This window comes from Talpa europaea, assembly GCF_964194135.1.
Source record: "Talpa europaea genome assembly, chromosome: 11".
Lineage (NCBI taxonomy): Eukaryota > Metazoa > Chordata > Mammalia > Eulipotyphla > Talpidae > Talpa > Talpa europaea.
Window position 1 is genome coordinate 13,877,588 of NC_140078.1, and position 144,179 is coordinate 14,021,766.

Sequence of the window (144,179 nt, forward strand, 5' to 3'; positions counted from 1 at the left end):
TAAATTGGAGATAATAATCCAGCCTGAATTACAGGATCATTGTGAGAGCTTATGAGATAATGTATATCATACATCAATCTCCATATATCAGTAATGCTCATCATGAAATCTGCTTAAAGTCAGGATGGCAGGTATGAGGTTTCAAGTGGATTTGGTTTGCCTGGGATACTAGCTGAACCTGTAGGCTGTCACATATTTAGGAAGGACTAGAAGTCAACTATTGTGGCATGATAGAAAACAAAGGCCCCCTCCCCATTAACAAAAGCTCATCTCATTTCCGTTTTGCTTGAGGTTGACTACTCAAGTGTTTTGTTAATTTGCATAACTTTCATGTTGATATCTGTAGACCTATAGCAGTAGACCCTCTCTCATTAAGAGTTATTCTCCCATCTTCTAATCTGAGGTCATCTAGAAAAACTGGAGAATTTTTTTTTGTGAATAGAAACTGAAAGGTAATAATTCCAGAACAAAGTATCCCTTGGAGTTGGTCATGCGAACTTGCCTCTGTACGCCCTCCTCCAGATCCAACACTCAGCCCTCTTGACACAGCCCAGAGCTAACTAATTAGGTTTGACTTTATTGGCTAATTTCCTCAAGGGAGATTAATATATTATTTATCTCTGACTATTCCTATGTATACAGATGCTGAGATAAAACAGGTGGAGGGCATGTGTATGTGTGCAAACATCATACATGCAGGATTCTGATTTCATTTTGCCAAAGTTATATTCTAAACCCAAAGTCTGATTTTTTCCCTCTTTGGCTTCAACTAAAGCATCCAGTTACTTTCCTTGTGATCCAGCAATCATGTTTCTTGGTGAAAGACAAAAATCAGGTCCAACTAGAGGATGGAAATCATTAGCATGTGTTAAAGTTGGGATGTTTCCATTTCAGCATAACTCACGTCTCTCAGGTGCTAATGCAGACCTTAAATAAGCACTTCACCTTCCCTGCTAGGTCCTATCTCAGGCATTTGTAGAGAGGATTGGACCTTCCAGTCCATATGCTATGGTTTGAAGGATGGTGGTTTTCATGAGAAGAGCTGTAGGCTCAGAGCAAAGAACCCTATACTGAAATTGAGCTATTGGGATGTTCTATATGAGGTTGATAAGCTGGGCCACATTGTCTGTGTCCTTTATATCAAGGGTGACCATAAAATTTATCTTCCAAACAGGGTTACTTTTGAGTAAAACGTGGTTCTATTAATAACTGTGACAGGACAATTCAGCACAAAACCATGACTGTCCCTTCACAGAATGGACAGAATGTATGTTTACCCTATATATAACCTCCCATCACCCCTTCCCATGCCCTGTTCACCCCAAGCATCTGGCTTAAACTGCAAAGTCAGGAAAGCTAATCCTATGTGGATTCAATAAAACTGTCTGAATGCTGGGTGTTCTGGGCAGGGGGAGCAGACCAGTTTTAATGCCAGGACATTTATAGTCCACAATTGCCCATGACCTTTCAAAGCAAAGTTAGGCACCCAGAGTGGTCATATTTCCTCTGAAGCATTTGGAATGTTGGCAGCCAGACCCAGGCGATTTACATGTGCCACTTGGTGGGGAAAGGGGTTAGTATTTGGCAGAGGAATGCAGGAGACCATCAGAAATTCCCAAGTCTTTGCTGAAAACGGAAGGCCCCACTTGGGTTTCTGCAGTTCCAAGCCACATTTTAGGCATGTTGTGCATGGCTGTTCCCCAGGGGCCAGGAGTCTTGTGTTACAGAGTTCAGCAGGCTGGCCAGGAAAATCAATACCCCACTGCTAAAGGTTAAGAGTTTATCCAACTGCAAATTAGAAAAAAAATAAAATAAAATTTTGATTTTTTTTTCTGTGAGTCTCCAAAGTGACAGGGGATAGGCTTCATCCTTTGGATCTCTGCTTTTAGGGTCTTGGCTGTGGGAGCATGCATGAGCTAGAAAAAAGAAAACACCCAAAAGAAAGCCTTCTGAGAGAACCTGAGTCACAGACACGCAGAGGATGGACTTTCACAGCAGTTAATTGAACTCCTTTTATTTACAGACAAGAAAACTGAGGCCCTGGAGTAAGCATGAAGGAGCCCCCAGTCTATTGTCCAATATCAGTCAAGATATCAAGGAATTTTAGATCCCAACAACATTCTCCCATAATGTACTTAACACAACGATACCCCATCCCATCTAACTTCTTCACATCCTTTGTGGAATGGCCACAGAACCCAAAGTTGGCAAATACCTAAGTGCCCATGGACAGATGGGTGGATAAAGAAGATGTGGTATATACCCACAGTGGAATACTATTTAACCATTAAAAAAGAGATGAGCCACTGCCATTTTCACAGTTGGAACTTTAAGGGTGTTATGTTAAATGAAGTCTGTTAGACAGAGAAAGACATATACTGTATGATTTCATAAATATGTGGTAGACAATGAAACAAAACAAAACAAATGAACAAAACAAAAATAAGTTTATATAATTTAAGAACAAAATAATGGTTGCCAGGAGGAAAGGGGGGTAGGAAGATTGGGGAAATTTGGTAGAAGGAATTAATTACATGGTGATAGGTGGAAGCTAGACTCTTGGTGCCAAGCATAATGCATTACATACAGATATACTGTACACCTGAAATGTATTTAAGCTTATAAACCAATGTTACTTCAATAAAAAACAAAATATACTTTGGTAAAATGATAAGGCTCAAATCTATTTTATTGATTCATAGTTATAGTTATCTGTATATTAAAGTTGTTGAAATTTAAATAACAAACAAAAAAGCTTTTTATTAGGTAGGTATTAATAAAACTAATTTCTGCAAGTTCTGGCAGAACTGAATATAAAAGAAAATTTCTTTTTCTTTGTGGTGGTTGAGAGAATAAATTTGAGTTGGGAGATGATGACAATCCTTTTGCCATGGACTTTGTGCCAATAGAGAGGAAAACCGAGACAAAAGGGGAAAAAAAGCACTGAAATTTTGCAATCTTTTCTTGACTTCTTTGGGTACAGCTTTGGGTGATTCACTAATCTTAAAATGTTTGGTTTATATATCCAATATGTTCCCTTTCTGGTTTAAACCATTTTGAGCTGGGTTTTCTGTAACATAACCAAAAGAAGTCTGCTGACATGGATACGTGGTGATTAGCTCAAGATCACATCAAACATACAATTTACAGTACTTAAGAACTTTTGTTCTCAAGTAGAATTCTTTCCCCCATATATTCTTATTTGTCCTCAGCAATGAATATACAATGAACAGCTCCAAGGTCATGGCCTGCACTGATATCTAAGTCAGAGTACAAGCTCGGATAGAAGATTTTTTTCCCCCAAAGTCATATAGTCCTTTCCTTCTTAAACTCAGAATGCCAGAGACCCACATAAGAACAAGGGTAACTTTTTCTCTTCCAAATCCAAACTGGAATATCATGCCCAATTATCTGAGATGCTATTTTCTACAAGGATCTTGGAAAGGAATTTGATCAGCCCAGCTCTAGAGAGAGAAAACCAGGAATCACAGCACAGCCTAAGCATTTCTCGAGCTCTGGAAATGGAAGGAGGCAGAGCCCACAACCTATTTATTTCCAGGGGTAGATTTTAGGCTAAAATGGGGAAATATGAAAAGATGACTTTTGAATTACATTTACAATTACTTATCAACCAGAGTTGTTCAATAGCTCATGAGATAGTGAATAATTCGAGTTTGATTTTGTTGAAGAGGAAATCCTCCATTAAATGGGAATAAGCTGTTAATGATCTTTCAAATCTCTTCCCACTTACTTTGGAATTCTAACTATTAGGTGGCAGAAGTTTCAGGCTGGACAAGTATGTGATTGGAAGGGAGGATGTCACTGCTGGATCAGCTGATTGGGAAATGAAGTAGGTGTCATGGTTACTACCTTCTGCACTGTCTATCAAATTCCCTATTTTCCACGAAGAATCTAGGGTAGATACTTTGCCCCAGAATTCATCTTACACGGTGTTCTTGAGTTGAGTTTACATCACAGAGAAGCAGACAAATATAGAAAGCAAACAAAATGACTGATTGTTGACGGGTATATAACAGAAAATAATATAAATATAAATATAATTTATATATTTATATTTATAAATATAAATTATATTTTATACTGACCAGTGTTTAAACAAATGAGAGTTCAAATCCAGAGTCATGTATAAACTGAAACAAAGCAACCTCCTCAAGGGACATGTATTTTTTTAAGATTTATTTATTCATACAAGAACCAGGGTGCAGACCAGATGTGCGGGAGGGTGAGAGGACTCACCAGAGACAGAGCAGGGAACAGAACAGGCAGACTGGCGAAATACACTGCTGAGGGGAGCAGCGGGCCAGCAGAAGAGGTCTGTCGCGATATGTGGGACCCTCGCCAGCAGCCAGATCGAACCGGTACTGCAGAGGTTGTAAGCAGCTTTGCAGCCCAGCTCTCAACCACTGCACCACCAGGGGAGGCACCAAATTGCTTTTTTAAAGATATTTTTGAAACATTTTTTTCAACCTATACATCATCTAGAGAAATGATGGTCTTCCCCTCTTGGTGGTTCTTAGCTATCAATATGTTCTCTCATTTATCTCAAACTTCTTCAATGTCTTTCTAAAAAGCATTTATAACTCTCTTTAATGAATGTCTTGTATACAACTTTTCATTAGATTTTTTTTCCTAGGCAACCATTTTCAAGGTTGCATTTGGCTTTTTCTATTTCCTCTTTATGGATGGTAGATAGAAATAAAATTCAATATGTATTTGTTACTTATCAAACACATGAGCCTTCCATGTGGGCAGCAGAATCATCTTACCATTATTTTTATTCCTTTGTACTGTTAATATTAACTGGCTAAATACTTAATTTGTTAAAAATTGATTTTTTTATTCTCTATTGGCTATGGATCTATTCAGGCTTCTAAAATATTGAGTTAGCGCCAGTAATTTGAAATTGTAATTAAGTTTTATTTAAATATTGAACATTATTTCTAAATGTCCTAATGCTTTTCCTAAAATTCTCTCATCTTTAACTCTCCCCTGAACTCTATTTTTAGTCTCTTTGCCCAGTATCTTGTCTATTCTATCTCTACTCCCCACTCCAATTGCCCAGGAAATCTTACCCAAGCTTAGTCTAATTTTTGTCTTTCAAGGGACCAATTTTTTACTTTGGTTGATTCTTTTTTTTTTATGTATTTTTTTCATTTTGTTAATTCCTGCACTTATTATTACTCCCTTCCTCCTCTTTTTTTTGGTTATTACTTTGTCGTCTACTTCCTAATGTAATTTCCCTAATGTATTTCTTTAGTATCATCCCCTGTATCTGCACATGCACACACACACACAAATAGCACACACACACCCTCTTAATTTATTTGTATGGGGGCTCACTTATTTTTAAATAATGTATATTTTTAAGGCTAAAGTTTTCCTATTAATTTCACTTCAGCTACATCTCACTAGTTTTGATATGTAATATATATTTTTTTTATTTTTTCGTAGTCAATATTTTCTAAACATTATGACCTCTCACTCAATAGTTATTAAACAGTGTAACATTTGTTTTTCTAACATAGTTGCAAAATGATCAAGTAATAATTTCTATAATATATCTGATGATATCAGCTTTGGAAGCTTCATCAATGACTTAGTCTATAGTCAAATTTTGTAAATATTCAACATATTTCCCATTCCATTCTTTTATAGGTTATACAAGACATGATAACATGCATTTCAACTGTATAGAACTTGAAATTAATAAGAATATTGATCTTTCTCCTAAGCAGAACAGTTGTTAATTTTGAAATTTTATCCCAAACACTCCCTGTGTCTTCCCTTAATTTCGTCAGGTAATAATTTAGTTCTAACTTTACCTTTTGTTTACATTTCATAGGTCATGTTCATGAAGTTATGAAGTTAATGTCTAAATTCATAAAGACATGTAGAAATCAGCTTATAATTGATTCATTATACTTTTTAACTTCATGAATTTAAATATTTTTCTAAGAATTTATATGTTCTTTATAATATTTTCATTAAATTATAAAAGTTCTGTCATATCATGATTCATTAGTTTTGTTTCTTTTTCTAAAGACTTATTTATTTATGCATACAAGAGATGGGGCACAGGCCAGAGGTGTGGGAGTGAGAGGATTCACCAGAGACAGAGTGGGGAGCAGAACAGGCAGACTGACTGAAATACACTGCTGAGGGGAGCAGCGGGCAAGGCAGGAGAGATCTGTAGTACCATGTGGGTTGCTCCCTGGCAAGCCAGGGGATCAAACTCGTGCTGCAGAGGCTGCACGCAGCTTCATAGGTTGCAACTTAAACCCCTGTGCCACCAGAGAGGGCCCTTTGTTTCTCTTCTTAATGACATTACTAGAGCTTCACAAAACAAGATTAAGCAATAGCAATTAAAGCAAGAGTCCTTACGTCATCCCTGACTTTAAGGGAATAATTCTTTTATGTAGGCCATTTATGATGCTGCTGCTTAAAAATTGTAATTTTTTATCAAATTAAATTTAATCTTTGTAGCAGTAGTATTAACTTTCAATTGATTTCTATAAAATAGCATTTCTGGTATCAAATAAATATATTTTATCTTTTAATTTTCTGATATACTATGCTATAGCTATTTGCTTTTTATATTATAACAATTTTGTATTACTGAAATAACATTTACCTGTTTTTTTGCTTTACTTGTTCAGTTTTACTTGATTTATCCCAAATTAATTCCTTAATTAAATTTAAATTTAATGAGATGCATTGTATATTTCATGCAATATAACTACTTCTACATCATAAGAATTTCAGTTTTTTTAAATTTCCAATAACACTGGAATATATAATAATCTCAGGTGAACTTTTAACCCACCCCTCCTACACCAACGCCTGCCATTATTCTCCCAGAATTACTGCTTAGGCTTTACAATAATTTCTTAAGTATATTATTTATAATCTATATTTATGAAAAATTATTTTCTTTGACATTAAAATTTATGTCCAGGCTTTCATGTCTTAAAGTTTACTTAATGTGATATCTGATATTATATACTTCATAAACTTTATTTAAAATATTTGTGCTATTGCTTTCATCTATTCCTCTCTCCCATATATAGATAGAAAATGCTTGGAATATAGACCTTAGAGTCAGTATGTATGTGGTGGGTTTTGAAGTTAAAATGCCCATACATGTATAATCTACTCACACATATATTTGTCTGCTCTATTTTTATTTTAATTCATTAATCTCCACCTTCATAGTTTTCTTCTTATTTTAAGCTTATTTTGCCGCTGTTGTTGCTTGTACTGATTTATTTATTTAAATAATTAGGTAATTTTTTTGTTGTTGTTCAATAAAATCACACATAGATGTGGTTTCCTGGTAGAACAGCTTTGGATAGAGACTGAAACTTTAAATTAGTAGCACCTTTCCTTTCACCATTTTGTGATTTTTGCATTCTCTTTCTTCAAAGAGTTATTTGTAATATTTTGACATCAAATCATTTCAATTCCATTGTCTATTTTTATTTTAGTGTGATCAGAAAATACCTCATGACATTTGGGCAAATTACTTAAAAATGGAGATTGAATTAAAATTTATTAAACATGTAATTTCTGGTACTTTACACGACATTACATTATCTCCAAATAATCTTATTCTAGGGGCGTAGTCTTGCTTTCCAAGTACAAGTCTCTTGTACTTTCTGCTTCTGTGTCTTTGTTTATTCTGCATGAATTTCTCTAAGAGTGCAGTCCCTCCACCTTCCCACTACAATCTACCCATCAGTTTGGGCCAATATAAAATGGAGTTACCCTCCTGATGACTTTTCTCAATATATCCATTCAATAAAATCTGAACAATTTGTTGATTAATTTGCTCATGGTACTTACTTTGTATTATTTTATATTTTTTAACTTGGAGAATTTTAATCTTCTTGGGGCATGATAAAATATCAAGAGTGGGAGGTGTTACATTTTAGATCTTCAGATATTTGTTGAGTTAGATTCAATTGAGTACAGATTCTAAAACAGAAGAATCTTTGTTTCTATGTGGGGAACATTTCCCCCCGTTGTTAGACCTGGGGTATAGACCCCGGATTCAGTGGGTTTTGCAAGTTAAAATGAATTAGTACAAAATTGTTCTCTATACCAGTGAAAACTGTTGCTGTTAATAATGAACAGGACTACCGGGCAAAAAGAAATTGAAGCCACCTGTTCCAAGTTACCCTTTCACCTCCTCCTCTGCCTCTGTCTGTGTCTTGAAAACTCCTCCTGTATCTTTGTTTCCTCTACCAGTAAACCTTCCCCTGGGAGAGCCAATTCTGAAGGCAATTTTCCAAGGCTATTTGCAGAATTGGCTGGGGTTTTAGCTATGACATGAAAGGGCATTTATTCTGGGACCTCAAAATGGAGTTTGGAGGAGATACTGTTGAACTTGTTTCGGAAATAGATCCTCTATGCATTGGTTTTATTGCTTCAGGTATGAATGTTAAATTTAATATATTTAACTAAAGGAATGTGTGTTTATGTGTGTGCATGTTCACATTCTGAGTTGGGTGTTGTTTTCATAAGTTTCCACAGATATTTTGGTATTTTCACATACAAGGTAGGAGCTGAATGTTTTGCCCTGTGTCACACATCTGTGGAAGCAGCTATTTGTGTTCTCACGCTAGATCAGGTGCCAAAATCACAACACCTCACATTCTAGAATTTTGCAGTGCAATAAACATGGAAATGAATATTCTGTAAAAAAAATTTAAAGTATTATTCTGATATGTAAAGACCAAGGTTAACAGCAATCTATCGGATCCCTTGCCAACTTGACAGATTGATCGGAGACAGGAAAATAAGCAGCATGAGTGTAGGTTAGGAAGTGTCTTGCCTAATTTTTTCAGATCTATGATGTAGTAGAGCTAACCTTATAGGGTAGCCATATCATGTGCTGTCCAAATTGGGACACCTTTAAGAGTGAAAAGTTTCCATTACCTGAGGACTACAAGTGTAAAACCATCTGTTTTAAGGAAAAAGTAGCCTATGATCACCTGACATTCTGAGTGATAACGGAAATAAAATTTTCTTTCTGAAATATTTAGGTTCTGGTCACATTTTTATTGCATCCAGGGAGCCTTATCTTCTAGGCATGAAATGGCAAGCATTTGGCATTATGTTAACACTTCCCACTTTTGTGCTCCCAACAGGTCTTTCATGTATCATCTTATTCTTTCACATTCTTTTTTTTTTTTTTTAAGAAAAGACCAGAGACCCAGATTCTACTTTATTTATTTATTTATTTTATTTTTAATAGAGGCATGTTTATTTATTTATTTGTTTGTTTGTCTGCTTCATTTATACAAGCACTGGGTACAGTCAGAAGCGCGGGAGGGTGAGAGAATTCACCAGAGCCAGAGCGGGGAGCAGAGCAGGCAGAAGGACCGAAGGACACTGCTGAGGGGAGCAGCGGGCAGCAGGAGAGGTCTGCGCGCCATGCGGGACCCTCCTCCGGTGGCCGGGGAGCAGCCGGGGATCGAACCGGCGCTGCAGAGGCCGCGGGCAGCTTCGCAACCCAGCGCTCAACCGCTGCGCCACCGGGGAGGCCCTCTTTCACATTCTTTTCACTGGTATGACATCAGACTCCTTCTCAACATAGCTCTCCAGATAGCCAATAACTATTTGGGGGCTTAACTCATAAAACTGAAGTTTCTAGTTCATTCAAATGAATTTGCAATGGCATTAGATGTTAGATGGCTACTTTTTTTTTTTTTTGGTGCAAAGATTGGTACTAACAGAATCTGCTTCTTTCTTAATTCGAGCAGGGGAACTGGGGGTCATGTGAAGTGATTCAATAATCTCGGTCACAGCTCACCATTCTGGGTAGGCAAGGAACCCAGCAGTTGAGTCTATACTCAGACAAGAAGCAAAGGCAAAGTGGGAACCAAATTAGTTTATTTAAAGCTAGGCAAAGACATCTGTACAGACACCTCGCCCAAAGCAGTGATAGTGAAGGCGAAGATCAACAGCTGGGACTACATCAAATTAAAGAGCTTTTGCACAGCAAAAGAGACAATAACAAAAACAAAGAGAAACCCCACCCACTGGGAGAACATTTTTGCACACAACACTAATGATAAAGGACTGATCACAAAAATCTGCAAAGAGCTGATGAGACTCAGCAACAACAAAGAAAATAATCCAGTCAAAAAATGGGCAGAAGAGCTAAAAAGAAACTTCTCTGAAGAGGAAATGCAAATGGCCAACAGGCATATGAAAAAATGTTCAACATCACTTGTCATCAGGGAAATGCAAATCAAAACTACCATGAGATACCATCTTACACCAGTGAGAATGGCACATATTAAAAAAACTAGCAACAACAAATGTTGGCGAGGGTGTGGAGAAAAAGGAACTCTCCTGCACTGTTGGTGGGAGTGCAAACTGGTCCAACCACTCTGGAGAGCTGTGTGGAGATTTCTGGACCTACTAAACATAGAGCTTCCACAGGATCCAGCAATTCCACTCCTAGGTATTTACCCAAAGGACACAGAAACATCAATTCCAAAGAACACCTGCACCCCTATGTTTATAGCAGCACTGTTTACAATAGCTAAGCTTTGGAAACAACCCAAATGCCCAAAAATAGATGACTGGATCAAGAAGATGTGGTACATATATACCATGGAATATTACTCAGCATTCAAAAAAGATAAACACATGCAATTTGCAGCAACATGGATGGCGCTGGAAGGGATCATGCTCAGCGAAATAAGCCAAAAAGAAAAAGAAAAATCCTGGATGGTCTCACTCATAGCAGGAATCTAGAAAACTTAAATAAGGGACCAGGAAAATGAATAACTATAAGAAAGTGAAAATCAAAATCAACAAAAAACTATGAACCAGAGACACTCTATGGGGGGTGGGGGGCGGGGAGGGGAGGGATTGGAGTCAAAATAAGGGGGTTGCAATTGTATGGGGAATATAACAATAAAATTTATAAAAAAAAAAATAAAGCTAGGCAAATACTTGAAACTTCCCTTCTTTTAAGAGGTAGTGCTTTTGAGATGAATTTACAGTTGCCTTTTTTTTTTTTTTAAATCTAGGAGGTGTTCTGATTCCCTCTGCTGAATCCTAAATGGCCTAGCAGCTATGTCAGTGACAATCTTAATCACAGGCAGGGCAGAGAGCTGGGCATGGGAAGGTAGGGTCTCTCAGGTCTGCTTACCAACCAGAAGGCACATAAAATGCCTTCAGATCTTTAAGGCACAATATCACCATCTACTAGAAAAAATGCCCCAGAGACTATCCTGAGTCCAGAACATCCAGGTTTTTTTTTTTTTTTTTTTCCTGTGGGAGTGGAGGGTAGAGCGAGGGGCAGAATCAACGTGAGTTTTACCCAATCCATGAGTTCTGAACATGAGGGGTGCAGTGCAGCTTCTTTCTCCAAGGAAGTCATCGACTTGATTCTAAAGTCAGGCAAGGATGAGGACATGGTTGCTGCTGAGTGCCTCCCCCATCCCCGCCATAGGCATGGGCTCCGGATTTGGACACAAAGAGCCTACTGGTGTTGGAGCACCTTAACCCTAGCTCTAAAGACATGGGCTAATAGAGCAGCAACTTCTGAAATTTGGTGTGTTTCTATGAAAGAAACCATAGGTCTTAATAAGCGCTACTTACCATCATAACCAAGGTTAGTGGGGGGCATGGGGACACACACTGCTGCCATCTGGTTATTTTCCTACTAAGTAGGAGGGGATATTCACATATGGGGCCTGTCTTTGCTCTCCTGAGACTTCCCAGACTTGGATCAATGCATGGAGTTGCTTTCTCTGACCTTGGTAGGCTGAGTCCAGATTGGTGAAGAATTGAATGCAGCTAACACCAAGCATCTGAGTGCCACTGAGCCATCATCTAGTAGAGACTCCCTTCTCAGTGAGTCCTCAACACAGTGCTACTTATTCAAATGGTTATTTAAGACCCCGACATTTTGGAAATGGACTGAAATGGAAACTTTGGACAAATTGCTGACATCTTTATTCTCCAGGTTTTTTTTTTTATTTATTTTCTCTAGAAAAATTAAGGAGCAGGCATTGGAGGGAAACGGCATGAACAATTTTCCTCTGCACACTCTTCCGCTGGCCCAGATGCTCTGGCTTATAGTTTCACCTTGTGCAACGGTCATAAAGTCAAGTATTCCCAAGGCACCCTAAAAAAGATCGTTCTTTTCCTATCAAACCGAGATCCTATTGACACTCAGATCCTCAGCTTCATCCCTGAATTACTAACTTTGAACTGAGGACTTCTTAGACAACCTGGGGGTTGCCTGGGGTTTTTCATCCCTCTTTTGACATCGATTTTGGAATTTTTAACTAGGTTTGTGCCTCTGATCTTTTCTCAGCATCTTTAAAATCCTTTATTTCTCACAAGTTTGACAGAAGCTGACTGTCGGAGATATAAAAGGATCAGGACAGAAGGCCTTAAGAAAAGTTAGCCATAAGTTTAGGTCAGGAGAAGGTTGGGGCAAATATTGAAACATCACAATGCATGGGAACCAGATGGAGTTTGGCTGACAGGGTCCTGTAGCAGCTGCTGAAAGAAGTAACTGCAGCAAGGGCGGCAACCAGGCTCCTTCCTGATGTTATCCTTTGTCTCCATCACTGGCAAGACTGTGGCTCTCAGGAAGTCACACTTAAAAAGTGGCAACAGGTATATGCCACAGTAGCAGCTTGAAGTTATGTTTGTTTTTTTTTTTTAACTTTGAAATATGCTCTTGCATTGATGTCTAAAACAGGAAACTGTTATCCTCACTTTGAACCACCATTCACCTTCTGCTTGTCCTCTAAAGCAAAGTGAACAGTATCAGGTAACCACTTATGCAAAGGATGGATAAGAGGGTCCCTCTTGAAGACATCTTTGCCTCTGGTTCTCTCTGTTGCTCTCTGCAATAGTTATCATTGGTGCTTCACCCATGTCTCCTGGGCATTCATTATTCCTGCCAAAGCCTTCCTCCTGTGAATGTCTGCACCTCCTCAGAGAGCTCATGAGCAGACTCAACTCCCATACAAGCTACTGGTGCTGGTGACCCAACAGCCTTGAGACAGCCCATAGTCAATGAAATGGGAGTTGGTGGGGAAATAGCCCAGCTTGGTAGACCTGCTGGTAGAATTTCTCTCAGAGAGGTTGAACTCTAGTTACTCAAAGTCAAAACCAACTCATTTGTGACCCTGTGTGGTTCTACTTCTCTTCCTCCCCATTGCTCCACTGTGCTTCATGAGCTACTTACAGTCACATCCTTCACTCACTGTCTTTTCTGGGGAACTATTCTGAGACTCTTCCTATCTCCACTGTCATGGGCCTCAAATGGCAGGGCTGTTTTGTTACCTTCCTGAGATCAAAGCAGTATGTGGAGATGGCAGTTCTTGTTCAGGCCAGAAAGAGACACTGAGGTCATATCAGCATCGCATAATATGATTATATGTGCAGAGATGGTTAAAAGTTCTACTTGTTCTACTTAGAAGTATGTTAGGCCACATGCATATTCTGTTTACTTATAATCTTCATTTCTCCTTCGTGAATGTGTGTCAGTTACTTAAAAATCTACAGCAAATGCAACATTAACTAAATCAATGGCAATGAGTGGAAGCTATGGGTTAGGGACTGGAAGGTTAGAGTATGAGTCAACTTAGATTTGTTTATGATAAAGTAACAGCAATGTTGATAGGTGGGCTGTAAATTTGGTTCTAAGCTTCAGCTTCTTAGCTGAAAAGTCTAGAAAATTAAAAGTCTAGAAAATTAATGGCATGATTGCTTATGCTTTTACAATGATATGATTTATATGTATGATTGTATATGATTTATAGTATTTTAGTTACTTAGGCTTCTGGTTCAATTTTCTTCTATTCAAAGTATCTTCTCTGTTTCATTTGTAACTTCCTTCTTTAGTTTGAGTTCCTCATTCCTTCCCCATTGGGGAAACAAAGATTTCCTCAGTTTTAGGAGCAATTTTTTTTATTTGCATAGTTACTGAGGGTGTAACACACACATACACACATACATGCACACAAACTTATGATAATATTGAGATGAGCATCTTGTGTATAGTTTTTCATTGCTACATTAAAGAAAACAAATATTTTTGAAAAAGCATAGTCTCTTTAAAAAAATCAGAACTCCATAAAATTTTTTATTCTATTCTTTAACAATGTCAGATTTGGGCTTAAGGAGTTATGAATAAGGTTGGTTTTAGGGAGACGTACCAATCATCAAAGTTAAGAAATTATAGAGTGGGCCTCCCTGGTAGTGCAGGCGGTTGAGCGCTGCACTATGAAGCTGTCCGTAGCCTCTGCAGTGTGGGTTTGATCCCGCCGGCTGGCAGGCGAGGGTCCCACATGGTGCGGCAGCCCTCTCCTGTCTCGCCCGCTGCTCCCCTCAGTAGTGTATTTCTTCAGTCTGCCTATTTTGTTCCCCACTCTGTCTCTGGTGAATCCTCTCACCCTCCTGTGCATCTAGCCTGAACCCCGGTTCATGTATAAAAATAAATAAATCTTTAAAAAAAAGAAATTATAGAGCGGATCTGTTCTAAAAGCTGATAATTGGCATCCTTTAAATTAATAAATTGGGCCTCCCTGGTGGCGCAGGTGGTTAAGCACAGCACTGTGAAGCTGTCCACAGTCTCTGTAGTACCAGTTGGATCCCCACTGGCCACGGAGCAACCCACATGACATGGCAGACCTCTCCTGTCTTGCCTGCAGCAGTGTATTTTGGTCATTCTGCCTCTTCTGTTCCCCACTCCGTCTCTGGTGAATCCTCTCAACCCCCACACCTCTGGCCTGTACCCCAGTTCTTGTATGCATAAATAAAGAAGTCTTTTAAAAAATTAATAAATTATTCTTAGTTCAAATAACTCTATACCCAAAAGACAAAGCCAATATGAATTTCAATGACTAGTGAAGATAAGGATCATAAATCTTTTGCAATTTCTTCTGGGTATGAGTATTTTTGTCAGAGTTGATATATTTATCACTTGATGGCAAAATCCAAAATTTAAGATGCAAGTTATCAAAATGAACTAGGAGAAGAATTCTCAAACGTGTATTGGGCATACAGATAGTGGTCTCAGCCTATGGATAAGCCCACTTGGATAGTTTTTATGGAAGTCTACCTCACAAGAGGAAGGGTTGATTGGTCTTTAATGCAGGGTGAAATAAACCAGGGATGGTTAATTGAAATTAATTTTTGAACAGGGCTAGAAATCCCTCGCTGGGTATCAATCAAGCTTCTCATTCTAAGAACTAATGTAAGTTCATCAGACTCCATCCTCCTAACCCACCCCCAGTTAACATTACTATCATTCAGTTACAGAAGGTTAAAACTCTAACTTTAAGTCTTTCTCATAAATAAGCCTTGGACAGATGGTAGGTAAAATTAAAACTCTCCAATCTATTAAGTGTGAGAATTCTAGATTATATTCACTCTGGATGTGGAAATGATCCATTTGTGTGCTGATGACATGAATTTTTGGTAGTTTTTGTCTGTAATTATTTCTGACATCTGTCTTGTCTACCCTTGGTAACAAATTCATTGACAGAAGGAAAAAAAAAAACTGTTTATAATTTGGAGGGGGAAAAAAGAAGAAAACTAAAACTCTTGATGTAAAAATAATGCCCACAAATATAGCTAAAATGAGGCCAAATTCATATATACATATATATGTGTGTAGATATATATATACATATTACTCCAAACAGCTTAAACATATGCTACTTGCAAAACAGTCCCTGGGAAATAGGCATGCTTTTTAGAAGAAAAGATGGCTTCTGATAGTAACAGTTAGAGGCTCTTAATCTTCTTTTCAAGTTTGTAATTCTCTGTTCAGGCGATGTGTTTCTTTGGGCAAGTTTGAGGAAGTGGTATGGACTGCAGTTTACTTAACAAATAAATTTCTACAAGAGGGATAATTTGGGGAATCCACTTTCTTAGACTCAACAATGACACAAAATGTGTTTACATTAGCTACATGGGAGAATTTCCTCAAAGTGCTCCATCTGTATAGGAAAATGCTATTTTTTTTTTCTTCTAGAAAAAGTACAGAATGTTCAACTTAAGGTTTTAATAACAACTAGAACAAATGATTTGGATATGAATCTAAGGTTTCTAATTGACCTGACTTGATCCCCAAAAGATATCATTATAAATTTTTCCAAAAAATGATTCAGAGGGGAGACAGGATTTATCATTTGGAAGAAACCAGACACCTTCCAGATGATTCCTTCCAGATGAAGCTCTGCCTTCATTAACACTGACTTGATTCTTCAAAAATGTATTAATTATCCCAGTAAAATGCACCCTGTGTGTGACAGTTAGTTAGGGTTGTGAAAATGCCTATTATCTGAAGAAGCTAAGGTTATTTAAGGACAGAGAAGCTTATTGGAAAGGATGCATGGCAAAAAGTGACTTCATTGTAGGAGACGACCCCAATAGCATGGGCTTGCTGATGGCTCCAGGGCACCTGTCCCTGCAGGGACTTATGAGGGGTCCTGTCTCATGGGCTGTACCAGCAGCCACTTCCATGCTAGTAGGTGATTCTTTTGTGGAACATGGATAATCAGCACTGTATCGCTTTTGATGTTTCAATGGATAAAAGTAGTTATGGTTGACTTAGTATGTCAAGGAGCCTATGGGCCTATGGCATTTTATACCAACATCTGATTTATTAAGGTCTGATGATCAAAAAGCAAAGACAGTGTAGCCCTGCTCTTCCTGGCCATTTGGCCCCATAGTAGGCTACGCATGAATACCCAAGGTGCTAAAGCACTCTCTTCAAGTGCTGAAAACAGCTGAAATATGAAAAAGTATTCTGATGTTGATTCTCAGTGCTTGACCTCAGGACCAGGATTCCAGATGCTTAGGGGAGGCACATGAAGACCAGGTTTCTGAGGTCTCTGGCACTGCCCTAAGCCAACCACCAGAATGATTCACCAGTCCATCTGCAATGGAGGCTTTCAAGTTCCAATGCCCTGATTCTTTGTTCTTGGCTTTGGAGGACAGCCTGAGACAGCCCAGCACTTTCTTTCAGAGATATGTAAAGACAGTTAAGTTACTTGTAACAAGCATGCATAGTTTACAGAAACATGAAAACCTTTCTTCTTTTTCCAGTGGCTACATATTCCATGTACCCAACTTTAAAATTTCACCCCATCTGAATTCCTTAGAAACCACATGCAAAATGATAAACAAAACCAAACATTGAGAGTGTATAAAGAGGAGTGTTTAAGCCACAGCTTAAACAAAATCTATGTTCCCACTATAGAATCAGTTGGGAATCTGTGACAAAATACTGATGCTTAGGTTCATACCTGATTTGTATTTTTTTTTTTAAATCTGGGGTAGTGTCCAGATAGCAGTGTGCAGATAAGAACATTCTAGATCGTTCTTATGGCACAGAGCAAAATGTATACCCACCCCAACTGAATTCAAATAAGTCTATATGTATATCCAAGTAAAGGGAAAGACTAGAAGTATCCATGTTCCTTTTATTTTCAATTCCCCAAAATGATCCTGCATCATTAATTTATGATATTGATGCTGATTCTGCCAACAGGTAGTTACTTACAAAATGAAGGGCTAAGGAAAAGTAATTATAGAAAAAATGTCATCTGCATAATGGCTTATATCTGGACTACCCATTAACCAGATAGGCTCAAGTCCCAGAGACCTAGAGAAAAACAATATTCAGAGTAAACCAATTTAAGTGTCTAAAACATTCCTAATTATTTCCTTAGAAATTCAAGAATTATCTAATAGATGAATGAGGGAATTTATGAATGAATCAATGTATGAATGGGTCTGAGCAACTGGCAACATATTTATTGGTTCCTATGCTGAATACCCAAGTCTATGCTGAGGCCTGAGGCAGGGGATTAAAAGAAGACAATTTCTTCCAATGAGGACCTCACAGGCTAAGTGAATAGACAGGAATCAATTGATGAAGAGCTTTGAAAGAATTGCAAGATTAAAACATCATTAACTTTGCATTTCCTGGTAATCATTACAAATAAAAAGAAAAGGAAGGAAATGCTGTAAGTAGGAAATATTTGAGGATTAATGAAAGTGAAATTATCCACTAAAATTGTGGGATGCAGCTAAACTGACATTTAAAGGGAAATAGAAATCTTTCATAAAATTCTTTTAGAAGAAAACATTTTCAAAAGTAATAAATTGAGAATGCAACTAAAAATACTATAAAATGATCTTAAAGTTTGAAGATGTACATGTATATTAGATATGATCATCAAACCACAGTTTTGTCAAAAAGACAAAGGAAAAAGAAACAAGACATATCAAGAAAAAACAGGAGGAAATCATAAACTAACTATTAAAAGGCAAGGAGAGGAATAAGTGACAATAGTCAGGAGGGGTTAAAAAAATAACAGAACAACATTGTGGCAATAAATAAACTATTGATAGATAAAATTGAAAATGCAAAAAAAAATAAATCTGAAATTCAATGAAGACTATCAAGAACAGCAAAGAAAGATTATGGGAAATAAAAACTTGAAATGTGAGACATACTCAGTTTCAAGAGTTCCAGAAAGACAGTGAAAGAGTGAAGGCCCTGGACTCACCTCCTCTACACAATCACAACTGAATCGTATGTAGAGAAAGTTCCTGGAAGGAGGTTGGGTGGCCATCATTTGTGCAAAGAAACGCAATGCAGCAGAGAGGACGGGACAATGGAAATCCTGTGTTTGGAATGCAGTTAGAGTAGAGCAACCCAAAACGGGGAGGGACAGCTCCGTTGTGGTTGATGGAATGGCTTCTGCCCACATGGGAAACTAGAATCAAGGGGCTGCACTGGAGGGGGGGCGCACACAATCCTTTTGCAAAATGGAGGGACTGACCTCAGGAGAACTATGGGAATCAGGGAGCAATGATCTGTGGTGGAAAACTGAGTGTGCAGATTATCATGGTGATGCTGACACCATATTGGTAGAAACAGCCAGACAACCAGAGCCAGAGGCTGAAGTCCCCATACCCCTGCTGTTAATAGGATGGTCCTATTGACTGTAGGCTGAGGCTTGTTTAAAGTGGTGATTGTTTGCTTGAGCCTCAGACCCCCCGACTTAGGCTTCTGGAGACTGAGTCAGAGAGGAAGGTTAGGTTAGAGGAAATGAGTGGAAGAAGTTCATCTGGACCCACAATAAAGAAGCTCCTCTCTAAAGTTGGCTTCTGTGTTATGCAAAACACCTGCTTCATCCCCACCTGGGGCCAAAACTGAGATAACATCCATACTGTGCAATTTGCCTCTCACCACTGTTTAAAGCACTTACACCCTGGCAGTAAGAGCTAGTGCCTCAGGGCAAGGCTTTGTACTTGAAAGTCATAGGGAATATACCACATTCTTTTGCGGATGGCACATACTAACCTTGAGAAACACGTGCCCTTCTTTTGCCTGTGATCATAATTGAGACAGTAATCTGTACCACAGTTCTCAGATCACCCTGCTCCTGCCTGAATCCCCAGGAAGCTACTAGTAGTAGAAACCATGTAGCAGAGCTGGAGCAGAGCTCTGTGCTAGCCTGAAGCTATTGGAGAAGCTTTAACTGAGGAGGTGACCCAGGGGAGAGTGTTCTTGTTGATCTGCCCTACACAATGGTCATCCACTGCACATTAGGAGGAGGAGGCTTGGGATCTTGGTACTTGCTAGCAGCAACCTCTTGGTACTCACCTGCCTGGGTTCCTACCTCCTACCCCTTGCAGCACTAGAGCTTAAATAATCTAGACAGATAGATAAGTGTCAGTCTACAAAGCAACAGACACCTTAGGATCCCAGATAAACAACATAGGATTATATCCTGAGATCTGTAATCTTAATATAAGGCCGATGTACCAAGACAAGGAAAAAAAAACCAAAAAAACTCCTTATTTCAAAGAACATGTCACAAAAACTAAAAATGAAGAGTCACAGGATTATACCACAGATATAACAGAACCACAAAAACCCAGAAAAATCTAAATCCAGCAAAGTGTGTAATTGAACTGATGGAAAATTTAATGCAACAGTCATAACTAAGAAAAACAGTCAATGAACGAAAGCAGAATTACTAGGATTGAGAACAGACAAGTAGCTTCAAACTTAAATAATGGAATTAAGGAATTCCACCATTGAACTAAAACACACAATAGAGGCACTTAATACTAGACAAGCAGAAGTCACTAGTAGGCTAACCAAGGTTGAATACGCAGTGGTGGGAGACACACAAGCAGACCAGAAAAACAAAAGAAAGTGAAAAACACTGTAAGAGCTTTTTGGGCCAGTACAAAGAGAAACTGTATCTGCATCATGAGGGTCCAAAAAGGAGATGAGAAAGAGAAAGGCATGGAACATTTATTTAAAGAAATAATAGGGGAGAATCTCTCTAACCTGTGAAAAGAAACAGATCTTCTAATCCAAGGCCCAAAGAGTTTCAAACAAAATAAATCCAATTAGACAAACTCAAAGACATATTATAATTAAGCTGTTTTGACAAAAAACTGGTGACAAAGAAAGGACACTAATAGTACCCAGAGAAAAAGTAGTTACATGCAATGGAATAATAAGATTAAACATGATTTCTTGGTGGCACGGTTGCAGGCCAGAGGGAATGGCAGGAAATATTTAAACCCCTCAAAGAAAAGGACTTTGGATTCGGGACCAAAGAAGGGATAAGTATGTTACTGAAAAACAAAAATTTAAAGATTATCATGCCCACTAAAACAACCTGGAACAAAATACCGAAGGAACTATTACAGAACAACAAGACATTTTACTTAGAAGTAACAGACACCAAGATCATTACAACATGGAAGGGGAGGAAGTAAAGATGTAGGCCTTCCTAATGAGTTAGAGGGCAAACTATTCACAGGTTACAAGGGTGGACCATCCATCAGACATGGACCTCAGCATAATCTTGAAACTAAAAGCCACGCAAGAAACTCCTAAGAAGAAATGAAACTCAAAACATAAAGGAAAGTTGTAAAAACATAAATGAAGAGAAGACATGAATAAAAGAACCAAGACTATTCTAAAACACCAAAAAAGCAAATAACAAAAAATGACAATAAGCACATATATTTCAATAATTACCTTAAAGGTAAAAGACTTGAAATTACCAATGAATGGATCATGAAACAAAGTTCTACTCTTTGCTTTTTTCAGGAAACTCATCTTAGCACTAAAGACAGACACCGGCTTAAAATAAAAGGCTGGAACACAATCCCACAAGCAGAGGGTAATCAGATTTAATCAGGTTGTGTAGAAAGGGACCTTTTATATTCTGCTGTATGACTTGGTACAATCATGTAAAAAACAATTTGGCAGTATGTAGGAAACTGAAAATAGATATCCCTTAGAGCCAAGCAGTTTTGCTGCTAAGTATATACCTTAGAAAATTCTGGAACACATGCACAAGCAAATATGTGCAAAGATGACTTTTATTAGAAAAGAATAAAAGTAAAATTCTGTAATTTTAGTATTATAAAGCCAAAGCACAAAATATTAAAAAGCATATACTCTATATTTAAATCTATAGCTACAGTTAGAGTAAGAATTCACTGTAATCGGATCTCAGGAATATGATTTTTAAAAAACAAAAAATAGTTGATAATTTTATCATGTACAATGTTGTTAACATTGATGTGAATAGAAACCATAGAAAACATGATGTGTTATATTTGCAATTGAATATATAAAATGTAATGGTTAAAAATATATATTAAGAAGAAAATGGATCTGATACATGATGCATGTGTGCATGTGTGTGTGTGTGCATGTTTATGGTATTTCATTCATGTAACCACAGAATAAATGTGAGAAACGATTATATTTATCACTTCTAGGTAGTTTTATATTGTTCATTATTGCTCAAGTTTTCTGCATCTTTAAAATCTCTCAAAGACTATAATTAAAGCCAATATTAGTAGGTCCAGAAATCTCCACACAGCTCTCCATAGTGGTTGGACCAGTTTGCATTCCCACCAACAGTGCAGGAGAGTTCCTTTTTCTCCACACCCTCGCCAACATTTGTTGTTGCTAGTTTTTTTAATATGTGCCATTCTCACTGGTGTAAGATGGTATCTCATGGTAGTTTTGATTTGCATTTCCCTGATTACAAGTGATGTTGAACATTTTTTCATATGCCTGTTGGCCATTTGCATTTCCTCTTCAGAGAAGTTTCTTTTTAGCTCTTCTGCCCATTTTTTGACTGGGTTATTTTCTTTGTTGTTGTTGAGTCTCATCAGCTCTTATTTACCCAAAGGACACAGAAACATCAATTCCAAAGAACACCTGCACCCCTATGTTTATAGCAGCACTATTTACAATAGCTAAGCTTTGGAAACAGCCCAAATTTCCAAAAATAGATGACTGGATCAAGAAGATGTGGTACATATATACCATGGAATATTACTCAGCATTCAAAAAAGATAAACACATGCAATTTGCAGCAACATGGACGGCGCTGGAAGGGATCATGCTCAGCGAAATAAGCCGAAAAGAAAAAGAAAAATACCGGATGGTCTCACTCATAGCAGGAATCTAGAAAACTTAAATAAGGGATCAGGAAAATGAATAACTATAAGAAAGTGAAAATCAAAATCAACAAAAAACTATGAACCAGAGACACTTTTAGGGGGGCGGGGGCGGGAGGGGAGGGATTGGGGTCAGAATGGGGCATGTGCAGTTGTATGGGGGAATATAAAAATAAAATTTATTATTTAAAAAAAATAAAGTAGGGCCTCCCCGGTGGCGCAGCGGTTGAGCGCTGGGTTGCAAAGCTGCTCGCGGCCTCTGCGGCGCCGGTTCGATCCCCGGCTGCTCCCCGGCCACCAGAGGAGGGTCCCGCATGGCGCGCAGACCTCTCCTGCCGCCCGCTGCTCCCCTCAGCAGTGTACTTCGGTCCTTCTGCCTGCTCTGCTCCCCGCTCTGGCTCTGGTGAATTCTCTCACCCTCCCGCGCTTCTGACTGTACCCAGTGCATGTATAAACAAAACAAACAAACAAATAAATAAATAAAACATGCCTCTATTAAAAAAAAAAAATAAAGTAGAAATAAAAAAAAAAACCTCAAAAAAACAAAAAATAAAAAATAAAGCCAATATTATAAGAGGATTTGCTTATCTTTAAATAATACTTAGGACATGATTTTTAAAGACTATATAATATTCTATATTATTATTATTAATATATCATAATGGCTTTAGATTCTTTTACTAGTGTACCTTTTAAATTTGTCATGGTTAGACAGACAGTGTTGCTAGACACATACATAAAATTATTTCATTTATTTGATATTTCTGATATTGATATATGTAATGCTGAATTTAAGATTCTTAGAATAAATTCATTTTTCATCATCTTATTTTATTGTTAGAGGTTTTGCTTTATGTAGTTTGATATATTATTTGGCACATAACATTTCATAACTATCATATCATCAGTATGAATTATGTTGTTTTCTAAATATTTTATTTTATATAATTCTTACATCATTTTTCATTTTTATAAAATAGACAACATATTTTCATTTAATGTCTTTATTGCCTCAATTAAATTGTACCTGATTTTAGTATAGGCACTGCTGCTTTTTATTCTTACAGATAACTTTAAGCTTTGAAAGAAACAGATATTTTCTAAATTATATAAGTTATTTCACTCATAAAAACTGGGCTCTTCAATAATTTAATGAAGCTGCCATAATTCTGCCTCAACACTGACAGTAAACAATAACACATGGCTTCTGAAAATGGAAGAAAAATTGATATTACCAACAGTAGTCAAAAGAGATGATGAAAGAGAAAATCCATTACTTAGTAATATTAAAAAATATATACTATTAATAAAATTAGGATCAAAAGACAATCAGCAATCTAAAATAAGGTTTTCCAATGCCAATAGCTAACATCATAAAGTTGAAACACTATAGTTTTTCTATTAAAATAAAGAAAAAGAAAACAATGTCAAGGATTGCAATTATTTTTTAGAATTTTTCTTTTGTTAGAATTCTATTTAGTTTGTGAACAAAAATATATATTTTCATTTAGTTTCATAAACATAATGCGAATATTAAAAGTAGAGATCTAAAACATTACTTTGTGTTCATATCTAACTGAACGACATACTTTCCAAGTGGTTAACCAAAATCTTAAGACATTATCATCGGACTCTAAATGCTCCTTTGCCATACATTAAATTACATATGGCTCACAGTTTCAACTGGAGTTTCATTGCATTGAATTTATATATAATTTTGAAGATAATAGATAGTTTAAATTAGGTCTTCCAATGAAAGATCAATTAAATTTCTATAATACTCAGTTTTTTTCTTTTCTATTCATTTATCAGATATTAAGATCTAATAAATGAAAAACATCAGGAATATTATCATGAACTATGTTCTTTGATGTTTGAGCATTTCATTAATGCTCCTTAATCCTGAGCATTCATGCTTTCTATTATTTTTCAGATATTTTGTGTTTTATTTGCTCTCTGTGTATCATACCTGTGTGTAGTTGGGTCCTTGTAAATAGGATTTTCTTTTCTACTTGAAATCTCTCTGTGGTTAATGATTAGATATCATAAAACAATTGACTTGTTTTAAAATAATATCAAGCGATTTCTGAAACTTTGAGTTTTAAGAACGCTGAGGTTGACAACAACGATGTCTTTGATGTCACCTTGATGTCACCACTTTGGTGGTAGAAAACTATTGTGACAGCACCTGAGGGTAGAAATCCTGTATTATGAAAACTTAATCTATCCTACAATTACACATCAGGGACACAAGATGCTATCTTTCTGCATTGTTATCAGAGTTAGGCTTCCAGTTACCTTGCTGTCCAAAATGGATGCTGTATATTCAGCAATCATGTAAAGACTAAAAGATGGGGTCAGTATATAAGGACACAATGGAACACTTCCAGTGGTGTCAGCTGACTTTCCAGTCTTTTAAGACATTCCATAGAAGGACTCCTGCTTATGTCTCATTGGCCAGAAATTAATCACATGGTTATGCCTGACATTGAAGGATGGGAAACATAGCTGTTTTATTCAAAGTACTCATCTTTCCAGCACAAGATCAGGATTATGTTCACTAATAGCAATGAGAATTGGAATAAGCAACAACAAATCACAAAGTTCATCTTTCACTGTGATGGCAAAGGCCAGAACAATGTGGACTGAGGAGTGGACAGAGGTCACAGAAGTCATAGAACTATGGTTATAGATATATTAGTCATAAAGTTGCCCAGAAAGAGCCCTAGTAAACTCAAGATATACAAGGAATTAGCAGCTGGTAAAATTGCCTTCAAAATGTTTGCTCACTGAATGAATGAGTGTTGGCACAGTTCCCGCGTCTAAGCTAAAATGTCTGTCTAGTAAACTCTGGGAGCAGAGCAGTGCCAAATACCAGTTTCTTTCTTTTCTCACATAATTCAAAGAACATTCACTTCTCAACATATCCACAGCATTGCGGTCTGTGGGATGGTGATTGGTCATTGAGTTTTATTAGGAGGGATTCAATTACAAGACTTTCATGCAGCAAGGTATAAGCACAAGGTTTTAAGAAGTGCTCCCCCTGAGTATTCATGGTGTGGCTTTGTGTGTTGACAGCAGGGAGGACAGAGCCTCTAAACATAGGATCCATTTTTAAGACCAATTTCTTCACCAGGACATAACCCCCAAAGCCCAACTTTAGATAAATGGGTCAACAGGAAAGTTCACTAAACTCTGGACCAATTAATCAATATAATATCAATCTTCTGCAACAGAAATTTGATTTTCTATCAATATATCACTTATCTCTTTGTCAAAGTAGTTTTATCACTGAGAGAACATTATTGGGAATTTTTTCTTCTTCAGTAAAATGAATAACCTATTCCTCATTTTCTTCTCTTATAAAAAACCAATGATATTAGGTCCATGACATGTTGCAATCAGAGAGTTCTAGTTGTTGAGACAAACGTTTCTGAAAAAGAAGAAACTACTAGAACCACTTCCTGTCTTTGGAAAGAAGGGGATTTTCAGATTCTTTGTCTTTTGGATCACATTCCAGTTATCAAAGGTTTAGACCAACTCTTTATGATCAGTTTCACATTTAAATACCCTTAAAAATATATCCAAAAAAAAAAAAAACCCACAACGCTCTCTGTTTCTCTTTGCTACCCTGCTGGTCCACTGCCCCCTCTTATCTGGGTAACTACAGAAGCTTTCTAGCTGACCTATTTCCGAGCTTGCTCCTACTCACCCAAGAGAGCCACAGTGATCCTGATAAAATGTAAGTCACATCTTGTCACTCATTGCTCAAAACCTTTATGGGCCTCCCTGGTGGCGCAGGGGTTAAAGTCTCAATGCTATCAAGCTATTGCTAGCCACTGTGGCATGAGTGGATCCTCGGCCAGGGAGCTGACACACATGGTACAGCAGACCTTTCCTGTCTCGCCCACTGCTCCCCTCAGCAGTGTATTTCAGTAGATCTGCCTGTTCTGCTCCCCATTCTGTCTCAAGATCAAGGAACTAAATTGAAACTATAGACCAAGAAGTTCCTACATTTCTGGAGACCCAAAAGAGACAGGTGGCCCTAGTTCTCTTTCTGTGCTTCACACATGGCCTAGTTATCTTCCATGTTTCAAGTCAGCAATTACTACATTACAGCTAGGTACCTGGCATGTTAGATGCTGGAACACATGCTCAACTCAGAGGGCACTCACAATCTGGTAGAAGAAACTACCGGGGGCAAATGTGGAAAAACTCAACACCATACAAGAAGTAGCATAATGGAGGTGGGTTCTGTTATATCCTAGCACAGGAGACAGAGATTCATCTTGACTTGAGAAGAGGATGCAGGAAGATTGTGGGTGGGGGGGAGTTGGGAAATGCAAGAGTAATATGGAAAATAAGAGTTAGGCAGGCATAGAAAAGTAGGAAGAACATCTGTGGTTGACTGAGTAGCAGAGTTCATGCAGGGTGGTGGAGACAGTGAGAGGAGCTGCAGGAGACAAAGTGGCAGGAGACAAGACAGAAAAGAAAGGCACAGGCCACATCTTGCTTAGAAATTTGGAACTCACTGGATTGACAAGGGAGAACCAGTGAAGAGTCCTAAGCAAGGGAGTTTCTTGGCCACATTCACATGCAGAGAACACATTCAGGTAGGATCATGGGGTGTGACAGAAAGACCAATGTTGCAACAGTGAGGGATGATGAACAGTGAAGTAGTCAGTGAAGTATGACTATGTTTTCTGCCTCAATGACTGGAAAAATTATTCTTTTTTCTCCTTATATTTCAACAATTTGTCAGTTATGACTTCATTTTCATTTGCAAATGCTAATTTTTTTTTAATGCAGTGAAGACTGTCCTTCCCTCTCATCCACCCTCTTTCCTTTCCTTTTTCTCTCACTCATATGTATCTACCTTATAATTCCTGTTCAGTCTTCTATTTTTCATATAGCATTTTATAATTTTTGTTTGCTTATTATTTTATAGTTTTTGTATTTTTAAATTTATTTTTATTTATGTATGCATACAAGAACTGGGATGTAGTCAAGAGGGGTGTGTGTGTGTGGGGGGTGTGTGTGTGTGTGTTAGGGGGTGAGAGGATTCACCAAAGATAGAGTGGGGAGCAGAACAGGTAGATCTAATGAAATATACTGTTGAGGGGAGCAGCCTACAAGACAGGAGAGGTCTGCTGTGCTCCAGGTTAGCTAGCCAGGTTGTGCTGTGCTCCAGCTAGCCAGGTTAGCTGCCTGGCTAGGGGTTGAACTCATGCCACAGTGGCTGGCGATAGCTTGATAGGGACAAGACATTAACCTCGGCGCCACCAGGGACACTCTAGCTTTTGTTTTTTTAAAAAAAATATTTTTCTTTGTGAATGTATTAGTACAAAATGTATTGAGGTGTCTCAGCTAGATGCCTTTCGAATTAGATATATGGGCATAAACATTTAAGAAAGGATGTGGGTTTTAATTTAAGAGAATGAAATATAGTTGGAAATAGTAGGCTTCAAAGGCTTACATGAAGGTTAGTGAAAATGAACTAGGGGGATCAACAATGGTATAGTGCTTACCATAGTCTAGATCCCCCCACTCCCACACAATCACCTTTTACATCAGTGTTTTGGAACATTTTGTTCTTCACAATAGATAATAGCCATAGGATTCCTCAACTTACCCCACTGGGTTAGCCTTGTCTCTCCCACCCCCTCATAGTATGTATGGTACACTGTGTAGCCCATAACATTTACTACCTGAGCTGGAAAAAATGAAATTTTAGCAGCTCAGATCATCAATTCCTTTAAACCTGATTTGCAGTGGTTGCCAATCTTTTATTACTGTAATTGCTGGCTAAATGAACTATAATTGTATTAAGAAGTAACTCTGAAATATGTATGCGCTCTCTGCTAATTCTCAGAATATGCAAGGGAAAGGAATTGATTTGCTGTGCTTGGAAGCACCATTCAGAAATGCTCTCTCTGGGGTCTGTCATTTGGAGGCCTCTTTGCATTCTGGGGAAAGTCAATTCCAAATGCCCAAGAGTTTGAGAGGTAGACATACAAGAATCTTAGGGAGCTCCTCATGGTATCAATGGGAACAACGATTTGCCAGTGCAAAGCAAGTCAAAGATCCAGTAGATCCTCTGTATTGTAGGACAGAAGAAAAAAGATTCAGATGAGAGTTCTTACCCTGGTTCTCTATGCTGTTAAGAACCATGGAGGAGTTTTCAATACTCCTTCACTTTAAATAACCTCTACAGGTGACTAGAAGGGAACTAAGGTTTGGAGATGGAGATGCATGCTTGCTAAAAATCAAAAGAATACTGTCTCAGATCCCAGTCTATCAAGTCCAAGTTCATAGCTACTGGAGAGATAGTTCTGGTATCACAGAAGGTGTTTTTAAAGTAACTTCAGACTTGGTGTAGGTTTTTGTGTGGAGGGGTGTGTAGTGGGAAATGAAAAAGTTTTTTTTTTTTTTAAATGATTGTCTTTATTTATTTATACAAGCACTGGGTACAGTCAGAAGCGTGGGAGGGTGAGAGAATTCACCAGAGCCAGAGCGGGGAACAGAACAGGCAGAAGGACCGAAGTACACTGCTGAGCAGAGCAGCGGGCGGCAGGAGAGGTCTGCGCGCCATGTGGGACCCTCGCCTGGCAGCCGGGGATCGAACTGACGCCGCGGAGGCTTCGGGCAGCTTCGCAACCCAGCGCTCAACCGCTGCGCCACCGGGGAGGCCCCAAAGTTTTATGTTAAAAGAGTTCTGTGCAGTTCATTTGTCTACTATTTTGAAAAATTAAATATGTCAAACAACCCAAAATTTTCATCCCCAGGGTCACCTGCTTCTGTGATGAAGCCCAAGATTGAGGTTAGGGAATTTCTGCTTTTCTTTATGACCAGTTATTGGTCTTCACTCTCCCCTTTAATTGGAGTAATGATGCCTGTTTCCTCACTTGAGAAGCCAATGGGATAAGGTGGACAGGATTATGCTGGAGGAAAAATAAGCCTTGAGGAATCACAGTGAAAAACAGCACCACAAACCTAACCCAGTTCATCTTCAAGACACTAGAAATCTAGTGGGCTGGACACAGAGCAGATAAGATTGACTAAATACACTTTTATATGGATGGCAGTGGTTGTCACACAACATCTAAGCACCCTTCATTCCTTAATAACAAAATCATATTTTTATGTGGAACAAAAAGATGCCTAGCTAAGAAGACACTTCCCCAGCCTCCCTTGTATCACGATTTAGTCCTACGATTAAGAGCTAGAGAACCAGATGCTTTGTGATGCTTCTAAAAGGACTAATTAAAGGACTTTTCTAAATGTGATTCCTTTCTGGGTACTGCCCACCATGCAGATGTGATAGCTGGGTTTGGCAATCATCTTAGACTATGAGGTGACCTTGAAGATGGAAGTCACTTGCAAGCACCTAGCTCTCATATGTACCAAGAGAAATTACTATTTACACTCTACTCCAAATCCCTTTGTTTATTTCTATGTGTGTTTCAGGCTCCAGAGGGCAATTTGAATTCAAATTCTCACATCTCTCTGCTTCTTTACTCAAGAAAGGCCTTTGGAGTTTCTTTACTTAAGAAAGGCTGTATCCAGTCAGGAAAGCTCATAGTAGGGCAACTCTCAACCAATTAGGTACTGAAGTCACTGGGTAAACACCTCAGCTTTACTCCTCCTCCCTGGATTGATTCTAGATATGTTCTACAGGACCCTCCAGAGGATTCCATTTACTCACATTTTTTGAATCCTGTCCTATCCCAGTTTCACTGTCCCCACTCTCTGTTATGTGCTTCCTGGGGTTACTGCCCACCAAAGCACCACTGTTCACACCATGCGTTGAGGTTGGCTTTGGAAGAACTCAAGTCAAGACTCTGTGGAATAAGTGCTGGCTTTAAATGGACCATATGACTTCCTGATTGCCAAATCCAATTACTGTGCTTTGACTTAAGTCAAAGGAAGAGAAAAGTAGCTAATGTTCAAGGTTGACAGCATTGATCTTTTCTGTTTCATTTGACTCTGGTTTTCTTTGACTTCTACGTGTTATTGCCTTCGTCGTTCATTTTAAATCACTGCCTAAAATAAATACTCTGCCTTAAAGGTGTTCCCCATTTATGATCTTTTCATTCTAATCAAATACACACATATCCCAAAATTCTGAAATTCACTGAACCCTAAAATCCATGATAGCTCCATAGCTCCTATATACCTTTGAAGACAATCTCCCCAAACTCTACAGTCTCCTAATGGTCAGACAGATTTTTTTTTTTCTCTCTTCCTTGAACATTAGCTACTTTTTGTTTCCTATGAATATACAAGCCTGCTATTTCTTGTCATTAGCATCTTCCTTTCAGCATCTACTTATACCTATTTAAATCCTGACTATGTCTTCCTCCATGACACCTTCATATTTTCCAATGGAAAGTGATTATGTGTTCCCTGGCATTATGTTTGCAGCTGCTTGTATCTGTTTACTAATTTTTATGTCTTTGGAATGAGCCCATGGCAAATATTTGTTGAAAATGGTTAAAATTACATGTATTTGTAATGGATCTTCTTTTTATTTTGCCAATTTCTAGAGGTGATAGCTTTGCCAATTTCCAGAGAAGATAGTCTTATTATCACACATATTTCAAAATCACTGTGATTTTCAGTGATGAAGATCTGAGACTCATATATTATACTAAATATTACTTTGATAAAATTAATCAATTATCACTATGAAATGAACTCTCCTTAAAGCCCCCTAGATGATGGGATTAGGGGAGCTTCAAAGATGGTGAACACATAAATATGCTGGAGGGCAGGGTATCTGAAGAGAGCATAGAAGCTCTGCAGCTCCCCACCCCTTGCCTTGACCTATGCATCTCTACCATGTGACTGCTCTTGAGTTTATCCTTTATAATGAACAGACGAATGTAAAAAAAAAAAATCACACATAGGCAAATCATATCTCATTATACTAAAATGCAGTTTTGATACATCAGCACATTTAATCCTAGACTCATCTTTGGAGGGTGAAACTTTCGTTTAAACACACATGGCAAATACCTTTCACGAGCCTCTTTCTATTTCAATTTCTGTTTCCACTTAGAAAAAACTGATAATGATCACTCTACCTCATTCATAAAACAAAACATAGAGTGAAGTTGACAGATGATAGGAAACACATTCCATGCCCAAAGAGTAGCAAAATTTTTGATTTAAAAAAGTTGAGTGAAATGTTCCAAATTTTTAGATATCCAAAATGTTTAGAGGCAGAGAGCTTCTAGGTTCATTTTATTTTTTTCTCATGATTTTTATTTTTTTTCCTTATGGAAAATACTGTCTGATTTTATTTTATTTTATTTTATTTATTTTATTTTTATATTCCCCATACAATTACAACCCCCTTATTTTGACCCCAAGCCCTCCTTTCCCCACCCCCACCCCCCATAGTGTCTCTGGTTCATAGTTTTTTTTTGTTGATTTTGATATTTTCTTTCTTATAGTTCTTCTTTTTCCTGGTCCCTTATTTAAGTTTTCTAGATTCCCGCTATGAGTGAGACCATCCGGTATGTTTCTTTTTCTTTCTGGATTATTTTGCTGAGCATGATCCCTAGGTTCATTTTAAAGGAGACCACTTCTGTCACCTCCCTTTGTACCAAGTATCTCTGGATTTTTTTTTAATTATGAGTGTCATGCTCAGGGATATCTGGGAAAATGTTTATCAATCACAGAAATCAATTTTCTTTCAACCTGATCTTCCTTCTCAAATGTAGCAAGCAGCTTCCAATTAAAACCTATTTAATTTCCTTGTTCTGGAGTTGACCCTTGCTGTAAAATATTGCAGATTACTTTCCAATGTATGTTCCTAGTTAAATTAAATGCCATGTCCATTGGTCACTCGTTCTCCAGGGAATAGAGGGCACTTTCTCTTCTGGGTATGAACTTCTGTCCCTTCCCATACTGTAGCAATAGTGATGCTGGCTAGTTATGTTCAATGAAAGGAGTATCCATTGTTTGAAAAGGATGTGTGGGAAAAGAAAACAATAAGGTGTTCAGTCAGGAGGCAGTCAAAGAGCTCTGCCAGTTTGCATGGGCACAAGTGAAACATGAGTTGGGCTGGAACACAGGAGTTAGACAAGAATCCTATGAACTTCTTCACCCTCTTGTCTCTACATATAGTTTTGGAGACATCTGCAAGCGATTTATTGAGGTACCACTTTCAAGAGAAACCTAGACGGAAACAAAGGAAGCAGGACAGAAAAGAAAGAGTTCAGGGCATGTTTCACCTTATTCTAATCCCACAGAGAGTTCTAGGGGATAAAATGCTCTTACTGCTTCTTCCCTATTTCCACTTGCATCTTCACACAAAGGAGGTTAGGCTCTTGTCTCCAGCCTCAGCTATTGTCAATGGGGAACCTCCACGAAGAGGAGCATAACTTCCTGGGCATCTGGACAAGGCAGCCCCCATAGGTTCCAGAAGAGGCTATAAATCTGAGTCATTAGCAGTCAACACCCACAGTCGATATAAGATAAGAGCACCCACTTGGTAAGGGGCAACCAGATAGAGAACCAAGATCATCTGTTAAAATAATGAAGCGCTGAAATAACCCGGACAGAATGAATTCATACATCAGAACATACTGGGTCTGATAGTGAAGTTCATCAGTAGTTAGAGTTATAGGGATCTAAACAGACATCAATAATAACTAAAATAATTGTTTGCCCCTTAAGACAGCATCCTACCATCTGGGGAGTCCATAGGGAGAGCATCTGTACATATTGGGACGGTCTTAGAAAAGCCATTTGTACCACTGCTCTGCCAGCAATGATTTTTCACTTCTCATGTGCAGAGAAGCTGCTAGTCTTCCTAAGGATGACAGCTTGGACCACTGACACTTGGATTTCCCAAGCTAATCAAGGGCCAGGTTCTGGTCAGGTCATGGTCAACATAGTGTCAGGGCATATGACTTTTATTACTGTGCCCTGTGAGAGCAAAGTTGTAATTGACCCTGGAGATGTTTGTCAGCCTATTAAAAAGATGCCCTAAACTTTATCAAGAAATGTATTCTCTGGTGACCAGGAAGAAACCATTTCATTACAGGTCTGTCTTTGGGAAATGATTCTTTTAACTTATTTACCAGCTGCATGGATTACAAACTGAATTTTTAGAAATGGGAAAAATATTCATACCGAAAGGGCTATGAAAACCAGACATACTTTGAAGCAGCATATTACTCATATGATCAACCAAACAATTAATCAGACAATCTTTAATAAAACCAGAAGCTCAAAATTCAAAGTTTATGGAATGCCAGAGGTGACAAAAACCTGGAGACTATCAAATTTGACCTTCCAAGTTTGCAAATGAGGGCACTGACATTGAATGTGTTATGATTTCTGGCAAGATACCTCAACAGTGTGCCTCAGCTTCCTCTTGTGCAAGTGGAGTACTTGGTCTATTGATAGGAAATCTGAATTAAATGTAATACTTCTAGAGTTCTTAGGCAGTGCCTGGCACATAGTTAAGTTCATATATTTTAATTAAATACACATAAATATAAATAAATAACTTGTCCAGGGTCAGTAAGTTAATTGGTTAATGTTATTAACTGTTTATTAAGGGCTTTTATTGAACTAATATAAAGCATGAATACACATCAATATTTTATAATAATTTAAGTATAAATAATTAATAGAAATTTTCCAACATACAAAGATGTCAGGATATTTTTATACTCAGATCCATCAATAACAGCATGAGTTCAGGTCTGGTTTTGGGTTTACACAAGAAAGAATTTTATTTCTCATCCCTGCTCCTCACTATGTGATCTTAGACTAAGGGATTTTATTTATTTATAGAAGACTAGGTTCCCCAAATGTAAAATGTAGATAATAAAAATTATGATAGTTACTGCATAGAGTTGTATGAAAATTAGATATGATTATACACTTAGTATATAGAACATGATCAATAAATGCTAGCTACTGTTACTATTTTCATTATTTATATTATCTTTCAAAGAATTTATGTTGCTTCTCATTGAGTAAGACTGTAAATGTTCAGATGTTTATTGTTTGGGATAGTAAAACAAGAGAAAGATAGTATGCTCAGAAAATTTGATCACATAAAAAACTTCTCTCTTAGCTTATTGTTTCTGAACTCCTGTTCCAAAAGTGAGCCTTAAAGCTCAGAGAGAGGTAGTAGCTGCAGCTATAACCAAGAACAACCAACAAGGACACAGATATGCCTACATTTCCTTGCAGAAGGACAGCATTAGGTTACAAGACTCTAAAGGGCTAACCATTTATAGTTGTATTTATATTCAGTTAAATTTTAATTTACTCCTTCACTATTTATGTCTCCTTTATTTTTTTATTTTTATTTATTTATTTGTGCATAAAAGATCTGGGGTACAGGGTAGAGATATGGGGAGTGAGAGGATTCACCAGAGACAGAGTGGGGAACAGAACAGGTAGATTAACCAAAGTACACTGCTGAGGGGAGCATCAGGCGAGACAGGAGAGGTTTGCTGTGCCATGTCGGTAGCTCACTGGCTGGCCCAGGATCAAACTCATGCTACAGAGTCTGCGGATTGCTTCATAGTGTGGTGCTTAACCCCTTGCACTACCGGGGAGGCCCATTTACGTCTCCTTTAATAACAGAGCATATAAAGGCTATCTACACATTATATTACACATGTTCAGATGGCATGTGCGGCCCTCTCAAACTTAGCTATGGTGGATGGGAGACAGAGAAAAATAAAATTGATCTTGTCTTGAGGAAAAACAACGTACACACTTCACATTCAATTAGCAGAGTGTTGATCAAAGTATGATGCCTATACCAATGACAACAAATGAATTGATGCATATCTCAGTTGGGGTTATACTGGCTTCTAGTAAGAACAAACCTGATTTAAAAATTGCTCAAGTTGGGAGTTCTTTCTTATCCAGTAACCGGAGACCTTACTCTTTCTAAATTTCTGCTTAGCTTCAGTGAGTAAGACTTTCAACCTCATCTTTGTTGCCTCATCGACCAAGGATGGCCGCTTCATCTCTAGTATGTGCCATTTTCAAAGCAGGAAAAAGAGGGCAGGCAAAGGCATCTCTTCCCCCTTTCAAAGACTTTCCCCAGAAATCCCTTTGAGTACCTTTCCCTTTATTTGTTAGCTGGGACCACATTACTCCAAACTAACTTCAAAGGAAGTTGTGACTGCAGCTTTCTGCTTGAGCATATTGTTAAGTTCTGAAAGAATGAAAATAGCATGCTTGTGTTATTATAAGAGAAGGCTAGAAAGCATATTGGGCAAGCAAATAGCAACTAATAGATTAAAAGTTTCATGTTTGTGTTTTTTAGTTTTTTATCTTTAGCTCATGGTAGTCAGATTACATTTCTTTATGGGCAAGTCAAAAAATTAAACTTGAGGGCCTCCCCTGTTGGCGCAGCGGTTGAGCGCAGGGCTGTGAAGCTGCCCGCAGCCTCCGCAGCGCCGGTTCGATCCCCGGCCACCGGCGAGGGTCCCACATGGCACGCAGACCTCTCCTGCTGCACCTGCTGCTCCCCTCAGCGGTGTATTTCATCAGTCTGCCTGTTCTGTTCCCCGCTCTGGCTCTGGTGAATTCTCTCACCCTCCCGCGCTTCTGTCTGTACTCAGTGCTTGTATAAATAAATAAATCTTTAAAAAAAAAAACAAAAACAAAAACAAAAAAACAAACAAACCTGAGTGGATTTCAAAACAAAAAGTAATTTATGAGTACTGATGGTATTATGTAGAATGTATGGAGGTGGGTCTATCTATGTATGGTTGGAGTTGAGTGAGTAGATGCCCATCAGTAAATAATGACTTTGGTGGGATTCTAGGAAATATAAGAACCAAAAAGTCATTCTAATGTGTGCCTGTGTCCTGTTAGTGTCTAAGACAAGTGGCAGGAACCCTGAAAACAATCACTTCTGCACTGGACTGTGGAGAACAGCAAAATGTTTGAGGGCACAGGCTTTTGCAAACAACAGGCTAAAACAAAAACCTCGATCAGCTGGATTTCTGAGTCTATAAATCTGTTTGTGAGTTCATGCATTATGACTGAAGGCCAACATCTGGCTAATGTCAATGCTTGCCCAGTAATTTCCACCTTCATTGGGTAGCTATGGATGCTGCTAAATCTCGATAAGAGGTAATGGAGAGGCTCTCCTCATTAGCTCAGCCTGGAGAGGCTTCATCCAGTCACCTGAAGTGTCAATAAACACTGGCCTTTAATGGTGTTGGCTTAGTGATAACGGTACTGCACATTTCTGTTTGTCATTATGAGATTTAACACTGGCTGATTCCCTCTGGGTAGGGGTTCATTATCTGGTAGGGGAATAGAGCAATTGGTGTCTCTTAGAATAAATCATTGACCTCCTCTGATCTAGCTCTTTAGCCATGAATTTGTAAAAAAGATTCAAAGATTTGTTTCTTTTGTTCACATACATAAACTATAAGACTTTCTATTGGCAGTAGTTTTAAGAAAAACTTAAGGGTTAATAAAATTCAAAGTGGACATGACCAACTAAAAACATGATCTCAAGAAAACAACATTAAAAATAATTAAAAGAGTACAATAAAAATATTAAGTCAGAAGTGTAGGTAGAGGATGTAGAAACAAAGAAAGAAACAAGATGATTCACTCATTACATGTTGAATAGAAATCAAGTATGTATTGCTTAATGGGAATGAATGACATTATTTTGAATTGTTTTCTGCAGGAAAACAACTCCATCTCTGGTTGTTCTAACCAGATCCTTACTAGAATTCTGGATGTCACTTGATCACTGCTTTAAAAATAAAACAAATTCATTGAGGTATAAATCATAAAAATCACCTATTTTAAGTGCACACTTCAATGACTCAATACACTTCTATAGTTGCACAACCATCACCCAATCTAATTTTCAGGACATTTATATCATTCAAAAATACTCACTTCTTGTTGACTTGCTCTCCGTCTTCCTTCTAATCCTCAGCTGCAAGCAACCACTGATCTATTTTCCATACATATATATTTACCTTTTCTGGATTTTTCTTATTTCTGAAATTGTAAATAAGTAACTTTCAGGCCTGGCCTTTTTTAATTTAGCATAATTACTTGAGGTTTATCCATTCTGTAGTGTGTATCAACAGTTCACTGTTTTTTATTGCTAAGTAGTACTCCATTGAATGAATATATCACATTTTGTTTATCTGTTGATGGATATTTTGTATTGGTTTTACTTTATGGCTATAATGAATAATGTTGCTATGAATATTCACTTACAATTCTTTGTGTGAACATATTTTTCTTTTTCTTGGATGTATACCTAAGAGTGGGATGATCAGTCCTTTATCAGTTGTATGGAGTGCAAAAAGTTTCTCCCAATCAGTAGGGTGTCTCTGTGTTTGTGTGGAGGGTCCTCAAACTACTAAAAACAGAGCTACCATATGAACCAGCAATTCCACTCCTAGGAATCTATGCAAAGGGCACAAAAACATTAATTTAAAAGGATGCCTGCACCCCTATGTTTATTGCAGCACTATTTATAACAGGTAAGATATGGAAACAAGCCAAATGCCAAAAAATAGATGACTGGATCAAGAAGATGTGGTACATATACACAATGGAATACTATTCAGTAATCTAAAAAGATAAACTCATGCCATTTGCAGCAACATGGATGGTGACAGAAGGGATTATACTCAGTGAAATAAGTAAGAAGGCAAAATAAAAATATCGAGTTGTTTCACTTATAGGAGGAATACAGGGAAACCGAATAAAGGGTCAGGGAAAAAATAATAACAATAAAAAATTAACAGGCAACTATAAATCACAGGCATTCTGCAGGGGAAGGGGAGAGAGAGGGATCAAAAGAGGGGAGGGAAGTACAGAAAGGACTATGGCAATGATGCACAGGTAAACTGGAGGTAGGAATTCTATGGGGACTACACCTGAGAGGAGAAAGCAAATGTTGTACAAAAATGAACAATGATGTAAAATATATAAATTATATTAAAAATATCATAAGGAAAAGGAGAGTAAATTCTTCTTTGTTCTCATCATGAATTAATTGGTAAGAAATAGGACTCAGCAATTTACAAGCACATCAGAGCAAGTGAACTCTGAGAGTACATCTTGGGTGAGACAACAAACAGGACCAAAACCTGACACTGATTTCAACACCAGTTTGCTGGATGTACCATATACTGGCAACTAGATCATTGATATAGGACTCCTTTAGTAACAGGCCTCTTTTACTAAGAGAGGGTGCGGTAGATTGATTATATCAATTATTCCATGTTCTATGTCTTCGTTTTGCCAGGTGACTTTGTAGTTCTTTTTCCATAAAGAGGCTCTCCTTTTATAGCTCTCTTTATATACTTCTCTTGATTTTTACTTAGATATTTTTCTTCTTCCACACTCTAGTCTATTCTGTATTTCCAAGTCCCTTGCAGGAAACTGAATGCTATCATTGGGACATTATATTTTCTTAGTTTAACATGACCTATCCCTACTTAATGATGATTCTAGATCCTCAGGGAAAGATTCTAATTAATTCTTCCTGTGTCAAGGACCCATCCACGGGCTAGTGAAGTGAACTGTGACCATATTTTCACTAGAAAATGCTCATGTTACCTTCATCAATGGAAGGTTGCTGGTGGGCACAGAAGGGCAAGGAAATAAAGGGCAACCCCCAAAGAAGGACTCAAAGAGTTTTCAGTTATTAAGTAGACATGGAGGAAAGTAGAAATCCATTGGAAATTAGATCTATAGAATAAAAATAACATATCCTGAACATATCTTGAGTTTACTGCCCTGAGGGGTTCAGGATGGGCAACCACAAGGCCATAATAAATGAGAGTGAAGTTAAATAAAATATCAATAGAAGAGGAAGAGGTGCTAAGGGGAGGATAATTATCATAGTATGGAATAAGAGCATGGGTGTGGTCAATGACCATGGGAATGGAGAGGAAGGTAAACTGACCAGAAGCAAGTCCAATAGGCCTTGATGACTAATCACACAGGATGTGATCAAGAGTGAGAATCTAAACTGAGTGATGCACAGGAAGATGATATTTGAAATTAGTAATTACAGGAACTATACAATTAATTGCAAGGATAAAGGCATAGACTTGTGAATGACCCATATTTTTAATACGTGAAAATTCCCAAAATATTCCCCCTTTCAAGCATGAATAATAATTACAACTTCTTTTGATTGGAACTTTGTAGTTGCTTAAAAAGGATTTTACATATATTGTCTCCATTAATACCAACAATGAGGAGAATGAGTCTGAGAAGTGAAGTTCCTGTCCAAATTTAAAAAATCATTAAATGGGAAAAAAAGAAAATTAAGTGAAATAAGCCAGAAAGAGAAAGACAAATACTGGATGGTATCACTGATACGTGGAATATAGAGCAACCAAAAGATGAAGTCAGAGGAAGAGAGATGACATCAAACTGAAAAACTAACCCTTGAACGCTAACCATGGAATGGAGGGATTTAGAGTGGGAGGGAGAAGGCTGAGAACAGATGGGGAGAAAGCACCATGGCCTATGGTGGAGGACTTATGGGTGCCTTGGTGGTGGGTGCTCTGCAGCCTGAAGGGTAATACTTCCAAAATACTAACAACAATGTAAACCAATGGTACATCAATAAAAATTTTCTTTTTTTTTGGGGGGGGGTGCACTCTCTATGGAAAATGATCCAGAGATTCTTTTATTTTTTTCTTTCTCTCTTTTTAATATTTTTTACATTTTTAAAAGTTTTTTACATCATTGTTCTTGTTCATTTTGAAACAATAATTGCTTCCCCCCCCACCCCCTCAGGTGTAGTCCCCATAGTTTCTCTCCCCAATGCACCCGTGCACCATCACCTCAGTCCCCTGGGCTCCTTCCCGCCCCCCCCCCCATCCCTCTCCCTTCTCCACCCCTGCAGGATGTCTCTGATTTATAATTGTCTGTTTTTGCTTTGTTGTGTTTTGTGCTGTTTTTTTTTTTTTTTACACTGATGTCTTATTTGGTTCCCCTCTATTCCTGCGATAAGCAAAACCATCTGATATTTTTCTTTTTCCTTCTGGCTTATTTCACTGAGCATAATTCCTTCTAGTTCCATCCACATTGCTGTGAATGGCATGAGTTTATCTTTTTTGATTTCTGAATAATATTCCATTGTGTATATATGCCACATCTTCTTGATCCAGTCTGTTTTAACAGGCTAATCAGACTTTAAAGCATTACATTCTTCCTTGACAATATAATCATCCATTGAAACCAAACTTGTAGACTTATCAGCATAGTCATCCTAGAAGTAAGTCTCTTGGGCAGGAAATTTAAGAGAAGATGCACTCTGTCAATGCTACCAACTTCAGACAAGGAGGCCTCATGGAGCTTACTGCCCTGAGGAGTTCAGGATGGGCAACCACAAGGCCAAAATAAATGTGCTTATTTTCTTAATTGACAATTTACTCAAAGGCAATGGCCATCTAAGGACATGAGGATCTGGCCAAGGATAGGGTCACATGGAAAAGAAGGGGCAGGAAGATGACCACAAAAATGTCAGCTCTTTTGCCTATGGCTCATAAATTTGCCTGCCTGGTGTCTCTGTTGGCCTGGAGTTCAGAGGTCTCTGGCCCAGGACACTGTCTCCGGGGTCCCATTCAGACATCCCTGAGTTCTTTTTAAAGCCAGCCTGAAGGAGCTAACCACCAGGGCTTGGCGTGATTTCAAGGAATGTCAGGGTACCCGACTGGGGAAGTACAGCACCACCCCGGAGGCCCTTACCCAATGAATGACCAGTGTGTAATAGTAGGTTATGCTGGTCCTTTGGCTTGAGTTGGATGTTCAGTCCTAAAAGTCCTCCAGGACTGAATAAAAAGCAAAGCAGAAGCCAACACTGCAAGGTCAGTGTGACATAGCCTTTTTGTAAGATTAGGAAATTTAGTTTTCATTTGGAGGATTGTGTTCCCCAGCCTGATAACTGTTTTTGTGGCAGGGAAGAACAGGAAGAGCTTTCTCTTTTAAGGAGAGAAATAGAAGGACCAAATAGAAGTGTCTTTCATTTCCTGGTATTAGGGCACCTCTGTGTCAGTGGATACATGTTCACACACATCCCCAAAACCCGTGATAATGGCTTTACAGTCCTACCTATGTTGAAGCCAATGAACAAATGATCATGACTTTTTATCTGTCCACTTATTTTAATAGATGCATAACTCACACAGTAAAGGACACAATCTCAAGTGTGTGTGTGTTTGTGTGTGTTTATTCTAGTAACATAGGTGTAGGGTAAATGATTTTCAGGCTTTTCTGCCCTCCTGCATGAGGATTTCCCTGCCTGATGGGGCACCTGCATTTTGTTACATTGTTGTAAGTTAAATTGTTTACTTCTGTGGGCCATAGCAGTAGTATTGAGATATTTGCCAAGAGAAGTAGGGGCCACAGAAAGAACAGGAGAGAGAAGGGGAGAAAGAAGCCAGAGAACCCCAGAATGAAGACTTGCCGGGCACCCCTGCCTGCCAAATACCTGGCTGCTGCACGACATGTAAAAGCTCAATAAAAGCCTGAGAAAGCCACTGAGGGCTCCAGGACTCTCCTTTACCCATCTGGTCTGCTCGAATCATAGAAAACCTGCTCTGTGGCCCATCCAGCCACTACACTAGGTCAAGATATAGAGCATTTTCATCAACCCCCAGGTTTCCTTATATACTTTTCTAGTCAAGTCCCTCCTACTAGCCAGAGGAGTTAATTGCTATTTTGATTTCTATCATCATAGATAATTTGTTCTTGAACTTCATATAAATAAAAAAGTAGACTATGAAATTTTGTTAACTTGGTTTATTTCTCTCAGCATAATGTTTATGAGATCCATCTGTCATGTACATATCAGTAGTTAGTTCACTCTCACTGCTATATATCAGTCCATTATATAGAGATATTAAAATTTATTTGTCCATTCCACTATTGATGAACATGTGGGTCATTTGCAGATTTTAGCTATTATGATTATGACTACTATGAACATTTTTTTGTACGTATCTTTTGGAAGACACGTACTTGAGAGTTAAATCTGGAATTTTCCGGGTATAAAATAGAAGTAGTTTTAACTTTAATAGATGTTACCATTTTCCAAAATGCTTCAACTAATATATACTCGCATTAGCAACACATGAGAGTTAGAATTGCTTCAAATCCTCACTGATACTCATTACTCTCATTTAATTTTAGCCATTCTACCAGACTTTCTTCAAAGTTAGAGGAGATCCTACACTACCACCCTCTTCCTTCCTTCTTGAAAAATGTACCCTTTTTTACCCACATGGTTTTCTGTTTCTTTCTGGGTGGCAACTAAGTATCCTTATCCCAATATAACTTATCCATCTTTGTAACCACAGTATAACACATAATAGGAAAGGCATTATTTTATTAGTGTGGTGTTTGATCAATGAATTACTAATTGAATGGGTCTTGATTCAGAAAATAAAACAAAACAAACAAAAGAATGCCTGTCAATAAGCTATGGAATTACATCAAGGGATCACCAGCAAGTTCACCTGGGACAAATCCTCATTGTCTGACAAAAATTCTATTATTTCAATCCTTGAAGAGCACAATAATTGTACATTACATCAGAAACATCGGTGAAAATGACAGCTTCACTGCTACTACATGTGCCAGCAACTATGATAAATGCTTTGTGTAAGTTGTATTTAATTCTCTCAATAACACTGTGGAATTACTTTCCTCAACTTACACAAGAGGCTTAAAGAGTTTAAGGAACCTGCTCAGGGTCACCAAGTGCCATGAAATAGAACTGAAATTTGAACATTTGACTAACTGCAAGACAAGCAACTTCAACTTTTTCACAATATAAATGTGATCATTCAATTAATAAAGAAATCAGAATGAAAAAAAAAAAGAACCTTGACTATAACATTGCGTATAGAGATGCCATCAGCATGCATCATGGACATGAGATCAGGCACTGTGGATAACTGTATATTAAATCAGCTTCATGGGACTCTACATCATTTCAGGGCAGTTGTAGCTATTACCATTAAATTGCTTTGCATTGTAAATGGAGGAGTTATCACATCAGTTGAGTTAAAAAGACTATCATAACACTATAGTTTGATTATATGTCATTAAAGTGTTCACAGTTATTTTTGTTGTGTAACAAATTACCACCAAACTTGGTGGCTTAACAACAACCAATTATTTCCTCATGATTCTAGAATCGGAGCTGGGCTCAGCTGGGTGGCTTGTCTGCTTCATGTGGTATTGACTGGACACTCTTGTGTTTGTAGTGTGTTGGAAGTTGTAGCCCTGGATGATCTAAGATAAATTCACTCATAGTCTGGTACCTCAGCTGGAATGGCTGATATGGCAGGGGCTTAGCTATTGGTCTTTCATCCTTCAGAATCTCCCTGCCCACATGACCTATCTCCTCTCTCCTCATGAGGAATTTCAAGACAAAAAGGGCATAAAGTAAAAACCATAAGACTCATTAAGAGACATGTCTGGAACTTGTAAGCATTATTTCTACCACATCCTCAATGTAATGTTCACATTTTTATGTGCAACACACTTAAAATAGTTGTGGGAAACCCTCATTCTTATGTGGGGCAATAAACGCATCATTTGCAACCTAACTGGTAATAGATCTCCTGGCAAAGAAAGAGCCCCATCTTAATCTGCTGTGTGATGCCATGAAAACAGGCTCACGTAGAACATAAGTATTGTTCTACCCCTGTTGTAGTGATCCCATCTCCATATGCACTGTATGCAGTGAGATGATTGCCTCTCTTCCTGCAATGTAATTTTAACAGGTTTATCAGCAATGCAATGCTACCAATTTCCACCTGAAATGCAATTGATATCATCATTATGGGCATTATAATCAGCATATCTCTACCATAAATGTAATTAACACATTGTCTTTTACACACTAAAGATTGCATTTCCCAGAGAAATACAATAAAGGTTCTATCTGTAGTGCAAAGATCCCATCTATTTGTGCAAGTTAATTATCGCTTTTCCACTTGCCAAGCCATAATGATAGGTATTCCTGTAGGGCGGTGATTGCATCTCTGCCCTCAGGGTAATGATCACACATGCAACTAGAGATAACAAAATTGTCTTCAGGGCAATGATCAGATTCCTTTGCACAGGGTAATGATAACATATCCACTTTACCCTAGAGATAACAGGCCCTCTTGTCAATGCTCTTATGCCATCTTCCCCTGCAGTGAGAATGAGTGACAAATATTGATGCCAGGGAGTTTGGATCTACCTGGTGTATAATGGTGGATGTTGCAGGAAGCAGAAATCCTACAGAGGTAGGTAGCAATAAAGAAAGGAGCAATCATGCTAGATACAAGCTTTTGAAATAGATGCTACATCACAAATATTCTTCACAAATATCAATAACCTCAGTCTATTCAGGGGAAAACATCGGACAAAACCAAATTAAGTGACACTCTACAAAACACCAGACAATACTCTTTAAAAGCATCAAAGGCATAAAAAAACAGGAAAGATGGAAACTCTTAGGGATTGGAGATGACCAAGGAGACATGAGGACTAAATGTAACATGGTTTCCCAGCTTGGATCTAGGAAGAAAAAAAGTAAAAGGGGAAATCCAAAAGAAAACTGTTAATAGTATACATGAATGTTAATCTCTTAGTTTTGATAAATGTACCATGATTATGTAAGATGTTATTATAGAGACAGCTAGGTAATGGCTATAAGAATACCCTTGCAATTTTCCGTAAATCTTAAAATGTGCATGTATTATATGTTTGACCCTCCCAGAACCTCTCCTCCAATCACACATACAAAGCCATAGAGAAGGCAGACCTTGGTTAGATAGATTTCTAAGAAACCAAAGCACCCTTCCTGAAGAGTCAAGAAGGGCTAGAAAAAGAGTAAGTTTTTGTCACCTGCTTCTTTATAACTTTTCTCATTTGTTCTTTATTATATGTATGTATATGTATATATTTTCCTGTTCTTTTATTTTATTTAGGCACTTTCTAGAGTTCAACTGTCGCTCAGGGGCATCAAACTAATTTTGTCCTCAGCAATGATTGTAAAGCTGCATGCACAATGAGCCCTGTTATTGCTCTTATTATTAAGCAGGCTCCTGAGGTTGTGGGAAGGAGAAGGGAGGCCACAACCCAAAGGCAAAGGCTCTTCCTAAAGCTGCCTCCCCTCCCTCATTGACTGAAACCATGGCGGAACAAGGGAAAGGGAAAAAGCACTTATAGGAAGAGATGCAAATGATCCTGCTCCCTGATGTGGGGAAATGTCAGAGGTTTGAATTGGCTTTGAGGCAATGACTTTTGCAATTTATTTAATGCAAAATAAAGTCATTCTTTATTGACCACTTGAAAGAACAGCATATATTGAGAACTGACGACATCCAGTACTGTCTTGGGTATTTTATGAATGCTATCTCATTTAATCCCAACAAGTTTATGAAGAGGATGTACTCATTTCTGTTTATAGATAGGAAATTGAAGCTGAGAGCTGCCAAATCACCTGTCTGAAGGTTTCCATGTGGTTTCAGGTGATAGAGCCCAGAGAGAGATGCAGTACAGCCTGTGTGTGGGATCCCATGCAATGAAGGTGACACCACCAAGCTTCCCACCATAGTGCAGGATACACTTATACACCTTCCTAGGCACCCGAAGCAGGAAACTAGTTTCCTACGTGGTCAAAAGCAGCAGACTTCCAAAGTTTTAATGTGCATGTGAATAACTAGGATCTGCTTAAAACGAGGATTCTAATGCAGCAGGTCATCAGTGGGTCCTGAGTTTTCATTTTAACAAGTTATCAGGTGAGGTCAAACTTACAGATCCTTCAATCACACAATGAGTAGCAAGTATGAAGGAAAAAACTGAAATTCCATTATTATGGACACTCCTCTAGGTGTAAAACAGGTATCTAGAAATCTTTTGTACTTGTAACTGCCATTGTCAGATATAAGCATTACAGATACTTCCTCTCAGTCTATATATTTACCTTTATATTGTCCTTTAATGGCACTTTTTGAAAAGAAAAGTTAATTTGGATGAACTCCATCTTATCATCTTTTATGGTTAGTTATATCATTTGCTGTCCAAAAAATTCTTGCTGAATTTGTGTACCTGATGATTTTCTCTCTATTTTCTTCTAGAACATTTGTTGTTTCACATTTTATATACCTCTGCAATCCATTTTGAATGAATTCTGTTGCATACATTAGGTAAGGTTTGACATTATTTTCCATGTGAATTTTATTTCAGCTCTTTTTCTTGAATGACTGTCATTTCCTATTCAATCACCTTGGTATCTTTGTCACAAATCAATTGAACACATATAAGTATATTAGTCTATATAGCTATGCTTGCACCAAGTTCACACCATATTATAACTTTATAGTAAATCTTGAAACCAAGGACTATATAAAGTTGCCTTTAACGTCCCTGTTCTTTGACAAAATTGTTTTGGCATGCTTTGAATTTTCCTATAAAATTTAAATAAACTTGTAAATTTTATTGAAAAAAGAACTTATAGAGATTTTGAGTGGGATTTTACTAAACATATAAAACTTGGGAAAAACTGACCTCTTAAAGGTAACAGCCTTCAAATGCACAGAAACATTTTGTTATAGTTTATTTCCCCATCTATTTAGTAGTTTCCAGTACATGTTTTATTAACCGAATATATTTTATTAATGGCCTTCCTAAAAATTACATTTTATTAAAGTTTTTATGAATAGTATTGTTTTGATTTTAATTTCCATTAGTTCTCAGCTACCATATTCCACAGCCTAGCAGAAGCATTTGCATATAGTCGACTTTTATTAAATATTCTGAAATGGATGAATGGATGGAAGGATAGGTGGATGAATGGATAGAGGCAAATAACATTCTCCATACCCAGTGTCTAGAAAAGTATCTGATATATTATTGCACTCAAACATATATCCTGATTGACTCAGTTGTATTCAGATGAAGGACACAGTGACAGTGCATATTAACAGGACTGAAAATCTTTTGTCTAATCTTGCTACTCTCATCTAGAATGCAGTCCTGTGACTGAATCTCAGCCTCCTTGCCACTCAGTGAGGACCATGCTCAGGTGGTTATCCAGTAAGCTATTATGGAAATAGCAAGAAGTGAACTCAGTTAAACTCACTGAGGCACCTTCAGTTAAAAACTAATTTCCTAGGTATTTTTTTATAATAGCATGCCTATTACTTCTTTCTGCATACATGTAAAAACTAGAAATAATCTAGTTTCTCAGAGTCATAACTTCTTGAAAACTAGCCTGCAAGACAAGACTGTTTCTCTTACTTAGAACCATAGTATTAGTACTTGGACAATAAACACTTGCTAACTAAATTAGCAGATGTGTGAGTGGTGAATAAAGGAGGAAATTAATGGAGTTTTCTGACATTATTAACAGCAAAGAAAATATTATCCAAAATAAGTAATATAACAAAATAAAATATAAGAATAGATCAACCAATATAGACGATCCTATAGACAAAGTAACTAAAAATTAAGACATAAACAAGTATATAAGCTTGCAAAGTAAATATAAGTTACATTATATGTGTGCGCGTGTGTATGACTATGACTCAAGTCATATGGGAACATCAGCTATTTATCATTTAAGATTCTGCATACTTAAAATATAACATACAGAATATAATTATTTTACTTATTGATAATAATCTCTATCAGAAGCTGCCAATGTTGGCAAGAGTTTGCATTTAAAATTATACTTTTCCATAGTAGGTGATCAGTGCATGTATTTTTCTTTCTTCTCTTCCAAATAATCTTGACTTTATTGCTACCAGGATGTACTTATCTATTTTTCTATCATCACCATGAACACAGGCTTTACTAAATCTATATTTGCAACATTCCTGACACACTCTTACCTTCATAGAAACACTGCATGTCTTTCATTTCCCAAGTTTGTGTTCTGTACCCTCTACTCTTTACTTTATTCTCCTAGATGAAAGGACTGTCATTGCCCAGACTTTCTTATATTTCATCAACCATGTTTATCTTCAAATCAGATTAAAGGATGAATAATGTCTAGTAATTACTCAAATGATATAAAAATTATGGACCCCACCCAGGACTACTTTTGTCATCTTCACACATGAAAGAATCAAAGGAACTTCCCTCTTTGGGTTCTGACCTTGAAAACACAACCCACAGTTTTTGTCATCTCCCAAAGACTCTCCTGCTGTGAACAGCCCATCAGAGTCCCCCAGACAGCTGTTAGAGCTCAGAATCAATTTACTTTGGGGTGAGGACTTGAGGGACACAGATGGGTGAATTACAGGTGTTCAGCTTAGTGGCAGAACCTGCTTGGCACAGCTTAATATGGGTTCCAACCTGTTTCAGCTGCAAGATAGCAAAGCTGTCACTCTTTGCCCTGGAGAGGCTGGTGGGTTTTGGCTGGGTGCCATATGCAATCCTAGCTACAAGGTCAATTGCATGTTTTTGGTTTTTGGAAGCTGTTACAATTTGAGCTAATCACTGACTATACCTTTAGTCTGGGTCCGGTTTCTCTCTTTAGATTTTAACCGAGACTATAAAATTACTGTTAGTCCCGTTTAGCCACTCCATGTAAGAACCTACTGCTGTCACTCCTGATCCAGCTTTATGTCACCCACACTTACTTGTCTTGTTGCTTTTTTTATTCTCTACTTATCTACCATCTAGTCTTTACATTGCATAATGTCCAACAATTCCTCCTATTAGTTCTGAATTTCTTTGAGGCATGCCCTTTATCCATACCTATAAATTAATGAACATTCTGAAAATGAGGAACTCAGTATGGAAACTTAAAACAAGAGAAGTTAATCCAGGGAGAGAAGTTGAGATTCCAACGGGTTGAATAGTTTTCCAAATCAAAATCAACAAGGAAGTGGGCATGGTAAAATAAAATGTCCAGCATCTTAGCCATTCTAGACTTTAGTGAATCTTCTTAGCATGTAGAGTCTGGGTTCCAGGCAAAGTATTCTGAAAACCAGAATTGCCTTGAATATGAAGAAAACATTTCTAAGGCAATGAGGACCTTGGCCCTGAAATATAATTCATTAAACTGGATTAGTATGCATTTATGGTTTGAAATCATGCCAGGTGTGCCCTGTCCATACCATTCATAGCATGACCCCTGCAAAATCATATCTATCATTGAAAAGGCCCTGTTTTCCGTAATTCCTTCTAATATGCTGCCAAAAACTTGAACAGCTATTCCGATTACACTTTAATTGGTACTTTATATTCAACGCATAAGAAAACTCACCATAAACAAAAGCTGTTCTTTCCTGAACTCTGTAAGTTAAAGTAGCTGGATAGTGTGTTAACTATATAATATTTATGGAGATGAGCATTTGGAAGAAGTCAGCCAAGGCTCATTTCTTCTCTTTAAGGCCTTTTATACTAAGGAATGTTTTAGGTATGATGATTTTTGAAATAGCTTTAAAATCCCCCACCTCTACAAAATTCTTGTAATGGTGAAGAATAGAAGAATAATAAATAGTCGATGCAGCTAAATTTTTTTTAAAAATTCTTTGAGAAATCAATACTAATGTAGTTGGCATTTATGTAATCAACCTTCTTCCAAGAATTTCAAAACACACATAAACTCTGCTGTTTGGTTACTTAAAAGTAATCACTTTCCCTGAAACCATTAACCAGGTCACATATGGAACTAGTTGTGAGAGTCAAATACTAAGATTTAACATATCTACCAGTGGTTTATGCCAACCCATTACCCATTCCCTTTCACATACACCCATGCACAAAGATGAGGGTCAGTAGAGAGTTGAGGAAGAGGATTCTAAGATGTGTACATTCAATGAACCACATTGCTGAAATCTCCTCTGCATGAGATCCTTTGGCATGCATAACAGATGCTAAATACATGAGCTTGTGCTGTCTAGAAAGTTGAGCCTCTAGTGAATAACAATTACAACAAAAAAATTGAGTTCATAGACAACATACTGTATTCTCTCAGTCCTTTCAATGCATTAACTCACTCAGTCTTTAGTTATTGTATGAAGTAAGGTTTAATATCACATCTAATAGATACTCCCCACCCAGGCATTATAATATTATAATAAAGGCATTAAAATGCTTATATTGGGCATTAGTTGCTCCAAACAAAATGGTTTTAAAAGATGTACATCTTTTTCAGACATCAGGCCCCCACTGCACCCGCCTTTGATATTATTTCCTTCACTCCCTGCCAGAAGGCACTTTCTCTTTTACAGTTGTTGTGTGACTTTCCTATCTATTTTCTCAAAATAAATATGCTGTGTAGATCTATGCATGTATAGAGTGTGTTATAGTTTTGCATGTTTTAGAAATGTGTGCCTGATTTAATTCTCTTGTACTTTGATATTGCATTTTTGAAATCTATGAGTGTTGAGTCTTATAGAAATAGCACACTAACTAGAGTTGCTCTTGAATAATGTAGGGATTAGGGGTGCCCCACAGTTGAATATCCATGTATAACTTTGACTCCTCCAAAACTTAACTATAACCTACTGTTGACTGGAAGTCTTATCAATAACATATAGTTGATTCACACATATTTTATATATATTACATGCTGCATTCTTACAACAAAGTAATCTAGAGAAAATAAAATGTTATTAATAAAATCATAAGAAATTGAAAATGCAGTTACATTTAAGGCACTATATTTATAGATACTGTAAGCTTTCATCTCCATTTAAAAGAAAAACTGTATAAATGAATTTTCACAGTTCAAAGCCATGTTGCTTGAAGGTCAATTATATAAATTTATATAGTATTTTGTTGTGGTAATACATTTCATTTATCAGTCCATTTCCAGCACATTTCAGTATTACTGGGCATTACATCATTTTCAATTATTTTCCACTCCATTAATGCTTCTATAAACTGGGGCCTCCCCTGGTGGCGCAGAGGTTGAGTGCTGGGGTGCGAAGCTGCCCGCAGCCTCTACAGCGCTGGTTCGATCCCCGGCCCCCAGCGAGGGTCCCACATTGCGCGACAGACCTCGCCTGCTGTGCCCACTGCTCCACTCAGCAGTGTATTTCGTCAGTCTGTCTGTTCTGCTCCCTGCTCTGGCTCTGGTGAATTCTCTCACCCTCCCACGCTTCTGACTGTACCCAGTGCTTGTATAAATAAATAAATAAATCTTTAAAAAAATATTAGCAGAGAACTAGAAACTGTAAAAAGTGATAACCACAGATTTGAAGAAAAATGCATTCTAAAATTAAAAAAGAAAAATAACTGAATGGTTAAGTGTAAATGTGGGTTTGGCAGAATGGAATAAAGACTCATTTAGCTAGTAGCTAGGCCAGAAGATTGTAGCAGGAGACATGGAGAAGAAACACAAAGTGGAGCGTAGAGAAGACCAAATGATGGGTACAACAAAGTCCACTAGAAAATTCTGCAGTGATAAAGCTGTTCTAGATCTCGCTGTCCAGTGCAGTGACCGCTAGATACTCATGACTCAAGTAATTGAAATGTTATGTATAATGAGAATGAAGAACAGACTATAAATTTTATTTTTGTTAAGTTCAATATCATATAGCCACTTGTGATAGAAGCTAATGATGTGAGCAGTGCTAAGAGAGGGATACATTTAACAAGCCTAAGACCAGAAGGAAAGGAGAGAGAAAAATGAAGCAGAGGTAATATGTGAATAGATAGTGAATGGTTTGACAGTTTTCAGAACTGATGAAAGCTATTAATCCAAAATTTTAAACAGTTCATAAAATCGCAGGTGGAAATTGACACTTTTTGAAATCATGCATAATAATTCTGAAGAAAACCAAATAGAATGAAAAACATTTTAAGAGGAGACAAAGAAAAAAAGAGAAATTATCTTCAAATAAATAGAATTTGAACTGAGAGTTGACTTCTCAACAGCTGCCATGAAAGTCAGGAAAAAAGTGAAATGATATATTCCATGTGCTGAAATAAAAATAACTCTTATCCTAGAACTCTGTACCCAGAGAAAACATCTTTCAAGAAGGAAGGCAATATAAAGGTATTTCAATATCTAGAATAAAAGACATTTAGCTCTGGCAGATGCTACTAAAGAAAATTATAAAATGATCCTAGATGGAAGGTGAGTAAGACACCAAAAAAAAAAAATAAGAACTAAGTGGGCCTCCCCGGTGGCGCAGCGGTTGAGCGCTGGGTTGCAAAGCTGCTCGCAGCCTCTGCAGTGCCCGTTCAATCCCCAGTTGCACCCCGGCCACCGGAGGAGGGTCCCGCATGGCGCGCAGACCTCTCCTGCCGCCCGCTGCTCCCCTCAGCAGTGTACTTCGGTCCTTCTGCCTGCTCTGCTCCCCGCTCTGGCTCTGGTGAATTCTCTCACCCTCCCGCGCTTCTGACTGTACCCAGTGCTTGTATAAATAAATAAAAAAATAAATCATTAAATATAAAAAAAATAAGAACTAAGAAAATAAATATGTGGGTAAACTATAAAGAAGCACAATGTACAACACAAACAGTAATTGAATATGGATGCTCTATTTCTGTTTCTCTCAACAATTGAACATTTGACCTCACACTTTGTGTGGAAGTGTTCACCAATATCCTTGGGCTTTGCAGTATTTTTTGCCAGAGACCTTTATTCACATGTCCACTAGGCTGCACAATATTAATGCTGTTATAAAGACAAATGGCTGAATAAACGGAACAAAATAAGTAATTTTGTTGTCTCCTGAAAGTGGGGCCACAACACTGAAAGCAATGAGCTTCACAGAGAGCTGGGGGTACTGAGCAGAGTCTCACATTCGTCACTTGTGGCTTGTTAGCATTTCCAGCTATCAGGACAGACTTGTTTCTGGTTTATGATTCGTGAAATAAGTATTTTCTAGAATAAAATCCTGAGAGCCCATTCTAACTTTTGACTTGGACTAAGTTACCTAAATGTTCTAATCTTCATGTACTTTACTTTTGACCCGTTTTGCATGATTAGCTGCATAGAACCACATTTGGATCCCTTTCCTGAACTTCCCTGAAATCAGATGAGCTCCTTGGCAATGCACCCTTAAGATAGCGCCTCTAACTTTTTTTTATTTGTATTGTTATTTCCCTTCCAAGTGTCCGGGTACTTCCTCAGGAACACGTTTAGTCTACATTTTGTATCCCGTTTCTCTCTCTTTGCCTTTAGCCCTCTCCCCCTGCATTCTGAGAGAACTTCTCAGGCTGGTCTTGATGTCTATGTCTTAAGGTCAAGCCATGTAGGTCTGCTCCTCATTATTTCAAATGCAGACTCTGTTGACAAATTCTTTGAAATCTTCGCTCAGTTCATCCTTCTACTTTCCCCCTCATTTTGTGGTTATTTTTCTTTACAGATTATTTTTTCCATGTCTTCTTACATCTAATTAGATACTTTCAAAATACTTTTCAGTTTATTCATCCTTAAATGAGACAAAATTTATCAAGATCTGGTGGTTGTCAACAAGCAGAGTATTTAATCCCCATGTTGAGAAATGTATTTTTGGACAATGTGGTAGATTCACTTTTTGTTCAGGGCCCCACCCTCTTCCACAGGAGGGGCACCCTTCCCTGCCCCAGAAGGAGAGCTAATCACAACAACATCTACACCGATTTCTAGTGTCTACTCAGCATTCATATAAATGAGCGTTGTTGCCCAACTTCTACTGATACTCAAATGAGATAAATGCAGGACAAACTACTATGAACTACTATTTTTTTTTAGCATAAGTGAGCTTTATTTATTTATTTTTTATTTTTTAATTAATATTTTATTTTATATAATCCTTACATCATTTTTCATTTTTGCACAACGTATGCATTTTCATTTTGGTTATATTCCCCATACAATTGCAAACTACTATTCTTAACATGAACTGCCACCCATGAGTTTTGAAGTCTGCAAAATTCCCGCCTACGCAGAGAACTTTGCCATGTATTATTGCACTATGGGCTAAAACCCGTTACCCCAATTCTCTAATAGTTTTCTGGAAGTTGAAGGAAGTCTCCAAAATTTATGAAAAGAAAGTAAAATTAATCTGTTTGCTTCAGAGAGTTAGCCTTCATAGAGAGAAATTCCCCCAATTTTCTCCTTGATTCAGGTTTTTTTCTGGGAAATTTTCTCTGCTTCCAATAGTAAATTAAGGGTTCCCACTGTTGGAGTTTCTCACCCCAGGTCCATTTGTATTATAGGTGTTTGAATTTCTCTTCTATGAACAGGGCTCATGGTGTAGCTTTTGCTGATATTCATTTATCTTTTATGTAATTGATTAGAGAGTTGAGTCAAGAACTTCTCTTGGTCAGATGTCATTTTTAAATTGAAAAAGGTGCCAACATGTCTAACTAGTAAATCATACTGTGTCTTAAAATACTATATTTCAGATTTTTCTCTGGGCAAATCATCCTTTTCCCTTGTTATTATAAATTACTGAAGTCTAACTATAAAAATATGGATTTTTAAAATATGATATTTGGATTAAAGACAGGATTTTGGAAGCTGCAGCACCTGGCATCCCTAAGGATTCAACCCAGGGCCCCAAGGGAGCATTTTTCCCAACATTTTATTTTGAAACATTTGCAACATGCAACAAAGTTGAAAGAATTTCACAGTAAACAGCCTTGGACCTACCACCTATATTCTATCGTTAATATTTGGCTATAATTCCTTTATCTCATATTTCTGCCTCTGTCCATCAATTAATTCATTACAGTTTGGATGTATTTCAAAGTAAATTGTGAACACTAACACATTACTCCTAAATACTTCTGCATGCATATTAGTAGGAAGAGTTCATGATTTCTTTGCATTTTTTCTTTTTTACGTAAAATTTATATGTATTGAAAGACAGAAATCTTAAATACACATTTTCTGAGCTTTGCTAATGCATACAAAAGACGCCCCTTCTTTCTTAATAAAGGAGCATTTTTAGAATATAATAATCAGATCAAAGTAAACTTGGAGGGAGGGGCAATTTTCATCAGCGAGATCCCAGAGCTAACTCAGTTTCCCCATTACCTCTGTGTGCTGACAGAAAGGGAAATCTTTCTCCCTTGCAGTGTCTTAGATTTGGCATTTTTGGCAAAGAATTTAGTGCTGGGAGCATGGAGGAGAAAGAGCCAAGTGGAGACAGAAAAAGCCATGTCATCATTAAAAATAAACAGAGACACAAATATGTCAGAGGGCAGAGGCAGGCACTTCATTGTGCAAGTGATTTATGGGGAAGCTAATTTTAAACATGCTCAGGCTGTGTGGTACTTCGCATTCAAACAAACAGGCAAAGTGCCCTTTCCTCGGCTGCCCAGAGCCGTTGATCTCCTCAAGGAGTAATCTCATTTTCTTAGTGGTGTAAAAGGCAGTAAGTGGTTGTTTACTGTCTAAGGAAACCCTGGTTGAGTCACTGAAAGCTGATCCTGTTAAATGCCATGGAGTAATGAGGATTATGGCTATGAGACAATGGTCTGCCCTAGTGGTGCAAGTCCACAAGACAAAACATGGTCACATTAACAACAAACAAAGCAGGGATCTCCCCTCTGCTCTGTGCTGTAGATTTATTTTCCTTAAAATGGCCCTTGGATAAAAGAGAGATGGGTTGATCACCCCGGAAATCACACCAGACTCTGTGGCCGGGTTGTTTTGAACAGGGATCAGGCAAGGACTGAGAGCTGTGCCAAGGGGGAGCCAGCCAGGTAGCAGGGATAGTGGGGACAAGAGAGGCATGAGGGTAGCCTCGAATGTGGGGGGAGACTTTGCAATGCTAACAAGCTGGCCAGTCCAGGATTAGCAGCTTCTATCTTTAGATGGGGCCTTGAGCGATTAATATTCTCCACCTTCAGGTTTGAAGCTTTCCAAGTGCCAGTGTTGAAAATCTGTGTTTCAATAGGCTAATCCTATGGAAAGTCCTGAGCAAGCAAAGGTAGGGGTACGTGTGTGTGGATGAGAGACTTCTATGAAAGGAAATTTACTATGGATCCTCAAAGCCACCTGAAAATTTAAAAAAAAAAAAAAAAAGCTGGAGGAGGTAGAAAATTTCTTAGGAAAATGTATGGGAATATTTTCCTTCCTGCCATTCTCAGATGTGGGGTGTTGAATGAGGATGTGTCCTCCCCTCTTCAAGTCTAGTGAGAGGAGGTAGACAAAGACCCATTCCCGGGAGCTTGACAGGTTTCCTGATACAGTGGACAGGGTTGATGTTCTAAAGGGTCCCCATCATCATCGAGGCGGGCTCATGACAAATGAGAACTGACATCAGCTATGCAAGGGGGGTTGCCCTCACAGGGCCGTGCCTGCCGGGTATGGACTCTTAGATGCCTGAATAATGGGAGTCTGAGGCCCTGCAAAGGAGCAAGGAAGGCGACAGCATTGGCGGAGGGCATTGTGGGTACTCAGAACAGACACTGTTTCCCTATTGTTATGGGAACATCTGAACACATGCACAGCGTGTCCTTATGCATATCTGCTGGCCAGTAGGCCTGAACAGCAGGTACAAAGGGGCTGCAGTCAGGAGCATCTGTATCGCTGGGGATCACTGGCAAAGGGGCCTGGTTCTCCTGGAGATACCAGTCATGTGAGCAGGACAAAAAGAGCTGGCCTTTATCACTTTAAAGGGACTTCACCCAAGAAGGGACTTTACTCTTCGCAGGGAAACAGGACAACAAATATGGTGGAGAAGCTCAAAAAACATGGTGTTTTGAGGAGTCTGTGTGGATGACCCCTTTTCAGATGACTGTTTTTAAGTGCTAACATTAAATTGATAGTTGCAAAGGAAAGCAATTATATCTAAGTGGAGTGATATAAAATATTTAAAAAAATCTTAGCACATTAAATAACTGAATCTAATATCACTTTTAATAACTACCATAATCTTCATAATTTGCAAACAGTGATAAGTATAAGCAACATTTTGAAATATCTTCATAATTGTAATTTAATATTAAATTGTGATTTCACTGATGACAAAGTCACAGTATTGCTAATAAACCACATTCAAAATAAAGGAAAATGCTAAATTTCCATGAGCATTTGCACATTTATAATTGATAGACAAGGCACATTTCAGATAGGAGATTAGTAAAAAGCAAAATAAAACAAAAGAATGAATGAAGAACTTCTTCTTATTCCTTCTAAGTTGAAGGAACTCCCCTCCCCTTCCATGGAAGCAATCCTGGGCTAAAGGACTCCCTCACATGGACAGTTGGAGACTATATCACCTGTATTAAGGACCTGCAGGTAAAAACCCCACAACACCCTCCTTCACCCAACAGAGTTAATTTTAATTACTGTCATGACCAGAAGAGACCAAACATAGAGAGGAGCTCCTCAACCAATGAATTTTGAGCCTGGAGTCTCTCTGCTCTCTCTGCTCCAGCCGGAGGTGCCAGGTCAGCAGCAGGGAGCGGCAGTGGGTAGAGGGAGCTGGCAGAGTGTAGTTCAGAGATTTGATGATGCCTCTGAACTGGGCATAGTTACTCTGAACAGAGGCTGTTCTGGAATCTCTTTTCTTATCTCAGAGGGAAGAGGGAAGCCATGCTGCCTGTGCTGGAGTGCACCCAGTGCGTGGGCCTTGCTAGCTCCACAGGACGGGTCCCAAAGGGAAAGTATGGAGGAAAATTAAGCTGTTTTGTGATTACATCCTCTGAGTCTCTAGTTCAGTACACACACACACACACACACTTCGTCATGAGGTAATGTTAAAAAATTCCTAAGCTTAAAAAGCAATGCAGCACTATTTACAATAGCTAAGCTATGGAAACAACTCAAATGCTCAAAAATAGATGACTGGATCAAGAAGATGTGGTACATATACACCATGGAATATTACTCAGCATTCAAAAAAGATAAACACATGCAATTTGCAGCAACATGGATGGCGCTGGAAGGGATCATGCTCAGCGAAATAAGCCAGAAAGAAAAAGAAAAATACCGGCTGGTCTCACTCATAGCAGGAATTTAGAAAACCTAAATAAGGGACCAGGAAAAAGACTAATTAATACAAAGTAAAAATCAAAATCAACAGGCAACTATGGACCAGAGACACACTGCGGGGGGAGTGGTGGAGGGGCTGGGAGAGGAAGGATTAGGGTCAAAATAAGAGGGGGGGTGCAATTGTATGGGGAATATAACCAAAATGAAAATGTATACATTGTGCAAAAATGAAAAATGAAGTAAGAATTATATAAAATAAAATATTTTTAAAAAGTAATGCACTGTGGGCTATGGAACTAAATGCCTGTATAAAAATTCTGGTGGATGACTTGCTGTGCAACTTTAAGTAAGATCCTTAACCAATCTGTGCCTCAGTTTCTTCCTCATACTCTGTTTTATGGGTGGAGTGTATAATACAGAAGGATGAAAAAAAGAATTAAACACATTAATATGCACCAAGTGCTTACAACTGTGAGGACCCTACACAAATACTGGTTATTTGTGTTGTTGTTAATATTAATTAAGCCAATTATTCATTCCTTTGCTACTTTCAGCTGTCTCTAAGGAACCTCCATGAAACTCTAGAGATCCAAAAAGTAAGCGTTGGTAAATGATTGTTCAGCTGATTTCAGAACATCTGCATCCACCCCCTAGAAGTTGAATATTTTTGCAATTTCTACATTTTATGCTCCAGCGGAAGAAAAGTCTCAGCCACCTGAGTAATTAGTGTCTCTGCTACCTCCCAGGTGTTAATACCTGACCCCTCCCCAGGTGGCCACCTAGACCACAGCCTGGACTTTTCTCCCTTGCATCACTCAGAGAAAAGCTTCTATGATCCCACTGTGGGACAAGATGAAACCTTCAGAAGCCATTTATGTGGAAAGCAGTTGTTAAATATCACAGGTAGCTAAGGACCTTTTCAGTTGCTAAGGGAGGCGTTATACTTAAATTTCAGCAACAACAAACAAAACGGCTGGTGGAGACACCACACCTCATATGTGTAAATGTTTCTGGCAGTTGCGGTAGAAGTGAAGGACCATTGGGCTGGGGTCAAACCATCTTGGATATGAAATACCACTTATTACTCAAAGTTGTGTGCAATTCATCATGTTTTCTAATATCACTCAAAGTACATTTCCTTTTAGATTTCACAGGGTTAACTGATTAGGTTTTTGAACATTTGCTGTGAGAACTACACGCAGTAAGGTATCAGTATTCAATTCACTTGAATACAGTCCTTTTACATGAGAGGGTCACTGGTCAGGTGTCAGCTGCCAGTCACTGTTCTGCTGGATTTGAAGCTACAGGAGGTCAACTCCCTTCTGACTTTTTCAATTTAATAGTTCCTGCAAGTCCTAACACTTTGGTATTTTTTGGTGAATTCCACAGTAGGGGGCAGAAATGGGAAGTTGTATTACTAAGGCTGACTCAGCATCCCAGGCTCTGCCTTCCGAGCTTGTTATCTTTATGTCACATCACTTACCCAATACAAATATCAACTACCTCTCTAGTTTCCATAAGCAGGCATGATCAACCCATCTGCTGCATTAATGAGTTACACAGATCACTTTGAAAACATCGGCATCAAGAAGGATTAAGATCTCACTTCCTGGCAGTATACTAACTCACCGTTCTTAAATTCCCTTTGGCCACCCTGTCACCAAGGAGTGTCCCCAGCCCTCCCACATAGTCACACATGTTCTCCATTTTGTTGGACCTCCTCCCCTTGTTACCCTTCCTAGCTTCGCTTCATACCACTGGTCCTTGGAGCTCACTTTTGGCAACAGAAATAACATTACTTCTCACAGAACTGAGTCCCACAACCTTTGATATCCTGATATTTGCTGATATTTCTGCTTGTGATTATGTTCATTATCATTGAGCAATAAGCTACTCCAACAATTAATGACTTAAGAATAAACACTGTTGTTCCTACTCTATTCATCAGCTAGGTGCTTCCGCTGATGGCAGTTAAGGTTCCCTGCTCTCTGCTGGCTTTGCGCCTGCATTTGTTGTCAACTGACTGGCTAACTAGGGGTCACTTTGATCTTGGATGGCCTGAGTTGCCTGATTGAGTGGTGACAATGGAAATGAAGATGCTTGGGTCATGGTACTGGCATCATTCAGAATGGCAGTCTGCGCAGCTTCACATGGTAGAGCAGGATTTCAAGAGAGTGAGAAAAATGTGCAAAGCCTCTTGAGCCTTCATTTCATGAGTATGGAGAGTCACTTCCACCACATCCTACTGACCAAAACAAATCACAAGACCAGTTTGAATTCATGGTGGTCAGAGAATCCACCTCTTGATGGGAAGGACTGAAAAGTCATATTACAAGGGGGTGGGGTAGAGGGAGGGGAGGCACTGGGACTATTTTTCTAATTAATTTACCATACTCTGTTGCATCCATCCCTACCTGATTCCTAAAGATATTTTCACAGGACAACTTCCTCCTTCAGAAAAACTTAGGGTATTAACTTTTAAAATAATAAAACATGTTTTTTCATCACATTAGTAAAAAACCCTCAACTTTCTTTGAGAACAAAAATTGCAAAGGTCATTTTCCTTGTTACCTGGTATCAGGTTCCTGGAAAAGAGAAAGTTGAGACTTAAGACTGACTCCTTCCCAGACCTTATGAAGTTTATTTTCCCTTGCTAGAGAGATGGGCTGAGAAAAATACATGAAGACTTTTAGAATAAGTGATTCTGTGGAACCAGGAATAGTGTGTATAGTCTCCAAGGATGATCAATGGATCCATGAAGCGTGAACAATAGTTTATGGATTTGAAGGGTGAGATAATAGCACTTTGTAAAAAAGAACCACTGAAATATCCTGTCTTTTTTCTCCTCTTATTTGCCTCCTTTCTTGAAGCTTAACATAAAAATAGACATTAAAGACTCATAGCCATTAAGGTGTCATTTGGGACATCAGGGTCTCTTGTTTTAAAAATTTGCTGCTATTACATATTTCCTGTTTAATAATTAAATTTAAGTATTTATAAAAGAAAGTTATCTGAAGTATGGTTACAAACTAGTAAAACCAGTTTCATAAGCTATAATAAATAATCTTAGTGCATTTTATGTAGACTATTAAAAAACTTTTGTTACGACAAAGATATACCCTTTGGTCTAAGAAATAATTTAAAGTGGAGGTAAGCAAATTGGCCCTCTCATAGATTAAAAAAAAACAGCAAACTTATCGAGAAGCAATTTGGCTATAACTATTCAGTGAAAAACTGGCACAATAATTCAAATTCTGATTATATATAGGAAATATATCTAAATATGTAAATAAGCTATATGCACGCAGATACAATACCCTGGAAAATAAATTCATTAGTATGAAAAAGTGTATCATGACACCTAATTTAAATCACTTTTTTGTGATAATTTTAATGTATAACATTTATAAGACAGGATAGATTACCCAGAATTAAGGATATGCCATGAATTTTGAGGCATCTATTCATTGCTGCAATGTACCTACTATTTTTTCTATGGTGAGTAATGGCTCCTCCCAAATAAATAAAGAAATAAATTTAGTTTTACACTGTTTCTCTATCCTGTTTTCTTCCTATCACTCACTTACTCATTTGTTCACTTGCTCCATTCTTATAGAGCCCTACTATGTGCCAAACACTGTCCATATAGTTTAAGAAATTGTCATACTTAGTCACTCTAATAACTGAAAGTTAGTAATTATTCCTCCCTTTTAAAATAAAGAAATAAAGGCTTAAAAAGTTTAACTAGCTTTCTTAAGGTATTAGCAAACTAAACATGATACTAATTTAGATCTTGCTGACTTCAAAACCCACATTTTAATGATATGTGTATGGAGAATGAGCTCAAGTTTACACTACATACATAGGCACTATGTCATGTCAAACTCATCAAATATAAAATCAAGAGATTCCCAAGTCCCTTTGTAGCAATTACCTATTTCAAGTAATGTGGTGTGATCATACAGTATGTATTTTGTTATTAATGAGTGATAGAAAATTACTGAAAATGCAAATTAGGTGACATGTCAGATGTATAGAAAGGTTCTTCAAAAGTGTATGAATGGTATATAAAAAGTGTGAATACCTTGGTGTAAATTCCAGTTTTCCATTAAAAAATAGCCTTCAGGGCCTCCCCGGTGGTGCAGTGGTTGAGCGCTGGGTTGCGAAGTTGCCCGCAGCCTCTGCAGCGCCAGTTCAATCCCCGGTCACCGGGTGAGGGTCCCACATGGCACGCAGACCTCTCCTGCCACCCACTGCTCCCCTCAGCAGTGTATTTCGTCAGTCTGACTGTTCTGCTCTCCGCTCTGGTTCTGGTGAATTCTCTCACCCTCCTGCGCTTCTGACTGTACCCAGTGCTTGTATAAATAAATAAATAAATCTTTAAAAAAAAAAAATAGCCTTCAGTGTTCTACTGTCCAGCTCAGTGTAAGGCTGCAAGTTCAAGAAACTCAGTAGACATTCATTAAATATTTGTTGAATACAAGAAAATCAATGAAATACTTGATTAACTTGTTTTGTTAGGCTCCAATATCTACATACATTTTGTGGTTCAGGTTTCAATATCTGTCCATTCAAAACCATTAATATTATCACTTCTGACTTACAGTGTATTGTATCTCTATTATAGTAGTCCTTGAAGTTCAAAGTCAGCTCAATAAATTTCCCAGAAGTTCTCAGGTATTTCCATATTAATTTTATCTGATTATTTTTAATTCAATTTTCATTTTCATTCATTAAATTCTCTCTGCTTAGTAATATTGCATTTGATGTAAAAATATCTTTCCTGGTATCTCTTGATCAGATATTTTTGGTTAGATAGTGAGAGTTCTCATGTAAATCCCTAAACATGAATCAAGTTTTAGAAAATAAATTATTTGACCCCATCAGAAATGGGTATGTCTTCAGGAGAACCCACACTCCCTCATACATTAGATCACACAGGGGGAAAAAGGTTGGAGTCAATGAAAGGCAGAAAATATTGAGACTCACTCTATCCTTTCAAAGATAATGCTGATGTTTATAATTGAAGTGACTCCCCATCTGTCTTCTCTTATCTTTTCTCCAAACAGGGGCACTAAAAATAGCTTTTCTCTGGCTGCTTTCACTGTAATTCATGAATACTCTAATGCAGTGCTAACTATTCTAATTCCTTATTCATAGTGTGTGCATGTTGAGGGGAAAGAGCATGCTTTCTCTCCAACACTATCTCTCTTCATCCGAGCACATGACCAACTACCCAGTTAAAAAAAAAAAAAACATTTGCTACAAAGATATATAACTTTGATATAGATAGATAAAATATCTAATATTTTTGATATAGAAAGATAAAATAACCCCTTAAATTTCATTGGTCTTGATTTACTCATCTGTCCATCTCTGTACCAATATCCATGATAGAGAAAAAAAGTAATATGATTGGTTTAAGCCAGTCTGGACCCATGTTTATAATTGGGGATGAGGTATTTCCCTTTCTAATTACAGAGGTGAGAATGGAAAGCAGTTAATCCCCCAAAGTGGAATCAAGACATTATGAATAATTGAAGAGAACTAAATTCTGTGGGCACAAATTGCAGATATTGAATACAGTAGATGCAAGACAAGTATCATACTGACAGACCTATTTGGATAGGCTTACACCAAAGAGCAACTGAATTTGCTATCATTTGAAATCAGCTGGCCCCAAAACTGCTATAATCTGACACACATAGTCTCATGTTGTAGAGAACTTAGCAGTGTGTCAGTAAATGTTTCCTACAGTTTACAGCTCCTAAACAAGTTTTACATCATGATTAGACTTTATAGGAAGTGCATTATTTACCTTGTCTCTGGTCTGCATCTATTCTGGCACTCCAAGATCTGATTCCAGCTCTTTCTTGCCTTGCATGATATTTACCCCCAATTTGTTTGTTGCTCCACTCCAGGTTACCTGCCCTGGCCCATGCCCCCTTACCTGATCATCTCCTAACTACCAATGACCCACTGCTCAGGAGTCACATCAAGATCCTGGGATGAAGCCCCCTCTATCCAATCACCTGTATTTATCCATGACTCCATTACTCATGTATGAGAAATAATAATACATATCTCTATCAATAATATATTTCTCTATCAATTAGCATGTGATTGATAAGAATCCATAAGATAAAGTAATGCTATCAAAGATTCTTTATAATTTGTCAATAGAATCAAGTCAAACTGGTCTATGTAAATTTCTATAGATATGTTTATTTATTACTATAAATATATAAGCGTTCTTTAGATGCAAATATTGATATTTGTAATAACATACCATATTGTATCCCTGGAGTCTATGGTAGTTCTGAAAACAAAAGAGTATTGAAAATAAAAGTGTTACTATTAGCAAGAACATATTATCAAGGTTGGATAAAAAGGGAAGATCCTGACAATATTATGGATAATTTCATTGGAAGAAAAAGGATATTGTAAGATAATTGTTGTGATTTAACATGGGAGCATAAGAAAAATCTGAACTTAACTTCCTCTCACAGACATAATAAATCTACAACTACATTTGAAATAATTTACATGGAAGACCTGAAAGAGGGATAAATAGAGTTTCATTCAACAAAGGATAGAAAGACAGCACCCAGGCCGGTGGGGTAGACAGAGATACATTTTCACCAAGGAAGAAATTCTACCCTGGGAAGAGCAATTCATGGTTGGTCCTGAAGGTGTGGAACTTTTTCCTGGTGAGAGGGAAGATGGTCGCACTGTGCATCAGGCAACCCAAGCTCTTGATCTGTCTCAGGGCAGATGAGTCCTTGGAGCCTTGACATTGAGGATCAGCATAATAGAATAATAGAAGATAACTAAATTCTGTACAAGCAAATAGTAGATATTATACTATTTTGTATATAGTATTGGATATTGTAGAAATTGCATTTAGTAGATACAAGAGAAGTATCATGCTAACAGAGCTAATTGGATGGGTTCGCACCAAAGAGAACCTGAATCAATTGAAATCCAGAAGAATCCACTGAAATCCAGAAGAATCAAAGAACTACAAGGAATGGAGAACCCACCTTTCAAGGGTCCAAAGACATATTCAATGAATACGAAAGTACTAATTCAATGAGATATATGCACCCCCTATGTTCACTGCAGCATTATTCACAATAGCCAAGATATGGAAGCAACCAAGTGCCCAGCAACAGATGGCTGGATAAAGAGGTGGTGTATATGTACAATGGAGTGCTATTCTATTACTAAAAATGAAAAATGAAATCTGGCCATTTTGGGCAACATGGGTGGAACTTGGGAGAGAGAGTCGGGTTGCGCCCCTGGCCCAGCTGCCAATCTCTGGAAGCTTGGGACCTTCCCTCCTCTCCCAAGGTGAAATAAATCAAATAGAGAAATAAATCAAATAGAGAGAGACAAACACCATATGATTTTATTCATATATGGAACATAAAGAAACAAAACAAACTAACTGAACTAAATTAAATCCCCACATTCTGACAATGGAAAGGTAGCTACCAAAGGGGAAGGGGCCGGGACGGGCAAGTCAACATGGATAAAGGGGGGTGCAAGTCAACATGGATAAAGGGGGGGTCTATGGTGTTGGAGGGAAACTAGGTTTTGGTCATAACTATGATGTGGTACATGCAGATACTGAAATACAAAACTACATACCTGAAACTTAAAAACACAAACAAAACAAACAGAACTAAACTAAAATTATTCAATTATGAGCACAGAGTGGTAGTCACCAGAGGGAGTTGGGGTGGGGATGGCCATGTCAGGTAAAGGGGTCAACTGTATGGTGATGGATGGAAACTAGGGTTTAGAGTTTTGGTACAGATCTTATTATTTTCCATATATATAGTGTATTTATATATATATATAAAATCATAATCTATATGCTTAAACCTAGATCATGTTATAAACCAGTGTTACCTCCATACAGTCTCGAAAGAAAAATACTAGTTTAAAAAAACAAATATTAAAACTAAAAACCCTTAGTTATATTGACTGTTTTCTCATGCATTTTGTCAACATTGTTATGGAATCATAGGACTCTTGAGTGCATCATAAACTTTGCTATGCTTGTCTCATTGAAACATCCATTCCAAAGAACACCTGCACCCCTATGTTTATAGCAGCACTGTTTGCAATAGCTAAGCTTTGGAAACTACCCAAATGCCCAAAAATAGATGACTGGATCAAGAAGATGTGGTACATATACACCATGGAATATTATTCAGCATTCAAAAAAGATAAACACATACAATTTGCAGCAACATGGATGGAGCTGGAAGGGATCACACTCAGTGAAATAAGCCAGAAAGAAAAAGAAAAATACTGGATGGTCTCACTCATAGCAGGAATCTAGAAAACCTAAATAAGAGACCAGGAAAAAGAATAACTGTAAGAGAGAAAATATCAAAATCAACAAACAACTATGAACCAGAGACACTCTATGGGGGATGGGGGGCAGGGAAAGGAGGGGTTGGGGTCAAAATAAGGGGGATGCAATTGTATGGGGAATGTAAAAATAAAATTTAAATAAATAAAAAAAGAAAAAAAAAAATAAAAATAATGCAATCCTTCATCTCAGAGTGATGGATCAATCTCTTGAGAATATTAAAAATACAAGATGGTTATGGTGGGGTCTTCCTGGTGGCACAGAGGTTAAAGACACAGCACTACTGGGCTACCTCCAGCCACTGCAGCATGAGTTTGATTCCTGGGCAAGGAGCTGACCCACATGGTGCAGCAGACCTCTCCTGTCTCACCCGCTGCTCCCCTCAGCAGTGTACTTAGTGGATCTTCTGTTCTGCTCCCCACTCTGTCTCTGGTGAATCCTCTCACCCCCCACACCTCTGGCCTACACCCCAGTTCTTGTATGCATAAATAAATAAACCTTAAAAAAAAAGAATGTAACGGCATGGAGTGAATCTGCTGGTGAAAATACAGATTATGTGGGTGAGGATTCCTAAGACACTTTGAAGGAGGCCAGGCTTTCAGTGATTGGATTGACTCTTTGGGCATAAAGCCTTGGTAAACATGTGCTTCATGGGAACACAGGAGGATCATTTGCCCTTTGGAATGAGGTTTCTATGGACAAAATTCCATTTCTCGGGTAAGATGTGGTTTTGAACATCCTGGAAAAATACACCTACACCTGATTCATTGGAGCAGCTTTGGTCAGGATAGGGTTTCAGTTTGGCTTCAGCTGGCAGCCCAGATGTTACCCCAGAACACAGACTACCCCCAAAGCTCTAGAGGAGCCACTCACCATGGCCCACAATTCAAACAAAACCTTCTTTGTGAAACGGGAAGAGAGAGTCGGGTTGCGCCCCCAGCCCAGCTGCCAATCCCTGGAAGCTTGGGACCTTCCCTCCTCTCCCCAGGGCTCCATCAAAGGTTGAACAGAAATATTTGCCTCCAGGCATCAACTGTGTCAGAAGCTGACAGCTTGTTTTTATATATATTCTGTTACACTTAAGCATGGGTACTGTTTTAGGGGAGAAATAAAGAATGAAGATGAAAAGTCTATTAGTTGGCTTTGCCTTGTGCAATGCACCACCCTCAGATGACCTTTTCCAAAGAGTGGCTTATCTGAGGAGTAAGCCTTATCAAGAGTTAGAATGTAGGTGTGGTGAACACCTTTGGTACCCAGAAGAAAGAAGTCCTTCTTGTAAGTAAGGCTCTGGGGCCTCCCTGGTGGCGCAAGGCGTTAAGCACCGCACTATGAAGCAATCCGCAAACTCTGCAGCACGAGTTCGATCCCCAGCCGGCTGCAGAGCAACCCACATGGCGAGGCAGACCTCTCCTGTCTTGCCCGCTGCTCCCCTCAGCAATGTATTTCAGTCAATCTGCCTGTTCTGTTCCCCACTCTGTCTCTGGTGAATCCTCTCACCCTCCGCATCTCTGGCCTGTACCCCAGCTCCTGTATGCATAAATAAATAAATCTTAAAAAAAAAAATAAGTAAGGCTCTGCCTCAATCCAGACCAAAGAAGTCAGGAAATATTTAACTCTTATCTCCCCTATGTTCGCTACATTTTTGGATGGTTGATTAAATCCTACAGAAAGGGATGTGAACTGGACCTTAGTAATGTGTTTCAAAGTCATAGTAATGAAAGTGGTAATATCTGTCCTTTTCTGTCTGGTCTCTATTTCTTGGATCTCTTAGACCTCTAGGTTTATCAGTTAGCTATTGCAATGTAATAAACCTTATAGAAATGTAGCAGCTTAAAATGATAACATGATAGTAATGTGGGTCAACAAGCTAACTCTTCTGATATCAACTCTGCTCACTAATACATCAGCAGTCATCCAAGGGTCATAGAGACACTCTGTCACCTAGGCTAGACTGTTGAACAGGACATCAAAGTTCTTTTCTTCATAGTTTCTCACCCTCCAGAAATGTAGCTCAGGCTTCTTCACAAGGTAGTAGCATTTTTGAAAGAATGTTGAAGGAGAGCATAAGTCTCCTTACCCTATAATATCTGGCATATTGTCACTTTTAGCATATCCTATTACTTACAGATTAATACAAGGCCAAGCCCAGAATCTTATGAAAGGATACATCCTAAGAACATGAATACAAAGGGTATGAAAATTTGTGGCCACAAGACTTCCTGCCCTTGTGAAACTGGATGTGACTCTATTTTAGAGGAATGCTTCCATTTTTTACTTCCTATCTTTCAAGGACTGAATGTTGGTGCACACCCCCCCACACCCCTCACCACTGTACTGCCATTTCATTTATTAAAACCTTTCCATCCTCCAGTGTGATGGATTAGGAGGTGAAGCCTTGGGGAGGTAACTAGAATTAGATGATATCATGAAAATGGAGATCTTGCAAATGGGATTAATGTCCTTAGAAGGCTCATAAGAGAGCTCAGTTTCTCTCTTTGCTCTCTGCTGGGTGAGGATACAACAAGAAATCAACAGTGTGTAACTCTGAAGAAAGCTCTCACCAGAACTTGACCATGCTGGCACCCTAGTCTCAGATAAGCTTCAAAATTGCGAGATGTAAAGTTCCGTTATGTAGGGGCCGCACTGTGTTATAGCAGCTCCAATGGACTTAGACTGTCCCGGCACCAAGTGGATAAATTAAAACTGAAGTGCAAGAGAGGAGACCCTGCTTTACTGGCTCATAATACATTTTGATTCACATCTGTACATTGATGAATTGGTTAATATCCATGAACAGAAATGACTGATTAGGTTCCTCCTAATACTTACAAAGAAAAATGAGCAAAACACCTCAAAGGAGATCAAAGGTTCTCCATGCTCAGGGTACCATTCTTTCACATGAATGGTTGCCACAGACCCTTGACACGTCCTCTGACTCTAGCTCTTGACTTCTTTCTTCTCATAGTTGGCTCTTTCCCATTGAGACTATATTATCTTATCATAGAACTCATCCATGTTATTTATAAACTCCTCCATCAGACCACAAGATTTATGTAAGCAGGGACTATATTTATTGGTTCATCACTCTTTTCCCCAACAACTAACAGAATATCTAGGTTTCATGTAATATGTAGACACTAATATTTGGCAAATTACAAATGAATTAAGATAGGATTGGATAAGTAATTACAGGTGTTGTTGAGTTTGGTTACCTAACATACTTCTAGTGGGTTTGGAAGGTCAGCAACGTAGGCAGGATCCCTCCTGCTAAAGAATCAGAATCATCATAATTGTCTTCCTTTGCGTGTCTGTAAAATAAATACTGAAGGAGCACAGATATCCCTTCTAGACACTGTGGGACACTTTCAAAATGGACACTAGGTGCCCTTGTCCTAATATACCTGGAGTCAATGAAGAGGGTCAATCTATAGAATATTTGAGATCTAAGGTGGATTCATACAAGTTCCATTTAAAGTCCAACTTTAGTTCCCTATGTAGACTCGTAATTCCAAAGCTTGCTAGTGACTGCTATTCCTACTAGAGAGTGAGCAAGGTATTTTTTATTCTATCTAATATCTTCTCTGTTCTTCTGCATTGCTTTCCCAGGAGGGGGTCTCCCAGGACTTCAGAGGCTAAATTTTCATCATCCTGAAAGAAGAAGACCATCTTGGGTATATCTAGGCCATTTATAATAATTTCTATTCAGTGATAGGTTCAAGACCTTAGAAATCTTCAGTGTAGTTTAATCTACCCACTACTCTCCTGAATTCCACAAAAAGTAAATTCTCTGGAATATGTGAAAAATAGGAAGACCCAAAGCATGGTGAAAATCTGTCCAGAGTTTAGGAGAACAGATGCCAGCACTTACTCTGCACCTAGCCCCTAGGAAACTTGCAAGGTAAGGCAGATTTGATGGAGCAGCAGGACTCCAACTTTATAGTGAATAAGAATAGTCAAGGGATATTTAAAATCTTTAATTCTCCAGCCCTGATTCTAGAAATTTTGTTTTAGTAGGCCTGAAATAAAGCCAGTAATTGGCATTTAGCCAGCTACCCAGGCATTTCTGATGCTCTGACCCTATGTTGAAAAATAATTGCAAAAGAAAATTAACCAGAGTTTTACTTAGTTAGTGCTTCTTCTTTTAAAAAATCTTTTAAGGCATAATATTATTTCCATGTAAATTTGATTGACATAAGCTATCCAAAAAAAAAAAAGTTAGGGCCTTCCATAGGATTTTGAATTTATAACACCATTTGAGTGGTGTTATAAATTTCTAAATTTATATTCATTTGGAAAATGAACAAACTAAAAATGTGGCACATTTGACATATTTGATATGTTTTCATTATCTTTTTATACAAAAAATAATATGTGATGGCTTTATTCAAGACCTTGCTTAATCTGATAAATGTTTTTAACATTTCCTGAAAATATAGCAAGGTTTCTTATACTCTTGCGACCAGGGGACCAAAGAAGATTGAATAAGTGTCTGCTCTAATGCTAATGCTGTAACAGGAACTATACTCATGTGGGCCATGTTGGCTGAAGTGTGGAGTCTGGGCTGGACCTCTGACCTTGGCTTCTGTTCAGAGATAGTATCTGTTGTGAGCATCTTGGGAGAGAGACTCATCAATGACATTCCAGCATGCCATTTGGAAGAAAACAGGAATGGGGGAGTAAGCCACAGGGAGTATATCTTCTGCAGAAAGATCTGGTGATTTTTCTGGAAGAGAAAGTGATAGCTTTAAATTTACAATTTGGCTCCCAAGTGAAAAAAGGTCTAATAGAGAAAGGAGGTGAAAATTGCCCTGGAGTGTAAAGGAGGGGCCATTTGAATGGAGCCTCAATTTGACAGAGATCAGACCTGAGATGCCTAGAGTCAGATGCTGAGGAGGAGGTGGAGGGCATGTATAAGGCACCCGTACCTGACCCCAAGATGTACTTGACATGAAAGATTTGCTGTATGTCTCTGGGGAGGAGAGATGAAAACGGGAGATAGCTGTGAACTGAAGTGTACCGAGAGAGGTCAAAAGAACAAAGTCTCTAGAATCAGATGGTCTGAGTTTGTGTCCACAAAGGAGCTGCATGGCCCTGAGCAAGCCTTTTGTTTCGTCACACATTAAGTGAGAGGAAGATGGCTGTGAAGGACTAATTACAGTCATCTGTGCTGTAGACACTCAATGAATATCAGTTCTTGCTATTATTGTTGTTTTTATTACAATGGTTTCAAAGGTAGTATGGACATAGGTTATCCTGGAGGAAAGTTCTTGAAACTCTAAGCATCACTACCCTGCCATGGTCCAGCCTTAAGAAGGCATCCCCAAGCAGATCGAAGGATGCTTCTTTTTTACCTTTGGGGGGAGAATTTCCATATTTATAGCACCAAACCTTGCCTCTTCTGACCACAGGGTTTAAAAGGAGTTCTTTAGAACTACCTACCATCCATTCAACAGCACTGTGATTATCTTTCCACCAGTAGCATCACACCTTAACACTATCAGGAAGACACAAACATCCTCTTCCATGTTGGTCTACATTGAATCCTATTTGCGTAGCACTGGGGGGAATTTTTAGAATTAAGTACAGTTGTTTTCCTAGAGGCAATGTACTGAATGCTGCTTTTTTAAAAAAAAAATATGAATATTATATTGGCTATCATAAAGGGTAAGAACTGGAGATGATTTCAAATGCACCCAATTAAAAAAATCAGTAATCCCACAGCTGATGACATTTTTGTAAGGTGGTACTTTCTTATGGTGCTGTTGCTTGGAAAATAAATGCAAATGATTCTGGAGAACAACATGGCACTCTGTAACAGAAGCCTCAAGATATTATTTAATTTATTCAGTCATTCTTCTTAATGGAAGTATCCTAAAGTAATAATTCACTAGAACCCAAACTTGGCTTCACAAGAGCATGTGCTTCATAGACACAACCTAAAAATTTGATAAGTTTAGTCAGTGGTGGAATTTCCACTCATTGGAAAATTATTTACTAATTAAAAATTTGTCACTCAAAAGACCCTTGTATGCATTAAAAATATGTAAACCCTCATATTAAGTGAAAGTAAAAGGCTATATAAAAGAAATTGTGTTTGTAATTATGTCTTCATATCTACATGAATGCAACAGAAAACACGAATGTCAAAACATTATTGTGCTAGGCCAATTTGATTCTTTTTTTTTCTTAAAAAATCCTCCTTTAACACTGAATAACCTTACTTTTTGATATTAAAATTTACAATTAATTTTAGAAAATAGAGCTGACAATGACTTGAGTTCTCCATTGCTATCATTCATGGATATGTATTTTCCAAGATCACGTAAACATGGCCTTCACAAAGCAGACACGGGTCTGTGAAGATATCCTTGTCTGCTCCCCACTCACCATCTCTGTTTTGCCTTCCTTCCTACCCCATCCACTAGGAGACTGAATTCTACATCCCTTCTCTTCAAGGATCGGTTCCCCGGCCAGCCCTCTGCCAGCTGAGAGTGTGTGAATTACCAACTCAGCCAACAGCTAGAGAAATAATTTTAAAAAGCCTCAATGGTGCATCTTAGTGAAATGATAGAGGAACTACAATTGTGTGTTTGTGATTGCGTGGAGGGGATTATTTCTCTTTCAAATAAAAAATAGTCTTCCCCTCTATTCCATTTTTCCTAGAGCAACATTGGGCACTAGGCTTACGCACTTGAAACATGCGAGTGGATTCTGCTCCGACATCTGTAAGGCCTCAGGGAGCCTGCCTCCCAGGAGCAGGATGGGGAGCCTTCCCATATGTGGATGTGTCTGTTTTATTTATTCACGTCTGCGTCTTTGTCTGTGTTGTTTGTTCTGTTTGTTTTCTGCTTGGCTTAAGAAGTTCTCATTCTTGGGGACTGAGGCCCCATCTCAAATGCCTTGTGCTGGGCTGGATCTTAGGGGTAGGGATCGAGAAGTCTCCATTCCATCTTTTGGGTATTTGGTCAACAGCTAGGGTGAGGCATTCCCTTCTCTGCCTACTGAATAGTGGGGGTCTCACTGTGTATTTGTGGTATACAAGCATGCTAATGACTGTGCAAGGATACAGAAAGACATAATAAGGGGCTTACTTATCATTATAGATTCCTCTAAATGTTGGAATCCGCTTAATTTGCTCTAATGCATGTTTTTCCCTCTATTGTAACTTACTGGTTAAACAGTGATATAAATGAATATGACTTGCTAAAAGGGAAGCAGATGGAAAGGGAAGCAGGGCTGGTTCAGAAATGAGATGAAAAAAGAATGATCAGCAGTGTGGCTTCATGACCAGAGAAGACAGAACAACAGAAACACAACATGGAATGAAAATGGTACAGATGAATTAAAGCTACTTGCTGTGTGATACTGGCTGCGTGGCCTCCAGGAAAACCCCAGCTCCTTCTCTGAGCCTGAGGCTGCTGGTGCTGATAGGGTTAATACTATTTCTGCTCTGATAGAAGAAGAGCAAGGCAGCTGGTGGGTGCTGGGCTTGGCACAGGACATCGGGCCTCCCTGCACCCTCCTCCTCTGGGGCCGCTGGATCATCGCATTGCTGAGCAGCTGTTATGCTCTGGCTGCCAGAACAACCTTTGGAAACCTAGTCCCAGAAGTAGCAGGGGTTTCTGTTCAGCCTATGAAAGGCAATTAAGAAAATCTTTGGAATTGCACCTTCCATGGGAGATGCAAAAGCAATATTTATCAAAGTGCCTCAGTCCCAGGCTCCCAGGCCCTTTTGTCATGATGCCACGCTTGGGCTGCAGGCACCAAAAGGAGAAGTGAGTGAGACACTTTCTTTGCTCCTGTTAGTGCTGATTGGTTTGCAATGAACCTCAAAATAGAGTGGGTTTACAGAAGCAGGAAAACATTTAGTACAAAAGGTTCTGCGTTTGGTCCTAACCCAGTAGAGAGCAACCAACAGCGTTCTCTGGACTTCCTTTCTGGGCCATGATCTGGATCAGACCTGAGTCAGGGCCTGCAGAACAGATATGATCATGGACTCACAGCCAGGCCACTTAGTTTGAAATTTGGGTCTGTGATCCCAGGCAGGTTACATAATCTCCCTGGCTCTCAGTTTCTTCATCTATAAAATGGGGGTAAAAAACACATCTATCTTAAAGGATGCTTATTGACTGGATGAGTTAAGCTGTGTAATGTGCTTAGACTATAGCACTCAGTAAGGATGATGAAAACAAAGTAAAAATCACCAGTAAAGAGAAGTCCTTTTGGGGAGCAAGAAAGAGGCTGTGTCTGCACCTCTTGATCTGACTGCACATTCTGAACTGTTAAGAGGAAGGACTGGCATGGTGGGAAATAGCTCCAGTGGTATAAAGCTGGAATCCGGCTGGCAAGAGCCAATCCTGCACATATCTTCTTACTTCTGTGTTTTGTAACATCACCTGGCACTTGAAATCAGTCATGGTAAGAGTATTTACACCACGGAAATGGGCAAATGCTACAATCATTATTTTGTTTGGTTTTATTTCAAAGAGCCATTTATGTATTAAACATTTACTAGCATATATCTATATTTTTATTTATGTCTATATTTTACATATATAGATATATTTGTAGCATTTTTCTAAAGGCCTAAGCAGCAAATTTTTTTTTGTCTTTTTCCTAGAGAATTTTAGTTCTATTTGACTCAGATCTATCTGAACATCCCTGGGATGAAAAAGGTGAGTTCTAAACCTATACTGGAATACAAGGTAATCTTTCTTGAGTAACTACTATATATCAGGTAGTGTGTAAGTGCTTTGTGTGCACTGAATCATTTAGGGATGACAGCAAACCTAGTAGTGGTTCCATTTTACGAGTGAAGAAAATAAGACCCAGACAGGGCAAATAATTTACTGGAGGGATTGGCAAAGTGATACATACTAGAGTAGTCCTCTAGCAGGTATCAATAGGTCAGTAAATGTAAATTCATGACTCACTGGAATTGTATTAACCCATGGCATCTAAGGTCTCCATATTGGATACCCTACTTTGTGGCTTATAATGGAATTTAAATCACCTTCCAAGGAAATACTTGATGCTTCTCAGATCTATTTTAACTAAACTAAGTGTTGTTAACATAACTCAATCATCCAAGATAAATATATTAAACTTTTTCCATGTGCAGGATACTGGGAACAGAGATTAATAAAAACAAGCATATGGCTTAGTTTCTGGCCTTAAGGAGCTGGCAAACTTGTCAGTGAGGAGTTTCTTAAAAAGTCACTCCTATCCCAAGGGCATGTCTTCTGGGAGGTGGAAGAGCTCCCTGGGAGGCAGGGTGAGTAAGAGAACTCCCCCAAGTCTCAGGTCGTCATCTGCATTTCAGGATCCCAGTTGTACCATTGCCCCATAGCTTTGTTGCTGGGATCAAATGAGACAGTACATTTGTAAACTTAGTTCAGTGCCTGGCAAATAATTAAGAACCCTATGCATCCTCAGTATTAATTCATATTCTGATGGCAATTCAATAGGTTAAGAGGTCTGCAGGGGTTTCTTATATCAGAGCAAAGACAGAAAAATATAGACCATGATGAGGGAAAGATAATTCAAAATAGCCCTTTTTCACTTTAGAAACTTTATAACTAAAGTGAAAATAGAGTACAATGCTGAGGAATAAAACAGACTTGATCCAGACTCTTCCCACTTAGTTGTATGACCTTATAGACTAGTGTCTTGGTTCTTCTCCTAACATCAGCCAGAGTAGTCCTTTTAAGGTATGTTAGATGAAATCACTCATTCAATCAAAACTATGACCCATTTCAATCAGAAATAAAGTCCCTATGATGGGTTTCAAGGTCCTGTGATCTGTCCCAATTACTTCTTCAGTCTCCTTCCCTATTGCTTTCCATCAGTCCTTCTATTCCATTCACTGTATTCTTCATGTAATTGATCCTGCCTCAGGGACTTCGCAGTTGCTGCTCCTCTAATTGGAATGCTCTTCTACCAGATACACACATAGTTATCTCCTTCACCTCCTTCAGTCCCTAGTCAAACATAACTATCCCAATAAAATATATTCTGATGTCTCTAGTTAAAATTGCAACCCTCCACCCATGTACACCCTGACATCATCATCCATATAGCCTTAATCCAGATCTCTTACTCCATTTCCATAGCTCTTCTCACTACATAATAGCCTCTAAACTAACTTGTCTGTTATGGTTATTGCTTGTTTTCTGATTTCCTCTTATAGAACATAATCTCCATGAGAGCAAAGGGACCATTGTTTATTTCATTTGTTGACATATTTCAAGTCCTAGAAAAGTTACTGGCACATAGCAGACACTCAATAAATATTTGGGAAATGAATTCCTTAACATCTGTAAACCTCAATGTCTTCTTGTTTAAAATAGAAGTACTAACAGTACTTATTTTATAGGATTATCATAAAAATTAACAGAGTGGATACTTACAAAGTGTTAGCATAGTGCTTGTTGCCTGGGAAACATTCAAGAAATTATCATTATTAACACTATGACTAATAATATTTTTCAACTCAGGTACTCATGCCAGTTCAGGTATAATCTCCATGTGTAAAGCAGCACATCTCTTTATCAGGAATTATTTTAATTAGTCAATATTAATGGTCCACATGATCAACTGCATGACTATCCAAGGACAGGATGCAAATTTCTGCCAGATCACAAAGCTCTCTAATTGAGAACCGGGGAGTGAAACTATTCATCTTCTGCATGTCATATGATGCCTTTGGTTTCTGTTCTACTTGGTCACACATTGCTCTTTGGGTTAGGTTCACAGTTCCTTCTCCAGGTACATATGGCTATATATGACCTGGTTATCAACACTTAGCCTAGCTCTACATCACAACCCCCACCATTCACTCACTCCATGGATCTATTTTGAGTTTTGGGAGACAGCATATGGCTAACCTTGGTGGGTCAACTGCCCGTTGCTGTCTCATTTAAGCAGATTTGCTCATATATGAGCTTCCCTGTCATTGGCCTGCCAGGAAGATGCAACAGGATTTGGAAGTGTGAAGAGCAGGCAGGCAGTGGCTACCCTAGCAATCAAGATGGCAGATAGCATGGTGCCTAGAGCCTAGATGAGGGTCACATACTAACACTGCTACTGACCTCAGCCTGGCCACTTAACCATTTGTGCTTTCAATTCCTTCCTTTGTGAAATTGGATAATAATCATCATAATAATGATAATCTTATAAGGTAGCTGTAAAATTAAATAAGCTGATGCTTATTTAGGATACAGACAAAGGTATATATGTACATGATTTCTAGAAACTCCACCTAGGAAGCCAATTAACATATCCAAAGCAGCCAAACACACATAGCAGGCAGTCTGTGCATGTAAGACATGTGCCTTCCCTTCCTCTGTGCTCTCTTCATGTGACTGCTGATGAGTTTACACAAAAGTATTTGCCTGTGGAATCTAGGGAGCAAAGCACCTGCTCTCTGCTGCTCTGAGAGATGAACAGGTCTCACAATACCTTCCACTTGTATGGAAGAGGTCAAGTCTTTGAGTTGAACCACATGTGCTTATTGGGAACTGTATTCTAGAAGATCTCCATCATCAATATCCCTCACAAATTAAATGCTTCGACTAGTACTGGTATCTTTGAATCACTCTTTGTATCCTAGACCTGTGCATCGCTTCCTGACCTAAGCTTGGTCTCTGCCCCTAAAAGCCATCAGTTGCTCCACTGTTTCCAGCTCTGCCAGCTGTTCCTGAAATGGTGGTTTCCCCAGACCCTTGAATGCCACTGTCAAAGAATTCTAACCCTGGAAAGAATCAAGGAGGTCAGAGAACACACATCCATCTATCCATGTTTGCCTCTCAGCAGATGGCAGCCAGTCCCTGAGGGTATTTCTGCTGGCAGAGTCATGTCTGTGACATATGCACCAACTCATGAGTCAAGTTTGAGGGCAGCCTCCATATTCAATAGGTGGGTGTGGTGTCTTCCATTACTTAGCCAAATGGAGGTCAAACCTGGCTACCCAAGTGACTGGAAGGGGATTTAAACCCCTGCTGCTGAGCCCCAGGCTGCAATTAATCAGAGCCAAGGGCCAATTCAGGGTCTGGATGTTGAACTGGGCAGTTAAGCAATGGGAGCAATTAGGAGCCAGGATCAGGGTACCTGGCCAGGGCTGGAGATTTGGAGGTCAGGACCTGGGGGAAGCAGAGGCTAGAAATGGAATTAAAGGTCAGGAGTGTAAGAAAATGGATCTGGATGTCAATCAAAGTGAAGAGCATAGGAAAGCAGAGTGAACAGGGTGATGGTGACGGTCATCTGGTTCATGAGCTGGAAAGCAGAGCCCAGTATGAAAGAGGGACTGATGCCCAGTGGCTTGCTGGTGTGGCCTCCTTCCCTGAGAGTTTTCATCTCAGTTGTTGTGTCTCCTGCTCTTTAACTCTTCCATGAGGTTTTTCCGTTCAGGCTCTGCCTTAATACCTCTACCAGGGACTCTGTACCACAGTTTCATCAATGGTGACAAGCACAGATTTGAAATCCAAGCAGCCTGAGTGTGAATCCTGCTTCTGCACTATAAGGCTGATTCACTTTGGGCCATTAACTAAACTCCTCTTGCTTCTGTTTTCTCATCTGTTCAGTGAAGATAATAATAGTGCAAAACAATAGAGTTGTTAAAGGAGATTGAATTTTAGTCAAGATACACTAAGTACTTAGAAAAGAGCCTGGTGCATAATATGTATCATATACATGTTTGCTTATTATTATTGTAAAATGCATGCCTTGGACTTTAGCGAAAAGGGTCATGTATGGGCCATCAGAGCTTGGAAGGCTTCCAAATCTTTTGGAAGCCAAAGTGTGCCAAGATTGAAAAAAAAAAGTCTCAAATTTGGGATATTGTTATTCTTGTACATTTGGGGGGGTAAAGGGGGAATGTTCATTTTTCCAAGATTTTGCTTGATTGCCCCAAAAAGAAAACATTTTCATTGTGTGGTCATGATTGGGAACACATGTGAACCACACCCCACTTAGCTCAGCCCCTTTCCCTTCCTCAGTCTGCCTCTCTCGCCCGCTCTCCCGCTCTCTGTTACTAATTAGAAAGAACCAAGTAGAAGTTGGCGTTTCCTTCCCAGTCTTGGTAGGGGAGCCGGCAGTGGGCTAATTACCTCAAGCAGTCTGGCCTCCCCAAGGAACACTCAGCAATGGGACTGGGGGTCCAGTGGCTTAGGGAGGCATGACAAATCTAAATCTCCACCCGAAGGGAACAGAAATTCATTTGAATAGAAGGCAGTGTGGTCTGAAGTTTAGTAAAGGATAAGAAATCAAAAGTTATGGTTTCTGTCTTAGCTCACTCTCTAGCTTCTTGTGAGACGTGGCTTTGTTGGAGAACTTAGCTTGTAGGGCATTTAATCTACCTTTCACAATGCAGTACAAAAGGTGGGCACAACAAGGAACATTTAATGAATTCTCATTGTATACCAGGCCTGGTACTTACTGATAGGTGTTGTGTGTGTGTGTGTGTATGTGTATGTAAAATATAATTTCATCCTTACTGGCAGGGAGTTTTTCCCATCTTATATCTGTCTGATAATGTGTTTTTCCCAAGGATCTGGAATGTGACAGCAAACTTATTTTCAGTTCTGACTTAACTTTGAATCCAAGATCCTAACTGCTCCACTATATTATGTATAAATGCAGGGAGGTACACACATATATTTTAGAACTATTTAAAGAATAAGATCAAGAGTCACATTTGAAGGGTTGACCAGGTGTTCCATCAGCTGAGTGATCCATTCCTCAGAATCCTGATTACTCTGTATTAATACTACTCATTCGTTTTGGAGAAGATTCTGTTTTTGAGTTTTAACTTTTAGTTAGTGAACCTCATCTTCAGGAAGTTTCCAGAAATCAAGTAGCTGCATCCATCCACATGAACATAGCATTTATCCTGAAGAGATTCTGGGCAAGATGCTCTGTGTGAAATCAAGAGAGCAGTGGAATGTGAGGGCATTAGAGGGCACAAAAATGCTTCAAAGGTCTTTCCAGAATCTTCCAGAAAAGCTTGAGGTCCTCTGGCAAATTGGAGATGGAAGTCAGACAGAGGAGTTGAGCTGGTCATTAAAGGGAGGAGAATGGACAGTGGTTGATTTGGGTGTTGTCTGCAAATGACTGATTCCTGTGCTCCCATGTCACTCTCCAAGGCTCCGTGGTGCTCCACGGCCCAGCAGCATCCTGCTACATTGGGTAGAACATGTGGCCATGTGTCTCCAAGATATAATCAGAATGCCAGGTCTGGAGTCAAAGGCACGGCCAGATTCCCACTCTTTCTAACCCCTTCTATAAGGACAACTCCCAGCTCCCTCTTCTTCCGGAAGCCTGCAACAGGAATATTGTGCAGAGCCTCCATTTTCCTCGACCTGCCCACTCACACACTCAGGAGAACTCAAACAGAACATTATTAAGGGATAAGGAAATCCCTGGGGACACGGAGGGAAACAAGGTAATTTATTTACTGGTGGATATTGTGTGCCCCCATTAAACAGCAGCAGGAACCCCAGAGAAGAAAGTACACTTAGCAGTCGAAAACGGATCTCAAAAACGGAGGAGAAGGCAGTCTTGTTTCAATCATCTGCCCCTTGTTCTGTAATAAAAATGTATTTTTTTTCCCTGAGAACAATTTAGTGTGGCCAATAAAAGCCCAGCTAATTTCTAAATCAGCATGGAGCCAAGTCAGCCACCCAGGAGCTCTCTCCTAGGGCAATATTTCTGAGGTTCACACAATCTATACTAAAGCGATCAGCTTCCCTCTGTCCTGCCAAGGGGATGCGTTAGCGGAGCCCAAAATATGACAAGAGGAAATTTATGTGCAACTTTTACACATAATATCGCATTATGACTCTTCCCAATCTTTCAATTTTAAAAATCAACAGCCTTTGTAATGATTTTACCAGGAGAGCATCTAAACTAAGATTAAAAAGGAAAGAGGAAAGTGGTCCAGCTGCTGTGACTTGTTTCTTTTCTCACAGTCTTACTTTATGGAAATGCATCCTTCCTTCCTCCTGAACCTCCTTCCTTCCATCTTTCCTTCTTTCCTCCATCTTTCTTCCCTGCTTCCCTCCTTCCTGCCTCCCTTTACCTTTCTGCTCTCTTTGCTTCCTTCCTCCATGCTTCTTATCTACAGAGATTTGACTCTGCCCAGACTTGGAATAAAAAGGTGAGTTAAAGAGCACATCTGTCCTTAACTCACAGTTTAGATGGGACACACACCCGAAAACAACTGATGCCACGACATCAGGGAAGTGTCAGGATGTGGGGTGGACAGTGGAGGCAGGTGTGACGGATTGTGCATGGAGGTCAGGACAACCTTGATTCAGAATTGATTTGCCTTGAATTCATACCCTGGATATCGAACTCTCTGAGAGGCATTGAAAGCAGTGCCAGGGGGAGATTGCTCGTGCCAAATCTACTTAGCAGCTCTGGCTTTGTCAATCTGAACTGGGCTTCTATGAGGTGGCAAACTGGCAAAACATACCTTTGTTGTGTGTATGAGAAGAAAGGGATATTTAAGGATACTCCAGGAATCAGACAGATCAAGTCAAGTCAGGGACAGAGGCAGGGTTTGACCCTTGGCTTGAAGTCCAAAGGACTTGGTTAAGAACTGCCATAGTGGAGGCCTCCCTGGTGGCGCAGCAGGTTGAGCGCAGTGCTGTGAAGCTGTCCGCAGCCTCCACAGTGCCAGTTCAATTCCTGGCCGGCCAGGGAGAATCCCACATGGCGCAGCAGACCTCTCCTGCCTCTGCTCTCCTCAGCAGTGCTTTCAGTCTGTCTGCCTGTTCTGCTCCCCGCTCTGTCTCTGGTAAATCCTTTCACCCTCCCACGACTCTGGCCTGTACCCCAGCTCTTGTATAAATAAAAATAAATCTTAAAAAAAAAGAATTTCCATAGTGAATTAGACAGTAGATGTTGGTGTGAGCCTCTGATATGACTCTACAGGGTATGGCCTATCTGCCATACATATAGACCGTGTCTACCATATATATGCCCACTCCCATTCTACATGCTTCTTGATCTCAATAAACACATTAGCCACAATTAACTGAGCATATGTCAGGTGTGCAGTATCAAGACGGTACTTGCATCAACCTCACTGACCTCCCAAACCTCCTTGGGACAGGCATCCTCACCTTTGTGATACAATGAGGAAAGTGATATTGACAGATATTCAGCAACTTGACCTTGGCCCACAGTCATAATTGTTAGGGTGAGCATACAGGACCAGGGTTCCTAAAACCAGGCAGTACTTGTTGGGGCTACTTGCCTCTGCCCTTTGCATCCAAGCTATTTACTTCTGGTCTCATATTTTGATCATCCATGTCCTTTCTCTGCCTCCTGTCCTTAGCCTGAAATCTGTCTCCTCCCCAGATCTTTTGACATTGTCCTGTACACAGTGACCTTCCCCTTTTGTGAAGTTCATCTGTGAGCATTTGTGAGTAACTACCACATGCTAGGCTCTGGCTTAGGTGTTTGCACATATGGCTTGACTGTAGTTCAAACACTGAAGTTGAGAAATAGATCAGAAAGCATGCCCCCAACACCCATTAAACCCATTAAACAAAAGTGGAGACTGTAATTCATAGGGTTGAATTAATACACATAATATCACATCCATGTAATTGAGACCAAGACTTAAGTTCAGTTCTCTCTCTCTCCCAGACAAAATGTACCAACGCTTTCTCTATGATTGTCTAACAGCTTTGCTTTTTTCCAACTAACACCATGGTGCTTGGCATCATTGACTACTGGCATCAACACAGACTTGGCATCAACAACTATTTTTGAACAATGAATTGATTAGTTCATATTAGGGAGGAATTATGATTTATTAGAAAAGCACATAGATTCAGAAATTTGACTATGAGGGCTTAAACACAGGCACTCCCACTTTCTAGCCATGGGGTCAAGGACAGGAGGGCTTCCCCCTCTGTCTCAAAGGCAGGGGCAGAGAGCCATATGCCCACCCATGCTCAATCACTAGCAAGTTCATGAAACTGGTCCCGAACTGTCTCTCTCTTTTGAGTTTTGCCATATTCTTTATCACAGGGACAAACATAGTATGACTACTTTATTTATTTTCATCAAAGGAAATATGCTAGCCTGTATTTTTCCCAGAATGGGAAAATGGAAACAACATGTAAAGGGAAGGAAGAGCAAAAGAGACCATAGGGTGAAATTAACATATGTTAAGCACTAAGTTTTGGGCTCCAAATTTGCCCACTGATGCCCATTCTCTAATTTAAACTTCCCAACCACCTTTAAGTGAAGTAATGTAGGTGCAGAAACAGAATCAGAGAATGGACTTAATCTGCCCATGATCCCACAGCTAGTGATTATCTGTCCAAGATGAATATGTCTTCTAATTCCAAAGCCAGGGCTTTCCAAATAACCCAATTAGAAATTCTGCTCTCCTAATCAAATTCAGTGCTAGAATTTGGGGTCAGAATTCCAGGTCTGGGTGATACTTGGGAGACAGTAAACTGAGCACACAGTAGATCTCCATGCCAGAGGCAAAGACATTTTAGGACACATCTTCTGGAAGTGATTTGCTAAACTTTTACTTCCTCATATCTCTACCCCAACAAACTGAAGAGCCAAATCAAAATAGTCTTACTCTTTTAAAATGTTTGATGTCAAAACCCAGAGAGAAGGAGTTAACTGTCTCCTTTTTGTTCCCCCTCACAGTATAAACAGGGTTTCCTCCCTTTCTTTAAGTGAAAAATTTGAGTCTAAAACATGAAGTGGAGCACATTATGTAGAAAGTGCTTATTTTCTTCTGATGTTTGATAGGAATTAGGATGGGTAAACCCCAAACTCTGTTTCCCCTTTCACGCAGCCTGTCATTTTTGTCAAACAAGAAGCTGATTAAGTTTCAATCAAAAGAACAAAAAGCTCCAGAAAGATTCTTCTTGGAAAAGCAGTGGCTTCAGTGATTACCCCATGAAAAATAAATTTAGTATTAAGCCTGTGACTTAATTATAAAGCTGGTGTGCCCTTTCTGTTTAAATGGGGAGTGTTTATGTCCTGTGTCTTCCTGCAATCCACACATGGCTTTGACTTAAGATTTAAATTCTTGTTTGCTAGTTATTGCTAGTTATTTTATAACTGGTGCATTTTGCCTCTGTCTGATCATTTTACTATAACCCATCCAGTTTTCCACGTCTATACTTCAGTTCTGCTGTTGCCAATCAACCCCATTTAGTGGAACCTCTGACACATGAAAGCCTTATTCTGACTGATACCAAAATCACTGAATATTCACCATGCAATTTGGGGAGATTAGTAAAAATGTTTCTGTCCAGTCATGATAGATGGAATGAGGAGGTATTTGTGTCAGGAGCCTACAGGTTGTGCGGAAGGAAGAAAACACTTGTGGTTGAGTGTAAAGATGTCCACATATGACCCCCTCTCATCTACTTGGCCTTTGGTAGTGTCTTCCCACACTGTCTCTGGACTGCTTCATGACTTGCTTTAGCCAAGGCAACCCAAACTAATTCTTGGAAGGTGAATGCACAGTGGTCACACTTGAGAACCTGTGATCAAGACCATGCAAATAAACCTGAGCCAACCTATTAGGTGACAAGGAGCATACATCTCCATAGCCCCGCTAGATGTATGAGTGAGATTCCCTAGATGACCCAGTCAAGCCAACCCCAGAAAGAGAGTTGTGAATTTCACGGAGAATCAAGAGAAATAAATGCTTATAGCTGGAGAGGTTTGGGGGTAGTCTGTTATGTAGCATAAAAGGGATTAGGGTCAAAACAAGGAGGGGTGGGAATTGTATGGGGACTATAACCAAGATGAAAATGCATACATTGTACAGAAATGAAAAATGATGTAAAATATATAAAATAAAATAAAAAGATAAAACCTGATGATCTTCACTTGCCTCTCCATATTCCACTGTTTATTTACTATGACAGGGTAAGGTTTGCATCATAATTCAGAATGTCTGGTTTTTAAGATCTATCAGAGGTTTTCAAAGAGTCTGTATTTAGCAAATCAAAAAAGTTGACCCCCTTGTTTATGTCCTGTGTCTTCCTGCCATTCACATGTGGCTTTGACTTGAGATTTAAATTCTTGTTCACTAGTTATGGAAGGTTTCCCCTTTTATAACTGGTGCATTTTGCCTCTGTGATCATTTGACTATAACCCATTCAGTTTTCCATTTCTATACTTCAATTCTGCTCTTCCTAGGTGTAAGAGATCCTATTTACTCAGTGGGGTGCACTGATAATATAGATTAGATACCCAAGTTGCCTTTGTCTTGAAATTCTCCATAATCATCATCTTTATCGACTTCCTTTTCAACACTTCTCCTGGCCTCCAAGAGAAAATCCCTCTTGTTATATCAAACATGTGGAAGGGGGTGAAGATTCCAGCTCTGGTAGACGCCCAAACTCTTTGACTTTCTCTTTTGTGAGTAATTTAGACATGCTCTGTGTCTGATTCCCTAGAGAATCTGAGTTCAAGCTTTGATGAGCTAATTTTTCCTGGGACAGACTGGTATTAATAATGAGATATCTCAGATCTGGGATATCTCCTCACTCCGTCTTCATTTCATGGGACTTGGCAATTGTCACAATCACACGTGTTCTCTTGAGTTTAAGCCTAATTGTGCTTCAGAGTCATTTCCTGGCTCTTGTAGGAGCCCAAAATATCATGAACACAGTGCAGGATAGGAAAATCACCAGTGCATTCTGTATCAGAAGCTGCCTGCATTTTCTGTGAAATCAGGGGGAGAGGCTTCAACCCCATGGCCAGACCAGATGAACCCATTTTCATACTCAGCCCATTTTCCTGTAGATACTGGGAGAGAAACCGCCACTTGTGTTCTCTGATTGGCAGCCAGCCCTACCCATCTTTGGTCTCACCACAGACTGCCTCCCTTTACCCCACAAGGAATCTATGCCTGCTCACAACCCTGGCTTTCTTCTTCTTCTTCTTCTTCTTCTTCTTCTTCTTCTTTTTTGATAAAGAAAGCCAAATAAACTTAACCTGGAGTTTCTCAGAGGGTGTTTCTTGTTCTTGTTGTTGTAAAGCACAGAATGTGCCAATAACTACATGGGAAGTACACCAGAGTTACAATAGAATTCTGCCCTTCTTACTAATCAAATGGAGAAGGAAAATAATGGTGTTCTAGAGGCATCTAAGCCTTCTTGTCTTTATTTCTAGAGCAGAAAGAAAAAAGCCCATCTATGCGTCCCAAGATTTCCAGTTTTGCTATGGGCATGACATCATGTTTCTGGTAATCTACACCATTGCTATTCCAGAGAGGCCTAGAGAGGCGACATTTGGCATCCCAGACCACACAAAAGAGTTCATGTGACCAATTTGATAGGGCTCACTTTATCACAGTTCTTTTGATGTTTTTACTAGATCACTTCTCAAAAGCACATTATAGCTTCAGTCCTGAAACATGGACAACTTAGAGTGACAGAGCCATGAGGGTTGGAGCTGCCAGTTAGAGGTACTCTGGCTTAGCATCTTTCTCTCCTCAGTTTTTGTTTCCTTTTCCTTTTTCAAAATTTTATTGCAATAATATTGGTTTATAACATTATGTTTCAGATGTGTAACACTGTATTTTGACATCTTAATGTAGTACATTGGGATCCTCACCAGAAGTCAATTCTTTGCCTCCGATGAGTCTGTCCTAAATTTATAGTATGGAATATGAACATATCCTCTTGAAATCAAGCAGGGGATATTTTCAAGAGTAGTATATGTTGGAACTCTTGTGATCAAATGATTCCATCCTCATCTGAAAGTATGCATGCACACACAGACATACACATACACACTTATGAGTGTGCACATGAAAGTTAAATGAGTATTTAGTTTAAGAGACACTTTTTACCATTTCTTCAGTGACACATATGACATATTAAATCACAAAGTGAGATAGGTGCTATCATTAGCCCATTTTACAGATGAGGAAACTGAGGCTGGGTGAGTACCTTGTGCTCAAGGTACATACCAGGTATAGGAAGAGCCAAGGTTTTTGCCCAGTCTTGTCCCAGATACTGTGCTTTTAATACTGCATTTTACTATAGCCATAGAATGAGAATGGAAGATCATTTCTACTTTTCTACTTGATTTTCTCTGATTATTGCTTATGATGAAAGTGTTGCCCTATTGGGTATGTTGTAGGCACTGACTATAGTGCCCTGTTCAAATTAAATGCTACTCTTGGTATCTTGTAAATATCTGGTCCACATAAATACATGCTCCTTTTAGAGAAGGGGGGATAAGGGAGCACATGTCTTGCTTTTTATTCCACCACGTAAAATTGGTCACGGCTTAATAGTCTCTGGGATACACTTTGCCAGTGAAATCATCCCTATGTTGAAGGTCTGATCTACAGCCAGGCTCAATCCTGCGTCCTGCCTATCCTTCTACTCGCCTTTCTCTCCCTGTCCCCTGGATTGTTATTGGAAAACAGGTGCTATCACCTTCACCCCTATATGACATGTGGAGATGCATGCTTTACTCATTGTCTGAATTTTTCACTCATTAGGTCAAATCACTGAATCATCAACTTTTGGAGGGCTCAGGCTATCTCAATGTAGAAATTTTCACAGTTGAAATATTATATTTACCAGCTTTGATAAAATTCTGCAGGATTTTTAAAGGCAAGAATTACTGTCTGCTGTCTGTGTCCGTGTGTGTGTGTATGTTTTTTTTAATATTTGTTTTTCTCAGAATTTTGTTCCCAGCATTTAGTATGTAGTTTGGCATTAGTAAGTAATTATTAAACATGTTTTGAATACATAATACATAAAGAAATGAATTGATCAACTAGAAAACAACATTCACAAATTCTATCCTTGTGCAGACTGAAGTCTAGTGAGGGAGACAGTAGGTAATATAAAAATAAAAATAGAGTATGATCAACATTTCGATAATCAAGTGTATACACACACACAAAGAAAGAAACCACTTACAACATTATAACAACAAACTTGGACATAACATACACAGAGAGCTATTCAGGTGTTTGCTACAAAACTTTACCACTAGGGAGTGTAGAAACCCTTGGCTAGGAATGTGAATATAAACATTTTTCTTCTAATCTATCTTCACATTTTTATTGCCTGGTTATAAATTATCCTTTGACCTTCTTAGTAATATATTTCACCCACTGGGATGGTAACATTCTGCTATCAGATTTCATAGTCTTATTACAAAGAATGCACAGTTTTTGTGTCTGAAATGGCTCATATCCCAGAATTTGGAGTGAAGATTGTTTTTTGATCTATAGAAATTTATATTCCTACTTGCTTTTGTACAGATCTAAACTAAGAAAGTTCTTTCTTCTCTGTTCCCTTAATGAACTGTACAGTTGAACACCAGGAATGGTCTCATTTTTCCTATGTCACTGTTGTTCCCACAGTTAGACTGTTTAGTGTTCAGCCCTAAACTCCAGTTGAGGGAGGATACCAAGTCTTCCCCATTTATTCATCAAGATCTTCCGACTATAGATGGCTCTGAATCACATTAATTAATGTCATTCTTGCCTAGAATGGTCTGCATTTTTTCTGTTAACAACTTCTTTCCAACTTTCATGAGTGATAATCTTAACACATAATTAGCACCAATTTTTAGCTTCCTTCTGGTTCTTGTATAGCTTGGTTTGCTGGCTTTTTCTTTGGCCCTTTTTGTATCTTCAACCATTCTCCAGGGTCTCTTGATCTGGAGATCTTTCCTGTATTATAAGTTTTCCCCTTTGTCCTGATTACTTCCAGGTTTAATCCAGGCTAAACCTTGGTTTCTGGTGGTGAATATGTGCTGGATTTAACAGAATTTAGTTGAACCAAAGCAACTTAAAATTCACATGTAAATAAATGAGACTATCAGGTTGAGGGGAAAAGAATTTTCCCCATACTAGAGAGCATTTACCCATGCCATTTACTCCAAAATCCAATCATGCCTATCCATGAATATTTATGTATGTGTGTATTGCATAGGCATGATGTGACATGTTTGTTGTGAAGCATGACAGAGTTACTTTTCTGTCTACTATATCTGTTTCCATATTCTTCCTCCTTCCTTGAATTACCACTCTGCTTTCTGGAAGCCATGCATCCAACACTAGATGATGAATCATGATTGATTTAAGATAGTAATTCTTAAAATCTCTGAGTCACACTAAGACACACTAAACTCAAACTTTTGAGAGACAAAGAATCTTGAAAGCAACAAGAGATAAATGACTCATCACATACAAGCAACTCTCAATAAGGTTATAAGCATATTTCTCATCAGAAAGTTTGGAGACCAGAAGCAATGGGATGCTGTGTTTGAAATACTGGAAGAACAGAACCCAGTCATACAAGAATCCTTTATCTGGCAAAACTGTTCTCCAAAAGTGTGGGAGAACTTAAGGCATTCTCAGAGAAATGGAAGTTGAAGAAATGTATTACCATGAGACCTACCCCCCAAGAAATGTTACAGAAAGTCCTAGTGATTGAAATGAAAGAAGAGTAGACAGTGATTTAAAGTCATACAAAGAAATAAGATATTGAAAACGCCAAACATGTAGGTACTTATAAGACTTAGTAAAATGGTAACAATAGTTTGTAACTCCACTTTTTATTTTATGTATTAAGAGATTTATATAGCAAAAAAATATTAGGCTAAAATTCAGTATTATTAAAACTTTGGTTACCTCAAAGTTCATTTCTACCTAATTGAGGAGACTAATGAATTTGTTAAATCCATTTAATTAATAAATAGGTGAAAGAATTTTACTTTATGGTAAAAATACTACATTTGTGTATACTACATTTGCATACTACATTTGTGTATTTTTTATATCAATAACCGAAATGGGAAGCAATAGAGATGCAAATTAACAGAGTTTATGTTAGTGAAGTTAAGTTTGCATAAGTTCAAATTAAAGTATTATAACTTTGGTGGTTAAATGTGTTTCCTGGAGACAGCAGAAGGATGGATTTTGTTTTTTAATCCAGTGTGCTACTCTGTATCTTTTTATTGATGAGTTTAATCCATTTACATTTAGAGTTAATATTGATATGTTGGCATCTATATTTGCCATTTTGTTTGTCTTTTTTGTGATTTTATTCCTCAATTTATTCTGTTCTTCTTGATCATTCCTCTGTTGGTTTTGGCTTTAGGACTTCTTGTAGAATTTTTTGGAGTGGGGGTTTAGTTATAATGAACTTCTGGAGTTTCTGTTTGTCTCAGAAGGTCCATATTTTTTCTTCATAGAGGAAGGAGAGCTTTGCAGGGTAAAGTATTCTTGGTTGGAATTTGCTGTCTTGAATTTTGTTGAATATGTTACTCCATTCTCTTCTTGGATGGTTTCACTTACAGCAGTAATTTAGGGAAACCAAATAAGACATCAATGTAAAAAAAATAACAACAGTGCAAAACACAACAAAGCAGAAAGCAGACAATTATAAATCAGAGACATACTTCAGAGTAGGAGGCGGGAGAGGGATCAGAGGGAGGAAGGAAGGAGCACAGGGGACTGAGGTGATGGTGCACGGGTGCATTGGTGAAGGAAACTCTATAAGGACTACAGCTGAGGGGATGAGGGGAAGCAAATATTGTTTAAAAATGAAAAACGATGTAAAAATAAGAAAATAATAAAAAATAAAGTATTACAACTTTAACATGTTAAATGTAATCCAAACAGTTTTTACAAGGAATAATGACTACACAAAAGAAGATGAGAATGGAGTTAAGACATTTCACTATAAAAATCAACTGAACAGGAAAAGAGACAGTAATATAGAAAGTAAGGGACAGAAAAAATTAGGAAGTATTGGAAATAGGTAGCAAAATTACAGAAGTATATCCCTCCTATCAGCTGCTAATATAAATGTAAATTGATTAAGCCTTCCAATGAAAAGATAGATTGGCAAAATGGTAAAAAAAAAAAAGCAGAAACAAAATCTTGATACACATATACACATATACTGTCTACAGGAGACTCACTTTAGATCCAAAGATATACATAGATTGAAAATGAAAGGACAGGGCCTCCCCTGGTGGTGCAGGCAATTGAGTGCGGCACTGTGAAGCTGTCTGCAGTCTCTGTAGCACCAGCTGGTCAGCGAGGGTCCCACATGGTGGGGCAGACCTCTCCTGTAGCACCCGCTGCTCCCCTCAGCAGTGTATTTCATCAGTCTGCCTGTTTGGTTCCCCGCTCTGTCTCTGGTGAATTTTCTCACCCTCCCGCACATCTGGCCTGTACCCTGGTTCTTGTATAAATAAATCTTAAAAAAAAAAAAAAAAAAAAAAAAAAAACAAGAATTTATCTCCCTCTTAAAAAAAAAAAAAAAGAAGAAAGAAAGAAAATGAAAGGAAAAGAAATTCCATGCAAATAGAAACTTAATACACCTCCAAAAAAGAGTAGTGATGATTAGACTATCAGATCAAATAGACTTTATAGAAAAAAAGTTTAAGGAGGCAAAGGAAGACATTATATATTAATAAAATATTCAGTATACTTAGAAGATACATTATGCAGAAACATTTGCACACCTCATAACAGACCATGAAATTATATGAAGCAAAAATTAAAAGAAATAAAGGAGAAAAAGACAGTTCTACAATAATAGAGACTTCAACTCCCTACTCTCAATAATGGATAGGATAATCATGCAGAAGAAAAACAGGTAAAGTGAGGACCTAAACAATACTTTAAATCACCTAGATACCCAAACACATCAGAATGCATATATTTTTCAATTGAACATGGGATATCTTCCAAGATAGATGATAAGTTGGGTCACAAGCTATGTTCCAATAAATATATAAAGAGAAATAACATACAAAGTATCTTTTCTGATCATAAAAGGAAGAAGTTAAAAATTAGTAACAGAGGGAATCTGGATAATATGCACATTTGTAGAAATTAGACAACATGATCTTAATCAATGGATCAAAAAAGAAATCATATAAAAATAATATATATATACATGAACAAAAGCATACATACCAAAAACTTGGACCTAATAAGAGATTATAGTCATACTACATAGAGAACTATCAAAGCTGGCCAAAGAATTTAAAATGGCATTTCTCCAAAGAACATATGCAAATGGCCAATGAGCATTAGAAAAGATGGTGACCATCATTAATCATTACAGAAATACAAATTAGAACCAAAGTGTGATACCATCTTACACTCACTAGAATGACTACTATAAACACACATATATATGCATACACACACTGTGAGAAAATAATAAGTGTTGGCAAGGATATGGATAAATTGTATTCTGTGCACACTTGATTGAAAGTGAAATGGTATAGTCACTGCAGAAAACAGTATGGTATTCCTTCAAAAAATTAAAAATAGAATTACCATATGGGTTAGCAATTTTATCGCTTCTGGGTAGATACCCAAAAGTATTGAAAGGAGGATCTCAAACAGATATTTCTATACCTATGTTCATAGCAGCATTATTCACAATAGCCAAAGTTTGGTAGCAATTCAAGTCTCATTGATAGAAAAACAAACTCTGATATATACATACAATGGAATATTAGACAGCCTCTAAAAAGAAGGAGCTCTTTACACAAGTTACAACGTGTCTGGAACCTTGAGGACATTATGCTAAATGAAAGAGCACAGTCACAAAAACATAAACACTATTATTCCACTTACATGAGGTATCTAGGGTAGTGAAATTTATAGATACAGAAGGTAGAATGGTTGTTTTCAGAGGCTAGAGGAAGGGGAAAATGGGAAATATGGGTATAGAATTTCCATTTTGTAAGATGAGACTAATTCTGGACATGGATAATGGTGATGGTTGCATATTATGAATGGACAATGCCACTGAACAATATATTTAATTTGGTTAAGACAATACATATTAATTTCTGAAAATGAAAAAATATATAGTCAGGGTACAACACCCTGGTCCTGGGGAGAGAACACAAGTGTGAGATGGTGGCAGTGACTGGGTTAGGGGTCTGCAGCTGAGGACTTTTGAGTGCATAGCAGCTGCCTTAGGGGAAGCCTGGTGCATTGTCTTTAGTTCCGGGGGACATGGGGAAGATGACAGTTCATGTGGACCAAGGAGTCATCTTGGACTGACTCAGGGCCAGAGGCAACCTGACTTTGAGTTGAGGAGGTTCCGTTAAAAAGGTTTGGTAGCAGGAATCAACAATGCCTACTTTTGTTTTTCAGTATTGTTACAGAGCTCTGCTTTGTTGCAGGCAGGGAGGAAAAATCCAGAGATACATTAACCTTGAGGAAATATGGATTTTTCAAGACTCTGAGCATGCTTTAATAAGCAAAAATGACTATCCTGTAAAAGCCCTCATCACCAAAGTGTGTGGAAGGACTAGGTGGAGCTAAGCTGAACCAACTCAGCAGGGAATTGTTTTATGAAAATGCAGACTCCTACTGAGATTGCTTGTATTTTAGAATTAATTCAAACAGCCGCAGAGACATCATTCATGGGTGTGAATAGAAATGATACAATTTGCCATCCTTTCCCTGGAGGAAGACACTAACTTCTCCCAAGGGCTCTGTAGAATTAGATTTCTTCAACCACCATGAAAAGTTGCTATTTTGGTCTCTCTCTCTCTCTCTCTCTCTCTCTGTCTGTCTGCAGGAAACATGTCATCCTTCATAACTGTGCTTTTCTTTTTCATTGGACTCTCTGTGTAGGATGAGTGTGTTCTGGGGCCTAGGGGTGGCTATGAGTCCCCTGATGTAGAACAGGGGGAGGCAGGAGAGGATGGAAGTTGTTTACTCCCTACAGGATCTGCTACTGGATGCTTCCCAGCAATGGACTTGGACTGACTGCTAGAATTTCCCTCCAGCTGCCAGCAGATAAGGCAAAGAGTGTTCCCATCCTATCTATACCCTGCTATCTTCAGGTTCTAGGAAATAAACAAACAAACAAACAAACAAACAAACAAACAAAATGGGACAGGAATGACTGGGTATCCAACTAAAGAATGTGAATTGAGTTTTATGCCTAAATTAGTAGGTTTTAGCCACAGAGTCACACAACCTGATGAATATTTCAGAGAGATCCTTCTGTCTGGCATATGAATGTAGGATTACAAGAGAAGTAGGATTCTGGGTGAGCAGCATGAGGGATATTGCTATATGAGAGGCAAGATAACTTGGGATAAGTCTGTAGAATTTAGAGATGTGTAAAAGTAGCTGAATTGTGGAGAAGTAGAAAACAGAAGATAAAGGATGGTGGTAGAAATAACAAATTCTCTTTCATCCTTCTATTCTTTCAATAAAAATCTATGTAGCACTTACTTTCCTATGTACCTGGCATGCAAATCAGTCAGTAAGTTAAAAATCCCTGACCCCAAGGAACCCAAAATCCCAGTGGGGAAGACTAAGATATAAACAAATAATTAAAATACATTTTAATAAATACAGTAATTGAGGGGTATACATGGGGGGGGTTATGAGAGCCCAAAGACTGATTAACTGTTTTTAAATTAAATATGTCAACTCTTTTGACAGACATTATTTTTATTGAATTCTATCCAGTGGGCCATCGGGCTGGGTTGATATAAAAAGAAGCTCAACAAAATTTAGGTCAGTCAGCTGGGTTCCTGTTCTGAACACAACACTGCTTGGCAACTCTGGACACTTTCATTCCCTTCAGGTCTGTAGAACAGTTTGTGATTACCACCTCCAACTCTACACCCCAGCTGAGGCTGTGCTATCACACCCTGGCCACACCAGCTCAAGACCTCTGGGAGCTGTGCATGTCAGCTGGGTGCAGGGGATGCTCATCCACCTCCCTTGTGATCAGAGGTTGTAGTATTTGCAAAACGTCCTCTCTATTCACATTATTTTTTAAATTGAAGTATAATATTAGATGCAATAAAAATCCATTTTCTAGGTAAAGTTCTGTAAGTTTTGCAAAATAAGTAAACATTTAACCACCTTCAAGATAAAGGACATCAATAACAACCTCTCACACACTTCACCCACCACCAAACTTGATCTCTTTTCTGTTCCTATAGTTTTGGCCTTTTCCAGATTATCATGTCTTAAGTCTTTAATAAGGCTACTATTACAATGAAAATAGCACAGAGTAGGGGGGTTTAAAAAACAGAAGTTAATTCATCTCAGTTCAGAAAAGATGGAGAGTCTAAGTTGAAGGGGCTGGCAGATTTGGAGTCTGGTGAGGGACTCACATGCAGGTGTGTAGACAACTGCGTCTTCTCATCCTGTCCTCGCATGGTGCAAGTGGTGAGAGAGCTTCCTGTGATACAATCTCATTCAAGAGGGTCCACCTTCATAACCTAATCTTTCCCCAAAGGCCCCAACTCCAAAGACCATCACGCTAGGGATTTGATTTAGTCTTATGAGTTGGGGAGAGATAATTAGTCATCTAAACAAGACCCTGGAGTATGAAGGTTTTTAATGACTTCTTTCACACGCAGGCCCGTGTGTTGGGATTCATCAGTCATTGCATGTATTGGTAACTAGTTTTTTTTTTTTTTTATTTGCTTTGAATGGATGTACCACAGATTTTTTTTTTTTTTCAATTATGCAGTTGAAGATTTTTGGGTTGTTTCTAGTTTTTTGAACATTGTGAATAAAATCTTTGTAATAGTCACTTTTTTGATAAATGAAAATTTGTATTTCTTTCGGGTAAATACCTAGGAAAGAAATTGCTGGGTCTTATGATGAGTTTATGATTAGCTTCATAAGAAACTGTCAAACTGTTCTCCAAAATAGCTGTATTATGACTGTACTATTTTGCATTTCCACTAGCCATTCACAAGAGTTCCAGTTGCTCTGTAAAATTGCCAATACTATATAGTATCAGTATTTCCTTCATTTTAGCTATTCTAGCAGGTATCTCATTATGGTATTAATTTGCACTTTCCTATAAACTAAGGACGTTGAGCATCTTTTTATGTCTTCCTCCAAAAATGATACATCTTGTTATGCAAATAAACCAATGTGTTTGGTCTACTCTTTGCAGTGCCAGTGATAGGAAAATAATTAAGGCTCAGTGTCTGCCCTCAGAAACTTCTTCCCATACAATGCAGATAATATATTTATACACACAAATTGAATGGGCATTCTGAATAAGGGAGATTATAGCCATTTAGGGCAACTGGAAAAATCTTCAGAAAGCATACAAACTTTGAGAGGGCTTCTGAATTTAATTTTGAAAGGAAAAGTGGGTTTAGGGCCATAGGAAATGGGGGTGGGGTGTCCATAGGGAGAAGTAAATGACGGATTTAAATGACGGAGCCAGTGAAGAAACTTACAATACTGGAAGAAAAGGGGTATGTGAAGGACAAAGGTGTAGTAACAGAATCACCAAGAACATACACCCTAAGATCTGAGTTAATCAGTGAGACCACCTTGCAGATGTTAGGGAGGTAATAGAGGATGGTGAAAGTAGAGATGGTTTCAAGGGTCCAAAGGAAGAACTTTGAGAGGTCCTGATTGAGCAAACAGCTGAGGCAACATTATCAGCAGAGTGTGAGGATGAGGTGGGGTTCCAACCTTAATGAAGCAAAAGAGAAGTTTATAGAGACTCAGAGCCTCTGCTGCCTACTCAGTTAAGTTCCCCTGCCCTGGCTTTATAGCCCAGGACATCCTGATGGGTGGACCACACCCCTTGGGGGAGGGATGGAATAGTTTCATCCACAGCTAAGAGCCTTCCTTCCTCCTCTGTCTCTACCCCCACCCCCAGCCTCGGTCTGGGTGGCAGACATTTGGACAATTTGCATCCTCGTCCTACACATTAAGGTACCACCCTATAAGTCTTCAGCAGGCTGCTAGCTCAGAAGCCCTCTAAATATGGAAACTTACACAATCACCATTACATATGGGCCATGGTAGGACCAGGGTGCTCAGAACCTGCCACAGAGGATAGTCTGTTATAACAAAGTAACCCTGTAGTTCACAGAATCTCAGGTGCAATTTTGCAAAGATGCAGCAGGAGAATTCTATAGAGTGTTGCCATTAAATCTGCACTTGGAGGAACTTCTTTTACCCAAGAAGAAACTCCGGCAGAAAGTGAGACTGCAGCCATCAGAGGCTTGCACTCTGAGTCTGGCTGCATCAACACCACCACAAGTCTGCCCCAGAGCACTGCACATGCCTCCCAGTTGTTACCAGGACCCAGATTCAGAAATGGGAAACAAGACAGAAACTCTCAAGCTCATCAAAAAGGTGGGATTTAGCTTTGTAGCCAACTCAGAAACTTCTGCCCCTTCTAATGTATGGACACCATGTAAGAGATACTGCTGCTGGCGATCTCTATCAAGCCCTTGTTAGACTTCAGATACTCTGGTAAGCATTAAGCATTCTATTTTTATTAAACAATTCATTTGACTCTCATAAAACCTGTATGGGCAAGATTTATTTTTCCATTTTGAAGATGTGAGAACTGAGCTTTAAAGAGGTCAGATAACATGTTTGTTGTCATCACGAGAAGTGACAAAAGATCTGCATTCCTGCTCTTTACATAAGGAGACTTTGTTGTGATGTAGAAGAATGAGCTCTAAGAACCGATGGAAACTCTTTTCTCACTTGAATATAAAATTACAGTGAAATTTCAAAATTAAGTGGTCCATCATGTCAGACTCGAGGATATTTTGAGTAACAGTTGCTATTTCATCATGCCTGCTAACTGTGACACAATAAAAATACATATAGGTTTGGTCTCAGCTCCTGGTTCCTGACACATCTTGCAAAACCCGTGTAATCTCCTGAGTGCTAGGAGCATCATTTGTTCTAATATATGCTCCTTGACCCCAGTTCCTGACAGAGCTCCTAAATCCCTTGGAATTTCCTGGATGACAAAAGTGTCTTTTGTTTTAATGAAGTGAGACTTGAAGGGTTCCTGGGCTGTCCCTAGGTGGTCACCAGAAAGACCAAATATGACTCAAAGCTTGGAACTTTCAGCCCCACCCACCATCTTAGGGAGGAAAGAAGTGGGTGGAGAGTTAATCATCAATAATGCCTTCATAATAAAGCCGTCATAAAAAATACCTAAAGCAGAGGGTTTGGAGAGCCCTGCATTATTGTGCATGTGTTGAGAAGGTAGCACAACCCATTTCAGAGTGAACAGAAGCTGCTGGGCTCAGGACCCTTCTGGATATCACCCCGTGTACTCTTTCATCTGACTATTCATCTGTACCCTTTATAATAACCTTTACAACAGACAGGTAAACTAAATATTAGGTACTCCAACTTTGCAGGTTATTTGACTGGCCAAGTTCTAGTCTATGGCTTGTCATTTCTGCACTTTCATGCTTTGCATTCTGCAAGTCTATTTCCATTTTAATATGTTGAATATATCAAGGGAGTCTAAAGAAAATCTGTCATAAATGTCTTCACGTTTTTTAAAGATATATTCTCAGACACCTATATTCCATATTGCTACTGAAAATGATATTCTTGAAAATTAATTATTGTAAACATCTCTTACTGGCTATATGGTTACCAGCTTTTTCATATATTAACCAGGTATTCAACTACCTCGCTATACCCTTATTGTATCCATTGGATTCAGCCATAAAACACTCTAGAATTTCAAACAAAATTATTTTACAGAAGGGATTGGATGCCTTACAAAACCACCAGAAAAGCTTAGAATATAAAATCAGGATGAAGGGGCAACATTAACTTTCAGCTTCAGGTTCAGAAGAATAGTGAAGACAGGAACTCGCCCTGCCAGATCTTGAAATACACTCTAATGTCACTGTCATAAAAGCAGTTTGATATTGGCATAAAAAATGTCATAGGGATCAGAGAAACAGAACAAAGTGCCCAGAGACAGATTCCAAGATATATGACCATTTAATAAGTGAAAGAGCAGTATTTCGATTCAGTGGAAATTTAATAAATGATGCCAGCACAGCCAGTTCTCCATCAAAAGGAAAAAAAAATAAGGTACTCATGTACTTCATGACATATTCAAAAAACAATCCTAGCTGCGATAAAAATATACATTTTTTTAAATCATAAATGAATAATTAAGAGACAATATGTTAAAAACCTTAGAACCAATCTTGGAAACTGTCATAATTAAAACAAATTCCAAAAGCATTAAAGAGAATGTAAGATATTTGACTACATGAAAATTAAACCTCTTTGTTTAAATATTTTTAAATGAAAGCTAAAGCAAAGCAAAGAATAAATTTTATAAATGTATTAGATTAAAATTTAGAATATAAATTAAATATAAATTAAAACATGTACATAATATAAAGATAAAATTAATTGAGAACAGCAGAAAAATGGACAAAATATATAAACAAATATTGTCAATGGAAAATAAAAGAATGGGTATTCAGGTTTGTTTTTTTTCTTAAGGAAATGCAAATATTTCTGAGTCATAGACAGTGTAAATAAACCATTATCTAATTTTAAAAATATTTAAAAATAATAATTTGTGATTTATATTTACCCCTTTTTAAGCTGGTGCCATTCGAAAAGTGTTTATAAGCAGAGATGAACTAACCATGTTTTACAGGGACTACTTGCTACTGATTTCATTTTTGGGGGGCAGGGAGGAAGAGATGACTTGAAAACAGGGCCTATAGTCCATCCATTACTGCTGCTGCTTTTTTTTTTTTTTTAATCATGAAATATGTTGAAATCTCCAGTCTTATTGTATTGGAATTTAGATAGAGTACATGGGTATTTCCTAGAAAATTGACTTGGATTATATCCTCTAAGACCTTTCTTGCCTCCTCTTTCCTAGTCAGTAGGGTATGACATTTTCCCATGACAGGTCAACTCTCTCCCCTCTAGAGCTCATAGGTATTGCAAAAATAGTTTCCCATATTGCAGAGAAATCTGATATTAGACCTCCCCACCTTGTAATACAGAGATAGTCAGTTTTTCATAAGTAGAAACTTGAAAGATTTGTATGTGCTTAGAAATTAAGAATTTCAAGGGTTCAGTATTTTTTCTTAAGACCCAGTGAGAGGGCCTCCCCGGTGGTGCAGCAGTTGAGCGCTGGGCTGCAAAGCTGCCCGCAGCCTCTACAGTGCCATTTCGATCCCCGGCCACCGGTGAGGGTCCCACATGGCACAACAGACCTCTCCTGCCATGCCCACTGCTCCCCTCATCAGTGTATTTCGTCAGTCTGCCTGTTCTGTTCCCCGCTCTGGCTCTGGTGAATTCTCTCACCCCTCCAGTGCTTCTGACTGTACCCAGCACTTGTATAAATAAATAAAAATAAATCTTAAAAAAAAAAAAAAGACCCAGTGAGAAATTAAAACTGAAAATGTATTTTCTTTAGTTTCAAAGAAATTCTTATGTTTCTTTAAAAATGATTATTTTCTCTCTATTCCTTTCCCGCTCCAATTAATTCAATGATTCAAATTAGATTCCCAACTCTGTCTTCAAAACACTTATTTTTTTCTCTTGAATCTATGGCTCTGAAATACTGCTTTAAGAAAATTTTTAGGGCCTCCCTGATGGTATAGGGGCTATGTCTCAATGCTATCAACACCATGGCCTGCATTTGATTCCTGGCCAGGGAGCTAACCCACATGGCGCAGCAGACCTCTCCTGTCTCACCCGCTGCTCCCCTTAGCAGTGTATTACAGTAAATCCACCCGTTCTGCTCCCCACTCTGCCTCTGGTGAATCCTCTCACCCCTGCACCTCTGGCCTACATGTCAGTTCTTCTACACAAAAATAAAAATAAAAAATAGAGACTTTTTAAAATTCACTTCCTCTTTCAAATCAGAATTCAAATCTTGGCAAGGTTATTCTCTTTTATAACTTCTTTATTGATTTTTAAAATGGCAAAATCATTAGCTGCTGAAATTATTTTTTCCTAATTTTGTTCTCTTGAGAATTCTTTCCTACATTCAGTCTCCCCTTCCTTGATTCCAGGGTGGGAATTGATCCTTCATAGAATGGCAGCCTGAGGGTGTCAGTCCTACAGTGGGACAGACAGATGCAGAAGTATCACAACCACAAAAGCCAACCAAACTTCAGCAGTAACCTGGTCCCCAGTACTCTCTAAGTTCTTTTGAAAGATAAATGAATATATGGTTATTTAAAAGGGATAGAAGTATTCATTTGGTCTCCTGAAGCATTTGTATTCAACTGGAAAATATCTTTAACAACACTGCTATAATAGAAATAAACATTTTACATAAAAATTCAAGACAAGTAGAGAAACAGATTTTTTTTCCAGCATCATAAAATATAGGATGTACGCTGGAGGAAGTTTTTATTTCCACAACATGAAAGGTCAAATTGTGTTGTCAACACCTCAGCTAGACACCAGACCGAAAGGAACTCTATGGTGTCTGATAAACTCCTCCACAACTTGTGTCCCTTTTAAGCCAAAAGAGTAGACATAGTTTAACTGATAATGGAGCCAAAGGCCAGAACACAAAGAGGTGGGACCTTGGTGTAAAAGGGGAGAGTAGAAGAGATATAGACAAGACTGTTGGAAGGTGAAGAGAACAAAATGGAGGAGGTACAGGTGAGGGCAGATTTCTCTGCTGACTTGCGTGCTTACAGTGGGCAGTGCTTGAACTCCACACCTGAAAAGAGCTTAGAGAAATGCTGCATGGATCTGACCCACAGCACCACTTCTAATCTGCTTTGAGCTCTGCAAGGGTTGGATTATTTCATTACTACAAGAAGTCAATTACTGATTCAACTCTCTTGATGATTCCAGCAAGATATTTCTATTAGTGATGCAATAAATTTATTCCTTTTCTTTAATTTCACAATGAAGAACCTTACACACAAAGCTTTGCAAAATAAAATCATAATAAATCACAATGAAAAACTCTTCCATAAGTTGAAAACATAGTAACTTTATGGTAGGAGAAAGCTAGTACCACCTAAACAAAGGTGGGCATGGGTATGCCATGATGACGTAAATCTGAGACATATGAACTTACACCCCTAAATCACATAGAGTATTGTAAACCAATATTACCTCAATAAAATAAATAAAAATTGTCACTGGTGGGGAACAGATTCTAAGAGTTTGATTCTCTTTCTGTCAAGTTCTTACCCTCTGTGCTGCTACTCATCTTAACATTTAATTGAGATATCTAAGACTTCATTATTTTCCTTTTTTTTTTCCCTTGAGATCTCCTTTTTAATAGTTCCTGGGTTACATTAAGTGGCACTCATTTCAATAACACACTGAGTTTGCTACCAATATTTCAAGTAAAGGGGCAGTCTCTGATATGTTATCTCTGCAAAGACTGAGTTGTCAAAGGCCATGGGGACACATCTGGATGTCCACCTTCATTCTTGTCCTTGGTTAGGTCCATACCGGATGGTGGGTAGAACAATAGGAGACAGATAGCATCAATTTCTTCGCCAACAAAAAGTGCAAGAAGTAGTATTTCCCCTTCCCCTGAAATCTTATGGGAATTAAAAAATCAAGTGTGATCCTGGGATGAGAGGAGAGGGTGTTTGGGAAAGGAAAGAGGAGAAAAGGCATACATTGAGCCAAGGATCTTGCTCTCTCTTGCCCTCTTCCTCTGCAGGGATGCAAGTGGGGGAAGGAAATGGGCCATTAGCAAGTGTGTGTTCATTCCTGACAAATTTGAGATAATTCCCGTCAGTTACAGCCTCATCGTTGTTGGATGGCTATTGGAAGTTGAGTGCATCCTTTAGACTTTCAGAGTCAGAGGATTGGGTTTGGGCTGAAGCCAGATCCCCTCTGGCCATCAATGTGTCCTGCTTGGGTTGCAATAAGAAAGCGAACAGAATGTTCTCTAGGACAACCAAATTCCTAGGCATTCCTTTGTCTTTAAAAATTGTACAATGAAAGTTAGATCACCTTAAAAGTCTCTGACCAACTAAGATCTTGCTTCCAAGAAATAAAACATGGTGAGAACTAACTTCTTCCTAAGCATCTTTTATTTAAAGGTAAGTCATCTCAAGTTGGACAACTTAAATTCTCTAGCTTTGTATAAAGTAGGTACTCAGAAAAAAAAATAGATGTTAATGGTTATAAAAATGCATTTAAAATATACACAGTTTTGATGGTGAGACTAATATTCACCATATATTAGGTGAAGCATGTCAAGAGGCATGCCACAGGTAAGCAATCATCCTAAAGACAAGGATGGTTAAACTTCCAAACTAATTAAACAAAAGGAAAAAGGATCTTGGTGCTATTACCAGTAGACCTATATTTATACAACATGCAGACCAATATCAGACAAGTCTGAGCCACATTAGTAAATGCTTGAGAATCTCATTCTTGCATTATGCACCCGCCGCCAAAGTGGCATAGACTAAAGGGTGCATCTCAAAAGAAGAGGGCACGATTTCCTGATGAGGCACAATTTATGCCCAGAGTGACAGTTGGCACAGTCAACACCCTGAATGACTTACTAGTTAGTATTTTATCATAGGCAATATCTTGCTCTGGAAGAGGTGTTTCTGTGGCTCAGACCTAGAACATGGGACTTCTTCAGTTAGTAAATTGCTTTGAAGTGAGTCCAACATTTTATTTTCAACTAGGAAAAAAACAAAACCCTCCGAGGAATGGTTTGAGTCTTTGCCTTCTCTATGCTAACAATATTTTATTGGTTCTATAAAAACCAGGAATTGTACAAGTATTAAGAAAGCACCCAGGGGAAAAAATACTAGAGATAAGGACACGAGAAAGGGGTAAAGTTTCTCCCGGTCTCCTATGAAGCAAATTCATGCCTGGATAAAAGCCTCTCCAGATGGGCTTGGGAACAAACTTCACATTTTATTAGTCCCTGGGACTTATAGAAACACTCTCCAAAATAGAAATGTCAGAAGTACTCTGATTAATGTTTTATAAAATACATGAATTTATGAAATCAAAGTAAGCACACATTAAATGAAACAACTGAAAGACAGAAAAGATAAATAAGGGGAAAATTAAAAGATGCATCATATTCTTGCTTTTTGCATAAATAAATTTACGCTACAATAATGAATATCATAAGATAAGGATAAAATATAGAAACTTATATACAAGCAAATGGTAAGAAAACTGAAAGAACATAAGGCATATATATATATATATATATGAGTGTGTGTATATGGGCTACATGCATACTTTATATATTTACAGGTATATATAAAACTGTATATCACAGAAAAGTGGCAAAGACAAGTAATGATGAAAGGAATAACAGGAGAAATCATTCTTGAGTAAAAGAAAAGTTAAACTGCTGATTAAAAACTCATCAATACCAGCAAAAGTTAAGGAAAACAGAATAAAACCCAAAATTTATTCTGATAATACACTGACAATCCAACTATAAAGCCGTGTCTTAAATGGGAAGTGGGAACAAAAGGGAAATTGATGTAAATAGATCCAAATCATGGTAGTTTTATATTTTATATCTGCCATACATGTGTCTGAATAAACAGAAACTACAGTTTTGAGGGGGAATGATGATAACCCCAATATCCTACTTGATTGTGTGAGCACAGACAAAAATATTCTCAGACAGACACAGGCTCAACAACACAGGCAATCCGTGTTCCCTTGCTGAGAACATTACTCTAAGTCACTCTACCTGAGCAAAGGATAAATCAATATAAACAACTCAAGAATGAGGAAGTTGTGGTAATAAGGGATTGATGGTGCCCCTTTGGGCATTGTACTCCTTAGACTGTATTGAATTATTTCCACTGCTTGACTAATGGTGGGGTAAATGGCATGTGGCAAGCTCTTCCTTTTAAGAGGGAAAGCCATTGCACTTGTAAAAATGGACAAATGGATGTGTCCCCTCCCACCAGCCCCAGGGGGAGAACTAGCAGAGAACTCCATCAGAATACGCTCATCCTTTTCATCTGCTTCAACTGAGGTTAGCAAGGGTAAAATCAAAGTCGGCCCATGAAGGAGGCCTGGATGTCTTGATGGCTTTTTGCAACACTCCTCACAGATCAGACTGCATAGCACTGAATGGGAAATGAAAAAGCCAGGGTGGATTCTGTGTCTGTAATCCCTCTCTGTAGCTTATTTTTTTAAATTGAAAATAAGTTCTCCTAATTAAACAATCAGAACCTGGTTTTCTCCCCAATTATTGCTTTCTCTTTTACATGTCATGAACAAATAAATAAATTGGACAGTGAAACCTCATGTGAGAACTGTGTTTATATGTACAACATAAATCTCATTTTTCACACTCTGTCCAAAATTTTCTTGTGCAGAAACCTTTCTAATCACTGGGAAGAGTTCTTGTAGTTGCAAAACGTGTATTTTTACCCAAAGCACTTACACATTATAGCAAAGTTAACCGATCTTCAGTGTGAAACCATTGTATTTTCAGCCTGACTGCAAAAAACTGCCTTAGAATGGTGCTAATGCATTCACAAACATTCCTTTTTCACCATCAGGGCTGTGTATAATCAGGAGCTAAAGGGTTCAAACAGGAGGAACATAGAAGAAAATCCACATGCAGTAAATCCTCCATAAACAACAGGAGGCATCAAGTCTGCCTTCAATTGGTTGGGACTTCTTTCTACTTTATGATTCTTGCCTCACACTTATTCTGTAATCATCTCATAATCATGAACATTCAGCACTCTAATTTGATCCCTAGGGAAAATAGGTGGATACTGGCATCAAGACTAAGCATAGCAGTATAAAAGGACAATTACCTTAGGCTTACACTAATTTTTTTTTTTCAGATTTCCAAGAAAGAACTAAATTTTCAAGGTTCATAGCAGAAAATTTTGCTGTGATTTCATATGCAGGATCTTTCACTACATGAAAAGCTCCCCAAATCTGTATGTTACAAATCCAACTTCTTGTCTTGGAAGTCTAATCATTATTCATTCATTTTCAATCAGTCCAGAAATACATGTTGAGCACCCAGCGTATGCCAACCATGGTGGTCTTGAGAGACAACAAGGTATGAGGAAACAATAGGAACACAGAGAGCCTGGGTTCAATGCCCAGCTGCAACTGGCCATTTTGTATAGCCTTGCAAGTGTCCCTTAACTTCTCTGAGTCGTTTCCTCACTTATGAGACGAGGAAAACACTAAAATTAATCTAATCTATCAGTTTACTATGATGATTACAGGAGAGTAAATATGTAAGAACTTAGTTTATCAGTAGTAGTAGTAATAGTAGTAGTAGTAGTAGTAGTAGTAGTAGAAGAACTGGCATCAGTCCACTTGAACTACCATCACAAAATACCATTGACCAAATGACTTAAACAGCAGAGACTTATTTTCTTTCAGTTTTGCAGACTGGAAAGCCCAAAATCTGGTTCAGTAGAGTTAAGGTTTCTGATTATAGTCCTCTCTCTGGCATATAGCTGGTTGACTTCCCATGTCCTCTCATGGACAAGAGAGCATGAGCAAGCTCCCTGTGTCTCTTCCTACATGAGCACTAATTCCTTTGGACCAGGGCTCCACCCTCATGGTCTTATCTAACCCATATTATTTCCCAAAGGTCCCATCTCCAAGTGCCATCATATTAGGGTGCTAGAACTTCAACATACAATTTTGGGAGGAAATAATTCAGCCTATACACTATTATTATTACTACTACTGTTATTACTTCTACTTTTCAACAACTACATTTCATAAATTATATAAAGGATGAAGAATATTCTTTTTTATAAAGATAGTACAACCCATATGTAAATTTCTTTACTCAAAAGATGACACCTTCAGATCTTTCAGATATTATTCCACTATTTTCATTATTGACTCTCTAAACTCAAGCATCTTTTGCATTCTCAAGATCTTTTGTCTTGGGCCTCCCCTGGTGGTGCAGGCAGTTGAGCACCGCGCTGTGAAGCTGTCCACAGCCTCTGCAGTGTTGGGTTCAATCCCGGTCAGCCAGCGAGGGTTCCACATGGCGTGGCAGACCTCTCCTGTCTCACCCGCTGTTCCCCTTAGCAGTGTATTTCATCAGTCTGCTTGTTCTGTTCCCCGCTCTGTCTCTGATGAATCCTCTCACCCTCCCACACATCTGGCCTGTACCCCAGTTCTTGTATAAATAAATAAATAAATCTTTTAAAAAAAGACAAAAAAAAAGATCTGTTGTCTTCCTGACCACATGCTTCAGAAACCAACAGCAGATATTGGCTCCAGTAAACACTGTAACCCAAGGATTGTAAACATTTCCGAAGTAATATTTAGAATGGCCACAAGCCATCCATCTAATTTGGCTAGGAATTGTTCACAGTATCATGATTAAACAGTTGGTTTACACCATGTACACACAAGAGACTCCAACAATAGGGAGCACAGCTGACTGAATAACAAACTCTCTTAATCTTCCTTGAAACAGAAAAACAGCCATGTCCTTCACCTCCACGTGGGCTTACAGGGTTTCTGGAACACCCATCCAACTTATCTTTAAGTAAGGACACTGACATTTCCTGTCAGTGGGAAGAAGGACACACTGAGCTGACATGGGCCATTTTCATGAGTAGAGCAATGTTCTCATCACTCACTTATTTGGGGAGGGAAGGTAGGTGAGGAACCACAATATAGTACATTAGAATGGCCTCCCACCAATTCAATATTCAGAACATTTTCAACTCAGTTGCTGAATCAAATCTTAGCTAGAAGTTGGTCATGGGTAAGAATATTTACACCATGATTGCCAAGTGTAATAGCTCTCCAGCCTGAATCTCCAATTATCTGCCAATTTCTAAGTAATGGAAACAGGACATATGCATGAGTCAATACAGACAACCACAAGTCAACATGGTCAAAAGCTAATTAGGTGTACCCCTCCTGCCCAACTTCATTCTTTATCTCATTTCACGACACTGGCAAATTCATAAAATGGGATATCATCCTAGAATTTATTATTTGTTCTCCACACCACTACACTCAGAAATATCATTATAAAATGAGAATGATCATGCCAGGTCTTTGGCATAAAACCTTTGGTACTTACAGGTAAAGTTCAGACAATCTGAAGGCACTAAGTCTACTGGCATTTTGACTATATACTTTTCCATCTCCATGTTCAGATTCATATCCTCTCTTCTTGCCACTGACAAGATTTCCTACTCCAAGCATGCTGAATTTGACTGTCAGATTCTTGGATCCCCCATGCTCACCCATTCATGCACCTTTTATAGGCTATCCAACTCCTCCCCAGCCTGAGATATGGTCATTTCTTCCCAGCTCCAATATAGCCTCCCGTGGGTGATGACCACCAGGCTAATTTAATCATTTGTCCTAATATGTTCTCTGAAAATATTGAAAGGGCTCCTAGTTATAAAGCAGTTTCCCTCTTGAAAAAGCTCCAACCAGAGTGTTAATCTCCAGAGTACACATTTTAACCCCTATCACCAAAGTGGTTAAGTATACAAGGAAATTCATTACAAATGCTGAGAAAAGGGAGCCAAAGATATAATTAATTTTTCAACACTGAAGTCTGAGTTTTACAATTTTTCTCTTTTTTTATGGTAATACATATCTCTAAAACAAGCAGGGTCCGGTGATTGGGCAAAAGGCCAGCAATTCTCATTTGGCAAGGAATTTTTCTTGACTCAGGCTGAATATATTTGAAGAACAATGTCACAGGTCAGATGTCAGCATGAGCCAGTTCCCTTCTAATAGAGAATATAGGCCTCTCATATCTTCTATCTGCCAACAGACAGACATGGATGTCCTCTTGGTTTTCACTCTCTTCTCTACAAGTACTTTGAGCCTTAGCATTTGCCAATATTTTTGAATTCACTGCATAGTCATATAGAGCTGTTGATTTGGAAGTGACCTGATCAGTCATTTATGTACTTATTAAGTTAATCATTCACTTGTTCTATAGGTAAGAAGGACCCATGCCTGTAACACTCACTTTCAGCCTTGTCTCACCCCTTATCCAATCCTAGCTATTCATAAAGATAATTGAAATTCTGCACCCTTTTTTCCCTATCTGGAGTCAAGAATACCTCAAGCATCAATATTTCAAGAAATCAGATTTTTACCTGCAATTTGAAGCTGAGGGTAGAAATAATTTCTGCATCAAGCCAGCAGGTCTGCTACTCTCACTTGATACTCAGGGCCCTTCACTGAGCTTACAGTGGTTGGTAGAATTCATTTCTTCGTGGTTGTTGGACTGATGTCCCTATTTCCTCAGTCAAGGATCACTCTCAGCTCCTGGAAGCTGCCCTCACTCCAAGACCCATAGGCATCTCTATCTTTGAGACAACAATGATTTACTGAATCCTTTGTGTTTCAAATCTCCAACTCTCCTTCTGTGGTGATGGAAAATATGCATGCAACTAGGTCAGGTTGACCAGATCATTTCCAGATCAGTTGATTTGTGGCTTTAATTACACCTGTAAAATTCCTACACAGCAGCACTGAAATTAGTGGTTGATTTAATAACTAAAAGTAGGTGTGTATAAAGTAGGGTCCAGAAATCTTAGGGGATATCAATGAATGTTGCCTACCACATCTTATCCAAGTACTTAAGAATGCAAATTTCAGAGAGAACATGCAACTTCCTTCCTTCCCACTGAGGAAGCATTAGTTTTAATATAGTTAAACATATAGTTTATGTTTGCTAAATCTCTTTGCCTGGATATCCCTATAGGCACCTTGAACTCAGCATATAGGATAACGGAGCAGAATGAGATCAATTTTGAGAGACAAATCAGATATAGCAGACCCATGTTGGCCATATCAAAAAATGTTGATTGCACACAACTGTATTACAATGGGATGCCATTCAAAGATTTTAGGTACATAAGTAATTTTATCAGGTGCTAGAAAGGGGAGTAAATGCATGTGAAGGTATGAGAGCAGAATTGTTGCAATGCTCAGGTGAGAAATGATGGTGGCCTGAGGCAGGGTGGCATCGAGGGGATAGGAATGAGACTTCCCCATAAAGCAGCCTAACTTAATGGCACTTAACATTCTTTGTGCTTCTCTTTCATGTTATTCATTACATTATTTTGAAATTATTGCTTAGTGTGTCTCTCTCCCCTCTTGACTGCCTTATAGCTTTGTATCCTGACAGAGTGTCTGGCATGTAGTAAGTACTCAGTAAATGCTCATGAGTCATCCCCTGTGTTCTCTATACCACAACGAATCGCAGCAGCAGATACAGATGGCTCCCTTTGGAAACCTCTCCTGACCTGGTTCCTACTTTACCTACCATAGTAGTTCAGATGGTGTCCTTTGCCTGATCCTATAGCACCTGGGGTCCCTATTATCTTCCCTCTGTGTCCGCAAAGTCAGGGCACTAACACATTCAACTCAAATTGAAATTTCTTCCTCCCAGCTCACCAGGGCCCTTGGTTGCAGGTCAGAATTGGACAAAATCCATCACACCTCCGATTGAGTTGACAATTTCATTCTCTTCCACAGGCTATATAGAATCTACTTCTGTTCCACATTCCTGACACTCCATCTCCATTTCTCCCCTGAGGACATCACATTGATCTGGTCACTTTGCCTCTCTTAGCCATCTGGACCAGTTCACCAATGACAGCAGTTTGCACAGCCCCTAGATTCACTAGAACGGAACATTTTGCTTTAGCATATCGTCATTATCCTCTCCAGTCCTAGGATCCCAAAATACCATGATGAGCCCTGATGAGTCCAGTCGGAAATGCTTCCGGCTTCCCCTGATGGATCCTCAATACGACTGCGCCTCTCTGCTGGGTAAGTCCTGTGAAAATTACTTTACTTGTAGATTTAATTGACTTCACTTGAATTTTGCTTTCAGTCCTATTAGAAGACAAGCCATTTGCTCCCGCACCCCACCCTCCCCCTTCAAATGAGTGTCAAGGGAACTGTTTGTGTTTTGTTACTAAGACTGTAGTTGAACTTGAGTCTCCAGGAAGAGCAAGACCCTCTTGAGTCTTGGCAACCAAATCCCACATGGCCTCACTCTGTTGGTTTTGTCCTCTCAGCCCTGGTCCCTTGTGGACAATTTGTAAAATTAGAAAATTAAGAAAACAGACTGAAAAGACCTGGGAAATGCTTAGTAAGGAAAATCCCTTCATAGAGATGAAAGCTCAACAACTAATTTGCCAAGGGGATTTGAACTGTGGACTCTCTTATGGGGTGCTGTAAATAATGAATTCTCTCTCTCTTTCTCTCTCTCCCCACCCCCTTCATTCATCCTGCAAAACACAGTAGATACTAAGTGAACATCCATGTATTTGTCTTAGATGCTTGGGAGGGAGAAACACTACCTTTGGATTCAAAATAATAGTATATCTCCTAAAACGGAATGGCTCAGATGGAGGTGCTCCAAACTCTTGCTGTGATTTTTTTTTTTCCCAGAGTCCAGCATATTGAAAACCTCCCTTCTCTGAACCCATAGATTTCTTTTTCTCGATCCCAGAAATATGAGGGATGTTACTTGAATGAAGTGGCAGATGCCCCTTTTCTAGCAGTTAATATGATCCTTTCCTCCATGTGTGAAATATCACACTTGTAAACATTTAACCAGCAGGTTTATTTGAAAAGGAGAGACTGTTTTCAGGAGAAGAGATGAGGTCCTGGTTCTGATTTTCTTCATGAATGTTCTGAGTCAGCCAAAAAGATACCTATACCCAATGGGCATCAAGAATGGGAAAGAAAGGAATTCCATATAAACTTTTGTAAGGCAAAAAACAAAGTCGGGTTGTATCTTCAGTGTGACCACAACTTTCACTTTAAATAAGTTTTACTTAAATCACATCGTTTGAAATTTACATCCAGGGTCTGCCAGGCATTAAGACTCTCTGCTTTTATAGGAAGATAGTTCTCTCTTAACTGGCTCTCAGGGTACAAAGGAGGCATCTGGGCACCATGTGAGACAAAGACACCCTTTAATGTCACCTCTTCCAGACTGAGAAGCCAGCTTTGCTCTTTGGCATGGGTCTCAACTCCACCTCCTTGGCTGCAAGCTAAATAAAATGTGATCATAAATTTCTCTCAATTTGTGTCCTCAAAGAGTCTGCAAACTCTTTGAGGAAGAACGTTGTGTCTTTTTCAGTCTTATTCATTGCCTGTGTCCCACTGCCTAGAACTAGGGCACAAAGATGGTGGGGGGAGGAGAAGAGGTACAAAGAGAAGGAGGAGAGAAAAAAGAAGAAAAAGAAGGATGAAGGGGAAGAGGGGGGAGGGGAATGTTGGGGGATGTCGGGAAGAGAGAGGAAGGGCAGGACGGAGGGAGGGAGGGCCAGGAGAAGGAGAAGAAAAAGGAAAAAAAGGAAGAAGAGAGCAAAGGAGGGGGGAGGTTGAAAAGGAAGGAATGAGAGACACACACACACACACAGAGAGAGAGAGAGAGAGAGAGAGAGAGAAACCCCATACAACATGGTGCTATTGAGGATATGAAAGAAATACGAGCATAAAAACAACTTCAGTTATAAAATTCCATATATACAGACATACACACACACACACACACATGCAATGTGCTGCTTCCCTTCTCTAAGCAAATCAGCTAGAGAGGAACTATCCACAGTTAAGAAATAAAGACCCGGAGCCTGCCCTGCTGTCTTTGTCACTAGATAAATTGTTAGGGGGAAAAGGCTGTCCTAAAGCTAATTCCATACAGGTTTTGTGGACTCCACCCCCACCCCAGGCCAAAGCCAAAGACACTGGGAATTCCAAATCCCATCACCACCAAAGGGAAGGTGGCTGGGACCTGAGGGTGGGGTGAAGCAGCCAGGTTGGTATAAAGGCAGACACGTGGGCTTTGGAGGGGTCCCCCATTTTGACTCTCCACCAGCTCGCAGCGACCTGCCAGCTCTGAGAGTGCCTTTGGGTTTCCAAGTCGGCGGATAGGGTAGGACGCATTAAAGACTTTATTTCCCTATTTTCTCCTGAGTTGTACATTTTCCTTATTTCCTTTTCCCTTGTAAATAAACCTTTTATTAACCTTTTGTGTGTGCCTATAGTGGAGTATTCATAAGTCCCTTTTAAGCGCGCGGGTGAGGACCCACAGCCAGGAACCCGTTCAATATCGGGGCTGTCCTATAACAGCTTGGCGCCCAACGTGATACCTCCTGAGTCAGAGAAAACCCGCCAGGTCATCACCTCCACCACCACAGGAATAGGGCGGTGAGAGTTGCATGTTACTATAAAGCACAAAGTAGCAGGGAGAGGTGATAATGATGCAAGAAGTGCAACTGTTCATTTAAGGAACAAATTAGACACTTAACATATTTTGCTAATTTTTGCAACTTATTCTGAGAATCAAGACTGGGAGGTTTTGTTGACATTCACATATCACTATCATATACAACTTTCACCATAGGGAGAAACATCATTTTTTTCTAAATTACAGCAAGTCCTCAGGCTCCCAGAAAGACTTCAGGTACCTACCCCCAATGGCCATCTTCATGAGAAAAGAGTGTTTTGCACTACACAGAATACAGTGGACATTTTCAGTGTACATGTTAAGGATCAAGCTATTCAGGGCATTTCTTTTCTCCACCTTAAATTATTTTATTTGCCCAGGAGCCCTATCTCACATCCAAGTACACATATCCAATTTAGATGAGAAAATGGAGGCTTCAGAGAACTTAATAACTTGTCCAAAATCATGGAGTTCTGTTCTGACAAAGCTGATAATTGAAACTAATTCTCTCCTCATTCAAAGCTCATTGTCTTTCCACTGCACCATGCAACAAAAATAAAGAACCCACTGGCACTTAATTGGGATGTTCTTCTACATATCCCAGAAGAGACAAGACGGATGTTCTGGAGACAGGGGCTTAGGAGTTCAGACATCCCTTCAAATTAGAGTTTTTGCATTCTTTGGATAAATACCTAGGAGTGGGCATTTACCAGGTCATATGGCATATCTATTTTTAATATTTTGAGGAACCTCTGTACTGCTTTCCATAGGGGCTTGACTTGTGCATTCCCACCAATGGTGTATGAGGGTTCTTTTTTCTCCACACTCTCATCAACATGTATTGTTTCCTTTTTTGTTTGTTTGCTTTTTGATATGGACCATTCTGACAGGTGTGAGATGGTAGCTCATTGTGGGTTTGATTTGCATTTCCTGATGAGAAGTGATATTGAACATTCTTCATATGCCTATTGGCCATCATGTTCTCTTTGGTTGGAGAACATGTGCCCTTTGATTGGATTATTTGTATGAGTTCTTTATAGCTCTTGGATATTAACCCCTTCTCAGATGCATGATATGCAAATATTTTCTCCCATTCAGTAGGATGTCTTTTCATTTTAATAATAGTTTCTTTCACTTTTGTTTTAATAATAGTTTCTTTCAAAGCCACACAGAAGATTTTTAGTTTGAGATAGTCCCATTTGTTTATTTTTGCTTTTGTTTTCCTTGTCTTTGGAGTTGAGTCCACAAAGATATTACTGAAAACAATGTCATTGAGTGTTTTGCCTTTATTTCCCTCTATGTATCTCATGCTTTCCAGTTTAAAATCCAGACCTTTAATCCATTTTGAGTTAATTTGTGTGTATGGTGTGAGAGGATGTTCTGGTTTCATTCTTCTATGTGTGGCTGTCCAGTTTTCCCAGAACCATTGGTTAAAGTGATTTTCCCTTCTTCATTGTATGTATCTTTTGATTTTCAACAACTGAGTAAATGGGAAAGTATTGTCCCACTTTGTTTTACAGATGAGAAAATAGAGATTTAGGAAGAGTTCGATAATTTGCTCACCCACAATGCTGGGACTTGAAGAAACCTCTTAGATGTCCAAATACTGGCCATTTAATCACCATGGTTCTCTGTTACTTTTTAACCAATAATTGGATTATGAGCGGGTTCTGCACCTGACACATTCAAGGCATACAGTGGTGAAGATGGACAACAGGACTCCCAGGATGCTGTGCACAATTCCATACTGGGTCTCCACATTCCCCCTCCTTAGTATTCTGTTCCTCATCTCACAGCTAATCTATGGGGTGGTTTTAGAACTGATGCTAGTTCTAAAGACTCCTGGGAAACAAGGAAGAGGCTCTCTAGGGTTATTATTTCTTAAGTATGCTGTGAGCATTTTGTGAGCCTGGACCCACGCCACAGACCTGCACCACTTTTCAGGGTTACCAAGCTGAGGGCAATGATGCTGTTGAGAACAGTCTCTGTTTAGTGAAGTCCTGAGAACCAGCCGGCTCTGCCTTCCTTCTACTGCTGCTCCGAGGTATATCAACCCCAGATAAGTGTTCCCATCTGTGTGACTCTATTAACCTAAAAGCAGGAATCAGTACATGAACGTGTTACAGCATGTGACCTGTTGCACACTGAGATGGGAGATGGTGGCAGAACAAACAGCATTATTTCTCTTCTCACCTTTCTGATTTATTGTGGAAAAGAGGAAGGACCATTCTGATTCAGGCAACAGGAGGCACAGCAGCTCTATCCTGAAAATCAGGCTGGGCCTCTCCAAGCTGCACCTTATGGAGAGCTGCAGGGAAAGGGTGGCAGAACCTCAAAGGAAATTTCCCCTCTCTGCCAAGCTCCAGATGGAAGACCTTCCCACGGAAATGCTCGCTGGCGACGCTCTGCTGATGCAGAGTGCTGCCAAGGACCAAGGCCTCGGCTGAGCTGCACTGGCCCTTTCTCACAGGGGAACACAAGGCTGAGAAAGGGGTCAGAACCTTCAACAACAATCTTGGTGTAAGGGTCCTAGTGGAGGGAGTCACTGAGAAGTTGTAAGCGGGAAGTTGTAAGCTGGGAAGTGTGAGCTTGTGGCTGTGACTCACTTCTTGCATGTAGATTTTGAATGCAACGTGACAACATGTTGAAGGTGTCTTTGATCCATGTTTCCTTTTTTCAAGGCTTTTACAGGAATCCATGCTTGACTAAGTGTTGGATACATATTTAGAGCAAGAATACACTTGGGTATGAAGTGTTTGAGAGAACTGGGCTCCATCTCGAGCTTTCCTGATGGCATCGGTTTGTACCAGTTTGCATTGGCAGAAAGTCAGTTAAGAAATGAGAAGAAGAAAAAACAGAAAAGGAAAAAAAAAGAAATTTTTCCTTTTGAATCCAACTAAATTATACCCCTTGCAAGGGGCAAAGACCAAGGGTCAAAACAATTTGAATCTTGCTCTCCAGGGAGAGCAGGAGGCAGGGATCATCTTTTGGGTGCATTGGTCAAGGCTGAGTGAGGGTTCTGTGGACCCTGAAGAAGTTCATGCCAGAAGAAGGGGCTCCCCGCCAACTTGGACTGCCACCAAGAGGCACTGTCTGCTTCCTACATCCCAAGTCCTCTCAACAAAGAAATACTCAGCTTCACGAAGACAAACATTGATTCCAGGACCTCACAAGCACAGGCCATGACCTCTAGAAATCATTTCCATCAGCAAGAATATAAATATGCCCTTTTTTCCTCATTGATTTCCTCTGTTTTTAGAAGTTTATGGCATATACAGGGAGCCACAATGGAGGTAGATCCAGGCAGGACGTTCCCTCCCTAACCTCGTGTAAATCGGTGAGTCAGGGCTGAGGTTAAGGCATCTCATATTCAACAAGCATCTGACCCCCACGACTGGGATGCAGAAGGTTCATGGACCCCTCTTTAAAACACTTTGTATCGGGGATTCATCTGGCTCTGGATTCACAGATACCAGGTCCTTTAGCCAAATTCTCAGCTGCAACCCTCCTTTGAAAGGATAGATTAGATTCCAACAGTACCAATGATATGAAGGTGACAGAAAACACACCATCCACACTTCTTTGCCCTTTCTACACTCAATAATGAATAGTTTTTCTACACTTTATGGAAGCAAGGGCTACAGTAAATGTAGAAAACCTTCTCCCAAGTACACTTTTTTACGAAAATGAAAAAAAATAAGGCGGCCATTGGCAAAAGATGAATGATTGCAATCAATGACTAGTCTAGAAGTTATAGCCTTGTAATAAATATTTTCAATTGAATATAATAAAGATATTAATGTGTATTAGACTCTTAATTTGACTCAGGGGCTGTAAATTTGTTTAAAAAATTATCAATTCTATAATATAGGTGTCTTGATTATTTACATTTTACTGATGAGGAAAGTGACACTCCAAGAGGTTGAGTATTATGCTCATGAGTATCCTACTAGCGATGCTGTTTAGATGCTCAAGCAGGCAGTCCAACTCCAGAGCCCAAGTTCTTTAAATGTTATTATGATTCTCTGGGGGAACTGGTGCAGGAGCCATGCGTCTGACTGGGACAGAGGGAAAATTACTTCACAAACCACATTTTGTTCTGTTTATTATTCGATTCTCTAAATGACCATGACCCCCCCCCCCCCTTCAGCTCTCTTGCCTGACGTCTGTGTTACCGTGCCCAGCTTCCACTGGATCTGCAGTGCCAAAGGCACCAAGAAGTCAACATATCCAAACCTAGACTCATTACTTTTCCCCCTAAATCCTCCTCCTTTCCTTATAGATTTTCTCAACTAGGAGACCTGACTTTCTCCTTGAAAAGAAAAACAGAAATTACCAACTGTGGTCTTCATGTTATCAAACATGAATCTATCATAGGCTGGAGTGTCAAAAGAAGATATGCTTCTTTCAATAATGTTAAGTTTCCAACTTATAACTGATATCAAATAGTCATGACAACTAGACAAGACAACTAGAATAAAAGTTCTATGAGGGCAGGGACTATGTTTCCTTTATCATTCTAACCATAGCACCTAGTATAATACCTTTAAATGGTTCATCAATAATGTGAGATAAGTAAGTGAAACCAGGTGTCCACTCTTGTTTTCCCCACATTTAATTCCCTTGATAATGTCCGTTGGCTCTTCATTATGTTGATGTAACATCTACTATGTGCCAGGTATTTTCTCGGTTTTGGAATGCTGAGATGAACAGCTTACCGTTAAGAAGCTTACAGTTTAGAAACATCCAAGTGATCTTTTAAAATCTTATATCAATGATATTACATTGTCAGAGTGACATTTGACTCCTACATGTCTTATAAGGTCTTTCCTGACATGATCTGTGCTTCTGACCTCATGTCATGTCAATATCCTTCTTGTTTTCTGCCTTGAAACTGCAAAGCTCATCTCTTCTTTGGGCTTTGGAATAGCTGCTGCTGCTTCTCTGAATTCCCCTTTCTTGATCTTCATCTGCCTGGATTCCTTGTACTTTAATGTCTCAGTCTTAATGGTGGAAACTCTGTAGAGAAGTCTTCCTCGGTGATCCAATTAAAGTAGTCCTCTGCTCTGTCACATCACCCTGGGTTAATCTCTAATAAAGTGTTCCTGCCATCTAAATGTTTATTTATTAGTTTATCATTGTCTCCCTGCTAGAATGTAAGTTGTAATGGAAGTGATATTCTCTGACTGGCTAACCATTAAATTCAATTGTTAGAGCAGGACCAATCACACTGTTGCTGTTCAATAAATGAGAGATAAAGAACTGAATTATTGGATTAATAAGCCTCCATCCAAGGTATGGGGCATGGCTTCCCCTTCTCATTTACAGCAAGTTAAAAGAGGGAGTTCTGTTGGTTAGATTTAATTTACAAGAAGCTGTATGTTATGCTTTCTCACCTGCTCATTTCTTTATGGTTCTATTGCATTGTGTCCTGAGCTGTTTGTTGAAGTATTACCTGTACTGTGCAGAAATTTGAGGAGCTTCTTACCAATAAAAACTGGGGAAATAAACTGCATTACCTCCACAAAATGGAGAACTATGCCTTCATTAAAATGCTAATGTATGTCTATTGATTAATATGGAAAGGCTGTCATAACCTATTATTGATTAAGACATTTATAAAATATTATTAATCACTTCATTGAATGCATACGTGTGCATTCTGAAAGATGTTCAGCAAAATATTTTCTCAAGGTGGTGGGATTTTAGGTACCTAAAACATATTATTTATAATTTTTTCATAGATTAATACATTGCAATGATTACACAATGTTTTTCTCATAGGAACGACTTTTTAAAAAATTCTTGTAAAATTTAAAGTAAAAAAGTGTCAAGTAAACAAAAAAATAGTGACAAAAATATGACTTAATGTGTTTGAAACCATTTCATGGGTCCCAATAGTCCACAGGATGGAATCCTAGGTCCTTGGTGTGGCCAAAAGGTCCTTATCCATGATGTCATCTTTTTCTCCAGGCTCACTCTCCAACAACATCCTATCAGGGTTCTGAATCCAGTCATACTTCTCCTTTTCCTTTTGCAGGTCCCTGAGGTGTCCATGCTGGCCCATGTTCTCAGCGTTTTCACGGCAGTTCCCCTTGTGCACAGTGCCAATAAGGGACATGCCTGTGCATCTTCGAGGACTCAGCAGCTCCTCACTCCTTCCCCTCTGAGTTTTTTTCTGGAAATCTTGCCAGTAGCTGTGCCAATGCCTTACCGTTCTCTTCACACCTAAGTCTGGGCATCCTGTTCATGCCCATGTCCTATCTAAGAGTTGGCACCACATCCTAATAATGAAGGTATGTCCAATACTTGCAGAAAACCTTCTTGTTCTTAATCCTTCAGAACAACTACCCTGCAAATGTTTTTGTTCCTTCCACTCAACAGTGTGGAGCATCTAAGTGAGTTTCCTAGTCCCGCACAGTTAGGCAGAGGTGGTTCCAAGATTTGGATTCAGCCTGTGCAGCTCCAGATTCTGTGTTCCTCATCACTACCTTCTGCTGCCTCCCACCTTTATTTAGGTTTACAGAATAGCTAATGGTACAGAGGTGAACATTCTCTCACTAAGACAAAGCTCCATCCTAACTATAAAATAGAAACCTCAACACTTTTATATCGACACCTTTTTGTGATTTAATTTACTCATCTTGTTCTATAATTATTAAAGCTTCCACTGAAACAAAACCTATTGAAGATGTGCCTTCAATAACATGTCTTATGGTGGAGGGCCATAATTACGACATTTAACACCTCTGAAGTATGCAAAGACATAGGGCAACCTATTTCTAGAAATTTAATTATAAACATAGATAATCAATAGTACATAATATTGTTTATTCGGTATTCTGCAGTATTTTATGGTATGGAACCCTGGACCCTCAGTGTTTGGGATCAAATCCTCCTCTTACTGTTGTGCCTAAAGATCGAACAACGCATTCCGCACTTACCTCTTCCTTGCTGTAACCTTGGGACCAAGTTGCTTTTCTTTTCTTTCTCCTTTGTCCTAGAAAATGGGCATGCTGCAAATGCCTTCCCACAGTGCTTTTTTTAGGATGCTATGAAATAATGGTCTGGCATAAAAATGTTCAATCATGCATCAAATCTAAAAATTAGCTCTTGGCGTCATTATTTTCCACTCCAGGGACCATATCACATTGGGAGGAGCAGAGGCCAGACACTCAAAAGGGTGGAGTTCTTCTGAAGGAAATGAACTCTCCTTTCCAACCTCACGCAGACATCTATAAGACTGGCAAATCCTTTACCCGCTAACACTTCCTCTTCTTAGACTATAACTCTCTGTACCTTTATCCTAACAAGATCACTGTCCTCCTTTTCCTATTTTCTTTACTAGTTAATACTCTTTTCTTATTCTAGCTTAGCACTGACCCCAGCTGCAAAGGGTCAGGCTGGACAGGTAAGCTCTATCCTAGAAAGGGGGTGGGGGGTAAACTATTGTGCCATATAAAGAACTTTCTTTTTTTCTATACTATTTCAGAACATAGTATCAAACAACAGGTGCCTAGTAATGTTCCTAATCTAGCAGGGTCCTAGAGAGGGAGCCCCACACATTCATCCTGAGCACTCAGACATGTCCAGGCATGCCCACGGGGTTAGCTAGCCAAGCAGGATGTTAGCCAAGAAGCCTAAAGGGTGGGATTCCAACAGCATCCCACCACCAGCCGTTAGACTAACTATACTATCCTGTTGCTAGTCTTACCTTGCCTATCAGTCTCCCTAAATGCTAAATTCACTGAGGTATTCAATAATGTATACTTTATTTGTGTGTCTCTAGCACCCAATGGAGAACCCTACCCCCAGACACACACAATAAAATATGTATAGAATGAATGAATAAAGGAATGAATAAATGAGTGATAAAAGAACTACCAGATCACAAGTTTGACTCAAGGAAAACACGGTTCTTTACAAAGAAAGTTCATTTTGAATAAAATACAGCATGGTGAGTTATTCATATGGTTTTCTGGCCACTCTGCCAAGAAACTAAGAAAACAATTTCAAGTGAAAAAAAAAAAACTCACAAATCTCTATAATCAAGTACAGCCCTGAACATCACAACTTTACATCCACTTCCTCAAAAGTGTGATGGGAGGGACTGGAGTGACTTATATCAGCAGTGGCTTGATCAGTCAGGATATTTAAGAATAGAAATAAGGAAGGGCTACAAAACACATTCCGGAATCCATCAAAGAGGGTGGCACCCCCAAGATGGCCTGAGACCCCATGTAACTAGAAGGTATACAGGAATCTAAATCTAAAGGGAAAAGGGAGATGCTTCCTGATGAAAAGAATATTAAAAATACCAGCTCTGTTCTGTACATGCTTTATGGTCTTGGACATGAGACTCAGTTTAATCATCAGTAGACAAATTATTGAGAACCAGCTTGCACATAATTCCAAGATCAAGTTATATAATATATGCCAAATGGTCTTCACGATTGCCAATGTGTGATGATTTATAGTAAATATGATGATAATTAGGATAATAGGAGGAGGAAAACTTTTCAAAGGTATTTGAAAAGTATCAGGGTAGGAGAGTCTTGAGTAGGACTAGTCCAATTATGGCATGTGGGTAATGAACCATGGAAGGGTTGTTTGTTTTATAATATTCTGGGTTAAGACTGTGGTCAGGAGAAAAAATAAGAATTGCAATTTTGACTACATATTCAGATATATTTATCAAGTACTAAATTAGGCCATTGGTTAGTTACTACTCCTGATCTAAGAGTCAATTCATGATTTGTGTGCAATGCAAAGGCACTGGTAGGACACTTGTGTAAGAGAAGGTATGTTACTTCTAGTGTGGGTATGTGAATGATTTCTTATTAGTGTTGGTGCAAGGAAGGGTTAAGTCTTAGATGTTCAAAAGAATGAGGGATAGAAAGGCAGTTTTCCTACTGTTTTTCTGTAAAGTTCATTAAACTAATATCTCCCCAAACTGAGAGTCTCCCAAGAAAAGGTTTGGTACCTGCATATGGGAGCAGGTCTATAGTGCTGAGTCCAGAAAAGTGTGACCACAGGATAGGAAAAAATGGAGAAATAATTTCATATTCATGTAGAAACAATATCCTAAAAGCCAAATGAGTTTAGCCCCAGGAAGAGTTGACTACCATTCAAAGGGCAAAAATATGAAACATGATTGACCAGATGAGCCTTCATTCTCAAGGTATAGTGTACCTGTTGGATGCATTCATGTATTAGTAACACCTTATCTGTCCTTATTTATTTACATCATGTTTGTCTATTTGATAAGTCTGGCTCATATATAGATATATATCTTCTACTCTTCCAATATACGTTTGGCATATGTAGATTCCAAAGAAATTCCTTTGAATTTTTAAAAGACTAATTTACATATTTATTTAATACTTTGTAATGAAAGCAGCAAGGTATGTTGCTGTCATTTATTCACAATGGAATATAACTACAACTAAATTAACTCTTATCCTGTTTGTATATTTTTTCCAACCTAGGATTTCACTTGATCTGATATTAATACTGACACCTTCATGTTACTCTTACTTCCATTTTTCCTGATACCCATTTTCCAAATACTTTATTTTAAACTTCTGAGACACTTTTAAAAAAGCTAGTCTTCCAAGACGTGTATTTTTCTTTTTCACCTAAACTGATGGTTTCTAAATGTTGTGGTATTATAATCATTTTGTGTTTATTATCACAAGAGATAAATTTGCACTTCCCTCTGTGATCTTATTTTATGTTTTCTGAATTTCATGCTTTCCTACCATTTCCCCTATTTCCTGTCTTTCACTAGTTGAACTCTGCTTTGATTTCTTTAATCTCCTACAGCAATTTAGGAGAAATCATCCTGTTTTTGTTTCTACTAAATTTTGCAAAATAACATTCTTGATCTGATATTCCTCTAATTATCAAGGTCAAGAAGAAACAATAGCACTTGGCTCTATTCTATTTCAGTCAAGAAATTAGCACATCTTATTTTTCATTACATTTCCATTTCCCAGCATTTGATAGTATAATGTGTAGTTTTAGAAACTGTTATTATTTCTTAGGTATTTTATATGTTGAGTTATATTTACTTTAAAATTTAGAAAACGCTCCCTCCTGTTTCTTTCAGAACAATCATTAGCCTTGTTGTCATTCATTTTTATTTTAATGGTTCTTGTTCAATTTTTCATTGTCTTTGCAGGGTCTTCTTCGGCAGCTCCTCCGACACAGGTGTTACCCTTTACTTCCAATCCCTAGAATCTCTTGGATGTGCTCATCAACCCTCATCAATCACCTCCATGCTTGTGATAATGAAATCTCTCTCCTCAGACCAGATTTCTTTCCTGACATCAAGATTAGTATAACCAACTGTTTACCAGATATCTTCTGATATCTTCTTTAATATCTGATGTACACAGAACGTCCAGAGAAACCATTACAGACATAGTTGTCCAACATTATTTTACAGTTCTCTTTAGGTCAGGGGGATGTGGTGTGGAGAGCTAAGCAAAAACGAGGTGATATTTTACATCTGGCACTGTGTGGGGCATTTCATACCAAATCCAGTCACAGAATGTATGTTCCAAATTCTAAAGGTGGGGAAACTATGTCACAGGAATGTCAAGAAACTTGCTCAAGACTGTTGGATTTTAAACCCCAGAGTTTGGTTTAACCCCTTGGGTGCTGATTTCACTCACATTAACACTTTGATGACGATTTTTCCTGATTCTCTTTATTTCCATGGCTTGATTGGTTTTTCTTAAAGAGACAAATCTTAGTCTTCCCATTTGGACTCATCCAATTCTTCCTTCCTTTCAGGTTTTAATCAACCTTGACTATGAGGGAGGAATGGTTTCATCCCCTGTCATTAGGCAGGAGCCCAGCTCTACTCTCTGCTGGGTTAGGGCTGCCCTAGACCCCATCTCTTCTGACTCTGGTAAACCAATCTGCCACCAAGGCCTGCTCCATGACATGAATGAGACCAGCCATGCTCACTGAGTCCATTCAGAGCTGTTTTTCTGCAAGTTCTTCCCATTTTACTTAAGAAGGTTAGTGGAACAAGAATAGTATGAGTCTGGCTTAGGTTTCATGTTGGTGGACTCTTCTACTGGCTATGTGGTTCTCCTGCCAGGTTCCTTGTCTGTGACACCTCAAGCCAACCTAAAGGATGACAGAGCATGACAATGATCCAGCTCAGGGGGCTCTCAAGTTCAAGTTTCCGTGTACATTGAATGAATGTGTGGAACTTTCCTCTACCTATACTTAGGGTGGTATGAAATGCCTGCATTCCTGTAGTCCTGCGTCTGCAGACCAAAGCAAACAGATTGTCCTTTGAATGGCTCAAAAGCTCTTTTTTTCTTGCAATGCCAAATGCAATATTTGTTTGAAAAGACTACCCCAGAAGTTTCCCAGCTGAGAAAACAGGCTTGTGAAAAATGGTCTCAGAAAATGAAATAAACCATGCAAAAGTTGTTCAGGGTGTGTTTGAAATGAACATCTGGATATGAACTGCTAAATTACCTTCTTCTCCTCCTCCTTTTTCTCACAGCTGTTTGAAAGAGTCCTGAGGGCAGGGAAACAGGTCAATGGACCAAGTTGCACCTTTCCCCACCCTTAATCCCTTTTGCACCTATGCAAGAAATCTGTCTCACATGTGTGTTTAATAAGTGGCACAAATACAAGAAAAAATTATCTCAATTCCTGTTGACTCTCTGCAGCAATACCAAAGGAAAATAAACTCCGGATTTTAAAATTTCTCAAAACAAAACTTATGGTTTTAATAAAATATAGCTTTAAAGTTGACTTTTTTATATCAAGAACTGAACAAACCACTCATTTCTCTTCATTTTTTAAGAAAGAAGGAATGAAAGATTATTACGTCACACTTTCCCCAAAGTTAAGAAAATCCAGTTCCCAAGATTGTGCCTTTTAACTTATACCGGTTCTGTATGTTTGTTCTTGCTGGAATTCCTAATGGCATCTGTTTATCGCACACCCCTTCCATAACTACCACTTCAACACACACATCCAAGGAAGGCATCGACTAGATAAGTGTGTTGGAAAAGAAAAAGTTGACATTTTAGAGATTTCATGAGATGATCAGTGGCCACCACTAATGCAGAAAATATGAAAAAAAATTGCCTCATATCAGAGGAACGTGTGGGTAGATCTTTGGGGAAACATGATAGATGCTTTCACATAAAAGGAGGCCGACTCTTGATTTTGTGCTATTAGCGACCAAAGTAGGTCTGAGGAGACAGGAGCTCAGAACTTAAGGACAGGGTTAGCCTATCCTCAGGCACTGGTCTCTTCTGTTAGCCTCTCGCCTCTTCTAGGATAAGAAGGGAGCCTTGCTCATCCCTGGCTCCTGGCGCTGTGCTATCAAGCAAACACAGCACAGTACACATATCTGATGGGTGACTGACAGACCGAGTGCAATACCTAGCAAAGAGTTTCCAAAAATAGGAGGAACTGTTTAGAAAAGGCTAAATACTTGCAAGGCAACTTAGAGAAGCACACGGAGATTTTTTGGATCAGGTGACCTTCAAGATCCTCCCATATTTTGAAGTCTGAAATTCAAATTTGCCCTTTTCAATTTTTTGGAAAACGATTTTGTCCACGTGCCAGGATTCTGTCTACACAATCCTTCTCCCTACACCACTTGTGCTATCTTCACAGACACTACCCTTGCTCTCACTAGCAGCACTGTAGAAATGGCCTCTATATCAAAGTGGCATGTCTCCAACAAGTATCTCTTTCCAGCTGATTTTATTTTATTTTGTTGACTTGAGCCCTACTCTGTACCAAGCAATGTGCACGACAGTGGATATCTATACTAAGAAGCTATTGAACAGTACAGGAGAAAGAAATTCCCTGGCCCAGGATATCAGAGGAAGCTTTTAAGAAGCATGCTTGAGGAAGCAACAGAGAAGCAGATGAAGAAAGTACCCATGAAAAGTGTAATCCAGTAGAAAAGAAAATCCATAATGTATTGGAACAGCACAGCAGTTAGAGCTACCATTGAAAAAAAAGCTTTGGAGACCTCCCCAGTGGCACAGCAGTTGAGCACTGGGTTGTGAAGCTGCCCGCAGCCTCTGCAGCACCAGTTCAATCCCTGGCTGCTCCCCGGCCACGGGAGGAGGGTCCCACATGGCGCGCAGACCTCTCCTGCAGCCCGCTGCTCCCCTCAGCAGTGTACTTCGGTCCTTCTGCCTGCTCTGCTCCCCGCTCTGGCTCTGGTGAATTCTCTCACCCTCCTGTGCTTCTGACTGTACCCAGTGCTTGTATAAATAAATAAAAATAAATCTTTTAAAAAAAAAAAGCTTTGGTTGTGAGAGAATGATGTAGTTGGGGCAGAGGCCATGGCGGGGAGTCCACAGAAGTCATATTAAGGCATTTGTATTTACACCTGTCCAGCCGGATGGATTACTTGAGAACCCAGTCTCACCATTTATTCCTTAAGGTAATGCCATTCATCAGGCTGGTCCTCCCACCAGATATGGTCCTTCTCGAATTTCTCCTCTTTCCCACCCCTCAAAACCAATCTAAAGTCTCTTCTCTGGAAATTTTGTTGATTTCTTTTTTTTTTTTTAATTTTTTCTTTTCTTTTCATTTATATATTTTTTACATCATTGTTCATTTTTATTTTTTTTCTTATTATGTCCTTTTATTTTTTATTTTTTTAATAATAAATTTTATTTTTATATTTCCCATACAATTTCAACCCCCCCATTTTGACCACAATCCCTCCCCTTCCGCCACCCACCCCCCCAAAAGTGTCTCTGGTTCATAGATTTTTGTTGATTTTGATTTTTACTTTCTTATAGTTATTCATTTTCCTGGTCCCTTATTTAAGTTTTCTAGATTCCTGCTATGAGTGAGACCATCCGGTATTTTTCTTTTTCTTTCTGGCTTATTTCGCTGAGCATGATCCCTTCCAGCGCCATCCATGTTGCTGCAAATTGCATGTGTTTATCTTTTTTGAATGCTGAGTAATATTCTATGGTGTATATGTACCACATCTTCTTGATCCAGTCATCTATTTTTGGGCATTTGGGTTGTTTCCAAAGCTTAGCTATTGTAAATAGTGCTGCTATAAACATAGGGGTGCAGGTGCTCTTTGGAATTGATGTTTCTGTGTCCTTTGGGTAAATACCTAGGAGTGGAATTGCTGGATCATATGGAAGCTCTATGTTTAGTAGGTCCAGAAATCTCCACACAGCTCTCCATAGTGGTTGGACCAGTTTGCACTCCCACCAACAGTGCAGGAGAGTTCCTTTTTCTCCACACCCTCGCCAACATTTGTTGTTGCTAGTTTTTTTAATATGTGCCATTCTCACTGGTGTAAGATGGTATCTCATGGTAGTTTTGATTTGCATTTCCCTGATTACAAGTGATGTTGAACATTTTTTCATATGCCTGTTGGCCACTTGCATTTCCTCTTCAGAGAAGTTTCTTTTTAGCTCTTCTGCCCATTTTTTGACTGGATTATTTTCTTTGTTGTTGTTGAGTCTCATCAGCTCTTTGCAGATTTTTGTGATCAATCCTTTATCATTAGTGTTGTGTGCAAAAATGTTCTCCCAGTTGGTGGGGTTTCTCGTTGTTTTTGTTATTGTCTCTTTTGCTGTGCAGAAGCTATTTAATTTGATGTAGTCCCAGCCATCATTGTTCATTTTTAAACAAAGTTTGCTTCCCCGCTCCCAAGGTGTAGTCCCCATAGAATTTCCTTCACCAAATATGTATCACCATAGCATGGCAGTGATACAAACACCTCTGGAGAGAAGTGTGCCTTCTTGGGTGAAATCAACAAAATTACCATACCATACCAGTTTTGCTGATTTCACCCAAGAAGGCACACTTCTCTCCAGAGGTGTTTGTATCACTGCCATGTTCTTCTGCTTCATATCTGAGATGGATGGACTTGTGACATTCCACGCTGTTCCTGTGAGCTTTGTGACAGCAGGGGCTGTCTCCCACCCCTTTCCCTGCCCATTCAACCTAGTTTTTGTTGCTGAACCATGCACAAAGTTCCCTCAAAATAGACTATCGGGCAGGAGGAGTGTGGGTCAGACTTCTGGCTTTGAACCTGGCAGCAACCCCCAGTTAATGTAGAACCTTGCACAAGTTGCTTCATATCTTTTGGTGTAATTTTCTTCAATCAAAAGCTGAAGATATGACAATGCCTCTCCATGAGCATTAAAAACAATACCTGGGATTAACTTAGCCCAGAAATGCTAGTTGTTATTATAAAACCCTAAGGAAGCATTAGAGAGACTTGCATTGCCAACATTGATGCACACTCATTTTTCCCCCACCCACTGCAACATCTTCAGAGGACCCTGGACATCATATGTCTCATTTTAGTGTTTCTTTAATCACTTTGCAATGATGCATCTTGGAGAAAATTAAAAAGAAAGGATGAACACAGGTTTTGATTACTCACATGCACAGGCACACATGCAAAACTGAACAACCTGTGTGAAATTGCTGAATCACACAGGGTGAAAAAATGAGGACAACTCTCATTTGAATGCCCATTCTGCCTGTACTCTCTCTGGTCTCCTGGTCTGTGCTCTTTGCTACCACCTGAAACTTGATCTGTCCCAGTGCCTGTCTTGTCCCCATTCATTCTCTCTCATTGTGGAGTAACTCGGGTGGCCATAGCGTAAGTAGGGGGACTTTGGACAGGGCTACAGGGCTCTTTTCCTCCTGTTTCCTGGCCACACCAGGACACTGTTGAGAAGGAAAGGGTGTTCCCTTATATGTTACCCAGGGGCCACCGATACAACTGGACAGTCACTGGCAACTACAACTGTGCAGCTATCCAAGTTAGAGCCAGCAATCTTGCTATTCTGGGTCATAAAACTTTCAGCATCCTTCAAGTCACTTTAGCTCCCAGCCAAAGAGGAGCAAAGGCTCCCTCTGATCCAATTGACTTTTAATTATATCAGAACAGTTTTAACATAGTGTTGCACATAGGTTTCCTGGAAATCCACGTTAATGTATTATGGAACATCTGGATCTTTGGGTATTAGGATGTAGGAATAGAATGAGCAGTTTGCATCCCAATCTTTAGATGTAGATAAACCAATTGGTTTTGATTCAGGGAACTTAACTGCCAGCTTCAATTAGCCAGGCTTCTTTAATATATTCCCTTTCTAACATGGTAGGCAACTTCAATAAATTATTATTTATAGAGTACTTATTAAAATGCTACAGGGAAATCATTCCTGGAAACATCTCACTGTGTAACTGTAAATGATCAAGCCTTCACTTGCTGATTGAATGTTGCAGGACTTAAGTCAGATCACAGGATCTCAGATACTCATGTCTATAGGAGGCTTGAGAGAGTGTCTATGCCAACTCTGAGCTCGCTTCCATCCCTAAACCCCTTAAGCATCACTGCCTTGTAGGTACCCAGGATGTAGTTCATGTACTAGTGGTGGAGGAACTCCTGTCCAGAGTACCCCCCTTTTTATTTTTGCTAGATATTTTCATCAGATAAAAACCGGTTTCTTATTCTAAGTGAAAATCTGTTTCCCAAACTTCCATGCATTGACCCCTATTCGCTAACAAAATTAATCTCTTTTCAGCCCATCTGCTCTTACCCTGTGCAAGGTAGTGAAGACCTGCATCAATGAGCTGGTGAGAAACAAACACAGACTGTGAAGTAATAGAGTATAGACACCATAGGTGGACTGGGACCAGGGTGCTTGAGTCTGAAGTCTGATGCCACCTTAGCAAGGCATTTAGGCATTTAACCTTTTTTTTTGTACTTGTTTGTGCTATTTGGATTTTATTTTTAATTTTCATTTTAAATTTTTGGGTAACATTTTTGCTTTTCCATGTGGCACATGTTCCACTCATTCCCCCACCAAACAACCCATGCCAAGACACCCTCTACTTTCCTCCCCTCTTATCTCCCCAGATCCCTAAGAAATACCTCTCAAAATCTTAGTTTTCCCATTTTTACAATGGAGAATGTTAGTGAATGTCTACTTTAGGGTTTTCATGAAAGCATATAGGAATCAATGTATGTAAACGTCCCTAAACTGGTGTCTTTTGGAGGTTATTCCATGGAACACCAGCACAAAGAGACTGTTCTAAGCTCAGTGCTCTGGGGGTTAGGAGTTGGTATTGGATGCTATGTGACCCCAAAGCAGTCTCTCCAGTTACCCCATCAAACATTCCTAGTACTTTGGATTGAAAGCTTATGTACTTTTCAGAAGGAATAAATCTAAGCAATTAAGAATCAGGCCCTAGGAAATCACATTCAACACTTGGATGCAGATTAAATCAACAAGACAGATTATTTTAAAGCAATGACATAAGAATTATTAGGGGTTAATGGATGGATATTTTCTCCTTTAGTTACCAGCTGCAAAGTTTGGGGCTATTTTCTTAATCTTGTCATACTTTAGCTTCTATATCTATAAAAGTAAGTTTCTCCTCCATAAAGCACAAAAATATTGAATGAAAGTGTATTTGGGTGGCATGGAATACTCACTAAGTATTCGTTCTAGACATCTCACTCTAAGTTGCTCATGTCCAGCCTAACACCTTTGCCTCACCTGTCATCAGGTATCATGAAATCCGAGTACTGTTTCGACAATCACTGCAACCCTAGGTCCTGGACCAAAGACCCTATCACAGGATCCTTTCCCAATGTAGGTACAAGTCAGGCTGATGGTGGCCTGGTTTGCTGTTAAAATAATTAAGAATGACTTGCATTTACAGAATTTTGGAGAAGACAATGCCTCTCTAGTGAAGGAGCAATTAAGAGGGAGGACAGCAAACTTCTCAGCCTGGGTTATTGTTCACATCAACATTGGAACCATCTGGCAGTATCAGTCACTAAAATACCTGTCCCAAGACTGGCCGAAGTAGTCTCTATATACATACTTGCTTCTCAAACTGCAAACCTCAGATCAGCACTGGCAACACTGGGAACTTGTTAGAACTATAAGATCACTGGTCTTATCTTAGACCCATCAAAAATACGTAGCAATAAACTCCCCAGGGGATCTGTGTATGCATTAAGTTTGGGAAACATTGCTCTCCATCTATATTCAGAGGAATTCAAATTCAATGTGAACTTTCCCAGAAACAGCCTTTAGTCTTCCAGATATGGTTCTTAAATATCCCCTTCAATCAAACCCTTCAATCTTTTCTCCAGTATCACTGGATGAGCATTTATGTAAATACCTTCTTTGAGTCATTTTCTGGTTTGGATTTACCAGGATTTACCTGGTTTTTGACCCATTCTGGGACATAGTACCTCACACTTGGCACAACTGGGGCCCCCAAACAAGCTCCCTATTCTAGTTACAAAAAGAGTTTGCTGTCACTAATGTGCCTTCCCCTACTGTCTCATCAATATCCCATCCCTCTGATCCCCTATTCAAGAGGCCTGTGATCTGTAGGGTGTCAGAGAATGCTGGAGTATGAATTCAGATACAAACAAATTAAAGTCTGGCCATGAGTAATCATGTGCTAAAAGTTTTCACTGAACAAAAGCAAAGACAGAAACTTACTTTTATAGATGTAGAAGCTAAAGTATGACAAGATTAAGAAAATAGCCCCAAACTTTGCAGCTGGTAACTAAAGGAGAAACTATCCATCCATTAACCCCTAATAATTCTTATGTCATTGCTTTAAAATAATCTGTCCTAAAGATTTGCCCCAATTATTATTCAGCTTTGCATGATCATCAATACATAATGGAATTCTTGATTCCACTGGGCTTCTAATATCTGGAGAAGAAGGATGGGGAGAGGTCAGTATATAAAAATCCTGGGGTGCAAGAGTATACTATCCTTATGTGTGCACATGCACAGGCACATACCCCACACACAGGTAAACATGTGTACCTACCTGCATAGTACACACATGCACACAATGAACAACTATTATGCTGGGCAAATGGATCTAGAGGTGAACAAAAATGGGCTCTGTCTCCAGCTCTCACCCCGGCCATGGTGGAGCTTACTTACATCTTGGAGGGAAACAGATAGGAATCACCTAACTACAGACATGTTATAGTATAACAGTGATAAATCCTCAAAAGTAAAGTACAGGAGCTACAAGTACACAAAAGGAGATGAATCTACTAAGGAAGCTCTCTCTGAAGAAATAACACAACTGGATGGGTAGGGTTAATTAGGCCAAGGCTGTTGTGACAGAGAGGGGTGGCCCAGCTGGTCACTTCACCCAGAGGTCTTGTGACCCTGGATTTGATGCTCTTTGAGGAACTGAAACAAACTGAAGGGAGTGGGCCTCAGGGAAGGGTGGTGGGGGAGAACTGACAAGCTGAGGCTTGAGTGATGGTGGGAACATTTTTGTCTTTGCTCTGGGAAGCAGAGGAGGGTTTCAAACAGGGGGTGACATGGCCATATATGTTTTCCTAAAAGAGTGGTGTTCCAGCCCGTGTGACAGATTGGGGTGGGGGGACAAGAGAGGATGTGAGGAGCATCACGTGCCCCAAAGTAGGGAGCATAGTGCTTGGGATGGTGCAGGTGGGGCAATGAAAAGAAGTGGGATATTCTAAGAAACAGGTACTAAAATCAAAGTACTCAGATTGGCTTGTGGGTGGGTGCAGGAGAGAGGGAGTATTAAGGATGACAGAAGGAAATATAATAATTTTAAAAAGTAGAAATAACAAAAGTTAGCATGCATTGGATATTTTCTCTGTGCTAGGGCTAACCATCTATCCTCTAATTAAATCTGCATAGTCTGATGAGAAGGCCCATCTCTATGGCTCAAATAAGGAAGGGCAGGACAGATAGAGCTTATAGTCTAAGCTCTGAACCACTGTATCACACTGCCCCCTGCTGAACACCTACTAAGTGCTAAGCTCTTAGAAAACCACGGTGTTTTGAGACTTTCCATGAAGCTTGTATTCTGGTAAAATAGGTTTCATGGGTTATCGTGTCTTCCAAAGCAAACTGAAGGTGAAGCCAAGAGGTAGGGATTTCTGCCATTTGTCAGTGAAACTGTCACTCATCTGCAAGTCACACCCACTAGTGTCACATACAAGTTCATAGCACGCCTGGGCAGAACTTCTACCATAGCTGCTTTCTTAACTTTTTCAACCAGGGCATGCATTTTTGTCTTCTGACAGCTGGTTGTAAGTTGCCCCAGGCCAGCCTCCACTACACTCCATCAGTCTCAAATTCAGGGCCTCAGACACACAGGAATGGGAGACAGTGCAAAACTGCTCCCTTTTTTTTTTTTTTTTGTAAAATAAACTAAGAGTCTTACACGCTGCAAGCAGCTTCTTCGATTTACCTGTTGGAACTTCTTCTGAGGACTACAAGCTAAAACTAGCTACGAAGGGAAGGAAGACTTCAACAGCAGCTAAAGGAGAATGTTTATACAAGACTATCCCCTTCTAGCACGTCCTGCTTTTGTTCAGATATTGAACATCAACAGGAAGAATTTCACTACTCTCATGTCCCAAAAGAGCTTACAATTTGAATCTGGGAAATTTTCCACAGTTTACAAGGCACAAAACATATGGATTAGTACTGAAAACAAAAGACACCCTTAAACCTTGATTTCTTATTGTTGGTAAAAATAGTATGAGTTGAAGCTTAACAAAGTGCTCCTCTGAGTGTGTGAGTGTACAAGAAAATAAATACATTTTCAATGATCCGTTTGGGGTTGAACTAAAATTCAATATTGTCCACAGTCAAGTGTGTTTTCTCTGAAATATATAATAACACTCTCCCAAGTAAAAAAGTGTTTAGGATCAGGATGAGTGATGATGGCAGCCAATTTTACCATGAAGTGAGAAATCTCAAGTAACTGAGTCTGTTGCTATGTTTTCCTTCTAGAGATAAAACTTGTACTCAGTCATGTTTTCATAAACTGTAATTTTCCTACCATTTATATACCAACATTTAAATGTGATGATAGTTGAATTCTCCCCTGCTAGCCCATTCAGAGTAATGCCATATTTGAGCAGATAATTAGTATATTCCTCAAGGACTCTCTGAGGCTAGTGGCCCATAGCAAACCACTAAGAATAACAAGCCCAAGCCCAAAATGGAGCATATCATCTTAAGCATATTTATTATTATGAGCATAAATATTGCTAGGATATCTTTTCACTTGAAGAGTAAAATGTATTCATTATAAATCAATTGACTATTGGGGGAATAGAAAATGAGCCTACTGGAAGGAGGATTGGAAGGGACTGATAAAGGTTTTTTACTGCATTTGCACCTGTGGCATCTCAGAGCAGAGTTCAGCAAAACTCATGCAAAAAAAAAAAAAGAAAGAAATTTCTGGTGAATCCTCTCACCTCCCACACCTCTGGTCTGCACCCCAGCTCTTGTGTGCATAAAGAAATAAATCTTTAAAAAAAGAAATTACATAGTTGGGTGCACATTGGTGTGCACACTATGATGGTAATTCTTTTTTTTTCTTTTTAAAATTTATTTTTGTGTAGAACTAGGATGTAGGCCAGAGGGGGTAGGGGGGTGTAAGAGGATTCACCAGAGACAGAGTGGGGAGCAGAACAGGCAGATCTACTGAAATATACTGATGAGGGGAGCAGTGGGTGAGGCAGAAGAGGTCTGCGTGGGTTAGCTCCCTGGCCAGGATGGAACTCAGGCCATAGAGGTGATAGCACTGAGACTTAACCCCTAGGCCACCAGGGAGGCTCCCCCAATGATGGTAATTCTATTAAACCCATATTCAAAGTAATTCTAGGAGACTGTATATTTCTACCAGAGGCAATATCTTCACTTTCGTTCTAGACATCCTTCATTTTTGTTTTTCCCATAACTTTGTACTCTCTGGATAGTGGATCCTTCCAGAATATCATTTGCTCAACTCTCTCCATTCTTAAGGAAAAAAAAAAAAAACTTTCATTTAATCATCTCTTAGTTCATTGCTGTTAACCCTCATTTAACAGCATCATTTCTTGAAAAGTCGTTTGCCTACTACATCCATTTTCTTTCTTTGTAAGATTGCATCATTTTGTGTTTGCAACTCTGCTATGATTATGTGATTTAGGAGTATAGATTCACACCTTTCCATATAGTTTGTTACCACAAACCCACCACCAAAAGAAACTGTATTCACCCTCCTAAGTGCTCTAAATTTGGTTTTCATTTCTATCCCTCCAAATAAAATAGTCTCCTTTTTATAACATGATTGGCTATGATGTCACTAAGTGAAATGGATACTTTTTAGTCTTTTCTCATTCCTTCATCCTCTGTTCATTCTATTTGTTTATTCGAGAATTTAGTACCCTAGCTATTGTATAAATTAAAAATAATTTAAAAAAATAAAAAAATAAAATTATTGCAGGCCTAGAATGTACCTGGGATCTGTTCTAGTACTAGTAATGGGGATACAGCAATGAACAAAACTGACAAAAATGCTTGTTCTTTTGGAGTTTGCTACTCTAGCAGAAAGTCATGGATACTGAATTAACAGGTAAAGTTACATGTTCTGAATAAATGAGGGCTCACTCGAAGAGTTCACCTAACTTGATGATTTCCTGCTTGGGGCAATCTTGGCTGATGGAACACACCAGCAGTGTTCTCTTCTTTCTGGACAATGACGTTTCTTCAGCATCCTTTTTCATCTCCTTTTTATTTTTTGGCCTCCTCCCACACCCCCTCCCTAACCCCTGCCTTTTTCCTCTCTTCTTTTTCCTCTTTTTCCTTTTCTTCTTCCTTCTTCTGCTCCTGCTACTTCTTTTCCTCCTTTTTCTTTTTTTTTTTTTTTTTTTTTTTTGGTTACTCTGTACTGGAGTCCCAAAGAATTTTCCCTTATTTTACTTCTCTTGGTATTATTTTTCTTTATTTCTTTGACCATTATTTATGTGTATTCTATGTCATTCCTAGGTGATATTTTAGAAGATCCCATTGTTTCAGTCTCCACTATATTCTAGTTATGCTAAAACTGATAAATTGAAACCCAGCGACAGGCTTAGTAGAAAGCTAAGAGAGCCTGGTATAATTATATCCACCCTTATTTCCATGGGCTCCTGTGAGTGCTGGGAGTTTCCACAAATTATAGGATGGAGGGAAAAGCAAGTTAGAACCAGAGAGTATTTTCATGCAGGCATCCTGGCACATTGCTAAAGAAATCTTGGAAGTAAAGAAAGTGAATCTTCAGGAGTCGAAAATTTGCTGTGACTTATTTTCCCAATTGGAAGAAATGGTATTGTTTATGTCTAAGTTTCTGTTTTAATTCTGTTTATTTTATTTTTTCTGAAAGTGAGTCCCCCATGTTGTATAATCTTTAGTCCCATTCAAATTGAATCCTTCTCTGTAGAAGCGGGCTCTCTTGTGCCACTTCAGTGCCAAAGTCTTCTTAAATTTATCCTGATATCATTAGTCTCTAACCCATATCCCCAAATCCCCATATCTCCTTTCTTCCTGGATTATTGTAATACATTTCCAATTAAAGTGAAACTCTCAGCTGTTCCGTCTACACTTCATCAGTGAAATGCATTCTTCAGTGTACAGCCAAGGTGATTTTTTTTTGTAAACACAAATAATTAATGTCACTCACATCTTAGAACTCTTCAACAGCTTTCCATTGCTCTTTTAATCTAAGGTTTATATTAAATCCAATATTTTTAGTACTGCATCCACAAGCTATAGGAACTACCTCTCACTTACACCCAGCATGATGCAGAGAATCTATTAAAGGACTCTTGACTATCTTTCAAAACACTTGATTTTTTGGGTCAACAACAACAAACTGCATTAGATTAAGCCTCTGACATGTAAGGGCTATTTGTAATATACCTAATATTATCTTATATATTTCATTATTTTTCATTGAGGTTTACAATATTGTTTATGATTTAAGGGTACTGGTCCATACTTCTTCATATGTATGTTACCATATCATACCCACCACCAAAGCACCCATAACTTCCACCATATTCTGCTGAACTATCTGTTCCCTTCTCATCTAGTATTATTTAAATACGGCAAACAACAAATTTAGAAATAAGTACCCTATGTAAGCACTATATACTCACATCCCCAAATCATTTCACTTTCTATTCAGGTAGAAAACATTTGTTAACTTCCCATATCCTTATATGAATGAAGAGTAACTAAAATAGTTCAATCAAAAGACCATTGTACTATGGCTTTTTCAGCTATCTCAAGATTTAGAAAAGTGATACTTTTGATGAGCAAATGCATATTTTTTAAAAGCTGAAAATTTGGAATCTTTTGAAATGGACTGATTGCATTATGGCCTAACTGCATCCACATCCTTTGTCCTTAAGTTTTGTGTCCATCCCCATGCCAATTCTGGGTTCAATATGTGGCACCCTTGGCTACTGAGTTGTTTACAAACATGATGCAAGCAGAGTCTTGAAAGCTCATGCAAGTTTTTCCTTGTCCTCCTGCCTACATGGAGTTATTCATCCTCAGATCTCTTACTTTTCATGGGAAAGACACAAGAAATAAAGGGAAACAACTCAAGGTCATCCCAGACTACTTTATAGATAGATAGCCACCAAAATGTGAGACACCAGCCAATATTAACAGTCACCTGTTTATCTCACAGTTGACAGCATGACTGAGATAGGCAAGACCAGAATAAGAGTACAGACTACCCTGAAACTCAGTAACAATCAATAGTTATTGTTTTGAGGCATTGAGTTTGGGGGTGGCTTATTTTAGAACAATAGGGAGGTGGCCGATAACAATGTAAATATCCCAGTGCTGACATTTACTAGCTCTGTGGTCTTTCACAAGGTACTTTATCTCTTTGCCTCAATTTTTGCCTCCAGTAAATGGGACATAGCATTGCCTATTAAAAATGATTGCTACAGGGCCTCCCCGGTGGCGCAGCGGTTGAGCGCTGGGTTGCGAAACTGCGCGCGGCCTCTGCGGCGCCGGTTCGATCCCCGGCTGCTCCCCGGCCACCAGAGGAGGGTCCCACATGGCGTGCAGACCTCTCCTGCCGCCCGCTGCTCCCCTCAGCAGTGTACTTCGGTCCTTCTGCCTGCTCTGCTCCCCGCTCTGGCTCTGGTGAATTCTCTCACCCTCCCGCGCTTCTGACTGTACCCAGTGCATGTATAAACAAAACAAACAAACAAACCAGCAAACAAATAAATAAAGCATGCCTCTATAAAAAAAAAAAATTAAAAAAAAAATGATTGCTACAAAGAGTGATCAAGATAATGCATAAAACACAATGATTAATGCATACAAGACATTAATGACTCAGATATGATGAAGAGGAGAGGTGAAGGAAGAAGAGAAAGAAAATGAGATGTTTGATAAGCTGAGAGTTTGAGTTCCATTTATCTTTTTTTTTTTTTAGAAGAGTATCTAAGGGAAAAAAGAAAACTTTGGAGGAATATAAACCAACAGGGAGTTCTTTATCCATCACTGCAAATAATCTGAACTCCAGTCTTTATACGATGCTGTCAATGGGAAATTGAGTTCAGTCCCTCACAAGACATTCTTCACAAACTCTTGCTTAAGATGTTACCTTTAGTATTTTTCCAAGTTGTTTTATCAAACAACAATTTAAAAATTACTTTTGTTTTATTTTTAATATTTCTAGAAGTACAGTTTCTATTGTACTTACCCATGCCCCCTTTAGAAGTTTTCATGTATCATATTTCTTTTTAAATGAAGCAAAATACATAGAATAAAATGGAAGCTATCATATCTACCTAAGAAGCAAGCTATTTCCTCCTCCTTTTGACAAACTTGTCTTTTAGCCCTGACCACCAAGAAGTATAAACTTATTACTCAGTCATAACAACTCCCTATTACTCCTAAGTTTAGCAAATTTATTCTCTTCAAGATTCTGAATCCTTATTTATATATCTCTAATGCCCTTTCTTAAACACCGTATGTTTTAGCCACCTTGAGTCCATTGTAGAATGCACTGGACATAATAAGCAAATAGGACTTTTCTAATGTTTAACAAGAGCCGAAAACCAAATGCACACAAACATTTGTCAAATCAAGACCATAAGTTATCCCCTAAGGGCCTTAGCTCAATCTCTGAAACCTGTTGTATGGTCTTTCAACCTTGACTTTGGAAAAGTCATCAGGTTGCTCCGTGCTTCAGGGATCATAAAACAAAATTTCTCCTAAATAGAGGGAAAGGCTCTAAGAAGGAGAAACTTGTGCACAGAACCAAGGGTGAGAAAAGGCCCCTTAGAAGTTTTGCTGGCATGATTCCCAAGCTCAAGTTACCAGGAATATTTACATTAAAAACATATCTCCAGCTTGACCAACAGCTCTGAGGTCAAGCTCAAAATCCTGCCTGGGAGTTCTTTAGTTTTATTACCATTTGTCAGCTTATGCTTAGGCTGTGATTATTTCTCTGCCTTCTGAGGCATGAAAGCAAATAGAGCAAAGTTGAAGGCTGGAAATAGCAGCTCTGATAATATGTGATGGGGATGAGAGGATTCTGAGATTTTTCAGCAGGCAGTGTGCAGGTGAAGTCTGGTGATCAAAACTGCCCTTATACAAGCCAACCTTTCACATACAAGGACATGTCCACCAGGAGGTGAGTAGGAATGCATCTTGCTTTCTTTTCTGGGATCTTTTCCCAAAGACAGACCTGTTTGCTCCCTTTCTACATCCACCTGGAGTCCTCTTTAGAGGTTGTTCCCACTGTATGAGTTGAGAAAAGGAAAGATTTATAGCGTTTCCTTTATAATTACAACCAGTTATATGGTGGTTTTCACTAGCTTGCTACTCAATCTTAAATACTCTATCCTAAGCCTGACACTTGCTAAACACCTGCCAGGGAAGCAGGTAAAATGTAATTGTGTTCTGAATGTCATTTTGTTTTAAAATAATTTACAGATCTATGTTTAAATAAAAGTTAAGTGAATTAATGGTTCCAATTTCAGTCCCTCTCAATAATAATCCTAGTCAAAATTATTCTGTGACAGATCAGACAGTAGAGAAAAATCAATCATGACACAGGATTGGGGTAAAGGTCTTCCACCACTATGTAACAACATGTAAAACATGTTCCAGCTCTCATCTCCACTGTCAGGACTAGTGCTGAACATTTTATCCCAAGCCACACCTCATAATTTACTTAGCTCTTCTCTCAGGCTCCTTAGTGGATCTCATTGTTACCATTGTTGGTCACATTTTGCAATTTGGACTTGACACCAGGTAGTAATCATCCTATCTTTCTCTGTACATTTAGATCTAACTTCCAGTTCATGGATTCTCTCTTCATCTGTGTCTATTCTGGCACTGAATGTGCTCATTAAGGCTTTGTTTATCTATTTATTTTCCTGAGTATTATTTGATCCCTTTTTTTTAAGATTTATTTATTTATTTATATAAGCACTGGGTACAGTCAGAAGCATGGGAGGGTAAGAGAATCCACCAGAACCAGAGCGGAGAGCAGAGCAGGCAGACTGACAAAATACACTGCTGAGGGGAGCAGCGGGTGGCAGGAGAGGTCTGCGCGCCATGTGGGACCCTCACCCGGTGGCCAGGGATCGAACCGGTGCTGCAGAGGCTGCTGGCAGCTTCACAACCCAGCACTCAACCGCTGTGCCACCAGAGAGGCCCTATTTGATCCTTTTACAAATATACCTATTCTTTTTTATATACTCTATTTTCTCTGTGTTCTGTATTATGTCATTTAACTTTTTAATCATATTTAACATAATTTTAATTTATAAATATTTCCAGATTATCTATATTCAATTATTGGAGTTATTAATTTGTGTGTCTGCAAGTGTGTGAGACAGAGTATTGACATGTTGCTTCTCCTTCATGGATTTTCTGCTCTCCTCCTGGGAAGCCCCTGAGAAAGAACACACTTTGAGTAGTAAGAAGAGGGAAAACAATATAGGCACAGGCAGCAGACCTCCTAGATACTGCCAGCTTAGGATAATCTTCCCATGGAGAACACACTGTTGTTATTTTTCTTTTTTATATTACAATGCCTTCAGGTCAGTCACATGGACAGCAGATCAAATGGGGAAGTGTAACTTCATGTTTAATTACCCTCATCCTTTTGAAATAGTAGGAGAGTCAATCAACAAACAGTACCAGGAGCTCTTTTGAGTATATATCTTCAAGTCCATTCTTGTAAACAGCAATCATGACCTTCCCTGTCTGTCTGCACCAAAACTTCTTCCCAGGACAGCCCCTGGGTGGTACTCACCAGACTACCAGGGCTTCACTTCTGCCTCTCTTCATTCCCATGAGCAGGGAGGACCGTTTGTCAGGAAGTGAGGCAAGTACTTTGCAGGAGCTGTTGGTTATGTTGCTACATTTGAGCAAATTTGAAGTGTGAGCTGTGCTTCTTCCACTCTTGTGTATGCAGGAATTAGCATATTAGGCATTTTTCTTTTCTCCATTTTGTCTTTATATCCTGACAATTTGGGAACCTATAGAAACTTTCCCAATTCAAATATAAGGGTACTGAGACTCAAAACAGTGACATTAATGCAGTCTCCCAGCAGGGCAGGTCAGAGGGAGTGGACTCTAAGCCTTCTGATATGTAGCATACTCAAAAATACATAATAAAAGCAAGGTTATTTTGAGTCTATCATAAAAACTGAGGTGAATTTTGTATAGTAAGTTAAAGGTTCTAAAATAAAAATGAGATAATTTCATATTTTAAGTTAAATTACCTGGTTTTTATTTTAATCCCTTTGCCTTTGTAGCTGTTTTCCTCTTTTAGTTGTGACTTTAGCCAGCTGCTCACCAAGAATCCATGCTCCTTCTTCATGATCGAATTATTGTTGGACTGTGGATACCCAGTGAGGCAAGAACTATATTTCCTGGCCTCCCTTTGGTGATAAAACTGAGTAAACCCAGTGGGACATGGGCAGAAGTGATTTATGTCACTTAAAATCTTAAGTTGTTGGGCCTCCCCAGTGGCGCAGCGGTTGAGAGCTGGGCTGTGAAGCTGCCCGCAGCCTCTGCAGTGCCGGTTTGATCCCTGGCCACCAGCGAGGGTCCCACATGGTGCGCAAACCTCTCCTGCCGCACCCACTACTCCCCTCAGCAGTGTACTTCAGTCCTTCTGCCTGTTCTGCTCCCCGCTTTGGCTCTGGTGAATTCTCTCACCCTCCCGTGCTTCTGACTGTACCCAGTGCTTGTATAAATAAATAAATAAATCTTAAAATAAATAAATAAATAAAATAAAATCTTAAGTTGTTAAAACCCTTTATTTTTCCCCTTTTCCCGATTTCTGCCTGACACCTGGATATAGCCAAGGTGACCTTAGAAAATGCATTGGAGATGGTTAAGCCTCCCTCAGTTGAGTCCTACTCATGGAACAGAGATCCCGTCCTTACCATTGCTATTGATCAATTTTATGAGAGCAAGATCTAGTGTCTGGCATTACACCATTACGATTTCACAGTTTACCCCTTATAACAGCTGACTTTACAACACCTTGTCCATAGCTCTTGCCTTTCTTCTGATATGAGCAGCCTTACCCCTGTCCAAGTCTTAACCTCTGCTTAGGGGTAAGTGTATATTAGCATTGTTCCCTGTATTCATTTCCCAGGGCTGCCAGAACAAATTACCACAAACTGCATGGCTTGAAACAACAGAAATGTATTCTATCACAGGCTGGAGGCAGTGAGTCCAACACTAATTCAGTGGACAGGAATCAAGGTATTGCCAGGCCCATACTCCCCCTGGAGGCTTGAAGGGAGAATCTGGCTCTTGCCTCTTCCAGCTCCTGGTGGTTTCTAGTCTTCCCTGGCTTAGGGCTGCATCACTCCAATCCCTACCTCCTTCTTCACATTGCCTTATCCTCTGTCTCTCTTTCTTATAAAGATGTGTAATGAGAATCAAGAGGCCTCAGAATAAGATATTCTCCTTGATCAAGATCCTGAATTGAATCATATCTACAAAGATTCTTTTTCCACTTACGGGAACATTTATAGGTTCCAGGGGTCAGGATCTGATACCATCAGGGGCTGTTATTTAACCAACTAGACAAGTGAAAGAGGCTTGAGTGGTGCTTCAGAGCAAAAGACTATTTTGGAGGACAGAGTTCTCATTGGGAGGATGGTAAGTTGGGGGAGACTAAGAATTTTGAAAAATGTAGTGTGGGGGCAGCTGAAAGTTGAAGTCTGCTCCTCTAGGGATAGTCAGTCAACCAACATTAGTCAGAACCTACTAAGAATCAGGCACTGTTTTCTATGCTAGATCCTTTGGCAGCAAAGATAAAAGCAAAGTCCCTAGCCTGTGGTACTTCCATTCTAGCTGGGAGAGACACTAACCTGTAGGCTTAATTCTTAAGTAATACCTCAACTAGGCGGAAATAAAAACCTTCCACAGGCCCAGTTTGCAATCCTCTGGCATCTCTCCTATTTCCTCGATGCTCCAAAGATTAAAAGTGGAAAGCAATGACTCCTAGCTGGGAGTCCTCTTATCAGCTGGGTTATATTCAG